This window comes from Acomys russatus, chromosome 30 (genome assembly GCF_903995435.1).
Source record: "Acomys russatus chromosome 30, mAcoRus1.1, whole genome shotgun sequence".
Classification (NCBI taxonomy): Eukaryota; Metazoa; Chordata; class Mammalia; order Rodentia; family Muridae; genus Acomys; species Acomys russatus.
In genome coordinates, this window is record NC_067166.1 from 19,485,356 (window position 1) to 19,609,005 (window position 123,650).

The 123,650-nt window shown below is 45.4% G+C and overlaps 1 pseudogene; it reads right to left on the reverse strand.

Moving 5' to 3' along the window:
* Positions 1-58,483: 58,483 nt before the first annotated feature.
* On the reverse strand, positions 58,484-119,549 carry LOC127212236 (cysteine protease ATG4B-like; annotated as a pseudogene).
* Positions 119,550-123,650: the final 4,101 nt, after the last annotated feature.

Sequence of the window (123,650 nt, forward strand, 5' to 3'; positions counted from 1 at the left end):
AAAGCCTTGGGGTGAAGAGACACCGCTACCACAGGTATCCCAAGGATGCCACAGATTGCTCTTCGCATCTGCCTGCCCCCTTTCTCAGCAGGTGCCATCACCAACACCTGCTTCGTGCCATTGTGTCTCTTTAGCTGCAAATGTGAAGGTCACTCAGGGACTAAGCCTCACCTAAGTGGCAGCTGAGATGCTGGCTGTGCCCACTCATGAAGCTGCCCTCCCTGCCCATCTCACACATGATGGCCTGCTGTACTCCAGGTGGACCAGGCTCCTTCCTCCCAACGCAGGTACCAAGCCCGCCATTTCCATCCTCACACACTTGGCCTCATTTCTAAGAAGCATAACTGAGGAGCCTTTTCATGCCAACAAATGACTGAAAGACAGAGCACAGGAGGTCTTCTCTTTATACCTGGTCTACAGAGTTCCAGGACTGCCAGGCCTCTGTGAAACAGAGAAACCCTGTCTCAAAAAAATCAAAATGGGCAATTGGATTTCAAGAACAGAGCCGTCCATAACGATATTAGTGTCCTTACAACTAAGGTGCCAGAGAGCTGCCTGGACCTTTCACCATGTCAGTGGGTGCACGATGAGGAAGGGACACAGAGGAAGAAGAGAGGAAGTGCTGCTGGACACTAAATCTGCTGGCACCCCTGACCTTGAACCCCAGCTTCTAGAACTATAAGAAATCCGTTTCTCTTACGTCTTAGCCATCCCTGTTTGTGGTGTTTTTGTTACAACTTGAACAGGCTAAAGCAAACTTCCTCATTTTAGGAACCCCCTCAAGCTCTAAGCAAAGTGCAGTAAAGAATGGCCATTGGGTTTAGTAACATAGTTCTCTGTGAAACAGTGAAAGCAAAAGCCCTGTGCAGACTGGCTTGGCTTTAAAGGAGAGCGGGAATTACTGTTCTGTAATCCTGTTGCATCAGTCTTGTGTAATAGCGAAGCTGTCTAAGAAACTCCTCAGTTTTAATGGCTGCAGTCTGAAACATCCGTGAGTGAAATACCCTACTTCCTGGGACCTGTTTTAAAAATACTTCAGCAAGAGGAAAAGAAATGAAGCAACCTGCATCTGCTCATAATTCTTTGTTTGTTTGTCTTGTTGTTTGTTTGTTTGTCTTTGACAGGGTCTCACTATCTTGCTCCGACTGGCCTGGAATTTGCACTGTAGATGAGGCTGGTTTTGAACTAATGGAGATCTATCTGCTCTGCCTCCCAAGTGTACGACTAAAGGTGTACGCCATCATGCCCAACCTGTTCATAATTCTTAATTCTGTATGATACAATTATGAGGTTCTCTGTTATCTTTCATTTTCTACATATGATTGAAATTATTCAATATGGAAAGTCTTTAAAAAAATTAGGTAAGTAGAAGAAAAGGAGGTCAAGGCAGCAGGAACACACACACTAGTCTCATGAGGAGTCTTGCTATATGTGCAAAACAGATAGGTTCCTGAAAGTTTGTATTGTGGACAGGAGCATCGCCATGTCAAGGAACCAAGTGCCTCAGACTCATGGGAATATCATGCCCTTCCCCTGATTTGGGTATGGATGCTGACAGAGTGTACAGAGAACACCAACCACTTCTGCTTCTGCTTCCCTGGTAACAGGCACTAAGACTGCTTCCCCGGCCCCCCCTGCTCCCCCCCCCCCCCCGTGCCTTAGAGACCCCTGCTGAGATGAGCTAACTAGTCTCCTCCTCCTCCCTACAGAGTTCCCAGGCTGCTGCTCCGAGCTCAAGGCCAGCCAACACTAGCTTTTCTTTTCTGTCTGTTGTTTCTTCATTCCTGTCACCCCAGGCAGGTCAATCCCAAAGCTCTGTGGGTCACAGCAGCTGTGGAGGAAGCAATGCTCGGCTTGCTCTCTGCTTGTTCTTCTTAGTCATTGCCTTTTGCCATGGGAGAAGCTACAGCTTGTGTGAATGCTGATTTAGGAACATGGCTGAGGCAGTGCGCTGTCCTGGAGTAGGAAGGAGGGATAGGACCTATTGGACGCGCCCCGCTCATTCAGAGTCAGCCAGATATGGCAGGAAGGGTGGAGGAAAGGCAGGATCTACGTTGGCAGGATGGCTTCCATAGGTTCTCGTAAATTGCAAATGAGGTCACGGAGTGAGGATAAAGCGTAAAGAGAACCCATTTGAACACTAAGCAGAGAGGAGACAGTGAGGAAGGGAAGCAGAGTCACCTACAGAAATAAAACAGAGTTTTCAGAGATTACCAAAGACCTAGTTGAGGTTGACACGAACCAATAAGTGGAGAAGCTATAGGTGATCATGTCCCATGACGCCGTGATCTCATCACTCAGTACTCCCCTTAGTGCAATGATAGTAACCAATTTGCTTTCTCTGCCTAAGTGCTTTGGCTTGACTCTAGGGTCATCTGGAAATGAGGAAGTACTTCTGCCTCCACGAAGCAACTGTCAGCCAACAGGGCTTTGGTCTCTGCTTTGGGCCGAATATTTATGTTTCCCTGAGATTCATGTGGGAAGTCCTTCTGCTGATAGCTGTAAGGCTCTGTGGTAGGCAGGAGGCACTGAAGTTGTCACTGAGGTGTCAGTGAACGCTAGAGTTGTTGCAGTGTGGGAGGAAGTGTGGAACGCAGAAGGCTCAATCGAGAGCAGTTGAACCTAGTGTAAAATCTCCAAGGACTCTGCTGAGGCTCCTGGGTGGTCCAGCATCATCGGATGTCTGAGAAGGAAGGTGAGAGACTGGCTTGGGAGACAGATGAAGGACAGGGAGGCGCCTGTCCCAGCTTAGGATCACTTGAAGGGACCGACTGCGGGGACACATAGCTCCTGCAGCATCGTAGAACCAGAAAGTAAAGGGAGAGAGATACAGATGAGCAGTGGAGGACGTTGGGTATGAATTCCAGCGAACATCCTGAGAAAGAGTCTGGGGTGGAAAGGGCGGCGGCTGGTCACACTGGGGATGCGGGAACGCAGATGAGTGATATGGGACAACGGAAATCTTGGGATTCTTGTTACGATAAAAACCAACCAGAAAGCAAATGAGGAAGCAGACATCCGAGGATAAATAAAAGCTCCTTCTCGGATTATTTATTTTATTTTATTTTTTTGGCACACAAAAGAACGGGTTTAATTATGACATTTTCACACACGCATGCCACAGTGTATTTTACCTAAATTCACCCTCCATGAACCCTTCCCCGTCTCCCCTGCCCCTCCGACGGGCTCCTTTCTCCCACCTAGCCCTCTCTGTTTTCATGCCACATATATAATATGTATATATTCTATTTTCAGCCATCCAGTCACCACTTTGTGACTCCCAGTGTCCTCCAGTCTTTTTCTCTAGGGAACAAAGTCTGTTCTTTGTAAAACCTGGTTCCCCTCATTGACCGTGCCTCACGAAGGCAGCTTCTAACGTGCCTGCCATTCTTTGGAAACCTCATGTAAAAGCATTTCCCTAACTTAAATCCTCATATTTCATCTACTGTTTCCCTGGGCCCAGTCTCTGGCAACCATGTCTTTTTTTTTTTTTTTTTTTAACTTCGTGTTTTACCTTTGTCAGATGTAAGAGTTGAAGTTATACAGTGTGTGGAGTTTTCGGATTGTCTTCTTCCATTCCGTCATGTGCATTTCGGCTCGCTCCCTGTCATTAAACTTATGGTTTAACGGTCCATTTCTGTGAGTGACTGAAGGGCAGCTCATTGCCCGATGTACCAAGCTGTCCATTCGTCTTTGGAGTTCATCCTGGTTGCTTGTTCTGGCCATTCTGAATAGAGCTGCTATCAACACAAACAGAAAGGGTTTCCTGAGTGTGTAAGTTAGAAAGGAGCACAATTGCTGATTCATTTGGTAAAAATATATTCAGAAGGAACAAACTGTCTCCAAAAGTAGCTGGAACATTACTCACAGGGCTGGTGAGATGGCTCAGTGGATAAAGGTGCTTGCTGCCAAGCCTGAGTTTGGTCTCCAGGACCCGACTAGCAGAAGAAGAGAACCGACTCTCACAAACTATCCTCTGATCTTTCCACATGTACCATGAACACACACATACAAAACACATACAAGCATATGACTACATACATGCAGAAGCAATGAATAACTGTCATAAGTTAAAACACACACACACACACACACACACACACACACACACACACACAAAAGCCTAAAACTTTACCCAGGAATGAGAGTCCCCGTTGTCTCTTACAGTCCTTGCCTGAAACTGGTGCTGTTTTATCTGGTGGTGTTTTTATCATAACTAAAAAAAAAAAAAAGAAAAGAAAAGAAAGCAGTGGCAGATATTTCGTAAACATGGCTCCAAATGATGCTCAAAGTCCCAGCAAATACCCCATTTTCATTCTCTGAAAAATCACATTTCTGCACTACCATGACTGCAGGAGAGTTAGAGGTTATTTTGTGAATAGAGAATTGAGAAAGCGCCATCCTTTGTACAGGACATTCTGCCTCGAACCCAAAGAATCAGACTTGGACATTGTCCCGCCAAGGAGCACCGGCTGTGAGTCACCAGTTGTCCTGGCCCACGGTGTGTGGTGTCAGGGGACTTTCTTCCCCACACAGACTGGGTTACGTACTGTCTCAGAACCTGAGCTATGATCTTAATCTCTAGGATAGGTATGAAGGCCTGAAAACATCCAGAAAATGGTGATTTACCATTTCTCAAGAAGTATCAGCAGCAGAACATGACAGAAACAGCCAATCTCTCTCCCCATCTCTCTCTCTCTCTCTCTCTCTCTCTCTCTCTCTCTCTCCTCCCTCCTCTCCCTCTCTCTCTCTCTCTCCCCCCTCTCCTCCCTCTCTCTCTCTCTCTCCTCCCTCCCTCTCTCTCTCTCTCTCCCTCTCCTCTCTCTCCCTCTCTCTCCTCTCCTCTCTCTTCCTCCTCTCTCTCTCTCCCTCTCTCTCTCTCTGCCACTTGCTTTGGAGTTACTAGCACATGGAAGACCCCTTAGAGGTCCAGTGTCATCAGTGCTTGTAGCATGAACATGCCCCACATATCCCTTTCTTGTCACCTGGCTCCGAGGAGACAGAGTCCTTGTCTCCAGTTCAGAGTATTTTAGGAAGAAAGAACATTTCAAACTATTGGGTTTCTCCCTGGACGTTAAAGCAAGACACACAGCAGCCGGCTTGGCTTGGCTTGCTTGACTGGCCCCTTGGGGAGAGTGCTGCCCAGCCCTGTCAGGCTCTGCTTCCATCCAAAGCAAACTTCCCCTGGTGACCTCAGTGAAAGACGGTTTACATCATGACCAGAAACCATTTATTTATTTGTAATAACCTCAGGATTTTATGGACCCACAAGACGATGTGATTTAAGAAAACATTAGCAAACAATTCCAAATCTCAAGGTTTTACAATTTGTCAGGTCAAAGAATCATCAATGGAAATAGTTCTATATTAAGAATGGAAGGCTACACCCCGTGAAAACTCCATTTAAGCAAGGCTAGGGAGGCGGTGGGGGGTTTCACAATGTATATTTTTGTTCATGACATCCTGGGGTCTTAGGAAAAGACAACTGAGTTACCAGGAATCGTTCTGAGGAACATACGACCTAAGAGAAGTGGCCCTCTAATGCTGCCCTTGATGGGGGGGGGGGGGCATTGGCCCTGTAAATAACGTAGGCAGTGCATAGGCTGGCCTAAATAAACCTCTTGAGCTTTGCTTTGAACACAGTGTTGGAGCAAATTACGTGGTGTTTTATTAGGGTTTTTAAAGGCAAAATAAAGAAGTTACCAGGAAAGGGAGTGAGCTAAGAGTGGCCGTTGCTGTTGAAATATGTTGACTTTAAAGTTCCCTCTCTGTTAATGATGTTTTTAATCTACTAAAATAGCCAACATCACCCATCTTTAAAATATTTTTGAACTGTTTTCAACTTTTTTTCCCCCTCCTCTTGAGGCTGACTACCAAGGTCCAGCTATCAAAGTATTGGAGTCCAGCAATCAAAAGGCCCCTTTGGCGCACCTAATTAACATAACCAATTAAAATTAAACACCTCATCCCAACACAGGTTTTTCCTTTTCCCTTTATAAATTGCTATTTTCCCGTGGACCACGTCTGTCTCTTCTCTATCCAGAGGCAGTCCTTTGTCCTACTAGGAGGAAACACCTCTTTCTCTTCTCCCTCATCCTCTGTCTCCTGTCCCTGTATCTTATTCTCTGTTCTCTGACCCTCTGGGGCAAATAATTCTCCTTTGTGCTGAGAATGTGGTCTTGGGGATCTTGAGCTGAGACTGTTCCCTTATAGCTGTGTTCTAGGATTTTTGTCTATTACTTTAGGAAACAAACAAACAAAAAAACACCTTTTTATTGATTCTTTGTGAAGTTCACATCATGTACCCCAGTCCCACACATCTCCTTGTCCCTTAGTACCCACCCTCTGCTCTTTCAACCTCCCCCAAAAGAATATAAAAATAAAAAACAAAAAGCAAAACAAAAAACCATAGAAAACATATTGTTGTGGACGCTGTAGTGTGTCACAGTGTGCCCCATAGTACATCCTTTTGTCCACACATCTTTATTTGCAAATGTTCACTGCAGCGAGCCAATGGCTGGTTCGAGGCCTCTGGCTTCTGCTACACGGTCAATCCTGGATCCTTACCCGGACTCTTCTCAGATATCCTGTGGTTGCCCTGTGTCATGGGGGTCTTGCAGCAGTTCATAGATGAAGTAGATGTTGCAGTGGGCCAACTCAAAGCCCTGGATCTGGGCCTTGATGGCAGCTAAGTTGGTCAGCCCACCAGCTCTCAGGGAGCACCAGGGCAAGCTCTCTAGCACTGCCCCGGCTAGCTCAGCCAATGCCACAGCCAGCAAGGGGTAAAGTCGGCTCTCCCCTCATGCCCTCTGGCCAGCTTACCTGCACCCACGCTACTGGAGCCAGCTCTACTGTGGTCCCCAGTAGAGGCGAGGGGATGGGCCCATTCCTGTGCAGACCCAGAGCGTGCATCTCAGCACCTGAGTGTATGCATGTTAAGGTACTTAACTCCTACGTTCTTTCCCTACCCTCCTGCAAAGTTCTCCGAGCCACACCAAATTACTCAAATTTGTGTCTCCTGTCTCAGACTCCCGTGTATCCGGGACCACAGGCATGTGCCACCAGACTGGACTTCTCTTTCATACCTTGCCCATGACATGAAGACTTCGCCCGTGGATTGTGTGACCTTGATGGGCTGCCTCTTCACGGACCCAAAAGCGACCGGGCCAATCGATCATGCACTGAAACCTTCAAGGATGTGAGCCAAAGGGATTTTCTCTTTATGAGCTGATTGTCCCAGGTGTTTGTTATGCTGACGTAAACTGACTCACACAAGCACCTAAAGTCGGAGGGATCGAGTCTTGAAAAGTGATGACATCATTCTTAAATAGCCCAAGTCTGAGAAGAAGAGTTTCAGAAGACAACTCAGGATCTCAGCTTGAGAGCTAACGCACATTTGCCCAACAAGCCACAAACACAATGCTCTTGGACCAACACAGAACCTTTTACAGAGAATAGATTTACCCCCTGCTTCTTAAATGCAGAAGTTGAGACTTAAAGGGGTTAAGTTACCTTCTCCCCCTACTCCCACCCAAGGTCAGAGAGCAGATTTTGAGCGAAAGTGGGTCTTTGATCTTCAAGTTTAGTTTTTGTTTGTTTGTTTTCCATTGTAATTTCTCACTGGCTGTGTACACTTATGTTTTTGTTTCATGGTAACTTTATTAAAACATAAATTATCTCCCATGTCAGCAGCTCCCAGAGGGATCCCATATGCATTAGCAGTCACACCCCATTTTTCCTCCCTCTGTCCCCTAGACTCTTTTTTCTGTCTCTATCCGATCAGACGTTTTATGTGAGGGAATCATGCACCTTGTGGCCTTTTGTGTTGGTTTATTTCATAGGGTATAACGTTCCTAAGGTTTGTTTAGGTGGTACCCATGTCAGATCCTTTCTTTTAATTGCTGAGTAGACATGTTTTGTTCAGCCATTCGCTGGCTAGTGGGTGTGTTGCTTCATTGCTGTCTTGCATAATGCTGCTATCATCATCTCTATGCAAGTGTTTTTTATGAAAATATATTAAGTCCCAAGGATATATCTAGGAACAGGAATTTTATAGTAAATCTGCATTTAAACACTTTAGGGAAAAAAAAAAGTGCTTTCCGGTGTGCCACTCCTATTTTCTGTTCCCACCATCAATGCATAAGAATTACAAGTTGTCCACATCCTCACCAACACTTATTATTTTATGTTTCTAATGAGAGCCATCTCAGGAGCTATGGAATGAGATCTCACTATGATTTGGTTGGCCTTTCCCTGGGGGCTGATAATTTTGACTTAAGTCCTATGTTTTTTTTTAAAAAAAAAAAAACAAGATTTGTTTATTTTTATTTATTTTATTTTATGTGCTTGTCTATCCACACACCACATACATGTAGGTCCCTCAAAGGCCAGAAGAGAGGTTCAGATCCTCTGGAACTGGAGTAACAGGCAGTTGTGAGGGATTCCTCTGGAAGAACGGCAAGTGTTTCTAACCACTGGGCAATTTCTCCAACATTCCCTGTGTCCAATTTTGGTCAAATTGGTTTTTCTTATTGAGTTGGCTTTTTATATATTCTTTGTATGCTCTAGATAAAATTCCTTGCAAAATCATCTTCAGATATTTCATCCCATTCTTTGGGTTCTTTTCATTTTTCTCATTTTTTTTTGAAATAGGAACACTTTGATTTTGGTTATATGCAACACATCTTTAAAAATACTTTGTGACTCTTTTGTTTTGTTTTTCCAGACAGAGTTTCCTCTGTGTAGTCTTGGCTGTCCTGTGACTTACTCTGTAGACCAGGCTGGCCTTGAACTCACAGAGATCTGCCTGTCTCTGCCTCCCTGAGTACTGGGATTAAAGGTGTGCACCATCAACTCCTGGCTTACTTTGTGCTTTTTAAGGATAAGAAACCAATAACTAACTCAAGGTTGTAACAGTTGCCCTTTTTTTCCCTAAGAGTGTTACTGTTTTCATTCTATTACTTAAGAGCATTTTGAGGTATTTTCATATGGAGAAGAAGGATGTAAATATCCAACTATGCTGACACACTTGGCAAAAGTCAATCTGTCATTGAACCAAAAGTAGCGTAATATAGATTGCAGACATATGCATAAGATCTAAAACTACATAAGTACTGAAGAAAACCTAAGGTGGAAGTCTCATTAACATTGGTCTAAGCATGGATTTAAGAAGAAACCTCAAAAGTATAAGAAATAAAAGCAATCTAGGCAAATGGGATTCCATCAAGTTGAAACGCTTCTGTACTGCAGGAAAAAAAAATCATTAGAGAAAAGAGACACCATCAGGATGAGATAATATATTTGAAACTATCTTAAAAAAGTTAACATGCAATATATAAGGGACTCAAACAATTCATTAACAAAGCCCAATTTTAAAATGGGCTACAGACCTGAACTGACATTCCTTAAAGAAGGGATTAACATAGCTAATCATTAGGAAAATGCAAATCAAAACCACAATGAGATTTAATCTCAATTCATTCAGGATCACTCATAAAAAAAAAAAATCAAAAGCTAACAAATGCTAATGAGATATGGAGAAAAGAAACCTTTATATACTGTTGGTGAGAGTGCAAATCAAAAAAGCTCATTATAGCAAACAGTACGGAGGAGCTAGAGAGACAGCTCTGTGGTTAAGAGTACTGGCTGCTCTTGCAAGGGACCTGAGTTTCGTCCATAGCACCCACTTTGTGCAGCTTATAACTGCTGGTAACTCCAACTCCAGAGACTCTGATGCCCTCTTGTGGCCTCCACAGGTACATGAACTCATGTGCACAGCACACACACAAAATGTGTTTTATTGTTTTTTACATTACACTGATTTATTCTTTATGTTGACCCAACTTTGCTATATATATTATATATTGTTGTTAATATATTAATAGTTAATATATGTTGCTAGATTCAACTTACTGATTTTTTTTTAAAAATCAATGTACACAGGGATATTAGTTTTTAAATTTCTTTAGTCTTTAATTTTTAGTTTTTGTGTCAGTATAGTATTATTCTTATAATGTGAGTTGGGAAAAGTCACTGTTTCTATTTTATAAAAGAGGTTATTGAAAAATGTTTTTATTTATTCTTTGAAAAATTTGTATGTGTATACAATGTATTTGGTCACAGCCCCTCCTACTCCCCCTTCCCGTTTCCCTGGGACCCACAGCGCAGCAATCTCAACTTCATGTCTTCTTTACCCCTTAGCATTTATAAACATCCTTTTTGTTTTAAGTAATAATATTTATCTTAGAGATATTTACTTCATTATTACAGCCAGTCTACTTATCTTTTGATGATCTTTGCATTATCACAAATTTCCTTTTACTCTGTCTAAATGCGCTCTTCTGTTAATACAGGGCTATTAGAGTTGGCTTCTGGGTTTTGTCTTAGTTTATTCATTTTACCAATCTCTATCTTTTGACTGGAGTTTTAAAAATTTGCTTCTTAGGGCATGGTTGATAGTGTGGGATGTATGTTTGTCATTTTCCTGTTTTATTCCTTTGTATCTCAATCTGCGTTTTGCTTTTTTTGTTTGTGTGTGTGTTTGGTTTTTTTGCTTTGGGCAGATGTTTTCTATTGTATCATTAGGATTCCTTGGTTGTTTCTATGGCAGTTGTGTGTGTGTATGTGTGTGTATGTGTACGGGTCTGTGTGCCTATGTGTACATGTGTGTATGTATATGTGTGTGCATATGTGTGCATGTGTGTGTGTGTGTGTGCGCGCGCGCACATGTGCGCACATGCCTGTGGATGCCAGAGGTCCACCTTGGGTGTTGTTCCTCAGGATCTGAACACATTATTATTACTACTACTACTGTTATTATTATTATTATTATTATTTGAGACACAGTCTCTCACTGGGACCTATGTCTTGCAGATTAACCTAGCCTGGCTCCCTAGTGAATGCTCCATCGTGTGGACCCTCCTGTTGCCACCTCCTTGGGGCTGAGACTATAAACACAAGCCACCTTGCCCAGCTTTTGGCACGGCTGCTGCCGATAGAACTCAAGTTCCTGGTGTTGATGCAGCAAGTGTTTTTACCAACTGAGCTAGCTCTTCAACATCTTGACTAACAGTTTTCAGTTCTGTCTCTTCTTTGTTTTTTAGTGGCTACCTGAAAGTTACAAATAATACTTAATTTAGAACACCCTGATCTGAGTTAATGCCAACTTCATTTCAACAACACAGAATGACTTTGCTCCTGTACAAATTTTTTATCATTCTCTTTCGTTCTATCATTACCATCATATTACGTCTCTATGCATTTTAAGCCCATAAATGATTTTATAGCTGCTGCTTTGTGCAGTTGTCCTTTAAATCATATGGGAGAAAAAGTTATAAATGAAACTATTATACACCGCCTTCCACATTTTCCCTGTGTAATATTTTTACTGGTGGTTTTTATTTCTTCATATGATTTGAGTTATTACCCAGTGTTGTATAATTTCCACCCAAAGGGCAGGTCTGATGGCTGTGAGTTATTTCCACTTCTGTTGATTTAGGGATATCTTAAATGTTGCTTTTACAGATTAGTGTTTTTGGCTGATAGTCTTTCAACACTTGAAATAAATCATCCTACTGCAGTCTGTCGTTCATGGTTTCTGACAAGAAACGAACCGTTAGAAAATTATCCCAAGAACTGATGAAGAAATTTTAAAAAGCTCCTGCACAGCAAAAGAAATAATCAGCAGAGACACCTACATAATATAAAAAAATCCTTGCCAACTGCACATCTAATAAGTGGTTGATATTTTGAATATAAAAAGAATGAGGCCCAGTGGCACACGCCTAAAATCCCAGCACTCAGGGAGGCAGAGGTAGGTGGATCTCTGTGAGTTCAAGGCCAGCCTGGACTACAAAGTGAGTCCAGGACAACCAAGGCTACACAGAGAAAGAAACCCTGTCTCAAAAACAAAACAAAACAAAACAACCAAACAAACAAACCAAAACCAAAACCAAACAAAAAAACCACAAAACAAAACCAAAGAACTTAAAAAAAAAATAAATAAATAAAAAAATCAACTTCCCCCCAAATAATTCAACCAATAAAGGGACAAGTGAATTGACCAAGCAGTTCTGAAAAGATGAAATACAAGTGAACAAAAACGTTTTTTTTTAATTCAGCAATCTTAGCCACTAAGGAAATGCAAACTGTAAATATACTGAGATTCCATCTCACCCAAAGAAGAGGCTGAAGAGATGGTTTAATGGTTAAGAGCATTGGCTGCTCTTCTGGGGGGCCCAGGTTTAGTCTCCAGCACTTAAATTACCAGGCAGCTAACAATGGCCTGGAACTCCAGTCTCAAGGATCTAATGCCCTCTCCTGGCTTCCACAGGCAATGCACAAATGTGGGACAGAACCGTGAATGCAGGCAAAATGTGTGTGTGTGTGTGTGTGTGTGTGTGTGTGTGTGTGTGTGTGTGTGTGTGTGTGTGTTGAGGACTATGGGGTAAGAAGAGGCCTAATATGAGGGAATAGAAGATAATTAGAGAGGATAATAAGGAGAAAAACATACATTATTACATATTTTTTCTCATATACTATATTGCTGTTGTTGCTGCTGCTGCTGCTGCTGCTGCTGCTGCTGCTGCTGCTGCTGTGACAAAGCACAAAGAACAAAAAGTAACTCAAGGCATAAAGAGTTAATTTGGTTTATCACTTCGGAGGGAGAGTCCATAATGACAGGAAGATATGGCAGTAGGTAGCTAGACCCAGGAGTTGATATGGAAGATTTTCAATCATACTTATGAAGAAGAGATGGTGAACAGGAGGTGGAGCAAGACCGTACTCTCTCAAAGCCTTCCCCTTGTGATGTGCTTCCTCCACTAAGGCTGCCTCTCCTAAAGAGCCTGTAACTATAGCCTCCTCAGACAGCGATTGACCGGAGACCAAGTGTTCACATACCTGAGCCTAGGGCAAACATGGTCATGTACACCACCATCTATGCAGGACACAGGCTTAAATATATACACAGAGGCATACGGTAGAAAAACAGAAGGCAGACAAACAAGAGCTGAGAAAGGACGGGTGAGGGGAGAGGGTGGAGCAAATATGAGCAAGGTGCAATGTATGCTATGAAAACATCATAATGGGAGCCAACATTTTGCGTGATAGCTTGATCAATCAAAATGTCAACCGTGGATCTTTGTAGCATCTATTATGTGCATGAACTGCTTTCTCGTATCGTTGTCAAGAGTCTGTGCTTTGCGTTTTGATAATTTGAAAATATTCTCTCTAGGTGTGGAACTCTAAGTTTATCCTGCTTGGAGTTGGTTAAACTTCTGCATGTGCAGTCTAATGATGTAATTGGAAGCATTCCAACCATCATTGGTCCAATTATTCTTTCTTCTACTTTCTCTCCTGCTTTTCTAAGGATCCAGTTGTGCATGTGCTGGTGTGCTTTGTGGTAGCCTTCAGGTTTCTGATGCTCGTGTGCTTGTATCGATCCTTGGACTGGATGTTCTTATTCGATGTGAGTCTCTGGATTTTCTGGTCTTTCCTTCTGTTTTCTAAAGCCTAATGTTGGGTTCTGTGGTGGTTAATTTTAAATGTCAGTTTGAGTAGGTTAAGGAAGTCCTCCGAGAGCTGATAAGGCATTATTTCTATGTCTATGAGAGAGTGCACCTAGAAACAACTGGAATTTGAACCCCTGGGCTGGATAAGAAGAACCTACCTTCATCCCATGTTGATAGAGGCACAGTAAAATTAGTTGAGGACCCAAATAGAGCAAGAATGTGAAAGAAAGGTAAATTTGCATCTTAAATCAAGATGTAGATCCAGACCCGAGGGTAGATGAAAGACAGTGTCCTAGTTAGCATTAATTGTCAGTCAACTTGATACAGTTGAGAGTCCTCTGAGAAGAAAGCCTTGATTAAGGAGTTGCCTAGATCGGCTTAGCCTGAAATGTTTGTGGGGAATTGTCTTGGTTGTTCATTAACGTAGGAGGGGCCAGCCCACTGTGGGCGGTTCCATCTCTAAGCAGATAGAGCTAGGCTGTATAAGAAATTTAGCTGCCTTTGTTAGGGTTTATATTCCTGTGAAAAAACACCATGACCAAAAGCAACTTGTTAAGAAAAGGATTTATTTAATCCTACAGCTTGTGGTCCATCACCATGGCTTGCTCACTGGCCAGTCTGGTCGGAGAATTTTCTTACCTGAGGTTCTTTTTTTCCCCAAACGACTCTAGCTTGTGTCAAGTTGGCATAAAACTAGCCAGGACACTGGCTAAACAGGAGTCTCGGTGAGACAATATGAATACCTCTGTAGTTCGGTTTCAAGTTCCCGCCCTGACTTCCCCAAGTGACGGATTGTAAACTGTACGAAAAGCTAAAACAGTCCCTTTCCTCTCCTAAGCTGTTTTTGGTCAAAGTATTTGTCACAGCAACAAAAAGGAAACACAAGTAGACAGACTGACAGATAGACAGACAAGTAGATGGATTGATTAGTTCTGGGTTTTGGAGAACATTAACTAAAATAAGCCCCTAATCTTTTTTTTTTTTCTTCAATTTTTATTTCTTTCCGATCTCAAGGCTCTACTTGGTACTGTTGATACTTTCTGTTTTCTTATTGATGTCATCTGTGTGGTGAGATGCCATTCTCCAGCTTAATTCATCAGTTATGTTTCCCTCTAGTTATTAATATTTGAACATGTCCACCATAGCTGACAAGGCCTCCATTTTCCAAGTCCAATGTGGGCTTCCTTACAGGAAGCTGTCCCTGGTGGTCTCACCACCTGTGTCCAGCCATGGTTTTCTGGTCCCTTTGTATAGCTCTGAAGTTTTCCTGGCAACGATGGTCATAAACCACTGTCAAATCCTAAAAGCAGACCCTTCCTTCCCCTAGTGACTACGACGCTATCATTGTCAATGCTTCTGTTACTTTTTTCTTTAGTGACCCCCTATACTTGTATAAAATACATACTTTTTTGTCATACGGGGCCTTTGAACTGTCTGTGAGTTGAGAAGTTTAATGATGGCAAAGGTATTTTATTGAATGCGTCAACACCTAGATTTCCCACATTTTCTGATCAGACTCGTGACATGTTGCAGAATTTTTTTTTTTCATGTAGATCAGTGGTTCTCAAGCTGTAAAGGTCATGATCCGTTTGGGGAGTCACATATCAGATATCCTGAATGTCAGATATTTATATTATGTCTCGTAGCAGTAGCAAAATTAGAGTTATAAAGTACTAAATGAACTAATTTGGTTTTGGTTGGGGATCACCACAGCATGAGGGACTATAGTAAAGGGCTGCAGCATCAGGGAGGCTGAGAAACACTGAGGAAGATGATGTTCTTGTACCTCGCCCCCCCATTTTTGGCATTAACAAAACGCTAGATATTCACAAGTTCCCTTGATTGTATGTGACCCACTAGATCCTCAGAGATATATTGAATATTTTTAAAAATTTCCTACGAATGGCTCTCTTGGCATTTCTCTTTTTAAGTTTGCTTGTTTGATTGGTTTGATGGGAAGAGACAAGGTCTCACATAGCCCAGGCTGATGCTACGTGCCTGGATATATTTTTTCCTTTTTAAAAAATATATTTTATTAATTTATTCGTATTACATCTCAATTGTTATCCCATCCCTTGTTTCCTCCCATTCCTATGCCTGGTTATCTTATCTCTATTTCCCAAGTGTTTTTTTTTTTAAGATTCTTAGTAAAGCCTCTTATTAGTGAGATGGGCTTTTGTGACATTAAGCAACTGTAGCTGATTGTTTTCCATGGATGTCTTGGGGAGTACATGTCTGCACAGGGCTCAGATTTAGACCAAATAAAGACAGACCTTGGAATGGAGCTTTACAGCAAGCTGCCAAACCATCGAATGGTGATGATCCTTCGGGGATGTGCTTTTTAAGGGAGCTCCAAGCCTGTCTGCAACAGTGACTGTTGGATTTCTGGTTTCAGTTTCCACATTTCCTAGACTGTTGGCCTTTCCAACTGCCACGGACGTGGGTGGAGGGAATGGACGTGAGTTCAGTGAAAACACAAGGCTAAACCTGATCTGGACTGTCCAGGGTTCTGAGGTCAAATTCTGATCCAAGTATTTAGTCGAAGGACAAAGTAAATAAGTCACACATCCCTACTGGCGTGGCTCTCTTTCTAAATAACAAGGCTGTCAGTATTTCAAAAGGAACTGTAACTGACAATGCCAAGTGCTGGCAAGGATGGTGAGTAATTTAAGCTCCCATCCACTGCTGGTGGGAACACAAAACAGCATGGCCACTCTGGAAAATAGTTCACCCATTTGGATACAGCCAAATATACACGTACTGTTGGATGCCACAGTCTCACTGTATGATAAAAGGTAAAAGAAAGCATGTCCATGCAAATGTCTACACATGCATGCTCACAGCATGTTCACGCTCATCGGCAAAACCGAGGGAGAAAATGTCCTTCAACTGGCAAAAAGTTAAGCAAGCTGGGCACAACCACACAGCGGAATTCCATCTGGAAATAAAAAGAACAAATTTCTGATAGTCCAATAACATGGATGCATCTTAGTGGTTTATAGAAAAGGAAACCAGACTCAAAAAAAAAAAAAAAAAAAAAAACTGCAGCGGCAATGAATTTGTCTATAGGGCATTCTACAAAGGGCAGAGGTGTTCAGAGCCTGCAGATGAGAAGAGAAAAAAAAAAAGCTGACTGGGAAAAAGTATGAAATATCTGGGTAGAGGGATGAGGTAACTGTTGAATGCCTTGACCTAGAGGCAATTGCCTGCTTTCTTCACTGAAAATGCGTATAAATGTACAATAAAGAGTGAGTTTATTACATGTTGTACATTAAATAAAAACAAGTTAGAAATGGGAAAAGAAGGAGGCTGGGGGAAGAATCGTTTTCTTTCTGTTCTATTGCTCTCGGTTAAAAAACAAAACAAAACAAAAGAACTCTGAGATCTGAGTCATATTTTCCTGCAGGAAGCTGCTTGGGTCTGAACTTCCATCCACCTAATTGAAAACGTATAGGTGCCCAGACAGCTCAGCTGAAAGGGATATTAGCACTTGCCCAGTTTAATCGACGGCTTTGTGCCAGGGTCACTCTCTCCCCAAAGCATCTTCTGACTAACATTAAATGCTGGTGCATGTTGGGAGATCCTACAGCTGTAGTAAAATGTTGCATTATATTCTAGCATGCCCACGGGAGTGGCCAGGTGGTGGTGCATGCCCTTAGTTTCAGCACGTGGGAAACAGAGGCTTGTTGTGGTAGGTTTTCCTCCCAGCCCCAAGCTCCCGGAATAATAACTCATGAGACTCAAAATATATATATTTGCAAATACCTTCATCATATAGCTAGGCTCTTCTCCTAAAATAACTTAAAAGAATCCACTTATACATTCTGTCACCTGGCTGGTTACCTCTGCTCAGGTACCATGCATCGGTCCTCCTCACATCTCGCCAGGAGAATCTCCCAGAATCCTCTTTGCTTGCTAGATGTCCCACCTCCTAATTCCTGCCTCAGTTATAGGCCATAGGTTTGTTGTTGTTTTTAATATTTTTTTTATCTTTTATTTATTTATTTATTATTGTGTATACAGTGCAGGTATACATGCAGGCCAGAAGAAGGCATCAGCTCACATTATAGATGGCTGTGAGCCACCATGTGGTTGGTGGGAATTGAACTCAGGACCTCTGGAGGAGCAGTCAGTGCCCTTAACCTCTGAGCCATCTCTCCAGCCCTAGGCCATAGGTTTTTAAATTGACGGGCATCGTAGGCAGTGCATCCACACAGACACAAAAGATTCCTGCTACAGAGACGGACAGATCTCTGCATTTGACACCAGCCTGGTCTACAGAGAGTGGACAGACCAGGACTACACAGAGAAACCCTGTCTTGGGGGAAAAAAATCTTCACGGGAACACTGGTGAGATTCTATCCATGGCTGTGGCTTCAGCTGAAGATGCTACTGATTGCTGACTGGTACCATGAGTGTGATGTACAGCACATGACTTATCATCGAGTCTCTTTCTGGTGCAGTGTAACTGCTGCTTTGGTTACTCTTTTGAAATCTATGTAAAAAGATGAGCAACTAAGTAGCAGTCATGTACAAGAGGGGGAGGAAGGGGCCCTAACCAGCAAAGGTGAAATGTTCAGGGAGGAGGTCCAGTGGTTTGATTAGCTCCTGATATGGTCACACGCTGTCCGCAAAGGGCGTGTTTCACTGAGTGTGCATTTGGATTTGCACTGCCTTCTAGTGTGACACTCTGTAAAAAGGCTGGGGCCAGGGTGGCTTTCCATCCATAGAGAGACTCACAGTGACCCTAACTGTCATCAGCTTATAGTCGTAAACTTTCCTCTCAGGTAGGATGAGGATGTTTGGTCCCTCCGTGCTGGTGGACCACGATGATGCAAGATAATTCTTTGGAGAAGCTGACGGGGTACGGAAGTTGTGGGCACATCCCTGAGCTGTGTAAGGCTGTTTCCTGCCTCTCTTTCTTTCTTTGTTCTGCCAGGAGGAAAGCCGCTAGTGATGGAAGGGGTGTCTTCTTGGTATGTCTCAGAAAAGCTGCATTCTGACCTAGCAAGCATAGTGAAGTTTTCAAAGCTCCCTCTGGGTGGGTAGGAGGCTGCCGTCTGTCCTAACATAGGAGTAATGGCTGCAGGTGTTTTCAGATGCACACTTGAGGCTTTAGTGGGAGACTTGTGGGCAGCACGCGGCGCAGCATTTGAGAGTTGGGGCCATGGAGTATGTGGGGGAGATTAAAGTCACTGTTTAAAGCAGGTGTTTTGGGGGCTGGATAGCTATTAAGAGCATGGATAGCTCTTAACACAGGGCCTCTTCCACAGGAGCCAAATTTAGTTCCCAGAATTTACGTCAGGAGGCTCCTGTCACCTGTAACTCAGGTTCAAGGGGGAATTTGACATCCTCAGTCTCCATGAGCACTTGTGAGTGTGCTCATTCTGACACACTCTTTCTCTCTGTCTCTGTCTCTGTCCTCTTCTGTCTCTGTCCCTCTCTGTATTTGTCTCTCTTCTCCCTGTCTCTGTGTCTTTGTCTCTGTGTCTCTGTCTCTCTCTGTCTCTCTCTGTGTCTGTCTGTCCGTCTGTCTGTCTGTCTGTCTGTCTGTCTCTCTCTCTCTCTCTCTCTCTCTCTCTCTCTCTCTCACACACACACACACACACACACATGCACACACACTAAAAAGAATAAAAGCTAGATCTTCCAAGATGGTTGTTGTCTGCCAAAAATGGCCTCGGGATGGGGAAAGTCAGCAACTCTACTGTGTTGGGGGAATGTGCTCAGGAGTGGAGAATTGTCCTCTCAGCGCCGGATGGAGTGAATCAGTGAATCAGAATTTTTACAGAACAGCATGGAACCTTTAAATGCCCTTTTCCGGCAGTCCTCAGGGCCTCCATAACTTTTCCTGGTTTTCCTTGGTTTATCTCACTTAACCGTGGGGTGGGTTATATTAAAACAGACCAGCACGGAGGAGGCACGGCAAGCTGGGGCTGCGGAGGGCTCTAGACGGCAGCTTGGCTGTGACAACAAAGCTCCATGCAGCTCCCTGAACTGATACGGTCACCCTGCACAGTTCCGGTCTGTTTCCCAGTGTGACCTGTTTGTCCCCAACGTCCCGTGAGGCGACCTCCAGTCCATTTGCTGTGCTGTTGTTGGATTGCAGTCTAGCCTGAAGCTGGGCCTGTTGTATTAGCAATGAATCTGCTGCACATTTTTCACTCCTATTGTCCTGTAGTGATTTTCCCTGAACTGAAACATCCTTCCTGATGGGAGAAGAAGTTCGGGGGTTCCTAAACATTGCGGAGTTTGCTAACATGACAAGGCCCTGGAAGCTCATGAAAATTACAAGGTCCTCTCCAGGGTTGCATGAGCTGTAAGCTATTGGTAGGGCAGGAGACACTCTCTCTGGTAGGGGCTACCTGCAGGATGAGCAGAGCACCAGGCATGTAGCTCTCAGTTCTCGCCAAGAGGCCAGAAGTCCCTGCTGTTCCCTCCGTTGCCTTCTGCTTTCTTTTCTGAGACAGGGTTTCTCTCTTGAACCTGATGGTCACTGACTATGATAAACTGGATGGCTATCGAGCCCCAAGTATCCTTCTGGCTTCATCTCCTCAGGGCTGAGACCAGCGGCAGGCTGCCATGCCTGGCTCATGTGTGGGTGCCAGGGATAGAACTTGGGTCCTCATGTTGGCACAGAAAACCACCTCCCCAGCCCCTTTAATAGACGGTAATAAGAAAACACTGATAACGGACCCTGAACTTTGCTATATAATGAATTATGTCTCCTAGGACCTTACATATTGAAGTCCTAATCCACCTGTAAAGAAGAAAATAAGGGCAAATGAAGCTAAAAGTGTGCAATCTTCACCCAGCCACACTGCCATTCATATAAGGAGAGGAAGAGAAGATATACACACAGAGAAAGGGCCAAGTGAGGTCACAGCCACAAGCCGGTCATCTGCAAGCCGGGGAGAACCACAGGAGAAGCCGAGCTTGCCAGTTATCCAGCATCCAGAACAATGAGAACATGTTTCTATCAGTTAAACCACCCTGCCCTGCCGGTGGCATTTCAGTGGTGGTATCTGTAGTAGACTATTAACTCTCCTGTGAACTTGAACCAGTTAGGTGCTCTCTATCCGTTATTTCATTTAATCATTTAAACAAGGTCATGTAATACTCCCCAGTGCATAGATAAGGAAACACTGGCAAAACAAATGACTAGTAGTCTCACACTTGAACAAATTTTCAACACAAGACCACCTTGACAGAAAGCATGTGGTCCAGGCCTCTCTCTTTGTGTTAGATTTTTATGCTTCTGTGTGTACGTGCTCGTGTGTGTGTGTGTGTGTGTGTGTGTGTGTGTGTGTGTGCGTGCGCGCACATGCGCGCGCACACAGGTACATATGTGTGATGTATTTAGAGGTCAGAAGTCAACAGCGTGTCAGTGTCACCCATGGGAAATCAAGTAACCCAAGGTCTAGCCCTGACTCTGACAGTGATAGAGGGCCTGTCCTGGTCTCCTATAAAGCTCACTCCATGTCTTAATTGCAGGAATCTGTGACTATACCATATATGGTACATTACATGGCAAAAGGCATAATGATTTGGGGGCGGCGGGGGGGGCGGGAAAGGAGTTTGCCCTGGTTTATACAGGAGTGAACCTAAATGCTTTCACAGGTGCCAAAAGAAAGACACAGATTGACAGCACAGGTGGATGAGGAGACAGACACACAGAGGAGGAGGCTCTGTGTAAACTGAAGAGACAGAGAAGCAGCTACAAGGCAGGACATGCCGACAGCTTGGGTTTGCACACTGGCTCTCTGGACCTACGAGGCAATCGGTTTCTGTTGTTGATGCCACTCAGTTTGGAATGGCAGCCATAAGGGACTCAGACAGGGGCCTTGGGTACTTCTGTGACTCTTTTGAAATGAACGTGTGGAACCAAGGCAGTGGCTGTGTCCCTCTGATGGCAATGTTACAATTCTCTCACCCTCCCCTGTGGTTACCAACATGTATGAAGGTGTTGAGGGGCTACGGAGATGGCTCTGTTGGGTGGGCAGTCACGAAGGAGTTTGGATATTTGGCAACCACATAAAAAAGTACTGTAGGCCAAAGGGGTCTTGTAGCCCCCACCCGTGGGGATAGGAGACCAGAGACAGGTGGATCTCTGAAGTTATTGGCCCGATTGTCTAGCCAATCCATGAGCTCCGTGTTCAGTGGGAGACCCTGTCCTAACAATAAGGTTTTGCGGATACTTCCGAAGTGAAATCCTCCTAAAGAAACTTGCTTGGAGAGGAGTCAAAGAGCCCTTCAGGGGAGTCTGTTGGTATCATTGCCCAAGTTTTTTATCCAAACATGACAGTTTCCAGAGTTTGTGACATCCATAATCCCCTACCCCTACCCCAAGCCTCAAAGAACCACCTGAGGTTTTGACCAGTGAGAAAACAGGCATTTCCAGAGTAGAAATAGAGGGTCCTGGAGGCCACCCGGGACAGGTAGGGAACAGGGTGAGGCACACAGGCAGTGGTGGAGGCAAGCCACCTGGGAGGTCTAGGCGCCTTCAAAAACATTGACCCGAACAGGATAGCCACAGCTCGGTAGAGGGGCCTCAGGGCCAACTCCAGGCACCTGTGAAAATAGCGAATACTTGAGCCAAAGACTGCACATCCTGCCCTGCTCCCAGAGCCTCCCCACAGAGGAGGCAAGGATCACCAGGCCACGGATGTGTCTCCCACGGTGTCAGCGTCCCCAAGGGCCCCCAAAGGAATTTGACATGGGCAGCCAGCTCCAGGCTGCAGAAAAGATATCAGAGGGGAAGAAAAAGAAAGAGAGACAGAAGGGGAGGGGAAGGAGATGGTGGTGGTGGCAGGAGGTGTTGGGGGGGTGGGGTGGGAGGGCGGGAGGCGACATAGCTTTGCCCTCCACCCCTCCTGCTTGCCTAAGCTGGGAGACCCTGATGAGCCAGAAAGTTCTCTGGGAAGCAGGGGCAGCAGGAAGGGGGCGGGAGGCTCTCCCCCACCATGCAGCTGACAGACACTTGAGAACTTTCCTTCCCAAGCCTGTATCCTGCTGGTTCGGGGCAAAGTGTGCAGGTTTCCCACCAGGATCAGTGAGGAAAAGGCCTGGTTTGGACTCAAACACACTGATTAGTTTTCTCAACAAGGCCCCCAGCTCCATTCAGGGAGCCAGGGAGATACCCCACTTTTCCAAGGTGCCTCTCCCCCTCCGCCTCCCTCTGTCATTCCGAGAACACACCACCCAGTGTCTGTAAGGTTTCTTCTTCTTGTTTGACAACCCTTATTTACAAAGCAAACAGAACGTTCCTTTTAACACACATCATGCTAAGTTTATTAATGCAGAAAACAATCCCAGGAGGCCGACCCGGGGGCCCCGGTGAAACCTGCCAGCACAAACTCTTCAAAAGCTGAGCCCGTCAGATCCTCCAGGACAATATTTCACACAATGGAGTAAAAATAATATTTTTCTTTGGGCCTTTCCAGCCGCTTTTGTGGCAAGCAGACAGAAATTATTTTCTTACTCTGCTCCCAGACCAGAAATCTGGATGAAACAGCGTTTATTTGTTTAACACAATGATTTCATCCTAAATGTCTTGACAGCAAATAGTTGGTGGCTTAATAAAGGGCCTTTGAAAGGAGGCTGAAGCTGGGGGAATATGGGGCCTGTGACTCCCAGGAGCCTGGTGGGCTACAGTCTACTGAGACTGGGTTTCCCCTTAGCTTATTGGGGAGCTCTTGGGGGCTGCCCCCCCCCCCGGCATGCTACTGCCCCCTGGATCAGAACATTTACGCTGTTGGCACTTGGCGAAGGCATGGGGCTGAGCCTTTGGTCCCACATGGCAGGCCTTCTCGGAGATCGGCCCTGCCAGATATGGATGGACGTAAACCCCACAGGCAGATACTCAATCCTGCGAGGAGAAAAGAGACCTTTGTATTCATTTCTGCCTTTCCCTGATTAAAAATAATGTCTTCTGTCAACCAAAAGTTGGCTGCCCTTCTGATGCCAGCCGGGACGTCTGCGGCCAGGCCTCCTGATTATTAGGTGAAGGGAGAGGAAACGCAGCCAGCTGATCCTCCAATCAGTGGACACTTTACTCAGCCAGCTAGGACCAAAGCTCCAACCAGCAATCAGAAGTGTCCACAAGAACTCCAAAGGGCTGTTGGCAGTTCACTCTTTTCCCTGGGAAGAATCGTAAAGGCAGTGAAATGAAACAGAGCACCACAGAAAAGAACCAGGAGAAAGATTGCACCCAACTCTTCAGGTGCCCTGGCTAGCAGAGCCTCGCAGTAGGAGAAAAAGCCCAATCCAGCACTCCCGCTGAGTTGCAGATCTCATTTTTGGCAAGGGGGACTTGGGTGGAACAGCTCACCTGCTTCTTAATGACTGAGTCTGGTTCAGTTCCTGGTCATTTGATGCCCAGAACAATGTACTCAGATCTGACTTTGTCACTAGACTCAACAGGCAAGAAATGACTACACTCACACCGTACGGATACTTCTAGCATTAAAAGCGACTTGGTTCACTGAAAGTTGGACTGATGAACAAGTGCAAACAAGGCGATTACTTAGGCCTGCTCACTATAACGACGTGCTGCTGTTGATTAACTGGCCTGTCTCCTCTTGGTCTCTTCACTTCCTTTCTCTGCGTGTTTTTACTCTTGTTACTTTACAACTTAAAGCCATCCCAGCTTGCTTATTTTTAAAGTTGCTTGATCAGGTCTTGAGCCTCGTGCGTGTCATGCTATCAAGTGTAGCATTTGAGCGACTGCTTGACGGCCGCCGTCTCATGCTGTAGCATGGGGCGGGGCCCAATTCTGCAGCTCCATGCTGGTTGCAGGACAGAGTATTCAAGTTGGTCTTGGGGGCCTGTCAGGCAGTGTGAGAAGTGTGGGGAAGGTGGCCCTTGCATGCCTGAGGCAATTTAAATCTCCTTCTTTCCTTCGTCTCAGAGTGGCTCCAAATTGCCTTCAAACCCACTGCCTGCCCCGCCCCCACCTCCTCCTTCATCTTTTCTACTGTTTATTTTTCCTTCTTCCTTCCCAGACCTGAAACAAGCAGATATTCAACTCCAGGCCTGCTTGGCATTATACATTCCCAAAGAGGTTTTGCAGAAGTGACATTATTTCATCGTCATCAGAACCCTGCGGCATGTGCAAGGAGGAATGACCTCCAACCTCCACTCCACACGCAGGAATGTTTTTTTGAGCCCTGGCATTTCGGTGGTCACAAAAGGAGGGACACAAAGAGATTGGTTCATGTCTCTGGGAGGTCTCTGTCCGGTGGTATACCTTAAGGGATTCAGGAAATGGCATTTTAGTCTTATATCTGGCTTACAGGACTTAGTTCTGTCATATGGGCAATCAGTGGCTCAGGGAAGTGACCTTGCACATCCTCGCTCTCTGGACTCTATCCCTCACACCATGCTTGGCATGACTGATGACCATTAGCCAAGAGTGGGCCTAGCCTTGGGAGGGAAGCCAGGCTAGGCAGATAGTGAGGATGGTCAAACCTCTGCCACCCTCTACCTCAGTCCCCAGTGCAAGTTCCTGGCAGCTGGATCTGCTCCTAAGGGAAGCAAGTTTTCTATCTATCGAAGCTTTCTTAATGTTGGTGATAGACTGGGTATCACTTATCTTTTAATGAACACACATTTGCTTAAGGGCAGCTTCCGCCATTCTTCAAGAATAAAAAAAACAGAAAACTTTCCCGGTGGCGCATTTTTTTTTATTGGATGCTTTGCAGATATTCTTCTGTTTATGTCACAGTCAGGAAGGGAAATGGACAGTCTGGGGTTCTCTCTCAGTTCCATTTCCTACTAAGCGGCAGGTTACTGGCTGCCTGTTCCCTCAGAGCATCCTTTACTCATTTACTTCCTTTTACCAGAGACCCAGCAGCCGGAGTTCACAGTTGAATGCCAGAAAGGCCCTCCACCGAGGAGCTGCATCCTCAGTCTCCTGCTCTGCTCATCACTTAGGTCTTGAGTGGTACTCAACCTGTGGGGTTGTGGCCCCTTTGGGATCAAACAACCCTTTCACAGAGGTCATCTGAGACCATAAGAAAACACTGGCATTTACATTAGGATTCGTAGCAGTAGCAAAATTATAGTTATGAAGTGGCACCAAAAATTTTATCTGTTTCTGATATGGACGCAGTTGCCTGCTTTTTGATCACTTCCCCCTGGCGGGACCGCCTTGCAAGGCCACAGGGGAAGAGGACAAGCTCAGCCCTGATGTGACTTGATGAGCTGGGGTGGGTGATGAATAGGGGAGGGGAAAGAGGGGGAGAGGGAGGTAGGTTGGGACTTGGAGGAGAGGAGGGATGGGGCTATGACCAGGATGTACAGTGAATTTAAAAAATAAAATAATAATAATGTTATGGTTGAGGTTACCATAACACAAGGAACTGTATTAAAGGGCCACAGTATCAGAAAGGTTGAGAACCCCTGACATGGGATCTAATCATCACTTTGAACTATGAACTATGAACCCTTCGCTCCATCAGACGCAACACATGAATGCCCCTTTCACAGTAAAGGATGCTCTGAGCGATTAGGCAGTCAGTAATCTGTCACATACTAGGAGATGGAATTGAGAGAGAACCCCAGTGTATTGGTTCTGTCACTGTCCATTTCCCACCACATACCGTTGGTAAGCTGTGTACGTCACTGAGGCCATGGGCAACAATACCGTTTATGGATGTGGTTGTTTAGAAGTTCCAGTCCATAGTGCACTGACTGGCCTTCCATTCATTTTAGTCTCTGTAAAGTTCCTAGCACTTTGCCATGAAAACAGCCCTTGCTGGTTCTTCCTGGTTAACTGTGCTTCCTCTGGCGCTGGTGGCTTCTCCCTTACATCACCATCTGCATGGGGCTCTGACTCCTAAAGAATAAAGTGTGCTATTTTAAGAACTTCCGGGGCGGGGAGGGGGGGTTACAGAGCAGGTGGACTAGGCTTGAATCTCATTTCCATTTCTGACTAGTTAATCTCTCTGAATAGACATCTGCTACTCCATAAATGGGGCATTCATTCATTCATTCAGTTTTTTTTTTTTCCCAGAAGATGCTAATATAAAAGCTAAGGTCAAATTTTGCCACTGCCCCTTGTGGACTTGTTACTGTCCCATTACCAGGGACCCAGGAGCCAGAGATGACAGCTTCTAAAAGAGCTACTTTCTGAGGCCATCCAACACCCAGGCTGTCACTTGATGCTCAGTCCTGCAGGAGCCAATTGTTAGATCTAGAAGGAGAAAGGTGTCCTAGTAAAACTACCTGGTTAGCACATGTGCCTTTAAATACAGACCCTGAGAGCTCGTGTTTCATGTACTTGCAAGATGTAAGATTATGTATGATCTTTAAAGTGGAAGCAAATGAAATGAAATAAGAGTTGACTACACCGAAGTTGAACAACATTTAGATTTTTGTTCTTTCCAAATAGCGAGATCTTTGCTGATAATTCATGTATTGACAAAAACTCAGTGCTGGCCAAAAGTTTTACAGGCATCTCTGGGAATATCCAGTTGATGCCAAAAGGCCACCCAGTGCTGTCTGGGCAAGAACATTGACTTGTGTCAAGGAGAGTTGCTTTCAGCTCAGGAGAATATTTGAAGTAACTTCTTCATTTTTCTTTTTCCTTCTCCTGTCCCAAGATATACTTGTTCATGTACTCGGTATGTCCAGATCTGACTATTGTCAACAAAATATTTTCTGGGTTGTTCTAACATGATTTCTTTGTCTTTGTCAGTCTTACTGAAACTGACTGACTGGTCTTCTTTCTTCCTTTCCTCCCCTTTCTTCCCTCTTTCCTTTCTTTTTAAGAGGATAAAGGTTCTCCAAATAGTGGTTTTATTTTGTAACTTACAAAAAACATAACGTGATCCTTTCTGAAATAATTGTTTTGGATCTTAAACTGTAACCTGATGCTCCAGATCAGCACTTTCTCTTCCTGGAACTCAGGCTGTATCGTGGGGCCTCATTAAGTTATCTAGTCGGCCTGTCTGTTTCTAGCTCAAATCAAATCCAAGGTAGTTCCCTGTGAGATTACCCATGGAGTCTTTTATTATGGCCCACCTTCATTGACCTGCAATGTGCATTCCTAACATGTATGTATGTATGCATGTATGTAAATGATGTCATCAGTTAAATTACTGGACTGATCACTCTGATTTAACACCTGGCCTAGAATAATTCACTTTCTCACTCAGGCAAAAGAGTTACTTTAAGACCTCAAAATGTTGCTAAATACGGAAGGAATGAGTCTCCTTCATTTGTCGTCATCATCAGATCATTTTAAGCTCAGTGACAACTTCTTACTACCTGCCATACCCGTCATGTCGAAAGAGGACCAGCAAACAGGACAAGAACATTGAGTGAAAGTTACATAAAGTGCATTAGTTACAATGTAACTAATGTGATAAAATGCAGTGACCAAGGCAATTTAGAAAAGAACTACACAGTAAAACTTTGTCTCAACACAAAACAAAAACAAAAACAAAAACAAAAACAAAGAAAGAAAGAAAGAAAGAAAGAAAGAAAGAAAGAAAGAAAGAAAGGGCCAGTAAGTAAAACCTTTCCATGGGCGCAGTGATAAAATGCCTCAACAATGAAATCCTAACATGATTTTTGAGAGAAGCATTGAAACCACGTTATAATGTTCCTGTTCATCACTTGATCTAGTGAAAAGATGGCACAAGGAGACAGAAACCTATTATGTGCACACGACATCCTGTCTGTAGCAACCGCTGGTGGTGTCACACTAAAGATATAAACACTACAGATGAGTCAAATCTGAATCTAGAAAAAGGTTTAAGTAACAGGAAAGACAGGGAGAAAGCAAAAACAAAACAAATAAGAACAGCAGTAAAAAGAGAGACTTAAGAACCTATTAATAAAATTATATTAATTGTAAATAGCCCAATTAAATTAATTAAAAGATAGAGAGTAGCAAAATGGATTTAAAACTCACCTGTATTCTGTCAATAAGAAATTGACTTAACTATGGTTATGGAGCGGCTGAAGAGAAGTTTCATCAGTTGAGACCACTGGCTGCTTTTCCAAAGGTTCTGGGTTCAATTCCCAGCACCAACACAGGAGGGGGAAGGAGACAGTAGTAGAGGGAGAGAAAACTATAATCAGGATATATTACATCAGAAAAGAAGCTATTTTCTTTCTTTCTTTCTTTTTATTGATTCTTTGTGAATTTCACATCATGCATTCCAATCCCACTCATTTCCCTTCATATCCACCCTCCACCCTTGCGACTTCCCCCTCAAAAGAAAACAAAAAATAAAAATAAAGAAAAAAAATAATACAAAATTTAAAACATCTTGTCCTGGAAGCTGCAGTGTGTCACACTTTATACCCTTTTGCCCCAACAGCTTTACTTGCAAATGTTCGTTGTAATAAGTCATTGGTCTGGTTCGAGGCCTCTGGCTTCTGCTACACAATCAACACTGGATCCTCACCAGGACTCCTCTAAGATATCCTGTTGTTGCCCTGTGTTGTGGAGATCATAACACATATGCCAGCAGCTTTGGTTCTGTAGAACCAGCCCCTTTATGTACTCCAGGAGTTCATAGATGGGGCAGCTATTAGTGTGGGCCAACTCAAAGCCCTGGATCTGGGCCAGGGCAGTAGCTGAGTTGGTCAGCCCACCTGCCTTCCTGTGTCAGAGCCACCAGGGCCAGCTCTCCTGCTTTGCCCAGGCATAGGGTGGAACCATCTCTCTTGCCTGCAGCTGCTGGCAAGGAACAAGACCGGCTCTCCTGAGCTCGTACCTTGAGGCCATTCTCCTGCACTCCTGTCACTATGTCTAGCTCTACAGTAAAGCCTAGGTGAGGTGAGGGGCTGTTCTCTGCCTGCTACAGCCAGCGAGGAGCAGGACCAGCTCATTTGCTCTCATGCCCTCTGAGCCAGCTTCCCCACTCTGTCCAGCCGAGGGACAGGGCCAGCTCTCCCTAGTACCACTCTCACCAGTGGTGGTGACACGGGCCACAGAGAGCATACAGACCCCTGCTGCCATAGGACCATAAACACAGACATGGCCCTTGGTGGCAGCACAGGCTGGGACATCACCATGGCAGTGCAGCCTGCTCATCAGGCTGTTCCTCACCGCCCTCTCATCTCCAGTTCTGCCTCTCTTCATGGTGCACAAATAGTTCCCTGAAAAAAGCTGTTTTCAGTGAAAAGAATATATATACATGTATCTAGTCTCAGGGGTCTGACACCTTTGGGCCTTTGATGGCACTTCATGCATATGGTTCACAGACAAACATGCAAGCAGAACACCCATACACATAAAGTAAAAATAAATAAAACATTTGTTTAAAAATATGATTAAAACTGAACAAGACATTGTGCAAACATCAATCAGATGGAAACAGAAACACCTCTGTTAATTTTAAATAAAGTGGACTGTAGAGCAAAGAAAATTACCGAAGACTGGCAACAATGTCAACCCAAGAAGAGCCACAACCTGAAATAAATATGTACCAACCAACAGAACTATAGACTGTATGAGTCAAGAGAAGATAGCACTGAAAGGAACTGGAAAATCTATGTTGTAGTTGGGAAAACCAACAGCCCTGTCAACTGCTTGCAAGGGAAAAATTAGGAGTCTTGCCCGGTATACAAACCACACTTAAGGGCAGGCCTCCATGCCTAGCAGAAGACAGCCAACACAAAATGAACTCAAAATTATTTTGGGAGGCTTGTTTTTGCCTTGTAATTATTTGTATGTTGTTTGGGATTTTTTTCTACCTTACTACTCTTTTGCTTATATATTGTGGTTTCCAATTTTGTTTTTATGGAGTGTGTGTGTGTGGGTGGGTGAGTGTATGTGGGTGTGTGTGTTTTCTTTTCTCTTTTTTTCTATTTGTTTGCTTGGGGTTTTTTTTTCCCCTGGGTTATTTGGTGTTTTTGTTTGCCTGCTTATTTCCTAAAGAGAAAGAGGAAGGCTGGGCATGGTGGAACACACTTTTAATCCCATCACTTGGGAGGCAGAGACAGGTGTATCTCTCTGAGTTCGAAGCCAATTTGGTCTACGTCATGAGTTCCAGGACAGCCAGGTGTACATCATAGAGAGACCTTGTCTTAAAGGGGGCGGGTTGCGGTGGGAAATAGAGTAGTCAGAGTCCAGGAGGTTGGGAGGATCTGGGAGGGGATGAGGGAGAGGAAACCGTAATTAGAATATTGTATTAAAAAGTTTATTTTAAAATGTATGTGTACATTTCACCAGGCCAAAAACAAACAAACAAAAGCCTTAGGTCCCCTATGGCAATAATTAAGTAGCCTCAGGCCTTTAAAAAAAACCTGATAGGACACCACACATGAAATTATAGTGAGAAGAAATAGTAACAACTATCAACTGACAGGCTGTAAAGGACGAGGCATACAAAATGTGTACCCAACCATAATGAGTGAGACGAGAAGTGGCTCTGAGTTTGTGCACACACGTGCCACCTCAGCTCAGGACCCCTGGGTCATCTCAGATCTCTCCGCACAGTCTCTCAGCCAGTCTTGCCTCCCACCTTCCCCTCCCGATAGCCATGGACCGCCAGCTACGTGATCTGAGTTTTTGCAGTGTTTGGGAGCTTTTGGCTTGCTCTTGGGCGGGCTTTATGGTTGAAAACAGAAATCCAGGCAGATACGGACCACTACAGTGACAGAGACAGTGAAGGTTACACTGTGGGTTTTTATTATTATTACTTTAATTGTGTGTGTGTGTGTGTGTGTGTGTGTGTGTGTGTGTGTGTGTGTGTGAGTGCAGAGGTGGCAGAAGAGGACAGATCTATCCTTGTGGGACAGCCCCTCAAAATAGCTCCGTGCACAAAGATCCTTCGAAATGAAGCAGATTTTTCTTCATACTGTGTGCACTCTCTAGATGCCGACCATTATATGACATGAGTTAAAAATAAAGAAGGTCTGGCTCCCATGTAGGAGGAGCTTGATTCATGGTTTGGGGAAATGGACCACACACAGATGAAGTAGTGAAATGTGTATATGGTATTGGTGTCTAAACTATGTCATGTGATGGGACCTCAAGTCACTTGGGTTGGCTGCAGTCAAGTTCTGCATGCTTTCTGAATAGGCTTGACTAGCCTATCATGCTGAGTGTGGAAGCTCACAGCCTGAACGAAAAACAATGAGGATTGGAAAGGAGACAGAATAAACGTGATATGAACTTCTCTGCAATATTTAGATGGCTAGAAATATCATATCTCATTTCCTTGACAAAATAAACCTCACATGTGTCCCTCTTCTCCTAGGTGCGAGAATCCCAGGATCAGTGGTTGGGGTCCTATATCCCCTCTTATGGAAGAAATTTGGGGCTTTCTGTGCATTGGGTCACTGTCCAGCTAGGGGAGATGGCCTCCCTAGAATATCTCCCCCCCATCCGTGTGTGTGTGTGTGTGTGTGTGTGTGTGTGTGTACGCGCGTGTGCTAGGCTTTGTCTCACGGGCTGTTACTAAGGGGTTCAGTGTCACACTGTTCAGTGGAACAGTGGCCTTGTTCTATTTCTTTAGGGTCCCCAAGTGGGTGAACCCAAGTGTTTACAGACATCTAGGCTTTAGAAGACAGTGCCTCCAAGTCTTGGGGAGCTCTTTTGTTACATCAAGTTTGTGGCGCCTGTTAGACTTCCAGCCATCTTCCCCTCCTAAGGCTTTTCCTCTTTGAAACCAGAAGCTGAAGAACGAGTTAATCCTTCAAACCACCCTACATACAAAACCAAAGAACCGGCAAATAAAACAAGGGATACATGGCAGTGCGTCCTATCATCCCAGCACTTGGAAGACAGAATCCTAAGTTCAAGGCCAGTGTCACTTACCCAGTGTGTCTTAAACAAAACAAAACACCACCCCCACCAAAACCAACTGACCAACCAACAATAAAACAGGATTTAAAAAAAAATCTCTTCCTAACAAATGTGCACGTGCACGCTACACACACACACACACACACACACACACACACACACACACACACGATAAGCAAATCAAGTCCTTTGGAAATTAAAAGCTGCTCCCATCCCCCTCCTCCCAGTAGATGGCTTTTTAACTAAATGTAGCATAGTCACTAACAGCGTGAATTGTTTCAACCCTCTCTCCTGCTCTACCATTCACTAGAGACTGATCTTCAACAAACTACTTGCTTTTTGCTTGTTTGTTTGTTTCCTAGTGTGCAAACTGGGGATAACTCCCAAATCTTGGGATATTGAATGGCTTTTGAGTTAAGGTTGGTAAAGTATGCTAATTTCAGGATGCCAAAGGCTAGCAGGGCACGCAGTGCAGTTTTAACACATGTTCATAAACCCTCTAGAAGCATCGTGAGGTTCACTGCTCTGAGCGTGGCACCGTCATGTCCAGAAGACCAGGGAAGATGGGATATATTCTACTCTAACTCAAACAGAAAATCACAGCGAAAACTCCCCACAGGGCAGTGCCCAAATGTAAGTCCAGAAACCTAGGATGCTTCTAGATCACCTTTTGGAGGTGTCATTCACCTTGGCCCTGGTGGACAGAAGTTAGAAAGGACTGTCACTTCACAGAGTTTAAAAGTGGGATTAGGCTGTGTGGACCATTCTTCTGAGGTGGGGCATTTAGCAGTGGAGGGACATTCTGGGGACCCAGGCATATTTTTAGGTTCACTGTCAGCATCAGGAAAGTGGATGAGTAGCTTGGGGACCATTCGAAAGGGGCATGCTCTACACGGGGGTGGAGATATGCCCGTGGCTGGCTTTCTCTTGGCATGAGCATGGCTTGAGGAGGCACCAGTTGCTTTCAATCAAACTGATGGTGAGGGCGGGCAGAGGACAGCCTGTGTAGGGCAGTTTGTCAGCACAGCTCCAGAGAAGGTCCCCAGCCAGCTTGGCTGGAAAAACCTGGGTTCTAGGCCCATCTGGTCACTAACTGGGCAAGTCCTCTCCCCTGGAGCTGCTTATTTTCTGTCTGTGGAAGGGGCGGGACCACCCAAGAATGTTGGATTGCTGACCCCTGGGCCAAATGCAACCTGTAATCGTGTTTTTCTTGGGCCTACAAATTATTCTTAAGAGAGCCATTTGCCTGCTTTGGAAAGAGTATGCATTCTTCACCCTGAGGCCCCGACACCCTGGTATTGTGTTATACCAGGCCCGCCTTGCCTTAGGAAACTGCCCTATGCATGCAAACATTCATCTGTGGCTCCATTGCTAGGGCACCTTAGGGGCTTCTGATTATGGCTTTCCTGGTTCTATGGTCCTCAATGGCCCCCTCTAAATTCTGCTGCCTCCACACTGTCACATACACACACACCATCCTCCCTAAATATTTGACATCCTGGCCTTTTGTGTCAATTAATTCTTTTTAGAAAACCAGAGAGATAATGTCTACCTGAGAGAAAATGAAAGCAACAACAGCTACAAATAGCAGAATGGCAGCTGAAACCTCCCTTGACCTTCCCCAGGCTAGCATGGTCTGAGCCCTGCCTGGTAGATGCGGCTAAGTGGAGTCAGCTCAACGCACAGTCAGAGCTGCAGGGTTTGCGCAGCCAAGCAACAGGAAGCCAGAGTGCCGCTCTGCAGACCAGGGGTCCAACAGGTCCAGATGGGAAGGGATGCCTGCACCCACATCTTCGTGCAGCCGAGAAGCAACACCCTGCCTTGGCAACCTTTTCCTAAAGCACCTGTTTCAGATCCTCCCTAACTCTTCTTCTTGGGGACTGCCACACTGTTGTGTTCTTCCATCTTGTCCTCAACTTGTGAACCAGATAAACGGAATTGAAGTGATGTCAAACCAAACACTGGGCAGAGCCAGCTGAGACTCATTCTTTTTTTTTTTTTTTTTCTTTTTGGCTTTTTGGCTTTTTGAGACCGGGTTTCTCTGTGTAGTCTTGACTATCCTGGACTTGCTTTGTTGACCCGGCTGGGCTCGAACTCACAGCGATCCACCTGCCTCTGCCTCCCAAGTGCTGGGGTTAAAGGCGTGCGCTACTGCTCCCCGGCTCGGAGACTCATTCTTGAGTGGGCCCTTTCTTGTTGTATAACCAGAGAGTTCCAGACAGAAAACAGAGATCTGGAGAGCTGGATTTTGTTGGTTGATTTTTTTTTCCAACCTCAAACCTTTGCAATATTGGAATAATTCCAGCATCACAGAAGTGCTTTAAGCTAAGGGTTCTTAATCTGTGGGTCGCGGCCCCTTTGAGATTCAAGGGACTTTTCACAAGGCTCTCCTAAGACCATCAGAAAATCTCAATATTACATGACCATTCACAGCAGTAGCAAAATTAGAGTTAAAAAAAAAAAAAAAAAAAAAGAAGAATACTAGCTGCTCTTCCAATAGACCCATTTGGCTGGGCAGTGGTGGTGCATGCCTTTAATCCCAGCACTTGGGAGGCAGAGGCAGGCGGATCGCTGTGAGTTCGAGGCCAGTCTGGTCTACAAAGCGAGTCCAGGACAGTCAAGGCTACACAGAGAATCCCTATCTTGAAAAACAAAAAACAAAAACAAAAATTAAAAAAACCACAACAAAAAACAAAACAAAACAAAAACCCCACAAAACCAAAACTAAGTAGCAGACAAAATCATTTTGTGGTTGGGTGGGCGTCACCACAACACGAAGAACTGTGTTAAAGGGTCGCAGCATTAGGAAGGCTGGGAACCGCTGCTTCAAGCTGGCCCCTATTTGAATATTCTTCAGATCAGTGATCAAGACTTTATAATTACAACCTCTCTTCCTACCTCCAGCCCTAAATAAAACATGCTGCATTCTGAGCCCACAGGACCTACGTCAGAGCGCCCCGCCTTCGGCGTACGTTATGACACCCAGAATGATCCGATGAGGGGTCTTTCCTCGTTCTCCGCCTGGACTCCCGCTTCCCACGCCATGCCCTGCTCAGAGAGTGTCTGTCAGTCCCACCCGAGAGAACTAACGCGGAGGCTCAGGCTTGTCTCACAGTGCCAGGGAGGTTTGCAACCAAGATATTCAGCCAGTAACGTAGGCACCAAAGTGTGTGGCCCTGGGGCTCAAGGGTAAGCGATGCACAGGAGCAGGGAAGAGAGTGGAGGCAGAGACTCTGGTCCGTCTGCTTCGTGGCGCCCAGGTCGGTGCCTGGCACACAGCGAGAGATGAAGACTGCAGATGCTTGCTGAGTAGGTTCCTGAATAAGAAAGAGATCCTGTCCGTAAGAAGGTCTGAGATCCGTCCTATCAAGTGACCTTCAAAAAGAACTCACTGAGCAAAAAAATAAATTAGATAATAGTAGGGGAGGAAATGAAAAAAATAATACGTATCCTATGATACATTTTTGCCTTAATTAAAAAAAAGTATGTTTAATTATGTGTATGAGTGGAGTGGATTGTATGTGCAGGCATCCAGGAAGACCAGAGAGAGCACTGGGTCCCCTGGTGGGGAGCTGGAATTACAGTCAGCTATGAGCTGTAGGGTAGGGAGGGGGAAAAGATATGAACTACATTTAGACTCAATATTGATTTACTAAATAAATACTTACTGAGGACTATGCTTATCTTACAGGCTTTAAAGTAAAACAAAAGTAGGAAAAAGTCAGAGTGGGCTATAAGTGGCCTCTCAGGCTGTGGAACATCTTAACCAGGGTTGGCTGGTACTCTAAATTATTCATCTTGGTAGTTTTTGTCTACCTATGTGTTTTAACAAGATGTGCTCATACGATGTTTTCCTGTGAATTCATCATATCTATAAATGGGGGCGCATAATAAAACAGAGACCCAATGTAAACAAAGCTCCCGATGATGATGCTTGCTGTCTCAGAGAAATTCTTTTTATTCTAGTTTGGAGCCATTAAAATATTTGTTCATGATTTATTATTCCTGTGGACAGATGTAGGAACTGGTCTATTTTTCACCTTACAGTGGAGTTTACTTTTTAAAATATTCTCTTTGGCTTTGTGGTGAAACTGGAGTTATGATACTTCCTCCTACTGACATGCGCAAAAGCGCTGCTCATCAGTGTGTGTTTTCCAGCACACTTTTTTTTTTCCAAGACTATAAATACAGTGAAAGCCCTTAACAACCAAAGGAGTGCTGCAGTTCCAATGTGCACTTGGAAATTAAGAACGTGGCCATCTTATTTCCCATACACTTCTCTCTTGTCCACTCTCTTTCTTTGTCTTCTCCCACATAAAATCCATAACTGTACTGGACCCAGTGCTAAATCAAGGGAAATGAGACGTGACCTAGTAAAAAGGAAATGAATAATTGAGAGAGGGGAAAATTGCATTTGTGGCTAGAAGCATGGACATTATGGCTTAACTGTGCAGGTTTATTCTACCACTATATCCAGCGAATTGCTTCTGGGTAGCATGTCTTCCATCATCAAAATTACTGCATGACATCAGCAAAATGAGTCAAATTGTGTTTAGGTTCTATCGACTTTATATTTTTTTCAAGATTCTTTTTATGGGTTCTTTTTAATTAGCGAATATATATATTATACACACACATATACAAGAGGGCTAAGATATATATATCTATCTTCTTTGTTATAGTTGTTAAATCCTCTAAAACTTGAGCTAAACCTGGGCGTAAATGATCTGTGTAAGCAGGCTCATGGGTCAGTGTTTCGTGGGCAAAACTATTAGCAGAATTTCTCGTGACTTCTAAGGACCAGCAGAACTGACCTTGTCCTTTCTGTGTGCTGCACAGGAACAAGGAAGAAGGAGGGCAGGGGAGCCAGTACCTAATATGGATGCACCTCCTCCTCCTCCTCCTCCTCTTCCTCCTCCTCCTGCTCCTCCTCCTGCTCCTCCTCCTCCTCCTCCTCCTCTTCTTCCTCCTCCTCCTCCTCCTCTTCTTCCTCCTCCTCCTCCTGCTCCTCCTCCTCCTGCTCCTCCTCCTCCTGCTCCTCCTCCTCTTCTTCTTCCTCCTCCTCCTGCTCCTCCTCCTCCTGCTCCTCCTCCTCTTCTTCCTCCTCCTCCTCCTGCTCCTCCTCCTCCTCTTCTTCCTCCTCCTCCTCCTCCTCCTCCTCCTCCTTCTTCTTCTTCTTCTTCTTCTTCTTCTTCTTCTTCTTCTTCTTCTTCTTCTTCTTCGTGTGGCCTTGGCCGTCCTAGAGCTCACTCTGTAGAGCAGGCTTTTCCATCTCTGGAGGAAGATGTGCTGAGGAAGGAAAATAATGTATTTAGCTTTGTTTTCTCTACTTTATGTCTTCCTATAAGAAGCACTAACTCCATAGTACATTAGCAAGTGACGAGGTCTGAGGAGAGGCACTGGTATCTGAGAGAAAGTCATTCTTGCCCCTAGTAGATGTGCTCACTCATACAGGCACGAGCTTGCCGGTGTGTGAGGTGATTGTGTGTAAATGTGTATCACACTGCAGGCCTTCACCTGGGGGAGTCTACAAAACTCCCCAGGGCTGAGGCTACAGGCTCAGAATCTAGATTGGGTGCGTCTATGAGACCCCAGCTTCCCTGAGTAATAAATATCGGGGCGCCGAGATCAGCCATGGGGAAATCTGAGGACAGGTTGTACCAGCTTTAAATAACTACCCAGCATCTAAGGCAGACTTAGAACCTTTGGGGGTTCCTAAAGACCCTCACTGATTTCAGTCTCCCTCCTATAGTCTTGAGTATTTTATTACCAACCAACCAACTACAAAACAGCCCAGCCCTCCTTGACTGGGTTAAAGGGCACTCCGTCCTTCAGGTTTTTTGATTTGTCTTGTTACTATGATTCAGTGGAACGGGGCTGTCTGTGCTGACCAGAAATATGGTGACTGGGCCATAAAGATGAGGAGCAAATAGACGCCCCACAGAAATAGCTCTTCTTCCAGACATTTCTGTGAAAACCTTGGAGGTCAGTAGGGCGGAGGATACTCAGTTAAAATTACATAAACCCAACAGAGAGCAGTCATGTTAAGATTAGCTTGCCATGTATTATTCTTCTCCAAATGGCCAGAAGCAAGTTCGACTGGCCTCTGTCTGTCAGGCTGGTTTGGGGGAAGCCTTTGAACACCAACACTTGTGGTCCAGCAGGGCCTATGACTAGCTGACCCATCTGTGTACCATCCACTTCAGAAAGAGAAACTTCCCCGGTGGCATGCAAAAGAAAACACCAGGCAAATCCCAAAAGGGAAACTTTAAACCAAAGCACAACCAAGAAAGAGAGTGAGAGAGAGACTGCCAGCTGATGCAGGGTAGAAATAAAAGTCCCATTGTCCTCGCGGGGGATTGCAGGGGATGGCAGCTCCTGGGCTCCCAGCCACACTAACACACTTGCCCTGTGGCTTGTGTTGCACATTCCAGTGTTGGAGTGTCGGGTAGCCTTCACCCCAAACTCTTCAGCCAGTCGGGGGAACTCATTGGAGATGGGAGGTCACAATGTGATAAAAACCATTTGACGCTAATGAGCCTAATACAATATTTGCCAGGAAATAAAGGAACGATAATTCTGGAAGTGGTGGGCTCATGGGAGGAGTCAAGGATGGGTTAGAAAGAAGGAAGTCAGGGAGGAGAGGTGTTCCGGTTTGGCTACAGCTAGAATGTGGAAGCAGCCCAAGACTCAGATTTTAGTTTCCTGTATAAACTTGCCCTCGGGATCCTGGAAACAGCTAGGAAAGAATCCCTAACTAGGCAAAGCCATCCAACAGCCTCCTGCTAGAAACACTCTGCCTGAACATTTCATTTGCTTAATAGAGAGCCCTTCCAGGGATGAGAAGCCCTAAAATAAGGGTTCTATTGTAGTTAGTTAGTTAGCTAGCTAGTTCCTTAGTTAGTCATTTATTGATTTATCCACTTGTTTGTTATTTAAGAAAAAGGTTTTAAAGGGTGAGTATAAAGTGAGGTATGAGGTCAAAAGGTGAAGCGTATTACTGTTGATCGAAGCATTCAATAGGACTGATGTTTCAAGGCCAGCCTGGGCTACATAGTGAGACCCTGCCTCTCAAACACACAAAAAAACCCAAACCCTGAAGGGGGTGTCATGAGGGAGAGGGGGTCAGAGGAGAACAGAACAGTGACAGAATGGGGCAGAGTGGCAAGAGGCTGGTGCGAAAGTCAAGAGCCATGGGGTTGAGAGTCAGTAACTCGGTAAGTCACTTCATGGCTTTGCCTCCCACATCATTAGGGAGAGGGGCGTGGGCCTTGGCCATTCCTTCCCAACCCAAAGCTCTGAGAGTCTCTGGTCATGGTCCCTCAAGATCCAAAAGAAAGGAGTGTGCTCACCAGGTCCCTTTATCCTTTTCATCCATTTTTTACTACGCCTTTCTAGAACTCCCTAAGGATCCCTGTCGTTTGAGACTGAAACCCATTCACAGCCATTACCAACCCTTTGAACCAGAGGCAGGTAGAGGGGTGCAGACTCAGGCGCTGGGACTTCTGGATGCTGAGGAGGAGGAAGGAAGCCGCCATGGTGACAAAAAGGGCCCAAGGAGAGTGACTGGGTCACAAGGAAGACAGGCCTGGAGCACTTTGCCACTTTACTTCTAGGTCCTTGTCCTCACCTCCCACCAGAAGAGAAGTAGAAAAGATACCCAGGGACAACAAAAACAACTAAAACTGTCTTTTCTTAGAGATGGGCTGTGCTCCCGAGGGCCTCATGAATTTGGTGCCATTGAGTCTATACATTCTCTATTGGCTCTGGTTGTCATCCAAGCCAAAGTTTGGGTCTCTGCCTTGGCCTTAACTTGCTCTGTGGCCTTGGGAGAATCGTGGCACCTCTCTGGGCTCCAGTTTTTTTCACTGGTAAGTGAGAACTAGATGTGACCGCCCCCCCTGAAGGCCCAAGTGACAGTCTCTGCTGCTAAGAGACAAAGGCCCTTCTCCTACTTGCTGTCCTTTGTTGGAGGCAGCCAGCAGAGGACGGGTGCCTTCGATGAGCCTGTCTGGAAGCACACACTAACTAGCAGGGCAATCGACACCTGACCTTCAGTGGTCTTTTACCTTAGCAGGAGCAAGCCCGCTCTCTGCCAGGAGCAGGACAGCCCAGGGCAGCAGGAGGCAGGGCCAGTTCCAGGAATTCCAGTCCTGGAAGGTGGTCCACTTAGTTTAAAGTTCCACAGCTAGCCTCCTGGATTTTCCAATAGCTTCCGGACAAAGGGCCCTGCATTTCCATTTTGCACTGAGCTCTGCAAATTCTGTCACCAGTTCCACCAAGAGCCCTTGCCACAAGGCAGCTGCTTAGATTAGAAGCCAGTGCGGACAGAGCTATCTCAGGAACCATTGCTACCAATCAGCCTCATTTGGTTTTAAACAAAAAGTTCAAACGACACATGTATCTGAGCACCATATATGTGTGTCTATGTGTGTGTGTCTATGTGTGTGTGTCTGTGTGTGTCTATGTGTGTGTGTCTGTGTGTGTCTATGTGTGTATATCTGTGTGTGTCTATGTGTGTATATCTGTGTATGTGTCTATGTGTGTCTGTATGTGTGTCTATATGTGTGTGTGTGTCTATGTGTGTGTGTCTGTGTGTGTGTCTATGTGTGTATATCTGTGTGTGTCTATGTGTGTATATCTGTGTATGTGTCTATGTGTGTCTGTGTGTGTCTGTATGTGTGTCTATATGTGTGTGTCTATGTGTGTGTGTCTGTGTGTGTGTCTATGTGTGTATATCTGTGTGTCTATGTGTGTATATCTGTGTATGTGTCTATGTGTGTGTCTGTATGTGTGTCTATATGTGTGTGTCTATGTGTGTGTGTCTATGTGTATGTGTGTCTATGCGTGTGTGTGTGTCTATGTGTGTGTGTGTGTCTATGTGTGCATGCATTCATGCTCTCACCCATGTGTGGGGAAAAGCTTAAAATGTCCAGAGATACCTTGAGCAACTTAGTAATATCATGTAAATTACAATGTGTTTCAGACTGAGCAATTTTATAAATCAATGCATTTGAAGAATCTGGCAAGATGTTTGGATTTTGTAAACTTGACAGAGATGACTTTTACATAAGTTACACAGTGGAGGAATGCAGCTGAGTCAGGGTCATCATGGGACAGCAGTGTGTGCGCTGTCACCTATCAATCAGAGGAAGTTTATATTCACCTATTAGCATTCAAAGCAGGTGAATATTGCATCCGATTTGGTTTTGGAGATTCACAGTCACCTGAGAATCACACTTCTGTTGTACGGCTGGAGAGATGGTTGCGTGCACACAGTCTCTTGCAGAAGACATTGGGCAACTCACAACTATCTGTAACTCCAGTTCCAATATGTGTTTGGCCTCCACCAGCACCTGTGACTACATGCACGAGAGTTTGTGCAAGTGTGCACACGCACAAGAGGCAGGGAGGGAGAAAGAATTTTAAAAATAAGAATTTATTTGCAGTTATCATGGTATATGTCACAGAGATACCTATGTACAGTTTGCTAAGAATTTGCTTACTCAATGAATTCCTACCTACAAACAGACAGGATGCTTTCCCTTAAAGACCAAAACATACTGAATAAGGACAGATAGTGTACAGGTCAGTGCAACAATATAGTGGTTCCCAGAACATTAGCCAAGGATGACCCTTGAACTATGAGCTAGTCTAACCTTCTCACTTCACAGATTAAAAAGTCAAGACTCGAGGAGTCTAAATAAGCCATCTGAGGTCACACGCTAATCTGTACCAAAACCTGGCCTCTTAACTCCAGCGAATTTTTCCCATAAACCACCCCGCCTTTAAGAATGAGGAAGCATAAATAAACAACCTCAGCTTTATATATAGTCTTCCTAACCCATCATTGTGGCGGGAGAAGAGCTCAGCTGTTTTAATTGCCACCTGCAGAAGTACTTGGCGTTCCGCTCACTGCATTACATATCTGGCAAGGCCATGTGAGAGACGCCTTGAGAACTCAGGCAAAATGAGAAAGGCAACGGAATGCTTTTTATTTATAGGCTGGAACTGAACACGCCGAGCTCGGGCTGCGGGCTTTCTAGTGACTTCAGGCTTGCCGCCTTAATGCTTCAGTGAGCTGCAAGTTGGACCACAAGAGCGCCAATCACGCGCCCCTGCCAAGCCACACCTCCTCCAACCAAGTGTGATGTTTTGCTCGCTCAAAACAGCTCCATTCATACAGCATGTGTGTGGAGGAATCCTCAATCTAGGGGTTCTGTGTCTCTCAAACATCTGCCCCTCTATTTCAAAGTTGAATTTCTGAGGTGTGTCGGAGGTCACGAGCAGCCAGTAAGATGCAGAGCAACAGGCTACTGCCTTTGCTGCTGTCCGGGTGGGTGGAGTAACCAGACAGCTTTAAGCCTCAGCCAGGAAATTAGTGAGGTGCAAATTGCACAGTGGTGGCTGCAGGGCAAGAGGAAAATTGCAGACCATTGCCTGAAGAGAGAGAGAAATGGCAGGGTGGTATTTTGGAATCTGGCAACAGGGAGCCGCTGGGCATTGCCTGGCGGGGAGGGATGGGGGTGGCAACAGCAATATGCCAACAAAAAAGCTCAGTGATCCTAAGGGTTCAATTCCCTCCATGCCCTGTAACCTTCGCCCAGGTCAAGACAAAGAGCGCCCTCTGGTGTTCACTTCCAGTCACCCCACCCAGGGGGAACTGCCATGCCTCATGCCCTTGTGTTTTCATGTAGGCCAAATGGCAAGCCAGGAGAAGACCAGGTACCAGAGTCCTTCCAGATTCTTTTTCCACGGTTCGGCTGCGGAGACGGAGCCTGGCAACCTGCTCACCCTGCCCAGCATGCCCCTCTGGCATGCTTGGCTCTTGACAGGATCAGATTAGGAGCCGACTGGGTGGTGTTACCTGAAGGACCGACTAGGAGGAGACAACACTGAGGTGGCCCTCGGGACTCCTTACAGAGCTAGCCCCTGCCCTGAATAGTCTGGCTGAGGGGTTCAGAAACGGACTCCTCTAGCTTGCTCACACTGTTTGGTGTTGGGCCATTCACTGAGGGCCTCTTATGTTTCTTTTTTTTGGTGTTTTTGTGGTTTCTTCCTTTCCCTCATTGTAGGCTCTCCGAATTTCCTCAGAGTGGTCAACCCTCACGGAGGAGGAGTATGGGTTGTTTTCCTCCGTGGGTTTCCTGTTAGGCAACAAAGTCAGGCCTGCGAGGCTTGGCAGCCACAGCACTGATTTTTGTGGCCTGAAGTCCTGGCTGGATTTCTTTAGCTTGCCACCTGGCTGGAGGGGATGATTTTTTTGCCACGAGAGGAGCGCTTTTCCGGAGAGAAGAAAGAATCAAGCGTGTTTGTTTTAAATAGGTTTCCTATTCTGGCTGTGAGTTTGGGTTTGGATTTCCTCCAGTGCACAGTGTCCTGCGCATGTGTGCGTGTGTGTGCGCGCGCGCGTGTGTGAGAACCCCAGTTCAAGTTGGGCGTCAAAATGAACAGCCAGCGCTCACTTTGGCAGAAGCACCGAAACTGAAACAGTGCTCGGAAGGTTAACATGGCTCCTGTGCAAGGGTGACAGGCAGATTTGGGAGGCAGTCTGTTACTCTTGTTGTTGTTTTCTGTTTGTTTGGGGGTTTGGATTTTGTTGTGTTGTGTTGTGTGTGTGTGTTGTTTTTGTTTTGTTTTGTTGTTTGTTTGTTTGAGACAGGGTTTTTCTGTGTAGCCTTGGCTGTCCTGGACTCACTTTTGTAGGCCAGGCTGGCTTTGAACTCACAGAGATCCACCTGCCTCTGCCTCTGCCTCTGCCTCTGCCTCTGCCTCTGCCTCTGCCTCTGCCTCTGCCTCTGCCTCTCCAAGTGCTGGGACTACAGGCATTGGCAGTTAGGACCCCTTTCTGTCTCCTGTCAGGTGGCAAGGATGTGCTCATGGCTGCGAGGGAGGACAGGCTTCCCAATAGTAGCTGCATCTCTGTCTTGCTGGAAGGAGGTTCTGTATTGCTCTTAGCTTGCTTCGACTTAATAGTCAATCCTTTGCAGCTGTCTTCCCTCCTGAGGCAACCCAGGCCTTCTTAGATGGCAAGTCCGGTGGGGAGTTTTCTTAAATCAGCCGGTTGGTGAAGCTGGCACTACTGTCCCATCCCGTTACCACGTTTCTTCTTTGTTGGCCACCGAGGAGGACCATCCCTCCACTCCTCTCTTCTGCACCTCTAGTTCCTCAGAGCTGTCCCTTTTGGAGTCTCTCCTTCTCTTCCTGTGCTTGCTTTGGGCTCTTCTGGGATCCTATGCTCAGCTGTCTTCTCCTCTCCACCTTACATGCCACGGGCAGTCACTGCATCCACACAGCTTCAGAAACAGACTGGGGATGTCCAGGTAGTGGTCCCTCTGAACATCTCCTGCTGACTACCGGCCCCTCCGTGACCTCCCCTTAAGCATCTGAAGCTACCGCTCCCAAAGCCAGCTGGCCATTAGGGTCATAGTAAGTTGGTTTTTTGTTTTTTAATCCCTGCGTGGGTGTTACCACCTGAGCCTGTGATTTAATTCATCTGGATCGGCCTCAGCTGTGGCCACACTCCCTGACTTAACCGTGCCTCATCTTAGGATTCTTTCCCCCTCATCTTTACAATGGCTTGAAAGTTTAAAAAAAAATGTATTTCAATTTTTCATCTTTTCTCTCAAGCCAGCAATTTAGTAGAATAATCTTGAGCTACTGGGCAGTGGCAGCAAATTGCAAGTTAGAGTCAGCCATGAAGTCACAAGGGAAAACAACCGATACTCCGGTATGCCACATTTCTAAGCCAGGATACATGATAGGCTAAGTATATAAATGCAGTATATTACTTACACTATTTTTGGTGCTGTGATGGGGCTGTCTGGACATCATTAAGCAGAGGAGCCAGCCCAAGTATTCTAATGAATAGTCAGAAATCAGAGCCCCTGGGGCTTAAAACACACATATGCAGGTATTAAAAAGACTTTGTCTAGGAATCCTTGGCTCCTAGGGCAGCTTTCTCTCCATGACAGTAAATCACCATGCCGACCCTTACACTTCCAAAACTCTTAGGCACGACCAGTCAATCTATAGCCCACAAGGAACGAACTGATGAAACAAACTACGGAAGCGATGAGAAGTGCCTGGGCCAGAAGACTAACTCTTGACTCCTCTACTCACCTCTAAATGAAGACACGCTGTGGTCCTATGTTCCAGGGTGAGTTCGGGGTGTTCTGAAAGGCTCAAACTCTTTCACATATTCTGTCAAGTGTTGCTTCAAATTCTACAGCAGAGTGTTCTCCTCAGCAGGAGAAGACGGGCTGGAGGCTATAAAAGAAACTACTAGACTTCGCAGTTTCCTGTCCTCAGGAAAGTTGTGAGAAGCCAGTAAGCTATCACAATGAAACATTGCCGTGTGCCGTTCCAGTTTGAGGCCAGACTTGAACCCATTCCTGCCATGGCCTAAAATGGTTACAGCCACGTGTGAACAGGAAGCAACTATACGGAGGAGACTCCCGTCTGATCACCGTTTCACAGGAGAGGAAACTGGTTCAGAGACCTACCCTTAACCTGTGGAGGTGGCCTTTTCAACTTCCTGACACTTAGCCTAATGCTCAGGGCACAACTCCAAGCTGCCTAAGAGGTGACACAGCGTGAGCGCCACTGGGCTTGACTTACTTGTCTTGGGCAACATGTCCCTCAGAACTGCCTAGGATGCAGGGTTATCTGGGGACCCATAGTTCCCAAACAAGCCAAAGCTGCTGTTTTCCTTTTCTCCTCACCCTGCGCTCCTTCTCTAGTCAAGACCCTGGCTGCAGATGGTTCTTTGCCCCCAAGCTGGGACTTTTATAATCTGACGACCTCATCCTGTTCTGTTCTAGGCCAGTGAGTCTCAACCTTCCTAACACTGAGACCCTTTAATACAGTTCTTCATGTTGTGGCGAACCCCCCCACCCCTGCCACCCCATACACAACCATAAGCTTATTTTCGTTGCCAGTTCATAACTGTAATTTTGCTTCTGTTGTGAACTGTAATGTGTCTCTAGGATAAGCTTGGACTAGACACAGAGCCTTTCTAAGCCTCGGTGTTTTCAACCTAAGAAATGGGTATCATTTCCAGCATCAGCAGATGAGGTATTTGTGAGGATGGAGACTCTTACACTAAAGAGTGGTCCTCAGGCATAGCTGCAGATTGCAATTGCTTAAGAGCTTAAAAATCCTGATATTGGCCTTGGTTTCATTAGAGAATTGATTCTATTACCCTGAGCATCAAAACTTCAAAACTCCTCCAAATGCTGCACACAGGCAGCCAAGGTGGAAAAAACGTGCCCTGAAAGGTCTCGAAGAATCGTTTATTTCTCTGCTTGTGCAATGGTGACAAAGCTCCCTGCCTCCCGGGAATACCACAGCTCTCTACCAGGAGGACTCTAGTCTGTTGGATTTAGGGGAAGGACCTGCCTTCTTCCTCCTTCCTACTCTGCCCAGAGGTTCCCCCAAACAATGAACTATGGGGTTAGAGAGGGACTGCTGGGCATCTGGCTGCCAAGCATCAGCTGGCAGGGCCTGGCAGTAGATGGAAACACATGCTGGCCAGTCTTCCACGGGGCTTAATTTTTGCTTCGATTGCCTGTAACTTGGGAAGGACTGCCATTTCTCCCTAGACATGCCAGGGACAGTGCTTATTACTAGCTGCCTGGAAGAACCGGGACAAAGCCAGCATGGAGCCCTTCACAGGCAGGCAGTGCTAATAACTGAGAAAGGTGGTCTGGGGCTTGATCAGTTCATTAGGGCTTTCTCATCTCCCACTCTGCACTGTCCTGGAACTCTCCTTGCACTGAGAGAGCCCGTAGAGTGGTATCTAAGCGATGACCTGTGTGAAACGAGGTGCCCCTCAGAGATGCCCCTGAGAGGCTCTGTGATTCTGTGGTCTACATCAGTCAGTGCCTGGAAGGAAGGGGCAGTAGAGCCCTGTCACTCTGACAAAGGCAGCTGGGGTACCCTGCAGGCCATCTGGGCCTAGCCACTCTGCATCTGGCAGGGAGGGGAGGGTCCCTGAGACCCTGTGGCCCCTCTCACTTTGTGGAGGATTGCACTGAGATCTGGCCCCAGAAATAGCTCAGTGCCTGACCAGTCACTCCCATTGTCTGCTCTGGCTCCCCAGAGTAACAAGAAATCCATGCTGAAGGATCTTGGCCTTTAGCACAATGCTTGGCTTTCAGGACTAGTGGTTCACCAGATTGAAAAATATAATCACTATGCTGCTTTGGGTTCCAGTCCTGGCTGTAGACTGCCCTCGCTGGAATCTCAGATAGGCTGCAGTTTCTCCCAGTTTCATCTGGCGTACTGTCTTGACCAGGAACTCAACTCTGGATTCCAATGTACTCTGGCCAGGTGACCTAAGGACAGATTAAATCGCCTCTTAATGTCGAGTGCTTAGGTTGTTGATCTGTTAAAAAAAAGGGGGGGGGGAGACCAGGCTATTCCTACCCATACAAGGGAAGAGTGTAAGGCACTACAGTGCAGAGCACATAGTCAACATGTGTTTGGTATCATTAATGTAGTAGATGATGCAATCGCATCATCTGGTGAAGTATAGGAAGATCTTGCATCACTAAGAGGTGGGTAAATCATACCTATTCCAGTCACTATCACTCCCAAGGATCCATCTCCCCAGCTCCTCTTCCTCCTCCCTTTCATGTGCTCCCTCCCCTGTCTCATTTTCTCTCTCTTCCTGTTCTTTAAGCCTTCCCACTCTCAACATGCTCATCCTCAGAGAGAACTGCCTATTTCCTCTTCAGTCTCCATAGAAAACAGCCCCTGACTTAGTTCCCACTGGTCATTTCCCTTGGGGGGGCATTTTGGAAGGGTCTTCCAATACCATCAGGCCAGCACAGCACTCTTGTTTGCAAGGGAGCAGTAAGAAAATTACATCCTGGGCCTAGGAAAGTGAAGGATAACTGAGTTCACAGTGGGACTCTTCAAATGATCTATTTTATTTCTCTTTGCTATTTTTTTCCCCTCGGTTGTTGATGGTCTATTTGCAGACTGATGTGATGCTGGTGGGACTTAATATTAACGAGTCCAGAGAGCTGAGTAACCAAGCAAGAGCAAGGAGGAATGTTTATTGTCACTTTCTCCAGCAGGCTCCCCCAAAGCCCACCTCTGAGTTCTGCTAAGAACAGATTTGGGGTTGTACTCCCGAATTTAAACATCCCTGCTTAAACAAAAAACAGGAGTGTTTAACCCTTATATGTCAGTCACAGGGTGTGTGTGTGTGTGCTCGCGGGCGCGTTATACTGTAAAGTATTAAAGGTGACCCAAGGCAAGGTGGATGATAAATGTGTCATAAAAGATAAGGTTAGATTTGGGAAGTTGTATAAGCCTCCCCAGCCTGGCAAAGCAAACAGGTAAAATGAGTTCTACCGGAAAAGGCACTTCCGGCCTGTTTGTGGCGTTTACGCTCCCCATCCCCCTATTTCTGCTCCTCTTATGCATCCCAGGGCGTGACGAGCCAGCCGGGGTCGGGGCTCTGGATCTGAAGGCCAGTAAGGGCCCGCGTGAGCAGGTTCCTGTGCCTCTGGCTCTGTAGACCGTCTTAGGGGCTCCTAAAATTCGGAGGGAGCAGCCAAGTCTCTACTTTTTAGAGGAAAACTCTGCCTGGGGCCTTTGGCCTCCACGAAAACTCAGTGCGAACCCAGGAGCAACTACAGAGGACCAGGATTAGCCCAGGAGAAGGGCCCAGGGCCAGAAAGTTAGTACGGAGAGGAGAACCTGATTTGAGTGTGAGCCCCAGGGCGTCCACAGTTGCGCTGGAGCCGGAGCCATGCAGAGTTGATTATAAACTCCTGGCGGGCATCGCGGCACCCGGGACAACACTTGGGTTGGATACTTTTCCTCTTGGAAGCGAAGGGCCAACCGAACAACCTCCTAAAGGCATTCCAGTGCACTGCGGGTGCCTCATGTAAATGCGTTTCGTGAAAGTCAAACAACAACTTTATTTGCTCTTGCGTAGAAAGATCAGCAAGCAAACGTACAGCCATCTTCCCGGGGACCTCTCTTTGATTCTGTCTTGGATTAGTTAGCTTGATTCTGCAACATGCCTGCTTGTGGCCCAGGCCAAAAGCCCCAGGCGCCCATCCGTCCGCAGCAGCTCAGAGAAAGCCACGGTAGGGTTTATCAACCCCCTACCTCCCACGGACCTCGAGTTCCATCTCTTTCTTTCTCCCCCTCATGTTCAGTTTGTTTTCTCAAGACCTAAGCAATTTTTAATGTACTCTATACTTCCCGCTTAATCCTCATCGTTTATTGTATAATTATAGTTTCAAAGTGATTATGTAATTAAAATCATGTTTCGTTGAAACAGGACTTCAAAAAGGGCGGCAGACCCCCGCTCTGGCATTATTTTCTGGTGATGTAATAATTTCCCTGTGATATTTAAAATAAACACATTAGTTCAAGAATTCTAAACATGTCTCAAAGTATATAGTAGGCTTGATTGGCACGACGCTGGCTTGTAAGGAAAGGGTAAAACCCATCACTAGTTTAATATATTTCTATGCTCCCATGCAGGGTAAATTACAGGATAATGGGGCGCAGGCGACGGTAAGCTCTGTTTATATAATCCATTTCTTCACACGAGTTCCCACTGCCTTCCCTTCCCTTTGCTGTGTGTGGTGGTTCTCTGATCCCCTGACCCCGGCCATGTGTTTTCACTTTTTCTTCTGATCTCAATTCCATGACCAGCGGGGAATAAAATACAAATTGAATAGTAACCATTCACAGGCCGCTGTTTTCAAACTGTTGTTAAAACCTCTTTGTCTTGTCTAGCGGTTGGTTGATAGATAAATGCGTTGTGTTTCTCCTGACTCCCCCCCCCCCCCCCCCTTTCTTCATCCTTTTTTTTTTTCATCCCTCCTTGGCAAAGGAGGGGGGGATACCCTCCTCCAATTATACGCTTTAAAAATTAAAACCCGCATCTCCTTTCAACCTATCTCCTGAGCGTCCCGCGCTCTCCGGGGTCGGCCCATTGGTTTGGCGGCCTTAGGAGAGTCTGAGGATTCACCACGTGGAATAATGGAACGCGGCGACTGAAGGGGGCTGGGAGAGAAGGCGCGGTGCCCCCGTGTGAGGTCCGCGCCATTGTCGCCGCCTGAAGGTTCATTTAACCGAGAACCTGGACTGCCTCTGATCTCCTCGCAGAGCTCCCAGAATAGGCTGGGCTGGCTGGGGCCTCCCCTCCTAGGAATTCCGAGGGCCAGGTGGCGAGGAAAGTTTAAAGTGGTCCGGGTGGAGGGTGGAATAAACTTCGCCCTTCGTCCTTCACACGTCCCGCCTCTTCTCCCTTTTGGTGGTTCCTCTAGCAAGGAGCGCGATGTGGACCCCTGAATGAGCTGTAAAACAGCTCAAGTCCCATAGAGACACAAGGGCTCTAGGTTTCTGACCTGCCCTTCCCTGATCCCCCTCGCTTCCACCTCTCGGTCTGCTGCTCTTAGCCTGTCCAGCAAAAGCAGAATTGTAACTAAACAATCCACAGCCTGCCTCTCTTCTCCCCCAAGAGCTTCCTTGGAGGGAGGGAGGTCGGTCAAGGGCGCGGCTCGCCTTTGTCACTCCACTGCCAGCTCCCGAGGCGGGCAGAGGGTGGGCACGGCCCTTTCCCCCTGGCCCTGGACAGCCGGGCTCAGCCTCGAGGGGTTGCACTGAGCATCTCCTGGGGAGCTTGCCTGCATGGCGGGTCTGCAGCAGAGAGAGCCACCGCGGGTCTTCGTGGTAGTGCGGGCGGGCGGGCGGAGCGCGCGGCGGGGCGGGGAGCTCGGTGTCGCCCTACCGCGGGCGACCGCTGGGTAGGGTTTCCCCGGCCGCGCAGGACGATGCTGCCTGACAGAGCCCTTCGCCGTGGGCCTCGTACCTGTAAACTGAGCCTGGCTCACATGCTTCACATTAAAGCTCCGTGCCCGGTGCCTTCGTGCTCCCCCCCTTCTCCTCCGAAAGGGTTCTTATAAACTTCCCTTCGTTTATCTAGCCTGGTTTTCATTGCTCGAGTTTTGCATGGGTTGACTTTGTTTAGTTTATTAACCCACGGGGTTACTTTAACTAAACATTTGGGCTGAATACTTTGGGATTGGATTTCAACGTTTTCTAACGAAATTATGGAGGTTTTTGAAGCCGCACAGAGAACGCTGTGTTGAGTTTATTAGTCAATTTAACAGACTATAAGTGGGGTGGGGGGTGCATTTAGGAGAGTTCGAGTTCGTACCCACCCGACGGAAGAAGCCAGCCAAGCCTTTGGATAGGGTTCCACCCTAGGCCGTAGGGCATGCGTTCCCCCAACGCCCCCCCCGCCCCCCGCTGGAAGCCTGGCTCCTGGGTATGCCAAGCTGCCTTGGCCAAACACAGTCAGGACACCCATGATGAGACCCTAAGACTAGCTGCATGACCTTGCCTGAGCTTTCCCAGTCTCCTCTGGTCCGAGGTTCTGTTTGGTGCCAGCTGCAGAGGGCTTGGTGTCCTTGAAGGGAAACTTAACTGTGGTGGAATCTTCCAGAAAGAATAGAAATCAATGAATAGCTATCTGAGATGGGCAGGTGTGTGTGGGGTGGGGGATGAGTGGGCATGCGCGCGGAGAAGGGGCGGTGACTACGGAGGAATGGATGGATAAGGAGGACAACCAGTTGCCACTAAAATCACTGGAGGCTTCCCCCCACACCCCAAGCTTAAAAAGCTGGGACATTCCAGGGGCTGGACACAGTGGGAGGTGCAACCTCCCACCTCCCACCTCCAGCTTGGCTTGAGCCAATGTCATACAGTCTGAGAACAGAGAACTTTCTCCAGCGTTTAGATAAGTGAGACGCGCCAAATAGTGGGTTTGGTGGGGGAAGGGCTTCAGTTTGCTGGGGCAATGGAGGGAGAAAAACATCGATATTTCTTATCCTAACCCCAAGCTGGACATATAAATTTCACAGTGTGAAAACAGGTGTTTTCACTACCAGGACCCTTTAGGCTTCTTCTATTTTGTATGCAAGGAGGTCGAGGTTGGAAAGAGTCGAAATACGAAATGCGTGGAGTAGCGGGAAAGATTCTAGTCTTGTGCCTCAGCCTCTCTCACACTTTTTGTCTCTGGAGGCAACTACAGTTTGTTTTTAGTGACGTATTCTACAGAAAATAGAGTTCGCAAGAAATCCTAACCTACCTACTGCTTGAGTCAGTGCTGCGATTTTTACCCTCTGACACCCTACGTGCTAGCTGATGCTTCCAGGGCGCAGAGAGGCCCTCCTCTGCCTAGCAACGTGTTTGCCACGCCTTGTTTCCCTTGGCTGTGCCAATAGTCACTCACTAGCCTGATGATTGACAAGACCCTTCCTCCCCCATTGAGAACACATATTGTATTAGTTGGGCAGTTAGTTGTTTGAGTTGGTTAGTTAGTAGGTTGATTGGTTAGTTAACGATTTGGTTGATAGGTGGTTACTTGGTAGGTGGGTTGGTTTAGTTAATGGGTTGTCATTCTGTCAGTCTGACTTACACTTCTTTGTGATAAGCTCTGCTCCCAACTGCCCCCCACAACTCCTACCCGCCATCTCAAGTACCTATTTGTCCCATACCCTTGGCCAGCAGGCTGGCCCCTTCCATTCTTCTAAGCACTACATCCTTTAACCTCATAGGCCTTTCTGGAACCTTCTCATGCTTTGGAATACCCTTTTCCTATTGCCTCTGGTCAAACAGTCCACCGCTTGGGTCAACATTTCCTCGAGGCCCAGTCCTCTGAAATCAGTTCTTTCTCTGAGCTTTCACTGTGGCTTATTTGATAGCTCGCGTGTTGGTGTGTTTGAAGACTCCTCTGGGTTTTGTCCTAGCTCCTCTTCTAATTTGGAACCGTTAACTCTTAGCGCATGGAGGCAAACACCGCTTAGTTGTTGTTTCTGTTAACATCCTCAAAAGTCTTTACCCCTCTCAGCGAAGAGGGCGGAAAGGAACCTTCTAGAACGCTGAAGCGCCTTCCTCCTACTCAAATGCTACCACTCTTTAGGGGCAGGACCGTATTAGCACAGATCTCCTTGAGTCTGACTCATGGGCGGCATAAAGTCCTCCAGCACCCTCGGGGAGGCAGAAGAACTTCATCCTCTCTCCTCTCCTCCAAACCCAACGCCCCCCCCCAAGCCACACCCCCAGATCAACAGCAGAACACCTCCTTTTCCTCTCTAAATCTCATCCCCTCCTCTCTGGCCCTCTCTTCCAACCTTTCCCCTCCCCCCCATCACCCCCCACACACACCCACACACACCCGCTCATCCCATGATCCTAGCTTGCATTCCCCAGGGAATATGCAGGTTCACCCATAGCACCAGGGGAAGCAGACAGGCTAGCTGCAGATCTTCACCTCTATCCCTTCTCCTCCAATTCCAACCCCCGATTCTTACCCCCATCTCTGTAGCAGGCCACCAGCTGCAGCTCCCCCCCCCCCACCCCGCCACTTCCTCTCTGCCCTGTATCTTCAGGGGAATCACCCAGATTTCCTCCAACCTTCCTCTCCACTGACCCTGGGGAGTCTAACTCAAGCAGGCATCCTCTGGGAAGCAAGCCAGCCCAGCCCACCAGAGAAGCAAGAAGGCCAATAGAGTGGGTAGATGAGCTTCAGATTTTCACTCCCCTTCCTCTTCTTCATACCTCGCCCCCCATCCCCACCCCAGTCTCATCCCCAGCTTGGCAGCAGACTACCTGTTGTGATCTCTCCTCATTCTCACTGTCTATATTTGTTCTCAGGGGACTCAACAGATCATGGTGGAACACCCTGCTTTCCTCTCTCCTATGGACCTTCCCAGCCACGCCCTCCTAATCTAGCTCCATTTCTGTCAGCTCCAAATACCTAGAAACACGGTCCACCTGGAGCCCCCAGTGGCCACCCCCTATCAGCTTCCCAGAAGAATTTAGTAGTGATACAAAGTTGAAGTTTCTGGTTTCTATGTGTCATGTGAATGTGTTTTGTTTGTTTTGTTTTGTTTTGGTCCCAAGTGTGTGATGTGGGAGTGTTTTTCCACCACTGAAGATAGATTCTTTGTTAGCAGAAAAGAGACTCATGAGAGGGCACGTGATGTTTTGCTGGAAGCATGTTTTTTTGTTTTGTTTTGTTTTTTGTTTTTTGCCACCTGCAAAACATCCTTGTGCGGACTCTGAGAAGGGATAAATAGAAGCCCACAGACAGTGAGACGATGCTTTAGCGTGGCTATGCTATGTAACAGTTCACATGGCTTCGTTGGTCCTGCTTTTTCTACATCACCTCACAGACAGAAACACTCTAGAGAGCTCCACAGCACTCCGCCTGAGCCTTGCCCTTCTTGCTGACTTGTGTTCCTTCAGAGAAGTCTTGCCTCTTCAGATTCCTGCCAATTCTGAGAGGCTTTGCTGTTTCTACTAAGTCATGCCACCACTGCTGTTCCTTGCTGTTTGCTGGTCTTCTGGTATCCTGACAGCAAAGACTGGAATCTCCCCCAGGGAAGCGCATCTATAGAGGTCCACAGCCCCCTTTCCTGCTAACTTTATTTCTCCCCTACCTCTGGTCGGTGGGTCAGAAGGGAGGTAGAATTGTTTAAGAACCCTAAATAAAGTAGAGTTTTGAAAGATAGGCAACTCACAGCCACTACACTAAGGACTAGAGAGAGCAACAGAAACCAAGGAATAAAACACCCATTCAAAAAAAAAAAAAAAAAAAAAAAAGACAAGACCAGATATTAGCACCTAGAATTACAATCTTTCCAAACCCAAATGTCTAAATGCCAGCATTAAAAACGCAACCAATACCAGCTGAGATAATGTGCCCATTAGAGTCCAGCAACCCAGAAATCCTACCCTAATGGGCCCTGAGTATCTCAACATAGCTGAAGCACAAGAAAAAGACCTTAAAATAGCCTTAATGAATATGATAGAGGTCCTTAATGAGGAAAGGTTTAAAATCATTAAAGTCATTTGTGAAAATTCAAACAAACAGTGGAAAGAAGTGAATTTAAAAAGTCCAAGACCTGAAGTGAGTAAAGAAAACCCAAACTGAGGAAAATCTGGAAATGAAAAAAATTAGGAAACTGAACAGGAAATTGAGAGGCAAATCACAGAATATAAGAGATGGAAGAAAGACTCTCAGACACTGAAGGCACAATAGAAGAAATAGGTACCTCAATTTTTAAAAATGTTAAATCTAAAAAGATTCTGGCACAAAAAAATTTAGGAAATCTGGGATGCCATGCAAAGGCTACATTTTAGAATAATTAGAAATAGAGGAAGGAGAAGAAACTCAGGTCAAAGACACAGAAATATTTTCAACAAAATCATAGAAGAAAATTTCCTAACTAAAAAAGGAAATGCCTATCAAGGTACAAGAACATCAAATAGACTAGACCAGATGAGAAAGTTATCTTGGCACATAATAAAACTTTAAACATATAGAACAAAGAAAGAATATTAAGAGCTGCAAGGGGAAAAGACCAAGTAATATACAAAGGCAGACTTATTAGAATAACACCCAAGACTCTAAAAACCAAAAGGGCCTGGATAGACACTCTATAGACTCCAAATGCCAGCCCATACTATTATACCCAGCACAACTTTCAATCACAATAGATGAGGAAAATAAAACATTCCATTATAAAACCAAATTTAAGCAATATATATGTACAAATCCAGCTCTACAGAAGGTCCCAGAAGAAAAATTCCAACCTAAACAAGTAAACTACACTCAAGAAAACACAAGAAATAAATATTCCCAGACCACAAATCAAAAGGGGAAACACACACACACACACACACACACACACACACACACACACACACACACACACACCAAAACAAAATAATGGGAATCAATGAACCCTGATTTCATCATCAATGGCCTCAATTCCCCAATAGAAAGATACAGACTAATAGAATGGATGTGAAAACAAGGCCCATTCTTCTGCTGCACCAAAGAAAAACACTTTAATTTAGACATTACCTCAGGGTGAAAGGATGGAAAAATGATATTCCAAGAAAACTGACCTAAGATACAAGCTGGTGTAGCCATTTTAATATCTGACAAAATATACTTCAAACCAAAACTAATCAGAATATATAGAGAAGAACACTTCATATTTATCAAAGGAAAAATCAAGAGGGCATTACAATTCTTAACTTCTGTGCACCAAACACAAGGGCATCCAATTCCATAAAACAAAACAAACAAAACCACTATAGCTTAAATCACATATTGGCCCTCACACACTGATAAAGGGAGATGTCAGTATTCCACTCTAAACAATAGACAAGTCATCCAGAGAAAAGCAAAATGGAAATGCTGGAGCTAACTGGTGTTATAAACCAAATGCACCTAACATATTTACAAAACATTTCACCTAGACATGAAGTAATATTCCTTATGCTCAGCAACTCATGGAGCTTAAAGACTTTTTATAACTTAATGAAGATGAAAGCACAACACACCCAAACTTATGGGACACAATGAAGGTGGTTCTAAGAGCCAAGTTCATAACACTAAACTAAGTGCCTACACAAAACCATTAGAGAGCTCTCATACTAGTAACTTAACAGCAAATCTGAAAGCTATAAAACAAACAAACAAAAAAAGAAATCACACCCAAAAGGAATAGACTGCAAGAAACAATCAAACTCAAGGCTGAAATCAATAAAATATAAACAAGCAAACAAATAAGAACCATACAAAGAATCAATGAAACAGAATTTGTTCTTTGAGAAAATCTTGAGAAACCCTTATCCAAACTAACTAAAAGGTGGAGAGGGAATATCCAAATTAAGAAAATTAGAAATGAAAAGGGAGACCTAACAACAGTCACAGAGGAAATCCAGAAAATCATAAGATATACTTTAAAAATCTGTACTCTACAAAATTAGAAAATATAAAAGAAATGGATAATTTTCTCTACATACACCACTTACCAAAGTTAAATCAAGATCAGATAAACAAATTAAATAGACCTATAACCCCTTCTGAAATAGAATAATTAAAAGTCTACCAACAACAACAAAAATAAAAGCCTAGTGCCAAAAGGTTTTGGTGTAAAAATTCAAAAGAGAATTAATAGTAACACTCCTCAAATCATTCCACAAAACAAAAACAGAAGGAACACTGCCAAGTTTGTTTTATAAGGCCATTGTTCCCCTGATATTCAACAAAGAACGATAATTACAGACCAATTTCCCTTATGCGCATAGCTGCTTAAACTTTCATTAAAATACTTAGAAACTGCGTCCAAGAACAAATCAAAGAGATCATTCACTATGATAAAGGAGGCTTCCTCCCAGAGATGCAGGGATGGTTCAAGATGCCTAAATCAATAAATGTGATCCACCATATAAACAAACTGAAAGACCAAAACCATATGATCATCTCATTATGTGCAGGGAAAAAAATTTTTTGGCAAAATGTAACATCTTTCTCTATTAAAGCCCTGGAGAGATTAAGGATACAAGGACATACTACAACATAATAAATGCAGTGTACACCAAGCCTGTACCCAATATCAATTTAAATGGAAAGAAACTCAAAAACAGTTCCATTAAAATCAAGAACAAGACACGATTGTCCACTTTTTCTCTACACCTATTCAATATTCAATAAGACAACTGAAGGAAACCAAAGGGATTCAAATTGGAAAGGAAGCAATAAAATATCTTTAGTAGTAGGTGATATGATAATGTGCATAAGTGATTCTAAAATTTCCACCAGGGAGTGGTGGATAGACACTTTCAGCAAAGTAGGTGAACACAAAATTACACCGAAATCAGTAGTTTGCCTATATACAAGGGACAAATGGACTGAGAAAGAAATCAGGGAAACAAAACTTTCAAAATAGCCTCAAATAATATAAAATATCTTGGGGTAACTCTAACCAAGAAAGTGAGAAACTTGTATGATTAAAAACTTTAAGACATTGAAGAGAGAAATTGAAGAAGATATCAGAAGATAGAAAGATCTCCCCTGCTCATGGATCAGTAGGGATAATGTAGTAAAAATGGCCATCCTACCCATAGCAATCTACAGATTCAGTGTACTTCCCATCAAAATCCCAACACAATTATTTGCAGATCATGAAAGGACAACTTTCAGCTGCATATGGAAACAAAAAATAGAGACACCAAACAATGCAATCAAACCAAAGGCCTAGACGTAAGTCCATATACCTATGGACACCTGCCTTAAAAAAATACAAACAAACAAAAAAAACCACCACCAACAACAACTTCAAACAAGGTTTTAACTCCAGGTTCTTCAGAGGGATAAGATTTCAAAGTCATCATCCTCAGAGTCAAAGAACCTCTCCAGTCTCTCTACATCAGAAGAATCTAGAGACAGGTTCAGGACATCCTGGCAGGCCAGATAGAAAGGCTGCTGTTCTACCAGCTCAAACATGGCCAGGGCACCTCCAAGCAGGGATGGCTTTTTGGCTTGCTGACACCTCACCCTTACAGAAAAATCCCACAGCAATGGATGGGTCAAGCTCCCCAGTGCCCATCCTTCAGGGAGGGGTTGCCAATGCAAGCTTTCATCAGGGATAAAGCAGCTTGTCAGTCAGCTCCACTGCAGGCTGTGTAGTATGGGGGTCATAGATGAGCTCCTTGCTAACGTAGCCAATAAAGCAGTGGGCAGTGTTGGGCTTCCCTCTGATAACACCCAGGGACTAAGGCATCACGAAACGGTGCTTTGGCATCTCCACATAAGCCTCATTGATGTCTGTAAGTCCCAGGTGGAGAGGGATGAGGAACACCAGGAATCTGTAGGCCAATGGCCTGTTGGTGACTTCAGCTCCAGCAGGGAACCCACTACAATGCCTCTCACGCTCTGTAGGATGTGCAGCAGCTCCAGCACAGGGAAGGCTGGCCCTGTACAAATTTTTCCTTTCCTCTATCACCACAGTGTTGTCCATTTCTATGTGAACAGCCAAGGAACTCCACATGTCAAACACAGCCAGCTTCTGGGGGACCTGGACAACAGTGTTCGGCCCATACCATTGGCCTATGGCCTTGTCTTCGCCAACTCCCATTAATGCTATCTGGTGGATGGGGTAGTAGCTGTCTTTCCTGTCAAGGAAAGCATTGAGGACATTGAAGTAGCTGTCAGGCTGTCTCTTCCACTGAGTCCACCTCCAATCTCAACCTAAGTGTTGGCATACCAGGGCCTGGGCAAAGATCACAGCAAAGCATGCAGCCCCAGCCTGTGTCTGAAGTAGGACCAGATCCCCCAATGGCTGGATGGTTTCTCTTGAATGCAAACCAAATGCTAGACACCATATCAGACAAGATTTTGTCCTTCTTTGTGAAAATGCTATATATTCTGCCCAAAATCCAAATAGGCTCCGAGGTCTCCAGGAAATATTCAAATTTGGCAAACCAGAGACTATCATGTGTCAAAGTGACCGCCCCTATCTTCCCTGACAGGAAGCCCCACCTGACTCTTGATAAAGAAGCCAGAAATACACACTGCAAAAGAGAAGGCATCTTGAACAAATGGTGCTGGTCAAACTAGAGAGCTGCATGTAAAAGAAGCCAAGTAGAACCATATTTATCACTGCCCAAAACTCAACTCCAGATGGATCAAAGACCTCAACATAAAACAATTATACACTGAGCCTGTGTATAGAAGAGAAAGTAGGAAATATTGCTGAACTCATTGGCACAGGAAAGGACTTCCTGAACAGGACACCATTAGCACAGGCACTAAGGTCAACAATTAATAAATGGAACCTCATGAAACAGAAGCTCCTGCACAGCAAAGACATCATTATTCAGACAAAGCAGCAGTCTACAGAATGGGAAAAGGTTTGTTGTTGTTTTTGTTGTTGTTGTTGTTGTTGTTTTTACCAGCTACACATCCGAGAGGGCTAATATACAAAACATATAAAGAACTTAAAAAAAAAAAAACCAACTCAAAATATCAAGAAAACAAATAACCCAGTTTAAAATGGGATACATATAAACACAGAATTCTCAAAAGAGGAAGCTCAAATGTTTGAGAAACACTTAAGGAAATGTTCAACACCCTTAGGCATCAGGGAAATTTAACTCAGAACTTACTTTGAGATTTCATCTTACACCTGTCAGAATGGCTAAGATCTAACGCACAAGTGGCAACTCATGCTGGTGAGAATGAGGAGCAAGGTGAAATTCCTCCATTGCTGATGGGAGTGCAAACATGGACATCCACTGTGGAAGTCGATGTGGCAGCTCCTCCGTAAGATGGGAATCCATCTACCTCAAGAACTAGCTGTGCCACTTTTGGGAGTATACCCACAGGGTGCTTTCTCCTACCACAGAGAAATTTCTTCAACCATATTTGTTTTTGTTCTATTCACAATAGCTAGAAACTGGAAACAACCTAGATGTCCCTCTGCTGAGGAGCAGATAAAGAAAATATGGAACAATTACACAACAGAGTAGTACTCAGCCATTAAAAAAAAAAAAAAAAAGTGAAATCATGAAATTCACAGATCAATGGATGGCACTAAGAAGAAAGCCATCTCGAGTGAGATAGCCCAGACACAGAAGGACGAATGTGGTATGTGTGTGCTTACATGTGGATATTAGCTGTTAAGCCAGTGGTAGCCATAGAAACACAGGTGTTAGGTACAGAGACTAGGGGGTACAGATAGATATCTCTAGGAAAGAGAAATAGAGTTGAAAGTCATGGATGGTTGAGAGGGGGTGGCTAGAATGGGAGAATAAAGTGGAGAGAAGGGGGGAGTGGAGGGGAATGATGGAGAGAATAAAGCTAAAAAATTAGGGGTGGTATGTGGGGTAGTATAGGAATCTAATACTTTAGCAGCTTCCTAAAATATAGACATATATGAAGGTGATCTAAATAAAATTGCCAAATAATGGGGCGGGGGAGGGGGGAGAGTTCAAACTGGACATTATTGTCACTAAAGGAAGCTTCCAGTACCAGAATTAGGTTATGTATAAATGAGTTGGTGGCCAAAAGGGTCACATGAGAACCGCCAAACAACCCATGCTATTGCTGTCCACAAACTGATGATAAGGCCCCATTGATGAAGACAACACCTATACAACTCTTTGAACATAGAAAAGTTGAGGTGGTGACTTCATAGAGCCATCACACCTACCTGCTAGTATCTTTGATACAGGAAAGTACTCAGAAGGCTACCAAATGAGAAATGTAAACACTAAGCCAGCCACAAATCCTTTGATCTACAATAGTGCCCTGCCTGCAAGATATGCTAGTGCAATGGTGGTGCAAAGCTTGTGGGAGTAACCAACCAATATCTGATTTGATTTAAGAACCATTCCATGAGGTGGAACCCATATATGAAGGTAGAACTTGGGTGACCAAGAACCTGAGACTAGATTGGTCAGGGACTTAGGGTAAAACTAAATACTATTCTAAAAATAAAATAAAATAAAAAAACAACAAATGGTAGTAATAAAATGACTCCTAATGACATTCTGCTATTCTATTATAGATTACTGCCTTGCTTTCTATGAGAGAGTCTATGAAGTATGTCCCATCCCGATCACTGTAGGGGCACGTGTCAACTGCCCACTGATAAAGCCAGGTCCTAAGACTGCTGTGAGGGAGAAAATGGTCAAAGGCCCTACTCTCATGGGCCTTATCATCCTATTAGAGGCATGGTGGTAAATGTTCTTGGGGCTTAACTTCATGGTGCCCAGGCTCAGGATAGAGAGTCCCCTTCAACTTCAGCACCTCTGGTCCCTGGGTACCCGTCATGTCTAGGATATTTCATTCAGTCTTATGGGGCTAGAACTTCCCCCTCCACACTTGGAAGGTTTTTGTGAGATTTCCCAAGTCCACATGCGTTCAGACCCTCTAAATGAGAAATATTTGTATGATCCGGTCTGGAAGTTTAATTGTGATTATAAAAAAGGAAATCTGATCAGTTCTGTGTAATAGCAAAAACAGACATATGCTCCTCTCTCCAGCTCCCCACCCATGGGGGGGGGGAGAAAGACCCTGGAAAGAATCTGCAGTTAAAATAAAAAGCAGCTGGCAATAGGCCCATCATGTGTGATGATAATTAGACAAATGTTTCTTAAGGTTGGGATGGTCTTATGAAGACAACGTTGGTAGGCAGAGGTTTGGGGAACAGGGGAGAGTGAGGAACCTGCTTAAAAAGGGTTAAGTGATAACACAGTGTCATAAAGTCTCTAATTTGGTACCTCTTGTTTATTGTTTTTCCACATGCATCCTGGGAATTATGTCTTTTGCTAAGAGAGTGAAGAAAACCGAAGGCTTTGATTTACAGAAATTAAAACCATGACCGGTTTTGGATCAAGGTTGACTCCTCAGCCCTGGAAAGCCTCATCCTTCTCCTGTGTCAGTCTCCTGCCCTGGGGAAAGAGTTAAGAGTTTTAAGTTAATACAGGTCTTCTGCCATCTGGGACTCTGAATTGTTTGACCCTCTCCCAAATGATTGTGCTCCTGAGTCTGGTGAGGGCTACAGCTGGTGAGGGCGACATGGCTGCCTTCTGCTCCTGGGTGGCTTAGGATCAGGAGAGCAGGCCTGGGGGCTGGAGAATAGAAAAGACCATCAGCAAGCTGCCTGCCTATCTGCAAGAGCTGTTCCCTCTCTACCACTTCTGTCCTCGCTGTTAGAGATTAGACGTTTACACACTAGTGTGAATATGAAGGCCATGTGTTAAACCACCCAGAGTTATTTACATTTTCAGTTTAGGCTTTGATTTTAGATGAAAGCAATCCATCCTCATTAAAAGAATTCCAAGTATGTGGACACACAGAAGAGAGAATTGTGAGAGAATAGAGGGAGAGACGGGAAATTCTCTGCTAAACTAGGAAGATGCGGAGCTGTGGGTATGCTGACAGGAATTCTACCACCCAAACCAATGATAAGTAGCATGGTGTGTGGAGCATATAGAGTAAAAGTAGAAGGAAAAAATGGTGGGAGGGTATTTTTACTTAATAATGGGGCCGGTCTGCTTTGTGGTTCCAAGGGAAGAGACTCCTAGGTAAGATGGCAGTTTAGAAGCCTCACATAGCGAGGTTAGGAGGAGTCAGGTAAGAAAGAAGACGCTCAGAGACAGGAAGTGCAGACACTGGCTGCAGCAGGGACCCTGTCAGATTTTGCCACAGGATAGTGTCCTCTGAGCATGAGAAAGATGGCTCCTGCTTTGCTGAGAACCAGAACTGGGCATGCTCAGAAGCTGCCTGTGACTACAAAGTGTACACAGTGCGCATGCGCACTATGCCCTGGTGTAACCTTTAGGGCTTACATAATACTTTGCCAGGCTCCTCTCCAAGAACTCCTGCCACAGGCCTGAGTAACTGAGACTACAGACAAGAGCCTCCGTATCTAAAGCAAGATTTTAGTCTCTCTTTAATCGGGGTTTTTTTTTTTAATATAAAAATTGTTGAATGCAAAACAAAAAACTGTTGAGTGGGTATATCATGTGAAAACACGAATGAATACAGAAAAATATAGAGATAGTAAGACAAACTCAAACTCTTATGCAGAGGTAAACATTACAACATTTATCAGAACATTTGCTTATGACTGTCTATGTGCATGGCTATTTGGAAATCAGCATGACAGGGCTACAGAAATAGAAGGTACTTAATGGCCATGAGCTTGCCCCTCCCAGGTGGGGCCTGCACACTTTTTCCACGCCAATGTGCATAGAGAATATAAATTTCTCTGGTCTCTCTGCCAGTCTTCTTGTCTTTCGCTTAGTCTGTCTGTCCGTCTTTGTTCTTTCTTTGGTATAAAACACATAGAGCTGGGCAGTGGTGGCACATGCCTTTAATTCCAGCACTTGGGAGGCAGAGGCAGGCAGTTCTCTGAGAGTTCGAGGCCAGCCTGGTCTACAGAGCTAGTTCCAAGACAGCCAAGGCTACACAGAGAAACCCTGTCTCGAAAAGTAAAACAATGCATGAGCGCTCTCTCTCTCTCTCTCTCTCTCTCTCTCTCTCTCTCTCTCTCTCTCTCCCTCTCTCTCTCTCTCTCTCTCTCTCTCTCTCTCACACACACACACACACACACACACACAGCAAAACCACATAGAACAGGCACAAATCATGTTTAGTACAGTGAGTTTTCACAAAGCAGATACACAGCAGCTACTACCCTTCTCAGCCCACCCCCCTACTTCCCCCCTTCTCCCCCCTCCCCTCCCCTCCCTTTTCAAACCCAACCCTTACCAAGATAGCCACTCTTCTGACGGTCTATAGCCTGTGGTTGTCTGGGCCTGGGGTTGAGCCTTACATCAGTGCAAACCTACAGGGCATACTCTTGTTCCTTCTTGCACTGGTCATTCTGCTTGTGAGCGCCAACCACTCCGTGTGCGTAATGTCCGTCCGCCCTCGTGGCTTATAGTGCTCAATTATACAAGCGGAGCTTAGTTTCATCTACCCCGTCTACCACTGATGACCGCTTGTAAAGATTCCCGCTGGGGTCTATATTGAATGTGGGTGGTGCTGGACCACGGTGTGAGTGCTCGCTGTCAGTGGATTTGGCCAGATGCAGCATCCTTCCTAGTGGCCTCGCGGAGTCCTTTTTCACTCATGCACCACATCCACATAGCCCTTTAACCATAATCCCACCGTTGGGTATTTATTTGTCCTGTCCTCCCACCACCTCAAAAAAGAGCTGAGTCATCCAAGGCTGAGCTCCTTGGTCCTTAAGAAGTTCCCTTCCCAATACCTTCCCAATACCTTCCCAAGGTATTGTGGCTTAGGAAATTGTCACTTGTCAGGTCACTGTTCATACACGGAGAAACATCAGTTGTTGTTGTTGTTGTTGTTTTAATCATCCTCAGGACAATGTTTTTATAAACAAAACAAAGTCAAGGGTCCACATACACAATGCAAACATCGCCTCAGCCCCCTATCCTGGGAGTGTGTGCCTCGCTTAGCAGAAACCTTCTATGTTGTCCACACCAAACCAGGTGAAGCAATCACTGAGCTAAAAGGAACCAGTTACCAGTGATTACATGCAAGAGTCATTAAAAGTCTTCGTTTGGCTTAAAACAAAAACAAAAACAAAAACAAAAACAAACCAAAGTACATCGTGCGTTTATAATGGCTCATGAACCAAAGCAATATCAAGGGTGCAAATTGAAAAGTCTTACTTTGGGGGGCTGGAGAGATGGCTCAGAGGTTAAAGGCACTGACTGCTCCTCCAGAGGTTCTGAGTTTAATTCCCAGCAACCAGAGACCCTGAGTTCAATTCCCAGCAAGCACATGATGGCTCAAAACCATCTATAATGTGATCTGATGCCCTCTTCTGGCACGCAGGTGCACATGCAGGCAGAGCACTGTATACATACATACATACATACATAGATATATACATACATACATACATCTTTTTTTCTTTTTTAAAGTAAAGTCTCACTTTGATTAACTTTGTCTTTATTCCCCCAAGGCTCCTGCCAACACAATTGTATTCTTTAAAATTCTTTATCCCATATATTTAATAGTATTTTTTAGATTTATTTTATGTGTGTATCAGTGTTTTTTTCTGCTCTCTGTCTTCCACGTCTGCATCTGGTACCCACGGAGGTCAGAAGAGGGCAATGGATCCCCTGAAATTAGAGTTTTACAGATGGTTGTGAGTCCTCATGTGGGTGCTGGTAACTGAGTCTGGGTCCTCTGCAAGAGTGACATTACTTTTAGCTCTTGATAAGCCATCTCTCCAGGCCCCACATAAATCCTTTTAATCCAAAAGATGGCACAGGACCTACATTGCCCTGTCTTCTTCTGCTTATCTCTCTGACCAGGAGTTCCCTTCCTGTTGGTGCACGGGGAGGTGGTGGGGGGGGGGGGGGTGGCACCAAGTGTCCTGTGGTCCTATGAGTGAAAGTCTGAACTATTCCACAGTGATTTGATCACACTCACCTTGTATTTTAGTGCCCCCTTTAACCTGCTTTCTGTCTGTTTTCCAGCACAGTTGTACTGGCAGCAACAGAAACTGCCAACTTTCCTCTAAGAAAGGAAAATAGAGAATTCTCTCTCTCTTTCTCTCTCTCTCTCTCTCTCTCTCTCTCTCTCTCTCTCTCTCTCTCTCTCTCTCTCTCTCTCTCTCTCTCTCTCTCTCTCTCCTTCATCTAGAAAAATGCTTTATGAGGGAGTTTTTTCAACTCCAGCCATCCAAGTGGTCATGAAAGGGAAGTCTGTGCCTGCTTTTGGCTTTAGCAGTTACACTGCAGACTCAGCTCCTGCTATCATCTTCAACTAGCCTGCTCCCTGAGCTGGAGGCTGCCGGTGTCTCCTGGGGGCCAAAGGTCTTTATGTGCGCTTTCCACCAGCCCCTCTCTGTGTGGACATGAGCACCAGGCTCTCAGGAGTCAGTGTAGTCGGAAGCAGAGGGGGTTTCTGTTCTCTTCTGAGGTGGGACAGCTACTCCACCATACCCTGGGGAGAACGAAGACTGGGAGCTGAAAACAGAACTCAGAAAGAAAGAACACACTAGCAGAAGACTTCATCTTGGGTACTTGGGAAAGACTTTGGAAAGAGGCGGATGGGAAGATCTGGAGAAGGAGATGCCGGAAGGAAGTTACAGATTGAGTGGTATGTCCCCAAACTGGCCTGGCCTCACCCTAGGAGGCAAACCAAGCCCACTGCTGCCTCACTCCTTTAGTAGACTCCCACCTACCTCTGGCTCCCAAGTTCTGCATTTAAAGACACACACTGCCTCTCCTGGGTGTTCAGAGAATCTTGACCAAAAGAAAAAGTCAGCATATGTTTAGCAAAGACACAGCCATTGTAGGCCCCACTGCAGAGCTCATCACCAACAAAGTGACGCTTTGGGAAACATTTATGGTCCCTTAGTGACAGATCTGTGAGGGTAGAATCTGCTGATATGGAAAAGTTATGATTCCCAAGTAACAGATCTGTGGGAGTGGAATCTGCTGATACAGAAAAGGAGACTGGGTTATGTAGCCTGTGACACTGATTCAAGCAGACTATTATGACTTTTACCATATTTTTTTCTCATTACACTGCTTAGTGGGCACAGGAGGTACGTCTGCTGACTACAGTCCATTTGTTCACTCAGCATATATTTTAGTGAGCATCGAATCCAAGTCAGACTCGGATTGAGAGTTGAGTTACATGTAAACAAAACAGGTATAAGACTCAATTTTGGGGAGCTAGCTAGCTGTATTGAGAAACTTACTGTTTCACTTATCATTTTTTTCCACCTTTAAAAAAAGGGGGCACTGTTTTTTTGTTCAGCTTCCTCATAACAAGATTATTCTAGGGAACTGTATTCTTACCTCTGCATCTTTTATAACTGTCAAACACTTTCAATGAAGCCTTTGGGGACCACTGGCCTGAATCACCTCAGCCCTTACCTGCTCTGTGTTCCTATGAGTGCGACCTTTGCTTTTCTCCTCTGAAAAATAGATACAACAATCGCTCGTAGTCGTACTGTGGCCACTGCATTGGTAGCATATAGAAAGTGATATATATAGTATACACAGAAGCTTAATAAATGGCCCCGCTGTGCGCTTTGTGGGTACAATAAAACTGTGTAAAGCCTGGCTTCTGCTCCATTGGGGTTCAGCGTCTACTCAGGTGGCCGGAGTGAAATTCAAGAGCTAATTACGGAGCGGGGCCTGCCAGCATATAATTAAGTGGTCTGGTAAATTGTAGAGGGCTTACTATAAATGCAGTCGGAAGTCAGAGGAGGAAAAGATGGATTTGGGGGTGGTGGAGGGTTGGACTTGTGCCTGCCCTTGCAAGAAGGAGCTGGGGGAGGGGGGTTAGGAGAACTCCCAGACTAAGGAGCCAGGCGGCAGTGGGCTTGGTTGGCCTTATATCTAAGTATCTGAGTGAGAACCCGGAACTAGGTCCTGACAGAACACGGGGAGCCAAACTCCATACACAGCATGTAAGGAAAGAATAGGGCTGTATTCCCAGCATTAGGGAGGCAGAGGCAGGCAGATTGCTGTGAGTTCAAGGGCAGCCTGGACTACAAAGCGAGTCTAGGACAGCCAGGGCTACACAGAGAAACCCTGTCTCAAAAAACAAAAACAAAAAAAACCCCAAAAAACCCAAACCAAACCAAACAAAACAAAAGAATAGGGCTCTGTCTTTAAATCCTGGTTAAGGCAGTCTCAGCCCAGAAAAGAGAAGGTTTTTCTCCTTGAGCAGTGGTCTTCACTCTGAAGAGGGAAAGCCGGCGGTGGGAAATGGCTGCTCTTAATTAGGCCCTTCAGACCCTAGTGAGCCTCGGCGCAATGAAGTTTCTCCAACTAGGTTGAGAGCAGCGCATCTTTCACCAGGGGGTACATAGTTGGCCAAAACCCACATGAGGCAGTTTGTCTTTTCAAGTCAGTCTCAAGGTATTCCCGGCAAGTTTAGCCATGGAAGAGGGTGTGTACGAAAGCTTTGCCTGTTTGGAACAAAATGTTCCAAGATATTTGGCAGAGGCGTGGAGAACTCAAACTGTAGCCTTTTCTGTATACATCTAGTCCCCGAGGTGCAACATTCTTTCTGGCTGATCTGGGGTGGGGACTCTCGGGGCATTGCGCCACTACAGAATCAGCCTCAGTTTGCCCAGATGCTCCGTGCATGTCTGGTTTCTGTGTCCCCTGCTTTGTGTAGGACTGCCCATCACAGCAGTCCTTAGCAACCTGTGGTCAGGTGCGCCCAATACACACAAGAATCCTTTGTACTTCATCTCAAAGAAAGCTAGGGCCCAAAGTGCTTCCGGTATGCTATATATAGTAGGCTTTCTTCAAAGCCTAAAGGGGGGAGGAGGGCTCACAAAACAAGGATTGGCCATTCCCCGGGGACGGTGTTATCATCGCAGCTGGGAACTCGAGCGGAAAAACAGAAATAATTCAGTAATCTAATTAAGATATCAGTGTTGAAAAATCATGTTCTTAGCTTACAAATCTGAAAACAAAAGCAGAGAGCCATCAGATAATCTGTCTGGCTGGGGCTGAGGAGAGATTAGGCAGGCAGGTCAGGGACCACCGCCTCTCTCTGACACATCACACTTGGTGGCTGCAAACAGAGCAGCCATTAGGGAGATGATGGGACCAATCTATTCATGAAGCTTGTATTAAAATTGCTTTTAAGATGGCCGGGCATGGTGGTGCATGCCTTTAATCCCAGCCCTTGGGAGGTAGAGGTAGGCGGATCGCTGTGAATTCGAGCCCAGGACAGCCAAGGCTACACAGAGAAACCCTGTCTCAAAAAACAAAACAAAACAAAAAATAGCTTTTAAGAATACTTTAGATTTCTTCCTTGACAGTTCCATATATGAACATACTGTATCTTAATCAAAATTATCCTAAATTCCTCCTCTCTCTCCTTCTCTCTCTCCCCTTATGTTCTCTCTCTCTCTCTCTCTCTCTCTCTCTCTCTCTCTCTCTCTCTCTCTTTCTTAAGAAAGCCATTGGTTACAATTAGCGCTCCTGCATGCACATGAGTGGGGGGGGCATCCACCAGAAGACACACACACACACACACACACACACACACACACACACACACACACACACACACACACACACACACACACACGCACACACACACACACACACAGTAGAAAGATGACTCCTTCTTCTCCAGCAGCCAGGGGTGGAACCTCCCGGGCCCCCCTCATGCATGTGCAATGTTGACTGGCTCAGTATGTTTCATATACGGATAACCAGAGCTATGGCTATGTCATGTCCAGAAGATGGCATTTCAGAGCTTACTTCCCTATTCTCCAATGCTTGCTTGCTTTCTGTCCCACTTCCATAATGTTCCCTGAGTCCTAGAAGGGGTTAAGATGTTTTAAATGTTTTTATCTAAGGCTGAGTGTACTGTATTACTCACTCCTAGCACGTCAACCTATTGTGAGTCTAAGCATTGGCTACTGCCCACTACATAAATGAGTGTCTCTGATGAGGGTTGACAGTAGCACTAATCTATGCATATTAAATATAACTATAAATAATAGAATGCAATTTGGCAATGTGTCCATTTAGCAGAACAACATTAGTAGGGTCCTTTCTAGCATCAATGGCCGTGAGCTTTTGACCAGGCAAGAACTCTGTTGTGGAGAAAGGCCTCAAATGTTGACATTTTTACTTATTATTTTTAAGAGATGCTGCTTCTGTTCTGGGTTGCTTCAGTACTTTTAACATGAAGAGATGTTAAATTTTGTCAAAAGCCTTTACTTCTATTGAGATGATAATGTGATTTCTGCCTTAAGTTACACTTGTGTAACTTAAAGCATTTATTGACTTATGTATAATGAACCATCCTTGACTCTATGGAACACAGCCAGCCTAATCATGGTGAATGATCCTTTTGCTGTGTTCTTGAATTCACTCTGCAAGTTTCCTGTTGAGAATTTTTCTATGTTCATCAAGTGAGCTGTTCTGGAACTGGTCTTACCTTCCTTCCTTCCTTTTTTTTTCTTTTATCCTCTTCATCCTTTTTCAGTTGTTGCTGTTACACCTTTACTTGTTTGTTTGTTTGTTTGTTTGTTTTCTAGCAGGGTAATTCTAAAAAGAGTGTGGTGGTATTCCTTCCTTTTCTATTTTAAAGAACACTTTGAGAAGCATTGGTGTTGATTCTTTGAAGATCTGGTAAAATTCGCCAGTGGCTTCATCTGGGCCTGGATTTGTTTTACTTGGAAGATTTTTAATTACTGTTTTAATCTCACTGCCTGTTATAAATGTTTAAATTATCTTATTTTTATTTAATTTGGTAGGTCATATACATATAGATGTCTATCATTTCTTTTAGATTTTCTAATTTAATAGAACATTTATATTTTAAGGTAAGACCTAGTGATTTTCTGAACTTCATTGGTATGTTATTTCTAATGTTATAAATTTGTATTTTAACTCTCTTCCTGTTAGTCTGCCTAAGGGTTTGTCAATCTTCTGTCTCTTTCCAAAGAACCAACTCCTTGTTTCCTTTATTCTTTGTGTTAGTTTTGTTTGTTTGCTTGCTTGTTTTCATTTCATTAATTTTTGCTTTGATCTTAACGATTTCTTTCCATCTACTGGCTTGGGATTTGGCATATTTTTTCTTTTTCCAGGGCTCTAAAGTTATTTATTTGCAGTCTTTCTAACTTCTTAATGTTGCCTCGTAGAACTGCAAACTTCCTTCTTAGGACTGAGTCTCAGTGGATCCCAGAGGTTTTGTATTTTCACTTGATTCTAGAAATTTCTAAGCTTTCTGTTTTGGTTCAATAGTGTGTTGTTGGATACCCATTAGTCTGCATATGTTCTAAGGTTTCTGTTGATGTCACTCTGTTGTGATCAGGTAGAATACAGGGAATTATTTTTATTTTCCTGTATTTGTTTAAAAAATTTTTTTCTTTGTGGCCTAACACATAATATGTTTTAAAGAAAGTTGTGTGAGCTGTTAAGAAGATGCACTCTGCACTGTTTGGCTAGAATGTTCTATAGATAGTTGATAGGTACATTAATCTATGATGTCATTTAATTCAGATATTTTTCTGTTTGTTGGTGTTTGGTCAGGAAGATCTCAGTTGGTGAGAGTGGGGTATTGAAGTCACCTACCTATTACTATTGTGCTGGGGTTAATTTTGTGACTTCACATCTCATAGTATTGGTTTTATGACATTGGTTGTTCCTCCATTGAGAGAACATATTTTCAACACCATAATGTCTTCTTAATGTATGCCCTAATATAATGTGGGTTTCTTTAGCTTTCCCCACCAGTGTCATTTTTTAATCTCTTTTGTTGGATATTAGAACAGAGGTGCCTGCTTGTTTCATAGGTCCACTTGCTTGGAATACATTTTTCTGTCCTTCTCCCCTAAGGTAGTGTCTGTCTTTTGTGGTAAGTCACATTTCTTGGTACATTTTGTGGTAACAAATAGAAATTTCCTGACTTTTGTCCAGTCTGTGTCTTCTTATGTGGGGAATGAAGATCACTAACATTTGGGTTATTACTCAAAGTTACATTCCTGCCATTTTGTAGTGTTTGTATTTTTCTTCTTTCTCTCTTGCTTAAGTATTCTAGTGCGGTTTATTCTTTCCTGTGGCCTGATGATTGATTCATTTTTCCTTTAAGTCTGAAGGATTCCTTTAGGTGTCCTCTGTAGAGCTGACTTAGTGGTCATAAATTCTTTGGCCTATTTTTAGTATGGAAAGTTTTTATTTTTCCTTCAATGATGACAGATGTTTGCTGGGTGAAGTAGTCTCAGTTGTCAGTTGTCTTTTAGAACGTAAGTATATTGCTCTAAGCCCTCTAGCTTTAAAAATTTTCAGTTCAATAAGCTGCTATTACCCTGTTGTGCCTGCCTTTATACATGGCTTGGTGTTTCTTTCTTGTCACATTTAATATACTTTCTTTGTTCTATGTACTTGGTGTTTTAATTGTTATATGACTAAGGGAGATTCTTTTCCAGTCCTGTGGATTTGGGGTCCTAAATGCCTCCTGTATCTGGATTGGCATCTCTTTTCCTAACTCCGGAGAATTTTCTGTTATGATTCTTTTGAAAATGTTTTCTATAACTTTAGAACAATATCCTTTTCATTCCCCTCTGCCTTCAACTCATAGATCAGATCTTTTCAGGATGAAATGTGTATCTTGGAATTTCCACTGGTACCTCCTCTATATTTTGTCTTTGTGTCTGATTGCTCCAGTTCAGTCACCTTGTCTTCAAACTTAGATAGTTTCTCTTCTTGACTTATTCTAGTTTATTCCACAAAGCATTTTTTTTACTCACAATGTTTTTAATTTCCAGAATTTTAGGTAGTCTTTTTCTCCAATATTTCTATCTCTTTCTCTATCTATTTCTTCCCCTTTCATAACTTGTACCATCTCCTTTTATTTTTTATTTTTTATTTTTTTACATTATTTTTTTTATTAATTTATTCTTGTTACATCTCAATGTTTATCCCATCCCTTGTATCCTCCCATTCCTCCCCCCCCCCCCCATTTTCCCATTATTCCCCTCCCCTATGACTGTTCCTGAGGGGGATTACCTCCCCCTATATATTCTCATAGGGTATCAAGTCTCTTTTTGGCTACTTGCTGTCCTTCCTCTGAGTGCCACCAGGTCTCCCCCTCCAGGGGACATGGTCAAATGTGAGGCACCAGAGTACGTGAGAAAGTCGTATCACCATCTCCTTTTAAATTCTGTTGTTTCCCTGTGTTCTCAATCAGGAGCTTACTTTCCTCTTTTATTTTCATCTTACTTTTCTTCTTTGGACATAGTTTTAAATTCATTCTTTTGAATTCTCCGTCTGGGATTTCATCTAACTCACTTTCGCTAGACGCCATTACTGTGTGATTAGTCATTTAGGAAGAGGTATATGTTTTGCTGGTTTTTCATGTTTCTTATGTTACTGTGTTGAGATTTATGCGTCTGGAGTTGTTTCATTGCTTGGGATTTTATCCGCTATATTCTCTCAGTTGACACGTTTGCACTCTTCAAATAGTACTTGGCTGAGGTAGAGTTGAAATACATAGTTCCGAAAATAGTCCCCCAGTCTCTGGTTGCCTTGTGTGGTCCCTATACTATCCCAGAGTAGAATATTAATTGTGAGAACAATCACAGTTGTTCTTGTGCTGTGAAGCTTATTTTATTTTTATTTTTATTTTATTTTATTTTTTTGCTTTTTGAGACAGGGTTTCTCTGTGTAGCCTTGGCTATACTGGAACTCTCTTTGTAGACCAGGCTGGCCTCAAACTCACAGAGATCCTCAGGCCTCTGTCTCCCAAGTGCTGGGATTATAGGTGTGTGCCACCAGGCCCAGGCGTGAAGCTTATTATTAAACAAATACAAAGGAGTCAGTTATTTGTGTGATAGCCAAGTTAAGAAAGAAACAAAGAAACAGACATAGTTTCTTTCTTTTCTTTTCAAACCTTTGTATTCCTTTGTTATTATGTAAGTTCTGGTTGACTGTTTCCTTCAGAGTTTCAGTAGCAAAGCTTCTAGTTCCCCATCTTCCCTAGAAGCCTCCAAAATTAATCTTTTTATGTTTAAATGTGTGGTAAAATACCCCTCAAATCTTATCATCTAAACCATCTTGTTATTATTTTGGTTGGGGGGGGGGAGGCACATGTGTACCACAGTGCACATGTGGAGGTCAGAGAACAACTTTGAGTATCAGTCCTCAGTGTGTGTGTGTGTGTGTGTGTGTGTGTGTGTGTGTGTGTGTGTGTGTAAAATATCCTAACAAGGAAGCAAGTCATGTGACTTAGAGATCCTGTCACCCTGCCATCTGAAAACATGCAGAAAAACTGGTAGTGTAGCCAAGAGTCCAAGTCCAAAAATTCAGGAAGGCCTATGAACCAGGCATCCTGATGTCCAAGGCTAGGAGAGGACAGGCCTCTCAGCTCAACCACAGAACCAATTTACCCCTTCTTTGTTTTTGTTCTGTTCAAGTTCATAACTGTTAGTAGGTGCCTGAGGGCCAAACTCAGACTACAGATTCCAGTGCTAATCTCTCTGAGAAGCACCTGCACTGACACATCATAAAATTTTACCAACCATCTAGGCATCCCTCAGGCAGACTCAAAGTTAAGCATCCCATATGCTTGTGCATGGGGCACACACAGTCCTGTGCTTCCCTGTGTGCTTGCCACATCTTCTGTAGATGACTGCTCACGCTGCTGACCATCCTTTAAGGAAATCATTTTGCTGCTCGAACTTAACCTTATCATTTTGAGTGAGACAGCACACTGATTCTAACAACCCCTCCCAGTTGTGTGCATAGCAGACACTTATGGGATGTTCTTCCAATTCTTCACTCACACAGTCCGTCCCACCCCCCACTCCCCGACCCCCGCAGCCACTCTACCAAGTATAACCTGCCTGTTTCATCACACCTCAGAGCCTAGAGAAGCCAAGAGCTTGTTCCAGATGCCAAGGCCATCTGATGGAGGGGTCTGTGCCTACAGTTCCACTGAACTTCCTGCTGCAATCCTTGCTCAAGGTGTGTCTCCTTGCGTGGGGTCCCTCTCTCTCTGAGGGAGATAAATGACACCGTGACTCAGTGTCCTGGGATCTGGGTGAGGGTAGAGTGGAACTCCAAACTAAACTTCAATCACTTCTTTCTGTCTGGACAGTTATTCCCTGTCGCCCTCATCCTGTGTCACACACACACATACCCTCACACACCCTTGAAGATTCTGTGACCTCTGGATGCCTTGGGGCCAAGCCCTTCTCTCTGTTCCCATAGCAACTGTTCTTAGCACACAGAATTACACGCAGGGTTCCTTGTCTGTCACTGAGATTATTCTTGAGGGCAATATTGCTTTTGTTTGACGCTCACCTTTGTAGCCCAGCTCCTCAGTGAAAACAGGCCGGGTCTGAGCTTTGACCTGATCTCACATCTTTCACCTAATGCAACAACAGGACAAGAGCTGGGAATCTGAGAGAAGGGTAAGGAGGCTTGTGCTGGAGGCTTAGGAGGCAATGCCTGAGGCTGGGTCAGAACAAATTATGTCCAGCCTTGAGGCCTGCCCCACCTCTCCCACAAAACCTCTTCTGCTGACTTCATCTGCTGATGTGCTGCCCTCCTGCCCCCAGTGTGTGGGTGTGCACATGCATGTGCATGGGTCACGCTCACATGCATATACTCACGTGTCCTGTATGGTGTGTGTGCACACGTTTGTGAGGGCATCGAGTTTATTCCCTTGAGCTAGGCTGGCAGCCAGCAAAACCCAGCAACCTTCCAGTCCACTCTCTGCATCTCGGAGGCTTCTGGGGCACACGTCTTGCCTGGATCTTTTACAAGGATGCCAGTTGATAAAAAGGAAAGCATATCTTCAGACTTCCAGAGAGAGCACTCTTGCCACTGGACAATCTCCCTGGCACCTTATTCCGCTGACTTTAGGCTCTTCTTCAGTCCTAAAGCATATGGCTTCCACACCCTCATTTGAGGTCTTGTCCTTGCTGGGTCCGACCTTTCACTCTGGCTTAATCATAACAGCCAGCCCTCAGGCAGCACAATCTCTGCAGCCGACAATCACAGTGACTGCACAAAAAGTTCTGTTATGATATCCGTTCTTTGCCAGAAGGGCTGGAGGCACAATAAGGTTTAATATGTTGTACAAAGTCACACAGTGGAGTTGTGGGGCCCACACTTAAACCTGCAAGGTCTAGTTTCATAGTCTATTCCTTTAACCATCACAAAGGCAAATCCCTGCGGTGTGTGTGGGGGGGGCGCTTTCTCAGCCACTCCCATAGATCCAACCCATGGAACCCAGCAAAGGTGTCAAGGATCTCAGAAATTCTGTAGAGGACTGCAGCTAGTCTAGACTTACCCCATCCCTGCAATGTTATCATTTAGGTTAGGAGTCTTTCTTATCATCTGCATTCGGCTGCTGTGGCCAAGGCCGTCTTTGGGTGAAGACCACATCTTAGAGCTTTCTCACTGTCTGCCCCTTGCTGCAGATCTCTGCTGATCTGCTTTGTAACAAAGGGAATGAGTGGCAAGCTCTTCCCCCAGCTGTGAGCCTGTGTGTGAACTCATGCATGAACACAAGCATGTGTTTATCAGCGGCAACACGGCAGAAGCTGTGATAGCCGGAGGTTGGCTAACCTGAAAGCCCTTAAGCTGGGCCTTTCAGAGGTTGCTCGAGCTAAACTGTGGGTGCCAGCAGAGGAGCAGGATGGGGCTGAGGGTGTAGGCTCAACTTTCTTAACCAATATATTTTATTACAATTTATTAACCGAGCGTACGTCACTTATAACCTGACTAACCAAAACAACAGGAAACGAGGATTAAGGAACACAATAACAAAGCTGTAAGGATATCAGTTCCGAGGAACGATTCTCCCGGTGTATTCAGCAGGATTTCTTCTGCTGGAACCTGGAGCAACCAGAACCCAGAACCTCAGCAGGAGCCAGATCCCCAAAGCCTTCCCTCGAGCGGTTCTCTCTAGGACCATCTCGAAGTGGAGCAATGAACAGCCAAAATTACCCCAAGTCTCCAAAAGGCCCCGCATCCAGTTTTCGGCTCATTTATATATCTCCTCCCAGAGTCTGTTCACGGGATCTTTTCAGCTGGCAACAATCAAGCTCCCGCATGAGGTGGCTGGTCTTCTAGTGGATTAGCCTCACCTGTTCTCTCACAAGACCATTCCGATCCCGCACTTGGGATCCTAAAAAACAGGTTTATCTCTCCTTCCTGAGGGGCTTGCAGTTGGAAGTGTCCTTGCAGCACCAGGCACTGGGGAACCCGGCTGTACTGTTCTGCAGGCTTACAGGGTCACAGAGGAAGCATATGGGCCTCACAAATCAAGTGGACTTTACAGAGAAAATCACTGCTTTTTCACTCACCAACCGTTCCTAGGGCAGAGGAAGCAGGGAGCAAGACAGAAAGAACTGGACCTCCTGAGACACATGAATTAAGTCCTGGGTAGCAGGAATTTCTGAGCAGTCCTTTCCCAGGGTGCATCACAGCAGAACCTTTCCTGCACAGGCAGCCTGTAAAGGACAGCTTTGTATTTTCCTGGTTGGGGTGTCTTGGCTGTCATCTGCAAGTGGGTTCTAATGTTCTTCTGTCACCAAGGCAAACAGACTCACAACAGCATGTTGAGGACATAAAGGTTCTCACTCAGCCACTGGCTGCTGGGCTGGGCATAGCCGTGCCCATCCCCACCCAACTGAAATAGAATCCAGTGATTTTAGTCAGGCTGGTTCCAGTTAGCCTACTGCTTGTGCCTCCTGTTGGGGGCCAGACGGTAAGACACCCCCATGTGGCCTGAGGTTTTCATGTTGATTTGGGAAGGTTCCCACTGAGCTGAATGTCATGGCTGCTCTGGTATTCCAAGTTAAAATTCCTCGATTCGGGTCAACTATTTTGCGCAAAGCAAACCTGGTGACAGTCTGTGGGGAGTGGCTAGGAAGGAACACTAAAGGGACATGACAGGTCTCCAAACGACCTTACTTAGTTGCCGTGGTCATCTGCTGGGTGAACTTAGACACTCTTCTTGCTCAGACATTTCCCTCTTGGAAGCCAGGAACTTGGTAGACTGTCCTGCAAACCTAAGGAGCAGCGAGGGTTTGTAGCGCTGAAGGGGGAGTTAATTTTGGGATTTTTTTGTTACACATAATTCATACCCAACCTGGAGATCCCTCCAGGAACCAAGTCGGCTGATACCATTTGGGACTTGAAACCAAAAGGGCACCACCGCCAAGCAATGTCTCTATTTTTCCTCCTCTGCCACGTGTAGCTACGGAGCTCTAGAAACAAAAATAAAGATGATTCAGACAGTTGACACTTCCCAACATTTTTATACCAATTAAAAAAAAAAAAAAAACTAGCCTTTCTACTTGAAAACCATACGCATTTATGTTTTTTTTTAAATCCCTTCCCCTCTTAAATAACCTGTGAGTTTGTGGGGGTTTAAGCTTATTAGCTGGCACTGTTTTCTTGTATTAATCATAAGCCATTAATTTATTTCAATAGTCCTACCACTGTGCCTGTGTTTTCCCTGGCAGCAGTCCAGTTCCTGAATGTACTGCCGAGCAAGGAGCAGGCAGTTTATCATAACACAGAGCTGAGATTATTGTTGAGAAAATCAGGAGGGGGCTACAAGTGTACTGCCGCTGGGCGGCCAGGACTGGAACTCGTTGAGTTTCCTTGCTCTCCAGTGATGTCGTCCTCGGGAGGTCTCCTGTCATGAGGTCATTCTGTTGTGATTGGCCGAGCTCTGAACCTTGCTTTGCATTAAAGAGGAGAGTGTGGTTGCCATGCCACCCGGTGATCTTAAACAGGCTGTTCTACCTGCAACTCAGGAAAACTATCAATGTGGCTCAACACAAACTTCTTTAACGAACCTAAAGTGTTTTCAGATCATTTTTTGGCCACTTAACTTATTAACTTTTGGTTGCATGCGAACACTGTAAGTAACAAGGTAGTAGTGCAGTGGCACAGTGGCGCAGTGGCTCAGTCATGGTGCAGTGGCGCAGTGGCACAGTGGCCCTACCTGTGGAGGAAGGAGAGGCAAGAACTGTGAAAGAAGCAACAGCTTTCACATAAACTAGACAAAGCCGGAGGTTAGAAAACAGAACAAAATGCCCTGGTGAGTGGTGCTTGAGAAACAGCCCACAAAGCATGGTGTCTGGAGGGTGCCTGGAGCCCACATTGGTGGAGCGTCTCCAGCTGCCCTTGAGTTCTCAGCCAGGCCCCCAAAGCTGGGTGGGTCCTGTGTATGGGATTACAGCACTGGCTGAAGCATTAATCACACGAATCAGCCTTGTTCTTTGCTTCTGGGTATGCAGTGGGGGGTGGGCAGGCCCCTTGCTGTATGAACAGGAAGTCATACTGGGAGGGAAACTTGAAGCCAGCCATTTCTCACCAGAGCCAAGCAGTTACCTGCATCTAGAGATTACAGGGGGGCGGTTATTATGTTGCACAGGAAGAGAATTCCCTCTGTGTGGCAGGCAGGAAGAGGACCAATCTTATGGACTAGGTGGCCTCTTTGGTTCTAGTAGAGATGTGACCACCAAGAAGGGTCTTATTTCAGGTAGCCCAATTCTCCCACCCCAGCCTGTGACGCCTCCTGGGCCCAATCATGTCTAGGTCAGAAACTGGTTTGGGCTAATATTTCTGTTCACACTGGTTTTTTTCTCCATCCAGGATGGTTAACTTATACAGAACAGAACAAAACAAAACAAAACAAACAAACAAACAAAAAACCAACAACCTTTCACATCAAACCAGCAGGTCTGGGTTAGAGACCTCAGTTCTGCTTAAAGCCCGCCCTTTCCCCAGCCTGCTTCTGGAATGTTCCATACTCTCAGCAGGCTGTGTCCCCTCTATCTAACCACTTGCCTTCTAGCACCTTCTACTCAACAGCGAAATGTCCCCACAGGGTCACTGTCACTTTTAAATCCTGGCTATGATGTCTGTCTCTGCTGTTTGAGGGACAGCTCCCTCAACGCTGCCCCTGTGTCTTGACACTGACGCGTCTGCATAACCTTCTAGGGGACGCTGTGGCTCAGCCATATGATCAGGAACTATTCCCTTCCCTTCAGGACCCTGAAGCATCAGCATTTCCTGGACCCGGACAAGCCTGGGGCTTAGCTGGAGAAAACACCAGCAGGGGAAGGGGGCTGCTCTGTAACTCACCTATGCTCGCCACCCCCAATACCCGTCCACAGCAGCAGATGGCCTGCGCCCCTCCTCTATTAACAGACAAGTTAAATCATGCTCTACCATTTCAAATAATTCTTTGTTCTTATGACAATCCCTCTATATCCCTTCACACCACACCAGACACACAGCTGCCACATAACCAAAGCTTGCGGATGGATGGATGGATGGATGGATGGATGGATGGATGGATGGATGAGTGAATGAATAAATGAGTGGATGAGAAGATCTATAAAGATGGAAAAACATCTCAGAAATGATGAAAATCATGAGAATACTTTCTACTGCTTCTCAGCCCATAAGGATGAAAAGGTTAGTTTGTCCTTTAAATCAATGAATTGTTTAGATTAAGTTTGTTGTTTACAGAGATGTGTGAAGGTTTATGAGGGTGTCCTGGGAGGCCAGAAGAGGATGCTGTGGCCATCAAAGATGAAGTAGGTGCCAGGCAACCAAACTGTGACACTGAGCCATTTCCCAGCCCTATTAATCATGGATTTTAAATCCTTAATTACACTACCATCTCTCTTACAGACCCTTTCTGTACATTGTCTTCTACATCTCTTCTGCGTCTCTCCGCCTATTTTCCAGTAATAGGATCAGACAGAACATCCAGCCTTGTGAGCTGCTGTTTTCTCTTAACAGAACATTCCATATTTCTGTCTCCAGTGTCAATAGATACCATTTGTGTTTGAAGCTAGCTGGCAGTACACGTCATGAGTAGACCCACGATGACCACCCCCAGTTGGCCATCGGAGACCCTGGGGACATCTGCATTTAAGGGGCAGAAGAAAGAGGGATGGATCCACGAGAGACCAGGAGGTAGCCAGACAGATGGGAGAAAGGCACAGAAGAAAGAGGGAGAAACAGAAAAGGTGCAGCAGGAGGAAGTAGTCACTTTTCTGCTGGCTCAAATGTTACCAAGAGATTCAGCAAGAGGGAGCTCTTCCTGTGCGTTTTCCCACGGGAGGGTCTCCGTTCCCTCATACTATGAAACAGAGACTCTAACAGGTGATGAATTAAAGTTTGTGTTTCAAGAGAGTGTTAGTTAGGATGGAATTTAGCTACATTTGAGGGAAGCCCAAAACACTAAGTCACAACCCAAACGGTTTTATTTATTATTTTTTGTTTGTTTGTTTTCAGGGTCTCTTGTGGCACAAGCTAGCCTTGAACTTACTATGTGATGAACTCTTGACACTTCTATGTCCGTCAGTCAAACACTGAGGTTACAGACGTACATGACAACCCTGCTCTGCTACCAAGAAAAATTTGTTTAGCTCAGGTGAGGAGCAATTGCAAGGCAGGCAGAGGTTATTGCAGGTGGCCAAGGGAGCAGCAAGAACACACATCCCTTTGAGTGCTTCCTCTACCATGACCAGTGAAAGAACATCCATCCTCCTCTGGTTTGGTTTGGTTTAGTTTATTTTGGTTTGGTTTGGTTTGGTTTGGGACAGGGTCTCTTTATTATGTAGCTCCGGGTGTCCTGCTCCAGCCTGCGGGGTTCGACTAAAACTCGGGAGGAAGTTCACCTGTTGAAAATGCAAGGCACAAAGAAGGAGGGCAAGGCTGATTGATCAAGCTCTCAAACTTTATTAGTCAGGCAGCAACTTTTATAAGTCAGAAGGCAGGGAAGCATGTTACCCAGCTGCAGGCTTTTCTCAAAACACAAGGAATTCCAGGCAGGGTCATAATGTCCTGCCACACAGGGTATCTGGCTCCCTCTTTGTCTAGTCTAACTGCTAAACCATAACAGGGTCGCTCCATCTCTATCTGTCTTTAGTCTAAATTGCTGACCCACAACAGGGTCAGTTAGTTTCTGGTGAAAGGCAAGCTCTGGAAAAGACAGAGACTTAAAGGTGCAGGCTCTGACAAGATGGCTGAACACTGGCCATATGGCCTGTTGTCCCCAACAGTGTCCTAGAACTTGATATGTAGATCAGGCTGGCCTCTAGCACACACATATCAGTCCACCTCTGCCTTCTGAATGCTGTGATTAAAGGCGTGCGGCACCACAACTGGCCTCCATGGGGACTTAAGGTTGCTATTCTTCCTCTAACCTTTATGCCCACACCCCAAGAAAAAGACATAAAAGGATGTACAAGTTTCCCACATTACCTGAGTCTGTTTGCACGGAGGCCCCACTCACAGATGCAACTAACATGTCATCAGTCAGAACTGGATGGATGGATGCTCCCAAGGGCAAAAGAGTCTGGGACTGGGCATAGATTATTTCTTCTGGCAAGGAAGATACTGGGAGCATCCTCTTAGAGGCTGACCACATGAGAAAAGTTTGGCTTGAACACTAACAGCACAGAGCCTTCTTGGATTGATGATATTTCCTGATAAGAAACAAAGATAGTAAAGTAATCCATTTATTTGATCCTAACACAAGTTGGAAATAAAGAATAAGTCACAAGCACTCCTGGGGCAGTTTTCCCCCAAGAAATAGGCCAGTTCCAGGTATTGGTGTTAAGTAACCCTCTGAGTTCTAGCCTTTTCCTTTCCCTGACAATACTCCCATGTTTTTCAAAAAAAAAAAAATTATTATTGAATTCCACCTTGCAAAAATAATTGAAAAATTTAAGCTCAGCAAGTTGCCAAGTGACTAGGCCATATCTGGGGAGCCACTTGGAGCCTGAGGGACTGAATTTCTTCTTGCTGATAGCAGACAGGCTTGAACCTCTTTAATCTCCACACTTGCATAACGCCGGCAGCTTTAGCTTCACAGAGGGAGAAGCTCCATCTCTAGTACAGCATAGGTCTCCAGGCTCACCATGCTGCATGGAAGGGCTGTGGCTCCAAGTTCTGAGGTAAAAAGAGAAGCGGGGGTAAAGGAAGGTTTCTTTCTTCAGAGATAATTTGGTTACTGTAGTTCCATTTCTCACAGAAGCCTCTGTTCTTGCCCAACTGTCTCCAAGGGCACTGCTCTTCAAATAATGTGCTACTTAGAACAGTGGCAGAATCTTTGAGATGTAACCTGAGCTCTCATTATTAAGTTTTGCTTTGAGACAGGATCTCACAATGTAGCCTTAGGCTGATCTGGGACTGTTGAGTCCCCTGCCTCAGCTCCCCCAGATGCCAGAAAAGATGGCTTCTTCTGTAGCCACGTCTTCTCTCTGTTTGGTTGCCCTACCCCCACATTGCCAGAATAATCCCTTTGTTAACTACGCATGAGCACATGCCAGGAGCACTTCATCTAAATGAGCGACTGCTTTCTGGGAATAAACCTGATGAAAGGAAAGCTTGGCAAAGCCGCACAAGCATGCCAAGCCTTGGCTGCAGAAAGGAAAGCCGGATTAATTCCAGGGGCCAGTGATGGACACACACCAAGATGAGGCTGAGTGGCCTCAGGCCCTCGACCATTGCCCAGTCCTCTCTGCCTGGCACCCTTCCGTTAAACATGGGAGATGGCTCTGGGGAAATTCCAGTCTGTAATTCATTTAAGCAGGATAAACAGAACTCCTGCTCCAGAAGTTTCTATCCTGAACAAGAGGCTCTTGGACTCTTTCTGGGGGTCTTGACGTCCACATAAACCATAAACATCAGGGTTGGGAGATGTATAGCACCATAGGTGCCGACCCTCACAGGCACAGGACAGGAATAGGGGACACTATACTCTCATCTTAAACTTTCAGCTATAAAGTGACTTTACACAGCTGTGAGGAGCTACAAAGACTTTGTTGAGCCACACACACAAAAAAAGTCCTTGTCTTAAAAAAAAAAAAAAAAAAGACAATGCATAAAGAAACAAGAGATGTAACGAAATATATTGTGTACCACATTTTGCCCTGTAAACACAGCATGCAGAATTCAAGATAAAGCTGTCCTGCCTTCTGCTTAAGAGAAAGAATGTCAAGATCCCAAGGAAAGCTGTTTCAACAGCAACAAAAACCCATCTTACCGAACACAACTCATTATCCAAATGAGGATTTTTCTGAACGTTTTGCAACCAACGATTCCAGAAATACACTGGACACAGAGGCAAACCTGAATGCCCCCGCATCTGTCTCTTCCACTTTGAGAGGTTATTAAAAATGCCTTACTAGAGTCACTGATTAGCCTACAATTGGTCTTCAACATAACTTCAAAGGGTATTAATAGCAATAAGCTGCTGTTTATCTAATTGGGTACGTGTCGCCTAATGTGGGTTTTATGACTCAGATGTTTGAAAGGCGTCAGGGCAGAGGCTACGGAGGGGCCTCAGCTGTGAGGCAGGCTCCTGACAGAGTGAACATTTACTGTGAGTCAGGAATCACCAAGACAGGAATCCCACAGGGGCACTGCAGGGCAGCGGTGGGCACAGGAGGTCTGATGGGACGAGGCAGTCAGTTCCCTCACAAGCGTCTAATGGCCAGTCAGTATCCATTAACTGCAAGAGCCAGGCGCTACTGAGAGGTTTATCGACCTGTTCTAGATTGCTGGGAAGCCAGAAGCCCATAAAACAACAAGGGCAAAGACCCCCACCCCACTCCCACCAACCCACCACCCACCTCCCCACCCCACCCCACCCCCACACACCAGCAGCCAGCGAACAGAGCAGGCTAGTTGTAGCAAAGTGTTTATGGGGAAGTCAGATACTGTGCAAGAAATGAACAGACCCTTTGCGACTTGCAGGAAAAAACTCCCAGCTGGTAAAAAAAACTCAGCCCATAAGCCTTGCTGCTCACTTTAGAACTTGTTCTTTTTTAAGCCCAGGGACAGAGCATTGGACCGTGCTGCTGGGCCGCCTGCTTCCCACACGTAGGGGGTGCTCTGGGATACATTTATTTCTGTGACCGCTGCTTGAAGCTGCTGATCGCCTGCACACGCAAGGATTGTGACATCCTCCCTTCCGGCCTACCTCCACCCCCTGCGTGGAGATGGCGCTTCTCGTGCTGTGTTGGAATAAGCCTGGAGAAGCTGTTAAAAACAGGGCGGAGCTCAGGTCTCAGCCGGCATCCTGACTCCACACATGTGGTTAGCACAAGGACAGAGATCGTTCATTTAAGAAGATCTCAGGCAGGACTAGCTCTTCTATGCCGTAGAAACGACACTGAACAGCGCGGGCATGAATTCTGCCGTACACGTGGGGCATCTGCAGCACAGCACACGGTCTGCTGAAGGCACCAAGGGCGAAGGATGTCTTCCTTCATCGTCAGCTGGTGGCGGGATCTGAATCCACAGAGGCTGTGTTCCAGTCTCGGTCTTGGCTTCTAAGGAGAAAACAAAAGGCAGGGAAAGATGCAAGATGCCCAGCCAAGGCTAAGGCAGCCCTTGGAAAAGGAGCATAAGACGCGAGGAGTGGAGCATTCTGAAGACCTGAGGCTGTCAGACTGTGGCGGTCCAAGCAGCACCATGAGGCGCTCTCTAGAAAACTTTGCTGGGGGAAGAGTAGCCCACCCTACCCCCCCTCCCCCCGTGATGCCAAGGGCAAGCTCAATCAGCCATGGCAAACAGACCCAGGATCACATGTGCAGCCACAAACCGTTTGCTCTGTTTGCCTTACATGGCTCCCGCTCTGCTCAAGGTGAACCCCTTTCTGTAGCCAAGACACCAGGATGCCGCCTTGTCCATCACTGGTTTAAAAAGCCAGCCTCACGGACACAAAAATCTCCCGGGTAGCTACCATCCTTTGCTGTGGTGACTAGGACTAAACGGCCCAAGCAACTTATTGGCGACAGGATGAGACTAACCCTGTCATTTTCAAGTCTGCTTGCTGTTCGAATCCTGGACTAGACCAGTGAAGATAGACGTCCTACAGTGCAGAGACCAGTGAAGAGCCACAGACAAACAGACGTCCTACAGTGCAGCGTGTTGTGGCTTCAGTTGGGAGAATCATCTGATTCGTTCCTAAACATTGATTAAAATATTTTTGTCCTTTTATAACTTAGCCACAAGCATTAATTAGAGCACCAAAGAATATGTATTTGGACCTATAAAATCTTCATATAGGAGCCAAAGCAAAAGGAACCACTACTGAGCCTGTGCATCTTGGAAAATGCATTTTCTTTCTTTCTTTCTTTCTTTCTTTTTTTTTTAGAATTGGAGTAATTTAATAAAGGACTTGTTTGTGAAAAAAATTCATAGATCTTTAAATTTTCCCCAAAGCATGGATCAAATCCAATATAATTCTAATTCAGGAGCAGAACAGCTCATAAGCAGGTAATAGAGGAAGTGTGTGGACAATCAGAACAATCTGGAACTGTCTTTGCTCACGAAACGTCAGGTGTATACCATTTAAAAATTAGGAGGCATCAGCACCCTGACTGTGGTGACAAATCTACAACTCCTTCTGTAGCTTACTTAAAAACCAAGTAAGGTGGAAAATGCATTTTCAAGCAACAGCATTGGAGTTAAACACTTTTCTTCAGCAAAGTTTAACTCCAAAAAGGAAAACAAAGATACAATTGTAAACCAAATTGCTTTTAAGACTTTCCGATGGAAAGATGACTTGTTTTGCTAAGAAAAAAGAACCTAGACCACTTTGTGCTAATTGATGCATATTTACATGTGAGAGAGTCCTTGGTCATAAAAAAAAAAAAAAAAAAAAAAATTACAAAAGCTTGTTTTGAGTTGGCGTTTAAAAAAAAAATCAAATACATCTTCTTATAGAAATAAATTGTTACATTTGATGGGGAAAGGGCCAGTGTGGTGATTTGAATAAAATGGCTCCCATAGGTCCATAGAGAGTGGCACTATTAGGAGGGGTGGCCTTGTTGGAGTAGGTGTGGCCTTGTTGGAGTAGGTGTGGCTTGTTGGAGTAGGTGTGGCCTTGTTGGAGTAGGTGTGGCTTGTTGGAGTAGGTGTGTCACTAGTGGGTGGGCTTTGAGGTCTCAAAAGCTGAAACCAGGCTGAGTGGCTCATAGTTCTCTTCCTGCTGCCTGTGGATGCAGACGTAGAACTCTCAGCTCCTTCTCCAGCACCATGTCTGCCTGCCTGCATGCTGCCGTGCTTCCTGCCGTGCTGATAATGGGCTAAACCTCTGACCTGCCAGGCAGCCCCAGTTAAACGGTTTCCTTTGTAAGAGTTGCAATCTTCACAGCAGTACAACCCTAACTAAGATAGCCAGGGTCGCTATGCATATGGCTGCTCTGCTGGCAATTGAGCTAAATACAAGCAATGCTGCTCACCTGAGAAAGCAACCTGGATCTCCTAGGACAAGGGCCTGTTGGGGACAAGTGGGAAAAGAGATCCTGACTCTGACATAAGCCCTGCTTTTTCCTGAGCCCTGGGTGTTGGTTGAAAATAGGTTATCTTTTTTTCGAATAATCGTGTGTGTGTGTGTGTGTGTGTGTGTGTGTGTGTGTGTTCATGTGTGGGGGCATGGTCACACTCATGCCATGGTGCACATGTGGAGGACAAAGAACAACCTTTGGGTGCCAGCCCTTGATGCAACTTGTGTGAGACAGGGTCTCCTTACTACGTAAGCCAGGCTCAGCGGCCCGGAGTATCTGGTGTCTTTGCTGTCTTTGCCCTCCATCTCTGTACAGACACCTGTGTAGCCGTGGCTCAGCACTCAGAGCATCAGACTTGCGTTGTCCGCTGAGCCATCTCCGCAGCCCCAGTATAATCACATTTTTAATGAGCATTCTCTGTATCCCTCGTCGCCCTGAGTCACAGGATGTGACAAACAAGACTGGGGGATGCTGCCCCTTGGCAGTAGATTTTAGTGGAAACGATAAACTGAGAGTGAGGGGTGGAGAGAAAGCTAGACACCCTCACCAAACGGCTTCGTTTGCCCTTTCCTTGGGCCCTTCCCTCTCCCCACAGATCCCGGGAGCCTTCGAGCAGCAGCCTTCCCTTCCCGCCCACCACCGTTCAGCTCCCTTTTCTAACTGTTCAACCTCTGGGTTACTATCTAGCCAGCCAGATGTTTTCAAAGGAAGCAAGCAGATGAGACTGCTTCGTGCTAAAGCTGCTGCCACCCATATGTCACAACCCAAGTTAAGCCACTACCTAAGCAACCCGCAATCCAGGGATCACGACCCAAGAACAGAGTGACCAGGTCAGCAGCAGGGAGCAGTTCACACGGAAGGACACACACACAGGTGTAAAGGAATCCTCACGCTCAGCCGGATTTGACCTTGTAAATGGTGACAGTGACGCTCCACAATGGGTCCTTGTTACATTTCCTCATGTCACTGAAGCCTCAAGCACCGGAACTGCTGCAGCATACGTAGAAACCAGTTTATCCGTGAGCTGCATATAAAATATGCGACAGTGTGGGCATGCTGCAGGTCCCTTGGTGTGACCCTGACTTTTACCCACTGTGTGGGCTCAGGCTCCGAAGTCAAAGTTGTTGCCTTTGAAGATATATAGATAGATAAATAGATAGATAGACAGACAGATAGATAGATAGATAGATAGATAGATAGATAGATATCTTAAAAATATAATGTACAGGGCCCTGTTTCTCCTGGATGACTACCGGCCACTGATGGATTATGGGAGAGGGCCCACCACTTTCTTCAACCCACATGGCTCCATTAGGCAGTTTCAAACCCATGGCCACACAAATGAGCTTGATTAAACTCGATGGCTCACAAAATAGAATAAAAAGATATAATATATGGAGGAATGGGGTGGGTGTTGGTGGGGGTGGAAGGGAAAGAGGAGGATGTGAATAGGGAAAAATCAGAATGCATCCTATAGAGGTATGACATTGTCAAAAGATAAATTTTTAAAACTACTGTACAACAACAAATAATGCATTTGATGGCTTAAGAAAAGCATTGCCAGGGGATGGAGAAATGGCTCATCGGATAAGAACACTGTCTGTTATTCCAAAGGTCCTGAGTTCAATTCCCAGCAACCACATGGTGGCTCACAACCATCGATACTGTAATCTGATGCCATCTTCCGATATACGATGTACATGCAGATAGAGCATTCATAAATAAATAAATAAATAAAATCTTAAACAAAAGATATGTTTAAAAAAAAAGAAAAAAAAGAGAGAGAGAGAGAGAAAAGCATTGCCACTGAGAGTTTTGAAAACATGAAAAAGCCTCAAGACAAAATAAAAGTGACCCGTAATTCTAATTGGCTATTTCACAGAGATAATTACTGGGAACTACTTAGTGTTTTGTTTTAGGGTTCATTACCCACCCCCCACATACACATGCCCCATTGCCATCCCCTCTCCCTAAGTCTGTCCCCCTCCCCTCTGTCATATCTTTCTCATTAGAGATCCTGTCTCCAGCCAATGGCTCACCCTGCCCCTTTTCACTGAGCTAAATCAGGAAATGTAAAGGCCATAACAGAAGCTTTTTATTTCCACATCCCCCCCCCCGCCCCATCTTTCCTTCCTCTTCTGCCAGTATTCCTTTATTTTGGAGTGTTTCCATTTTTATACAAGTTCAATTCAAAATGTAAAACAGTTTATGCTTTTCGAGTTTGATTTCCTCCCTACACTTGTTAAAATAGAGCAGTAAAAGAAAAAGCGTCCAGATTATGATAGATCCGCCTCCAAGCGGATCGCTGCTTCAGTTTAGAGTCTTAGGATAATGATCTGCCACCACATGTGGGTTATAACTTGAGGTTTTCATAAAAATGCATCTTGATGAACCAGCTCTGCCACAGCGCCAAGTAGCTGGCGCGCGCCTCTCTAAGTTCCAGGCCTGACATTGGTTCTGTGCAGTGAGGACAGCTCCCTAGGGAAGGCAAATAACAAAAAAGAGATTAGGGACTGGACTTCAGGTGTGGTCCCCTCCATGGAAAGGTGTTGCACTCTGTTCTGGAAGCTTCCCTACAGGGAGGTACAGTGCTTTAGAAAGCAATTGTCTTATTTAAGCCCACACTTGTCTGGGGAGCTGAGGTCAGCCACAAAGCCATTTGAAAATAGGAGCAGGCTGCCATAGAGAGCAATTTCTTTGCAGGGGATGGGGGGTGTGGGTGTCAGTTTGAACAACTTGGCTTTGGAATCCAGTGACCTCCTGAGATCAAGAGTCTAGAAGGATAAAATATGGAGCAAACTCCAGATGTAGGTGGCTCCCCTCTCTTCCAATCACTCCCAGCTCCAAACAAAAACAAAAACAGAAACGCTTTAATGCGGCCTCCCTTTCCCTGCTCCGCCCCCCCCCCCAACTGTCTGTTATGCTTCTGCGTGGGTTATTTTCATTAGGGTGTGCTTTCTGATGGGAGGCCAGGGCCTTGTCTTTGTGTATTTGCAGAGTGCCATGTCTTTAGAAATTACAGACAATAACAGGAATGCGGGGAGCTGGCACCCCTACCTCACAGCTTTTCTGCACTGCAGCTCTGCCCACAAACCAGAATGGAATATTTTTTATAAGGCAATATTGAAGCATTCTAATCCCAAGAAACTAAACGAAGCCCCCATTAACTGGATATAAACCAGAGCCTGTGGTTGGCACGGGGTCGCTGCCACTCTGCATGACTCGCTGGATGCCACGCTAACGAGGGCCTGTTCTGCGGTCAGGACAAAGGCAGCCTGTCTTTCCAGGGAGTGAACTTCACAACTGTGTGACATGATGGGGCGGGGGTGGAGGGGGGGGCAGGTGAGACTTCGTGCTGCTCTCTGTCCTTTCAGAGCCAACCTTCCTGGACATGCTAGTTTTCTTCTCGGGACGAAGTTCTGGCTGCATTCAATTCACAGGCTGCAGGGGACAGGACCGAAAGAGTCAGGTGTCAGGGAGATGCAGACTTGGGGTGTCTGGCTTGGGCTGGGGAGTACTACAAAGCTGGCACTGCAGGGCAGAGCAGAGGGGCAGAAACATGTCCCCACGTCTAACCTTCCATCCTTTCCCCCCTTCCCTTCTGTCCTCCCTCCCTTCCAGGCTCCTTTCTGCTCGCTCTCTCTCTCTCTCTCTCTCTCTCTCTCTCTCTCTCTCTCTCTCTCCTTCCCGCACTCCCTCTCTTCCTCTCCCTCCATTCATCTCCTTTCTCCTTACTTCCTCCTTTCCCTTGCCCTCCCTCCTTCCTTCTTTCTTCCCTCCCTTCTTTCCTTCTTGTCCCTCCCTCCTCTCCCTCTCTTCACTCTTTCCTTCTCTACCTATCTCAGGCTTTTTCCTCCCCACCCTACTACTCAATTCTCCCTCCCACTTCTCTCTCTCTCCCTCTCACTTCTCTCTCTCTCTCTCTTTCTCTCTCTCTCTCTTTCTCTCTCTCTCTCCCTCCCTTTGTCCCTCCCTCCCTCCCTCTCTCTGATCTTTCCTCTTCCTCACTTAAATGCTGTAGTAACTTGTTTGCTCCTTGTTTTGACCATAGGCATGGCTTCATAAAGACAGAAATACCTTCAAAACAGCACCTGAGACAATCACATGACTGTTGAGGCAGTAGCTGGTATGTGAGGTGTGAGTTGGGCAGTGGCAAAGATGCTAAAGTCCTCATTACCAAATGCCCGGCCCCATGAAGTGCCCTCAGCAGAGTCCTTCCCCTGCAGAGCTGAGTAGATCCTGTTAACAGGAACCTGCCTGCTGAGGCTTCCATAGGGCTTGGGGTCAAAGTCAACATCACCCCCACATGACCGCGACACACCCTGAAGGGGTTGGACTGCTCTGAAGTGAGCCTAAACCTTTAGGGAAGCCTCTGTCACCAAGCCAGGCCCAGTTGTGCCTCCCTCCTCAAGAATGGGAAGATTTCCTTTGGAAGCAGAAGTATGTTGGAAAAGTCCAAAGTCTGTTCTGGGGAGCACTGCTGTCCTGTCCCGTCCCATGGAGCTACTCTGGGGGTGTCCCAGTCAAAGCCCTGGAGGACAGGAACTCTGGCTCTTTCATTTTTCATCTTAGGAGCCAACAACTGCAATATCTATCCAAATACAAACGTCACAGACGTCAGGCTTGAAAACTCACACGCCTATAATCCCAGCAGAGGCAGGCACATCTCTTTGAGTTTGAGGCTACCTTGGTCTACAAGTGCATCCAGGACAGCCAAGGCTATGCAGAAAAACCCTGTCTCGAAACAGAAAAAATAAAAGAAAAAGAAAGAAAGAAAAGAAAAAGAAAACTCACCGTTAAGTGTTTACTATAGGGTTGGTTCCAACCGTCCCTTGTTGAATAAAAGCAGTTAACAATATAAGTTTTTAAACAATTTTTTTACTATTATAAAAGGGGTTTCTTAATGAGAACATTGTTCAGTGTAGTCATATTTTCTTTCTAAAAATAGACAAATAAAATGATTCACAGATGTCCATTTACGAGAAAAATAGTCAAGTATATAAACGAAAATGTATTTGAAGGGGGACAGAGCCCCTTCATTAGAAACTATTCTGTAGAAAGCCCCTCCACTCCTCTTCCTGCCAGGAAACCCCAAGGCTCAGCCGGATTCGTGGCACAGGACCGAGAGCATGCGCGCTGGCTGTGCATGCGCACTGACTCTGCTTGTGGTACCCTGGAGGACCAGGGTACAGGCAGATATAAATATATGAGCGCTCAGCAGGGCACATGCTGGCGAGAGTGGACCCTGCTGAGGCTGGCCTACGGCTTCCTGGCGGACAAGCCTCCGTTGCTGCGCTGCATTAAAACCACCTAGCGTGAGTCATGGTAGTGGACGCTTATTAGAAGGTTAAAGCGGAAGGATTCTGAAGCCAAGAACAGACTGGGCCTTGTAGTAAAACCCTACGGGCCTGGGCAGAAAGGTAAGCTGGGGAGTGAGTCTGGAAGGCCAGGTAAATGGAGATCCTGCCCCTGTGCCTGAAGCCGCAGCTCAGGATATCTAGGGTCAAGCCCAGAAACATGCACATTGCATCTGCATTCCAGGTCATTCTACAACTGGTGGAACACGAACCCCACTTTTTGAATCTCTCCTCTGAGGGAGAACATTGGGGTTATTTTCCCACTTTCAGGACCCCGTCTGCTTTTACCACTTGAGGTCCATTTGTTGGTTTTGTGTGTGGTTGGTATGTGTTTTCGTGTGTCCATGCCATGTGTAGAGCAGCGGTTCTCAACGTTCCTAATGCTACAACCCCTTTAACACAGTTCTTCATGCTGTGGTGAACGCCCTCCCCGCCATAAAAATTATGACGTCGCTACTTCATAATTGTTATGAGTGATAATGTAAATAAAGCACGTGCAGGACATCTGATATGTGACCACAAAGGGGTCGCGACCCACAAGTTGAGAACCACTGGTCTAGCAGGTAGGGGTGTGTGTGTGTGTGTGTGTGTGTGTGTGTGTGTGTGTGTGTGTGTGTAGACCAGAGATTACCGTTGAATCTCTCCCTTTATGGCTTCCCACCCTAACTTTTAAGACAATTTATCTCTCTGTGAACTCCATTCAGCTAGACTGGCTCGCTGGCAAATTCTCCTGCCTCTGCATTCCTGGTATTAAGGCTCCAAGCACATGCCACCATACCCAGATGTTTTGGCGAGTACTGGGGATCAAACTCAGCTCCTCGTGCCTGCGTGCCAAACACCTTATCGCTACGCATCTCCCCTGGCCCCTATTGCATTCTTTCTATTAATTCCTAAGGGAGTTTCTAATGCCCACATTTTCAAATCACAAAAGACATAATTAGAAATGACCATGCCCACATCGTGAGTGGGACTATATGGTTTCTTTACAGCTAATTTAAGCATTCAATGCACATGCCATGGTTGACCCACATGACTTGGCTGCTATTAATAGAAAATGTGGTTCTAGAAATACAGCCACCTCTATTCTATACTATATTGTATTATATTATACTATACAGTAAGAATATGGTCCCATTCCACCTCTTACCCCACCCATAGGGCTCTGTCCCCAGGACTGAATCTCCTGCCCCATTGTAGGTGGGGCTAGAATTTGTTTTGGCCAATAAAATGTGAGTTAGAATGGAGATGCTGCTGGGAGTGAACCTTTAAAGGCACCACTGACATTCTGTCCTTCCTCCACCTTTGCTATGACAACAGCATCCCAGACAGGATGCTGGACCTGAGTGAGAACGATGGGGGGTGTCCTGGGGAGGGCACAGCTCCATCAAAAGACACAGTAGCCAGGGATGGGAGATAAACTTTGGTTCTTTCATATCTATACATGCAGAGAGGACCAGTTTTAGCCAAAGCCACCGGCTCTTACAGCTTTCTCACTAACATTGGCAAAACCCTATGCTGGATGCGACTCAAAGAAATGTCTCTCTCCGGGGTCTGGAACTTTCTACTGTCACCTGTATTCCACCGAATCCCTGTATTCCATGGCACTATATGAATTCTTGGGGTGGCACACTTAATATTAACTTAGGAGTCATCTTGCTCAAAGTTGAGGGTTGAAATACCAGGATGTCATCCGCTGGATCGCAGTAATTCTTAACAGCAGAGAGCATAGCACAGTGCCCTCTACAGAGAGCTCACCACCATGGCCGGGACTGCAGGGCCACAACTGTGCATGCACTGCTAAAGCTTCTCCACGGCCCCGTTCTTAAACAAGCTGCAATCTGTTTCATGTGCCTCCATGGGTCAGTGGTGGCATAAAATAGTGTTTATTTGCTTCTACATTGTGGTAGCAGAATAAAAACAGTAAAATCCGTCGAGAGCATGCTTTTTGGGCTCCAGTACGGCCTCCGTGACATTTCCTGTATCATATTATCAAGTATCTCTGTGGAAAATGGGGTTTCATTGCTTAGCCATGCCATGTCCCCCACTGTGTCCCTCCAGTGACCATACATCACTGTCAGAACATGCCTGTGAGTCCAGATGGGTGGGAGAGAAAGGGTGACTGTTGACTAGCTCACTGTGGATTTCACAGTCTAAGTGCTGTGCCGGCTGGCGGCGAGTGACCCTACTTTTCACTTAATCATGCCTGCATTCTTGCCACATCAACTTCCAGGTTTTCCATGTACCGTGAACTTAGCATGCTAGAGGGACAGAAAACAAATGTGAGCAAGGGACAAAAGTCTTTCAAAGACAAGGTTTGTAGCTCAGTTGGGAAAAAGAATGGAGGGGGTTGGGCGGGGGGGGGGGCCGGGGAGCCAGACTGAGCTCCAGGTGTTTCTCTCTCCTCTCGCTGCTATTGCTTGGTACTGAACGCCACCCCCCGCCCAAGCCTGTGTGATAGAGGTTAGGTCTCCAGTGAGTTGCTTTAGGGAGATGGTGAAGCTCTCAAAGGTGACGTCTAGTGGGATGTGCTATGCCATTAGGGGTGTACCTCTGGCTTCCCCTCTTTGGTTCCCTGATCACGAGGTAAATGGCTTGGCTCCGCCATGTGCTGCTTCACCTCAGGCCAAAGCGGTGGGGCCAACTGACCGTGGGTGGGAAACTCCAAAATAGAGTACAAACAAGCTTTCTTCTGTACATGTGGACTGTCCCAGGTACCTGACAGAGGCTCCCACACCTATGCCACTGTCTGCAATGACATGAGTCTGCCCGTGGCTCTGCCATCCACATTACCAGCCTAGGAGGACTCTCTCTTCAAATCCTCAATTCAATAAGTAGCCAAATGGGCACTGAGAACAAACCAGGCAGTGCAGAGGGTGCTTGTGTTACATGGAGGAATGGAGGGCAGCCGAGAGGTGGGCCAGAGTTACGCTCGATGGATACGAGACCAAAAAAGTGTCAACCTATAGGTCTTACCAGGCAGAGCCATTGCCATGAGGCACATAGTTCAAAAGGTGACGCAACCCAAAAAGGAGATGCCAAAAGAGGTTATTTTTCCTCTGTAGTTCATCTCCTAAGGGTTGGCCTCAGAATTTTTTTAATCTGTTTTCACCAGCGCATGGCAAGTCTGCTGTTATTTCTCTTCATTTTCTTTTCTCGGGGCCAGATCAGTGGCTAATGCCATTAACTTCATTTCACAGGAAACAAACCCAAAAAAAACCAGGGCCCATGTAAGAGGAACAGGCAGCGGCTCCTGAGGCTGATTCAAAGCTGGTGAATCACACAAACGATCAAATGACCGGAGTGCTTCTGGAACGAATTAGTTGTTCGCAGTGTTTTGGAAAGCCATGTCATGCAAAGCTGTGCTGCGCTGCGCTGTGCTGTGACTCACTCTCTTCGGGTCTGTTTGGGGAGAGGAATGAAATTAGATAGTGTCCTAGTCTATCTTCTGTTTCTGTAAGAGAATGCTGGAGACTGAGTAATTTATAAAGAAAATAGGTTTGTTTGGCTCACAGTTCGGGAGAGCGGACAGTCTAAGGTAAAGCTGCTGTACCTGGCATTAAGTAGATGACTATGGAAGGAGTGAAGCAAAGGAGATGACCCATCCCAAGGCCTGGAGGACAGATGGACACAGGCTGCTGGAAGGTTCGAGTCCATGCGGTGAGGTGGGAGGAGTGTGCAGTGAGGTCAGAGGAGGTGAGGAACCCAATGCGAAAGCAAGGCACCTGACTTTGTTTCTCTGGTACAGAGGAGGGCTACTGGTTGACCTGAACTGGATTTAGGTGGCTATTGGGAGGAGTGAGATAGTAACTATCCCCTTGTTCCAGCGTATTTTTGTAACAACGTCTGTATAGCAAGCATCTTTAGAGGACAGAGGGCTTGTCTCAGGAGCGAGGGAAAGCCGCTGCCCTTAAACTCGCTGGAAAGGTTTGGGTTCCTTAAGTTTGGGTTTTTCTGCAGAGGCAGAACACCAGCAACCATGTGGCAGCCGCATGGGTCACTCCACACTGCCTCAGTGGGACTCAGAAACAGAGAGAATGTGAGAGTTTCCTGGATTGCCATCTGGGAGTTAGAAACCCAGGAGTCTTGCATAGTCTGCCCACTTCTCTGAAGCTCCTAGCATTCAGGGTAACTTGTTGGCTTCCAAGTAAGGTAAAACTTGAGATTCCCTCATGGCACTCAGATCCATGGTCCTCAGGCAGCTATTGCTGCTCCAATAGGTTCAGAGGCTGTTGTGATGATCCACGTGAGCGATGATAGGTTTTATAACCAAGTGTGTGAAAATAAGAATAGACTCACAAGATGCCAGAGATATTTAGAGAATTGACTGAACTTTAAAAAGGCTTTACAAAGAGCCTATGAGGCCAGTGTTTTCAGTGCATCTTAAGAACACAGACTCAAAAGCCCTAATGTGTGTACGTGTGTATGTATGTATGTATGTATGTATGTATGTATGTATGTATGTTTGTATGTATGTATATTACCAAACCAGTGCTGTGGCTATAGCTTGGTCCCAGGCTGTTTTCCAGCATGAACAAGGAACTAGGCTTGATCCTTAGCACTGCTGGAAAACAAAAAACAAAAAAACAAACAAACAATAACAACCAAACCCAACAATATCTGCTCATTTGTTTTTATCTAATTATCTTAGGGAACAGAGAGAAAACCATCCCAAGTCAGCACCCAGATTTATAAGACAAGCAACACATAATGTCACACCTGGAGTCCGACATTGTCTTAGCCCTTATGTTAACAAAATGATTGTAGAGCTGGGCATGGTGGCTTACGCCTTTAATCCCAGCACTCGGGAGGCAGAGGCAGGCGGATCGCTGTGAGTTCGAGGCCAGCCTGGTCTACAAAGTGAGGCCAGGATCGCCAAGGCTACACAGAAAAACCCTGTCTCAAAAAACCAAAAAAAAAAAAAAAAAAAAAAAAAAAAAAAAAAAAAAGATTTTAATTAACCTCACACTGACAGTAAATTACTGCTCAAATCCATATCAGATGAACTGCCACATGGCCCGACAAAGACTGACACTATTGCAAATTACAAAAATAAAGGCCATGGAGGAACATGATTGGTGGGGTGTTTCAAAGAGAGCCAGAAAGACAGAGAATGACATTAGAGTGCAGGCAGGAAATGGACAGTGAGAATGCGAGTATAAGGCACTGTGTAATAACCTTGTTCACTGATGCCTTTCCTGCTATAGTCACATTATATGTCTGTGTTATTTAAACAAACTTCACAGCACAAGAACTGAGCAGCTATTACTCTATTCTTAACCTTCTAAGCTAATTTGGCTTCCTCCCAGCTTACACTACAGATGTACTTGCACTTCTGTAACTTTTCTTGCTGGGCCTCCTGGACTTTTCTTGTAGCTGAATCCCCTACTTCCTCCTCTAACTCCTCCTCCCCTGGCTGGCAGGAAGTCCAGCCCTATTCTCTCCCCTGCTCAGTGATTGGCTGTAAGCTGCTTTATTGGCAGATCAGGGAACAATTGGGGTGCAGTATTTAGACAACACTGACACAGGAGATTCTCAGAGCAAGGATTACAACCAGATTACTGGGGGTGGGGGCTGTACAGAAATCAGCATCTGAATTGCACAATAACCTTATGCCTACACTTTCCTATGTAGGCAAGCCTTTCTGTTGCCCTCATAGAAGGCTTTTCCTTGGGATGGGAAGGCCATGCCAGTAGAGAAGGAAGAGAGCGCCTATAAGGAAAGCAGCTGTTCTTTTGAGATCAAACGACTTCATAACAGCATCATGATTTCTTCTGTTGATGATTCAGATCCAAAGGAGATCAAGGGGATAGAGTTATGACTTTGCAGCTAAGAAACTGGCTGCTCTAATGAAGGACCAGAGTTTGGTGCTTTACAGTCATCTGTCTCTCTAGTTCTAGGGGCTCTGAGGTCCTTTTCTGGCCTCCACAAGCACCAGGCACACACATGGTGCACAGACATACCTGCTGGCAAAACGCCCATACACATAAAATAGAAAGAAAATCCTTTTCTAAAAAGTAGAATAATTCTGTCTTCTCTGTGTAGCTCTGCTGTCCACGAAACTCACTCTGTAGACCAGGCTGGTCTTGTACTCAGAGATCTGTAGGCAAAAAGTTATTATGTAGTTTAAATTCTGATGTCTTCTTCACTGTTGTATAAACACTGCTCCCCAGCTGTTCCCTGGTCTGCCAATAAAGCAGCTTACAGCCAATCACTGAGCAGGGGCAAGAATAGGGCTGGACTTCCTGCCAGCCTGGGGAGGAGGAGTTAGAGGATTCAGCCAGAGGGGAGTCAACCACCAGTGGAGGTGCGGGAAAGGTGAAGAGGAAGGAGCTGGGACTGAGGAAAGCTACAAAGGGCAGGTATGGCCAGGATGTTTGTTGGGTGTAAGACAAAAATAACATAGAGGGTTAAGAACGGACTTAAACTGCTCAAGACTGTGCTGTAAAGCTTATTTTTAAACAAAAATGAAAGTGTCTCAGTTATTTGCGTGGTAGCCAGGTTAAGAAATAAGAGAAGAGAAACAAACACAGTTTTATACAAATAACTTCAACAGCGATCCGCCTGCCTCCGCCTCCCAAATGCTGGGATTAAAGGCGTGCGCCACTACCACCTGGCCCTACCTCATAACCTAATCTCACTTTTATCCCCCTTATCTAAAGTCACTTTTTCAACACTTCTATTGCAATACTGACTGAGCCTAGAAGAAAAATAGTTTATCAACACATTGTTGTTTAATTTTTAATGCAGTGGCCTGAAAAAATGTTATTGTCAGGCACAGGCATAACACAGTGGCCAGTATCCTCCTTCCCCAGGAATAGCTTCTTGGGCTGAGCAGCATATTCCAGGAAGAAGTGAAAGGGCTGGGTGCTGTCCAGTAGCCACTTCCCCTGACTATCAGTAAGCAAACCACAGTAACAGGCAGAATGTAATAATAATAATAATAATAATAATAATAATAATAATAATAATAATAATAATAATAATAATAATAATATCAGTTACCTTTGCGGTATCTGCAGACCATTGGCTAACTCGACCACATCCTAAGCAGTCAGAGAACAGAGATTAACTTTATTGACACTTCAGAACATGAAGATAATAAAGAAACAAAAGCATTTTCCTCGCATAAGTATAAAACGTCATCTTAGTCCACCCATCATGAATAACAGAGATGGCTTTTCCGTTTATACTGGTTCAGTTGGTACACTGTCTGCTCTGTGCCCTTGAGAGTGCGCTGAAGTTTTTGCCTGTGAATTTAGACCAAGGTTTAATTCTATATTTTGGGCAATATTGACTCAAATTTTAAAAAGAAAACGCCATTTAGTAGAAATGAAGGAGTTGATTTGGGGTGTTTTCTTTGGGCGGGGTGCTGGAGCAAACCTAGGTCCTTGCTGTATATGTAACATATCCTCTGCCACTGAGCCGGACCCCAGGCTGGCGAATGATGTTTCCCACTGCTCACTCCCTTAAGCTGGAGTGCATTGCTTCAAAATGTAAATAGGACCTCACATCAAGAAGCCATGAGCTTCCTGAGAGCCCCATTTAAATTTTCTGTTAGCGTCAATTAGGAGGGGGTGGCCAGTGGGTCTGTACGACACTGATTTATTTAGAGCGTTGTCATATGTTTGAGAACTGCCTTGGCAAGGGACCGTGCTAAACATAGAGATATACGCTGCATGCCCACTGGGCTCACATTAAAGGGGAAATACGCAATAGGGGTTTACCTCAGTGGGGTGAGGCTTGATATTTTCCAGATGGTTGACTCCACCACTTAGCTCAATAGAAATATCTTCAGAAAAAAAAAAGATGCTCAAATATTTAATAAGCAATGCATATACAGCAAGCCATGACCTGCTGTGTTTCTCTACGCCTGTTCTGGGAGTGTCTCCCGTCCCTAGCTGCAGATGGGGTGGTCTTCGCTGTCAGTGGGAGGCCCCATTAGATTTCCCATTAGGAAAATTAATCTGGCAGGGTAGGTTCTAGAACATCATCCATAAATAGATGCAGGGGCTTCTCTCTCGGGGATGAGGAAGCGGAGAAGAGCAGCAAAGAAGAAATGCTTTCCTTGTGCGTGGGAGGGAAGCTGAACGTGAGAGTGGGTATTTCCTTCTGCAACTCAGGAAAGGTCCATATGTCCACGGTCAGGAAGCAGGAGAAACTGATGAAATGAAGATCTGTACATTGCTCAGAAACAAGTTAGCCAGACTCCAGAGAGCCAAGGACGAGACAGGAGATTATAAAGAGGGAACACAGGATCAGTCCTTGGGAGGGCAGGGACAGGCAATATAATGCTTTCTGGCACATAAAAATCCCTCACCTATGTTCTCAGCATTTGGGAGTTCCAGAACACACACTGGGCTGCACAGTGATGCCTTGTCTCAAAATGTAAGCACTAAGAAAGTCTGCATTTGAGGAGATCTGAGTAATGACAGAAATCAAAAGTATCTACTTTGCTTCCCCTCTGTATGTGCACAAATGTAACCACGTGGAGAAGAGTTGTCAGATGGCCATCTGGAGGCTCCCCAGGAGGAGGCTGGGAAGGACGCGCCCAGGGCCCCATCCCTAGTAACTGCAGCACTCCCTTCTGCACATCTTCAGGGGTTGCCAGGCTGCTCAGATTTTAGAAGGCAACTAACCCTGTCATGGCATCGGGGTATTGTCTCAGGCACTGTCAGGCATGGGAGGTGCTGTCAGCTGCTTTAGCTTGGTGGTGTATACACAGTCTTCAGCCACAAAAAACCGAAAACTGTTATGTTTCAGGATAATGAATAGAACTGAGGGTTATCATATTAGGTAAAAAAAAAGGTCAGATCCAGAAAGACAAATCTATATCTTTTCTCATATGTGGAATCTTGGCTGTGTGTGTGTGTGTGTGTATGTGTGTGTGTGTGTGTGTGTGTGTGTGTGTGTTTTGCATGTAAACATGTATGATATGAAGAGGAGTGGAAGAGCAGGAGAGAGAAGGTGGAAAAGGAGCTGACAACAGTCAAACCCACTTGGACAAAAATGTCATTATGAAACACATCGCTTTGAGTATTCATACATTATATACATTTAAAAACAAAACAATTGTGTAGATAGAATGGCTGTAGCAAATTATTATGCATTGTACTTTTTTAAAATTAAGACCTGCTTTCAGTTTGTTTTGTTTTGCTTTGCTTTGCTTTGCTTTGCTTTGAGACAGGGTCTCCCTGTGTAGCCCTGGCTGCCCTGGAACTCACTATGTAGGCCAAGTTGCCCCTGAACTTACAGAGCTCTGCCTGCCTCTGCCTCCCAAGAGCTGTGATTAAATAGTATTAGCCCAGCTAGTACTTACCTTGAGGCTTGTTCTCTAGAAGTAGTTCCCAAGCCTTCCTTAAAACAAGGACTGGGAGAGCAGACATCAGTCTCTGGGCCATAACCTTTGTGATGCTGACCTGGGAGAGAGCAGGCATCAGTCTTTGGGCCATAACCTTTGTGATGCTGACCTGGGAGAGTGGACATTATTCTTCTGGTCCTAGCATTTACAGTGTTAACCAGAATTAAAGATGGCTGATGTTGAGAAAGGCAAGAAGATTATTGTTCAGAGTTATGCCCAGTGCCACACTGGAAAAGGGAGGTAAGCTAAGGCTGGACCAAATCTCCATGGTCTTTCTGGGTGGAAGACGGGTCAGGCCCCTGGATTCTCTTACACAGATAGCAACAAGAGCAAAGGCATCACCCAGGGAGAGAGTATCTGACAGAGTATTTGGAGAATCCCACAAAGTACATCCTTGGGACAGAAATGATCTCTGCTGGAAATAAGAAGAGGAAAAGCAGGATGTGGTGGTGCACACCTGTAACCCCAGCACTCGGGAGGCAGAGGCAGGCAGATCTCTGTGAGTTCGAGGCCAGCATGGTCTACAAAGCAAGTCCAGGACAGCCAAGGCTACATAGGGAAACCCTGTAGAAAAAGAAGAAGGAAGAGGAGGAGAGGAGGAAGAGGCGGAGGAGGAGGGGAGGAGGAGGAAGAAAGGGGGAAGACCTAATAGTTTATCTTTAAAAGGCTACTTTTATTTATTACAAAACAAATGTGTCGTGGCTTTTAATGTGTCCCCTAATTTAATTCATACACCGGAATTCAGATCATAAACGGCTAACTATGTTTTTGTTAGACAATCCTGATTTAAGTAAAACTGACTTGTAGTAAAGTGGATGTGACCTTTTTAAAAATAAATAAATAAATAAATAAATAACAACACACAGGAACCAGCAGCGGTTAAGACAGTAACCTCTGGGCTTCCTCCCCAAGTATCACGTTCATGTCTAAGAAGAGACACGCAGATCAGCATGTTTAACAAATATCCCAGTGGTGTTTATCGTTGGAGTTTGCAATCCCAGAGAGCTTTAGAACTATATCTGCATAGACGCGGGTGAAATTTCAGAGCTCCCGGGGGAGTCTCAGAAGGACACAGGGGTTATGTGTTGGAGTTCTGTTCATAACCTTTGGGCTCAGGACGCTTGGATTCAAACTTGAGCTCTCCTGTCATTTCACTTGTGTGTGAGCTACACAATATGATTTATCTCCTAAAATTATTTTTTGAGAGTTAACAAGCTAATTTTGTAAACCACCTGGCATATTATAAGCACTCAGTGGGTTTCACTTTCACTATTATTCTTTGGATGTGCCCCATGTTAACAATTGGGATACAATGAATAAGATGCAGCTCCCAGCTGGGCATGGTGGCGCACACCTTTGATCCCAGCGCTTGGGAGGCAGAGACAGGCAGATCACTGTGAGTTCGAGGTCAGCCTGGTCTACAAAGTGAGTCTAGGATAGCCAAGGCTACACAGAGAACCCCTGTCTCTAAAAACCAAAGGGGGGAAAAGGAAGGAAGGAAGGAAGGAAGGAAGGAAGGAAGGAAGATGCCATGGGTGGGACAGGGTCCCAATGTGCAGAGACAGACGGAAACAGGCCACTGGGCAATCCATGGAACTCATAGAATTCCATAGGATTTATGGAAGCAATATGAACTAAGTGTGTTGAGCTCAGTCAGTACCTGGACAGGCTTCAACTCTGACGCCCCCCCCCCCCCATGATCTTCTGCCTATCAGCATCAGTTCACAAGATGGCACAGTCTCTTCATCTGGAGGTAGTTTGCTCTCAGGAGATAGGTTATCTCTTCTTTAGAAATTCATTCCTCATTGGCCAGGTGCCTGTCTAGTGTTCCAACCATCCTGGACCAATCCCTGGATAAAGGAGATAGTGGGGATGGAGGATGCTAGGAATTGGGAGAGGAGAGTGGCCTGAATGAAAGAATAAAAGAAAAGTAACATAACTCCTGCACTAGCCCACCTCTTGGTCTGACAGGAGGAAAGCCGAAAGAACATTGGCACAATTTAATAACAATTCTGAATTTTGTCCAGACATTAATAAGGCCAATGAAATCTCAGTTAAGAATAGTACTCTAGGTTTGCTAAGGCAAAATAATGTTCTTTATTATTCAGACAGGTACCATTCTAAACTTCCAATCCTTATTTCAGGTTATTTATCCCAAAATAACTTTAAACTCTATGGATATTTGAAATGAAAACAGATGAATTCCCACTTCATTTGCCTTAGATATTACATGAAGTCTAAATGAATTTCATGCTTGGGTTTTAAAAATGAAACACATTGCATTTTTTATATGCATTTGTTCGGTATCATTACAGATTGGACAATCTTATAGAATTTCCCCAATCCCTCCTGGTTAATTCTAGTGCTGAGTTTTTATAAGTCGGTCTCTTAAAAATTGCTTCAGAAAAGAGTGAAGTCACGCATCAAGCTAAATCATAACAACACTACAGAGTTCAGTAATCTACAAAGCCTAGGGAACCATAATTTTCCCTACAACGTACGCATATTTTTAAAAAGAAAATATTATAAGAAAAAATTGGGTTGGAAGGATTGGATAGTAAAATTGCAGGCCAGTTTGCCTAGCCCAAAGAGAAACTTCTGGAGCCTATCGCCTCAGTTCTTATGTGCTTCTGTGAGAACACGCCATGTTAAAACATTCTGAACAGGAAATGGCAGCACACCCCCTATCTCGAGGGCCAAGTCCTGCAGCTCACCCGCCATCAACATTCTGCCATCTTGAAAGGGGGGTATCTAATGTTCCAGGCAAGAGGAAGGAAATGAAATAGAGACTAGCATGGCTGGAGATACGAAAGGGTTGGATCTTGGTTTGGTTATTGGCTTGGATAAGCCACTTGGTCTCTTTTCTTATATGTAAAATGGGGGTCTATGAAGATTAGAGGGACTGAGATAGATAGATAGATAGATAGATAGATAGATAGATAGATAAAGATAAACACATACATACATACATACATACATACATACATATATACATATGAGAATACCTACAATTGGAAAGTGTTCCGTAGATGGTACCTACCACTGCTGTGGAAAAGGGCAAGGGAATAGTCCAGTCAAGATTTCTGCCCAGTAATCTACCTTGGGAATGGTCTCAGCTGGGTTTCTGGGGGGCTGGATGTCATGCCCAGCCTTGTGGTCCTCCTAATCCATGTCCTGTAAGTTTGGCGCCTTCCCTTTTGCCCTATGTGCCCTTTGACCTTATTGCCCTTCTTCTGCTTGCCTAGCCAATCATCTCTCAGGAATGAGCCCAACTGGTGAGCTGGGAAACTACCCCACCACCACTACCACCACCACCAATCCCTGGTTCTGGTTCATAATGTCTGCTGCCCACTGTGGTGCAAACCCTCCCACCATGCTGATTCCAAGTCACCTGCTTATCTTCTGTAAGTGCTGCCTGTATCTAACGGCTTTCTTCCAAGTGTGGGAAAAAATGAGCAGCTTTACAGTGAGGGGTTCAAGGTTTACCTCAGCAGTCATGAGTCACATGGGCACCTGTAGCCTTGACAGTCTGCGATGACAAAGCCAGTTCTTCTTCCCCAAACCATATCTTTTCTCAAACCGACCTGGAAGGTAGACACGAAATCTCAGTTAACGGGCTTTGCATAAAACACTGACCAACACTCCTCAATATTACCAAGACTGGAGGCTATAGATGGTTCACTAGTTGAGTGCAATGGACCAGAAGCTCCATTCCCAGTACTTACACAGTGGCTCACAACCGTCTGTAACTCCAATTCCACGGGGATCATATGCCCTCTTCTGGCCTCCACGGGCAGTGCAGCATACAGAATGTAGACCTACGTGCAAGCAAACACCCATTAGACGTAAAATAAAATGATTGTCAAGGCCATTCCAAACAAGTAAAGCGTAAACACTGTGGCAGCCTAAGGAAGAGTAAGAACTACATACAATGAGGTACCCTGGACACAATTCTGGAATAGAAAAGAACGCTAGTAACAGCTAAGGAAAGTAAGCATTGGCTTTCATTAAAGCCAGCTGTGTGGGACGGGCGTGGTGGGACGGGTGTGGTCCCAGGATCCTGACACAGAGAGGTGGGTCTCTGTCAGCTGAAGACCAGCCTGAGTTGCATAGAGAGTTCCAGGACCATCACTGCTAAATAGAAAGACACTGTCTCAAAACAAAACAAAACAAACAAATCAACCAAACAACAACAGACTGTGTTGGAGGGAGACCTCAAGACAGCAGTGGGCTAGTGCACTGAGCAAGAACGATGTTTAAAATACATAATCTTACACTTACACCCAAATACGCTGATGTCAATGATGAGACCCAACACTTTGTATCCTAAGAACAATATATGGATATGGGTTTATTAACTGTAAAATATGCCACATTAGTGGCTGGTGTGAGATGTTAATAACGGGAAACCGCTTGTGGAACGTGGAAATTGACTTGCTATCTTTTCAATTTTTCCAAGAATTTAAAGCTATTCTAAAATAAAAGGTTGGTGTTAAAAAATGTTTCTGTCCACAGCCTAAGGAGACTCCACCCACCGGTCAGAGGTCTAGGGGAGGGGAATAAAGAGGGAAGGAGGGCGGGAACAGGAAGGTAAGAGCAAGGGAATTACAATAGAGATATAATGTAAGTAAATTATAATTTAAAAAAAGATTAGTAAAACTATATATGTGTATATATATGTATGTATGTATGTGTGTATATATACCTAACAGTGGACCCCCTAGGACCAGTATGCTAGAATCCAGCTGCCCTGAGTTCCTATCAACAGAGACTTGAGGTCCTGTGGGGGCAAACAAGAAGCTGCCCTGCACTGTGCAATCCACACCTGGAGCTGCTGAGGGCACAGACTGCAGTGAGGAACACACCCTGACTCCCCCCCCCCACCCCCCCCCCCCCCAGCTCTGAATTGCAAGACACCCGTGCGTAATTCTCTCAGCACATCCAACCCAATTCTCTCGTCCCCTCTTGCCGTCTGGTTTTTTTTATCAAGTACTTGGAGGGAGGCATCTAACCAGCGTGGACACCTGATGACAGCCTAGCTCTGTAGCTCCCTAGGTGTATATATGGTCTTGATCGAGTTCTCCATGCTTTAGGCTCTTGGACTGTAAAATGGGAGTGATGGGATATCTTCACATAGGTTTTTGGCTTTGGGGCAGTTGACATGAGTCTGAGTTCGAGCTAAGAACAGTGCAGCTTAGGGAGCAGAACACACACACACACACACCCGAAGCACCTGCTTTGAGCTGATGACAGAACTTCAGCCCATCTTAGCTCCAACTAACCTTTGCTCCTTGCTGCCCTCTGGCATCCTCAGTCTTGGGGTAAATCAGTGTATGTAGACGCTAGGTGTTCTCTTTTGGACATCTTTGAACCTGCAATCTCCTAGCCCCGCCCCCTCCCCCCGCCCCTCCCCCTCCTTGCTTTAGTTTCGTTTGAAAGCCTGCCACTCTGCATAAATCGGTGAGAACAGCCCCAGGAACCGGACGCTGTTTACTCAGGAACGCAAATATTTAGAATTTGAAAGGACACTCAACTTTCCCTTTGCTGTTTTCTCTTTTCTAGCCACCTTGGAAGGAAGGGTCGGGGGGTGATGAAGAACCTCCACCCAAGACCGCGGTTCCAAAGACGCAGCCGTAGGAACCGAAGCGAGCCAGAAACTCAATATGTTTAGGGCTCCCTTGTGAAAACACACAAAAACAAAAATAAGAATGCCTCCTGCCGCTCCAACATCCCCTTTCCTCTCATGCCCACCCCCTGCCCCGCGCCCCACCATCCTCTTTGAAAACAGATGGGAAAAGCCAACTGTTGATGACAGTCGCTGGGGACTCAGGGGATGTCCCTGGTGTAGAAGAAGTGTGCTGGTTCACAAAAGAGGAACTCTGTCTTGACTGACAAGCCCTTACAAACAAAAAAACCACAAGTAAACTTGTGTGGGGGGGGGGTGGACATTTGTGCGCATGCTCACATGCTAATGGGTGAACTGGAGTTGGGAGTTGAACAAAAGTCTGGATTTGATTTGTAGGGCCGCGAGTTGTCTTGAATGTTTTGAGGAAAGTTTAAGGATTTGGAAGCTATTTGAGAATTAGAAGTTTTATTTGAGGGGCATTTACGGATTAAGAGCTGATTATTTGGGAAGCATTAAGAACCAGACTCCATTCTCAGCCGCTTTCAGGAATCCTCTTTGTTTTGAAGTCTGAAGCTCTGGAGATTTGAGACTTGGGATGAGTAAGGACGAAGCTATGGAAAAGAAAAGGACAAGAGTAGGCTCCCGCCCCCACCTGCACCCCCCGTGGCACTAACCAGCCACATGCCACTCTCCAGAATGTAGACTCCATATTTGCAGACCACGTGAGAAAGACACTTCCTTATTAACCTGCTGGAAGTAGCAGGTATTCCATCTAATCATAATTTCTTATATTGCTCAAGAGGTTATAAATCTTGTCAATGTGTGTATTCCCTTCTCACAGGTTATTTGTGTGACCTTCACATCCATATTTTGGTGGTCCTGTGAAGTTGGTTTGTTTGTTTTAGAAATTTATAAGTATGATTTTGGTTTTTTTTTTTTTTTTTTTGGAACAGGATCTCTTGTATCTGAGACTGGCCGTCAGCTCACCGAATAGCACAAGATGACTGTGAACTTATTTTTTTTTAAAGACTTATTTACTTTTGGGGACCCGTGTGTATGTGGTCACCACATGCATGAAGTGCCCGAGAAGCCCAAAAGAAAGTGCTGGATGCGCTGGAACTGGAGTCATGGGTAGTTGTGAGTCACTGATGTGGGTGCTGGGAACTGAACCCAGGTCCTCTGAAAAAGCAGCCAGTGCTCTTAACCCCTGAGCCTTGAACTTCCAAACTTCCTTCCCCAACTCCAGAATGCTAGAATTACAGGCATGTGCCATGACACCTGGTTTCTCCAGGGTAGGCAAACACAAAACTAACCCAGCTACATCTTCCAGTCCCCCTAAGTACTTTTTAAATATAGTATTTCAGATGTAGGGAAGAATAATAACATAGAAAGCTCCTTTGATGCCTTTCTAGATTCTTCCTCGCTTGCTCTCCCTGCTATACTTGGTCATCTCTCTCTCTCCCTCTCACCACCCCCCCCCCACATACACGCACGCAGGTACACACACACACACTACAAAACTGAGTTGTGATTTCTCCAATTTTATATGACTGATAATTTTCTAAACTTGCCATTCTTGGCGCTTTTTAGCCTCAGTAGTATATATTTTAACAAACTATGAGATGCGGTTTGTTCGCTGTAATGGCCACAAACTGAATCCCACTGTATGCACACACCGCAAGTTATTCTTCCACTCTGAGGGAGCCCTCTGTAGGGTTCCACGTATTAACTCTTTTTCTGGTCAGGGTTGACTAAGCACATTCACGCCCCAAATGTGTGTCACCGTGTCTTCTCATTTTCACTTTTTTTTTTTTTTTTTTTACAGAGCTGCAGACTTTTAGTAGAATTAAATCTGTTCATTGTGTCTCTGTGATTCCAGAAGTTGCTTCAAAACAGATAACATATTCAGTTTTCCAAGGAGCTAAGTATTCATTCCTGCCTTCGTATTTGGCCCTGTGATTTTCTGATTTTTAAATTTTCTTTTTACCTTAGTTCTCCCCCCCCCCACCCCCCCTCAGAGCTGAGGACCGAACCCAGGCCCTTGCACTTGCTAGGCAAGCGCTCTACCACTGAGCTAAATCCCCAACCCCTTACCGTAGTTCTTAACACCATAGGGAGAGTGGTGGGAACACACACGCTCCCCCTATAATTCGTACTTCGTCTTCCAAAGGGTTTGTTCCGTTACACTAGTCTGTAGTGGTTTTTGTTTGTTTGACCTCTTTTTTACATTCTGAAGATTTATTTGGTAGCACCCTGTTCTGTTTAATTGATAGCTATGTTTAGTGTTACTTCTGTATTTGGGTCTTATTTTCATTATGATTGTTTCAACAAAGTATGTCCAAAGTTCCTCTTTTTTAAATATGATTTGAACAGGTTGTGGTGGGACGCACCTTTAATCCCAGCACTCAGAAAGCAGCGACAGGAAGCTCTCTATGAGTTCGAGGCCAGCCTGGTCTACAAAGTAAGTTCTAGACCAGCCAAGGCTACATGCTGGGATCCTTTCTCTAAGTAAATAAACAAACAAATAAAATAAAAATGATTTGGTTTTCTTACCCATTTATGTTTTTATCAAATTAACTAAAATTTCATAGAGCATTGGGTAATTTTATGTTGAATTCTTAAATCAGAATGTGCTAAAACTACATATTAATCTTGGGAAATTTTGACATTTATTCTGTTGACTTGTCTTCAAAGCAGTTTCTTGTTATTTTCTTTGTCTTCTTAGTGCACAATCAATTAAACTATATGCATATGTATATATATATATACACTCATATGTACTATATGCATTTTTAGGTAAACATGAAATAATAGCTATGGTTTTGCTGTTTGCATTAATTGGGCTTGGTGTCAGAATTATGCTTGCTTCATAGACTGTTCCAGCCAGCTCTGATACACGTGGAGGCAGACACTGTCAGTGTGAGCGGGTACTTGTCTGACCTTATTGGTGAATTGCGGTAGAGCGGGCCCATGGCTCCCAGCCTCCTATCGGAAACCAGCCTGCCCACACAGAACGTGCTTTCCAACTCGCAACTCAGCCATTCGTTTTACAGGGGCACCTCCATATGGAGAGCATGTGGCGATTCCGTGCTGTCTGCGGCAGAGAGCGCGGGTAATTCTAAGTTTTAGTTTTGAAAAACCCATGGTTGCCACACATCCAAGCCACATCCTCAAACCCTGCATTTATTAGCTATAAAACTGCTCTTTTTTCATTCCCATCTGTCTAATTTCCTTGCCTAACAAACTCAATTAATTTTGACTTTCAGTGCAAGGAAAGGGTGTCATGTGTTTGGCTCCCTCAACCCCCAGGAGTGTAACATAGCATTAAAAGGGACACCAATGCCGGTATAAGATAGATCATAGGGGGCCAGAGAGATGACTTAGTAGGTAAAGACACCTACTACCAACCCCGGTGACAAAACCTGATCCTCGGGACCCACTCGGTAGAAAGAAAGAACTGCCTCCTAAAAGGTGCCTACTGACTTACACTCATGTAGGCAACACACACACACACACACACACATACACGCACACACATTTAAAAATTTTTAAACCTAATAAAACTTTTAAAAATAGATGGTGGGAGAACAATATTCAAAGATAATGAGAGGCAATGGTGATATGACTGTGAACATCCCAAAGCCATTGGTATGACATATTGATGTGACATACATCTCAATAAAAGGCTTAGGAAGGGGCTAGAGTGGGAGGGAGGCCAGCCAATAAAATGACGAGTGGCCATCTTAACCTAGTCGGCATCAAATCAGGGAGAAACGCTGCCTCACAAATCAAGGTAGACTGTGCCTGAGGAGTGACGCCTGAGCTCAGCCGCTGGCCTCCACACGGGCACACACACATGTGCTCAGAAAGTTGTTTTGTACCAACAAGATCGTAGATAGAAACTTTTTTTTTTTTAAAGACAGTAATTGTTTCAAAAATTAAAGTGCATTTCAAAACAAAAGTCTTCTCCAAGTGTATTGTAGTGAGTGAGGATATTCTTAAATAGTTAAAAGAATATTCTTACATTTAAAATAGACTCTAATGTCATCTGTAATTTTGGATACCATTTTTTTCTGGAATTAATTATCACCATATAGTCTTCAAATTTAATGATGTAACTTATTAAAGTTATTGTATAGTTTCAAAAATTTTTAATTCTTAAATCTTAAATCTTTAGAAGTTACCAAGAAGATTGACCAACTATTAAAAAAAAGAGAGAGAGAGAGATGCTGATCACATTAGCAAACTTCTTCACAGTGTAATAGAGGCTTGAAGACAGTGAAGACAATCTGCAGTAGGTTAACAACTAAAATAAACTCTATTCCCAGATAAACTATTGGGTCAAAAGTTAGCAAGAAAGACCCTCTTCATGCCATCGTCCCCTGTACACAGAATTCCTACAAAGAATAATAACATCAGAAACATATGAAGGAAATAGACTGAAATTTAAAGTCATCAAAGTCAAAACTAGATTCTTTGAAAATGCTAATAAAATAAATAAACTATCTTTGAACATGATCCCCCCCCAAAAAAATGGGGTGGGAAGGAGAGGGATAGAGAGATGGCTGAGCAGTGAGGAGTTCTTGCAAAGGACTGGGCTTGAATTCTTAGCACCTACATGGTGGTAACAACAGTTCCAAGGGATCTAGACTCCACAAGCACTGCAGGCATGAAGTGCACATAGATACAGGCAGGCAACAACACATGCACACATGTAACATGTAAAATAAAAGTACTTTTTTAAAGACAGAAAATATACAGCTGCAGAAACTGAGAGTAAAAAAGCAAATGCAAACATAAAGACTTTTGAAATTGTGCAGTACTTTTAAATAAGTTAATCATTAAAATTTGAAGACTACAAGATGGCAATTAATCCCAGTAATAAAAAAACGGTATCCAAAACTACAGATGACATTAAACATCTATATTGCTTCTTAACATCAAAGAACTGAATTTTCATTTAGAAGACCCAAGTCACTGAAAGAGTGGGCATCTAAGCACACTACACAAACTGCTCCAAAGCAAAGCAGAAAAGCCCAAGCCATCTTACCTCTTGGTCCCTGGGTCCTCGCTCCCATTTCTTGGCTGTTTGTAGCTCCCACCTCACTGTGCTGCTGTGATCCCAGGACATCAGGCATCCCTTCCAATAACCTAAACTCATCATCCCCTCGCTCCTCTCCTGCATCACTCCTGCCTCTTCAGCTTCTCCCTGGAGCCCTGCATAACTGGCACTTCATCTAGCCACGCATGGACCATCACCTCTTACCTTCCCGTTTCTTTCTTTCCAGTGTTCGGACTTCAATGAACACTCTCACATCTGACCCCTCATTTCTTCATCTCCCCACGTCCCTACCACCCCTCAAGCCCACTGCTCTCCTCTGCTCTCATTTGAAATTCCTCTTCAGTTCCTTAATACCTCTGTCCCTTTCCCCTGGGTCAGAGGCTGCCAACCAGACCCTGATTGCTTTTAAATCCAAATTTCCGCCTATTTTGAACCCGCAGCCCAATCTTAAAGTTCAGGGTTGGAAGCTTCTAATAATGCCATCAGTTGCCTGCTACTGTGTTGTGGAACACTGAGAGTTGCTCCTCCCACCTGCACGCTGGTACCCACTAACCAGCCTTGCTTCCTCAGTCTCTAGAAACCATTGGTGTACTCTGTAAGACCAACATTTAGCGTCCATATGTCAAGGCGACACAAAGTATCAGTCTGCCTGCCTGCGCCTGATTTATTTTCCCTTGTTCAACACACTTGCTTTACTTTCCGCCCAGTTTATTTTTCAATATTGCATTCGTTTTATCTATAGTTATTATTTATCTTATTTGCTTTGTGAGAGAGCACGCACGTGTATGCCACGGCACGCTTGTGGAGGGTCTCTCCTTCCATCAGGTAGGTCCTGAGGAACGTCATCAAGCTTGGTAGCAAGCACCCTCAGCTCTCTAAGCCAGTGGCTGGCCCCCTTGATTTTTCTTCACTAATCTTCATGGCAAAATTATTTGAAAGAACTGTCTACACTCGCTGGTACTCTTTTTCACTCATTCTGTTTATGAGGAGATTCCCAGGTAGCCTCACCTGTGCCTCGCCCCGAAAACCACCTTTTCAAATTCCTTCAAATGGTACTTTCTATTCATTCGTAGTTGCTGTGTTAAAGCACAGGCAACCACTCTCTACTTTTGGGCACCTGGAATACTAGCCCATCTTTATGCCCAGTGCCCTCGACCGGAGCATCTTCTCTCTGAGTTCTCAGTGTTAGAACGCCAAGAGCATCCTGCTCTTCGTCCCTCCTCTGTTTGTAGTCATTGCTTTTCTTACCTAGATGTGCATGACTTCACCCTGCTGCTGCTGCTAATTAACATGCAGCAATACCCAAATTTCCATCTCTCGCCCGCACTTCTACCCTGTGCATTCAACTGTCTGCTAGTCATCTCTGCCTGGTTAGCTGACAGGTACCTCCAACTGGACATGTCCCACTCTGAACTCCCAGCCTTTCCCCACATAGTCCACCTTGGATTCCCCTACCCCAATGTCATCCTTCAGTCCCTTCCACCATCACTCTCTTTTTCTTCTACGTTCCACACCCCGCCCATCGGGAAATTAAAAACACAGCACAAACCAGACTGTTTGGCACTGGTTTCATCTGTTGTGAGGTTTTTGTTTTGTTTTGTTTTGTTTTTTTGAGAAGGGTTTCTCTGTGTAGCCTGGCTGTCCTGGACTGTCTTTGTAGACCAGATTGACCTCGAACTCACAGAGATCCGCCTGCCTCTGCCTCCCGAGTGCTGGGATTACAGGCGTGTGCCACCGTGCCCAGCATCTGTTGTGATTTTTCTCTTAAGTTTCTGTTTCTGGACTCAGTTCCAGCAATAGCTTCATGGCTGGTCTTCCCCCTTCTCACCTTCCTACCTGCAGTTGAGAGCCTTTCTTATTAATTTCTTAAGTCAGCATGCAAAATAACATATTTCATTATGGCATTTCCATACACATAGAAGCACCATTGTGCTTTGCTAGGGCCTTTCAAGTGAGCCAAGGCACGTCATTCCTCTACTTGGCCTTCTATCCCTTACCCCGGTAACAGGTTCACAGCACTTCCTCTTCAGCCTCTATACCTCACACCCCATTAAACTCTGGCTTCAACTGTGAGTCCTTCCTTCTTCGTCACTTTGCTCCATCCACACCCAGCAAGCGGTATGCTGGATACCCAGCGCTGTGGCCACCTTCTGCAGATGCCTGTGTGGGCTGTTCTGCAAAAGGCATCTTCTCAAGGTGGCATTCCCTAGTAAACTTTCCACTGCCACACTGCTCCTCACCAGGCCCCACTTTTACTTCTACTCATGCTGTGGCTTGAGTATACACGACCCCCCCCCACCCTTACCCCACCCCATTCATTCCCTAGAGTGTAGTCCACAGACTCGCATGGGAGTTGGAGGTGAAGACTTTGGGGGGAGGGGGGTTTAGTTTGGGAGAGGCATCTAGGTGAAGGCCCCAAATGGCACTAGTGGCTTTATAAATAGAGCAAGAGAGACCCACACTAGCATGTTGGCTCCATCTCGGCAAGGAACTCCTTTGCCATGTTATCTTACAGCGGAAAGAACTGCACAAGATGCGGAGCAACACCAAGTGTCGGGACCTCACGGTCTCTAGGCTATGACCAAAGAAACCTCTATACAGCTGTACAGCTCTCAAGTGTCATAGCAACATGGAACTAGTCGAGACAATCACATGCCGTACAGTTCATCCATGGAAAGTATACAATTCAATGTCTTTTTTTTTTTTTTAGTATAGTCACCGAGTTGTGCATGCATAACCACAATCAATTTTAGAACATTTTGTTGTTTCTAAAAGAAACCTCATTGTAATCAGTCACTCTGTTTCTTTTCTATCCCCCTCTCCCCAGCCTTGAGCAAACTGTTCGACTGTGTCTTAGCTGGCACTGTTGACGCAGTGATTTCAATTCCTCGATGTCTCTCCAGAAATAGGCTGGTTGGATCTCGTGCTGATTGTACTTACTATATTATGCCTCAAACCATCTACACCAATTTTATAATACGAATGTGTAGATTGTTTTCTCCATAACCCATCAACACTGATTTTCCATCTATTTTTCGTTTTCTATCTAAGGTTTTTCGGACACACCTCTCACTAATTAGCCCAGGCCAGCTAAGGATTGATGGCAGGTGCCACCTATCTGCCCGATTTCACTATTTTGCAGGATGGAAGATCTCACACTATAAGCTTAATTTTCATTTTTCATGTATCTGTTGACCATTCACTTGTATACCTTCCTTGAAAAAAAAAATTTATTCAGGTCTTTGACCATCTTTTTTACTGTATTATTTGTTTTCTTACTATTGAGTTATTGCATTCCTTGTATAGTTTGGATATCACTCTCTTGTACGATGAATGATTTGCAAATATCCCCCTTCGCTTGATGGGTTATCTCTTCAGTGTTGCTGATGTCCTTGGCTGTGTAGAAGCTCTTCAGTATGATAAAACCCCACTTGCCTGTTTTGGGGTCTGTTGCCTGTGAATTGCAAAACTTTAAAATTGTTGTTGTTGTTGTTGTTATTATTATTATGATGATTATTATGGTTTTTCGATACAGGGTTTCTCTGTGTAGCCTTGGCTGTCCTGGACTTGCATTGTAGACCAGGCTGGCCTGGAACTCACAGGTATCCACCTGCCTCTGCCTCCTGAGTGCTAGGATTAAAGGTTTGTGTAAATAGATCAAAATTACAAAACAAAACAAAATAAACAAACAAACAAAAAAAACCCCAACTGTTCCTTAGATAACACAAGTGGGGGGAAGAGAAGAAGGAAGCCGGTGAGGAGCTGGGGGAGGGGTACTGTATTAGCAGCTGCTAGGAGACAGAGCCAAAAACCATGTAGCAATGCAAAACAAAAAGCCATTACCGAAGTTTGCTTCATACAGGGTCCATCAGAGGTCATCAATTCTAAGCGAACCTCCATGAACGAACCAGTGTATCATTTTGGAAGCTCCCAGACACAATTGGTGCCAGCTCAGCCCCAAGTGTTGCTGCAACTTGAACCAGCTAGTGGCCTGGCTACTGAAGGTGAGTGGTTAAGGTTCCCAAGAAGAGAGTAAACAGAAAGAGAGTGGGTGGAGCGCCAGCAGCCGGCTTAAAGGCTTGACTCCTCTGAGGTGGCAGTGAGTGTGGAGTCCTGAGTGGTGGCACTATGAAATCAGCAAGCCAGTTCTCCCCTTATGGCCTCCGTTTCCACCACTGCCGCTCTTCCAATACAAGCATCCAAGGGAAACTAAGCAGGATGTCAGAGCAGGCGCAGGGACTAAGGGTTCGAGCAAACAAAGGAGGAGACTGAAATTGCCCATCAAGAAGGTTAGCTACAGCAATCCATCCATTGGTGCAGTGTGGTAACTGTGCAAGGAGACGCCTAAAACAACAGAGGCAAAAGCTGCCGTCAGTTTCACATAATCAGCATTTTAAGAATTTATTTGTTGGGGCTCTGCAGTTAAGAGTGCAGTTGCCTTTGTAGAGGCCCAGGTTTGATTCCGGACACCCACATGGTGGCTCAAAAAACCATCTGTAACTCCAATTCCACAGGATCCAAAGCATTCTTCTGAGCTCTGTGTGCACCAGGCACGCACGTGGCGCACATACATAAACGCAGGCAAACACTCATACACACAAAATACATATATTTGTGTATTTAAATATACACATTTAAAAGTACTTCACTTTTCTCAGGGGTAGATATTTATCTAGTCTCTGTAGACATTTTTGAGGCCCTGGAAGATTTTTTTTTTTAAATCTTCAGTCCAAATATTGCTACATGCAGCCCCTGAGCTGCAAAGTACAAATTAACCTTTTGTAAATTACAGTCGGAAGGGATCCGCTGAATAAAGGCTTTTTCCTGCGCAGAATCCACATGGTCCTCCAACCCCAACTTCCCCGGTCATCAGCTGCCACCCTGCTCCTAAAAAGACCAGGAGGTTCACTGGGACGTGTGAAGTCTCCTCACAGCACATTTTAACCCCGTGGCTCCCCTCTGACGCCTCTGACCTTTAGTAGGGGTTGGGGGTGGGGGGAAGAAAAGCTGCCCTTCCGTCACCCCACCCTGTCCCCTTCGTTTTCTAAAAAGCACAGGTTTGGAGAGAAACGTTCTTCATTTGTGGCATGATTTCTTGGCCAGAGCTTGGGCCTGTGTGGGGATTTGAAGGGAGATGGGCATCACGGGCACCTACAAAAAAATCCCCACCCGGTGAGGTAGGGAGGGATACTCTGTCTAAAGAAGCTGATGAGACTGGGCTGTTCACTGTGTGTAGTCCTAGGCTATGATGCAGGAGGATGGATGAAGAGAAAAAAGATGGAGTTGGAGGGGGGAGGGGGAGGGGCGGCCCTGAGCAATTCAATAGCGCTTTGATTTAACAACTCCAAGCCTTTTGAAACATTTTGCCAGGAAAGGCTTGCCATCAACACGTATAATCTCTTATCAGAGGCCCCTGAAAGCCGGGGCCTCGGGGTTAATTCCCCCATCGCAATGAGTTTGAATCAGCTCTAAACCCGCAATGACATGAAAGCGCCTTGGCCTCGGGCCGCACAGAACCCACTGAGATCCTCCGGCCGGGGAGGATTACGGGGCCTGTTCCCCGGCGGGCTCGCCCGCAGGACGGGCAGGCTCAAAAGAAAAAGAATAATTAGGGATAATTGCTTGTGTCCAAACACAAGCATTAAGGCCCCCTGTTCCCCTTTGGGACTTTGTGAGCCAGAGTGAAAGAGACACCCCCTGTTTTGACAGCTGGACCAGCGACCTGGATCGCTGACCGAGAGAGGAAGCGCTAGCACGAGCTGGTGGGAACCGCGCCGAGCGGGGCCGCGGGTGGGCAGAGGGCTCTCCGGGATGGGCGCGGCACGAGTCCACGCACGACGTCCGGGTGTGCGCTTCTCCTTTCCTGCCATCGCAAAGGTGTGGGTGTCTTTGTCGTCCTGCGACCTGGGAAGCCCGCTGCAGTGCGTGGACAGTGAGCTAGCACTGCGTAACCAAGCCAGTGCCCTGTTGCTTCGCAACCTGCGGCCAACGGTGGCACAAGGACCCCGGGACACAGAGGCTGCAGATCCAGCGATTACACTAGTCAACTTCACACGCCCATCCCCACGAAATCTCCACCAACACACACACACACACACACACACACACACACACACACACACACACACGGGAATATTCGATCCCACCTCGCTCAGCGTGGGGCGGCCTGCGCCACATTTGGAGACACCCAAGGAACAGGGTGGTCCCAACCACATCTGGATACGTTCTTAAAGCTGAAGCCCGCGTAGGAGGCTTCTGTTCGTGGCTCGGAAGCGACAAGAGCATTAAACACAAGTAGGGAACCGATTTAGCGCTCACCCACTACGTGGGGTCGCTTCAACACCGCCTGGCTGGGTGCTGAATCCTGGAATCGGCTTTCCCAAGAGGACACTGCATAGCCAAGCCTAGGGGAAGCCAGCCTCTGAGTAACCCAATGGTCCAGCAGCCTGGCTAGTTTGTCTTGCCTAGTTCAGAATGTTCTAGTGCCCAAGGCCAAGACAGGCCCTGACAGGTCCTCAAAGAAAGACAAGGGTGGGGCGAAATGAGCCCTGTGCCCGCGGGGATGTCGGAGGAACCCACCCCTCAAGGAACGATGGTGTGCAAAGGCTACCTTGAACACCTGGACCACCCACGCTACAACCGAGACCTGAGAAGGCTCAGTGCCAGCATGGCACACAGACTCGGACCGATTCATGGTCAAGAGTCCACAGCCCTGCCACCCCTAAGAAACGAGCCATTTCTCCCTTTCCAAAACGCGGATTGCAGTGAGGTTGAAAGATGAGCGGGGAAGCGGCTCCGCGGACGCACGGCCATGAGTGATTAATTAACGGAAAACCACATCCGAGAAAAAAAAAAAGTTTTCTGAAAGGAGCCGAGTCCGAGAAGGGCTCCGGTCCCTGCAGCTGTGGCCCAGACAGATCAGCCAGCTGACGCCTGGCCACCCCACTCAGTCGAGGACGCACCCTAGGGCCTCCTGGCCTGCGGAGGGTACGTGGCTTTCTGGCTTTCAATAAACTCAGAGTTTCACGTTTTTCCAGGACTGGGGTGGGTGCGGGTGGGGAGAACTTGAGCAGGGAGGTTACTAAAGTGACCCCAGAGCCTGCCGCTGGCTACCTACGGATACCAGATCCCAGTACAGTGCGCCACTGTCACTGCACTGGCAGTATCGGGGATCAGCAGAATTCAGACAAGGTTTGACCCTGTACTGAGCACTTGGCTCGCATTCCCGGAGGACTCCCTGGTCAATACAAAGATGTCCAGGCAAACACTCTCTTGTCTACTTTTTTCCTCCCTTTTTCAGACCCTCTTAAGCCGCCCCGGTGGTTTAAGAAAAAAGCAAAAAACATCAACAGCAAAAACCAACAAGGGCAATACGGTCACCAACAATAAAAAGGGGGGGAAAAAACCCAACCTGTATTTTCTGAATATCTATTTCTTTCATTGCCCTAATCGCCAGCATTTATTAAAATATATTCAGCCGTTGGAGACTAAAAATACAGTATAAATTGTATGGTCTTGGGCGGAATTTTTTTTTTAATTCCCCTTTTTTTGATTTGGTTTTACTTTTTAAATTGCAGGTTCTTGGTTTCTTTAGATAGTTGGGAAGATCTGAGGCAAGAAAAGGTCTTGTGTATGAATGAGAGAGAAAAAAATATTGCTTGTCCACCACACAAGGTGTGTATGTCACCTCGCCCCAGGAAGAATACAACTCATGATGTTATAAATTGCTTATTTTCAAAGTCATGGGCTGTTTCCTTGCAGAGAAATGGGCAGCACTCAATGAAGCTGCTGGGGGGGGGGGGGCACATGCTCCTCTGGGTAACTTGTGTTTAGAGACAATCAGTGCTCTATTTATTTGTTCTGGGAGGCAGGGTAGGCAGAAGAATATTCTGATGACAGCGAGAGAGACATTCTTGCTCCTTCCTCCTGACACACACACACGCACACACACACGCACACACACACACACACACACACACACACACACACACACACAGACACACACCCCTTCTTTCTCCAGCAGCTGTAATCAGAGAGAGTTTCAGTCTGGGGTTTGGGGTTTGTTTTGTTTGTGAGATTTAATACTACGTATATTTCATCACGCCACACTGGCTTCAACAACTTTTTAAAAAACCATGGAATTTAACATTAAATTTCAGAGCGTTGGCCAAGAGATGAAAGTGTAATAATATTTGTTTCCAGAGCTTTGGCTAAGAGATGGAATTATTTATTATGCTGTGGTGTGTGTGTGTGTGTGTGTGTGTGTGGTGCGTAGGGGGCACATTAAGCAGCAAGAGTGCCCATAGAATCTATACCAAATCACAATTATAACATTTTTGCTTAAACTGTTCTGCGGGCCAGTTCCAGAGAGCACATTCCAAAAGGGAGGTGTGAAAATTATGTAAGATGTCTGAAACCGTGCCCTGCTAAAATCGAGCTTGGTGTGCCAGGGTTATTTCATAGCCTTTAGGCCGCACCCCAAACAGGCCAGTAACCAAGGAACACTGGGTAGGAGCGCAGTTCCCAGGATAGACCTTAGGATGTGAGGGAGGTGGGCACACAGAGCCTAAGAGGCCACAAGGAAGGGCTGGGCCGGCCTTTTTAATACAATCATCCCCAAACTGCTAGAGTTACGGGAAGTGGGGCGTGGGGAAGTCAAGCTTCGTGAATTTCATGATAAATTAGTATGGAGTTTTAAACTTATGTTGGTTTGACTGTGTCCTTTGGTTCTGTTTTAAACCGGGTGTTGGGGGGAGGGGGGAGGGGGAGGGTGCGGGGGTACGGTGCGGGGGTACGGTGCGGGGGGACATAGATTGGCCTAGACTTCATGATTCTTCCGCCTTTACCTCCCAAGTGCTGATTACAAGTGCTTCTTGCTTAGAAAACGGTCCACAAGTCTGCCCTAGGACTGCACTAAACTGTTCTCTCTGGCAACGGAAGCCTCAGGAGTTCTGGGAGTGGAGACCTATTGGCAGTTGAAGTAAATGCACTAGGCTTAATTAAGAATGTTTCCGGGGCGGGGGCGGGCGGCTGGAGAGATGGCTCAGAGATTAAGAGCACTGACTACTCTTCCAGAGGTCCCGGGTTCAATTCCCAGCAACCACATGGTGGCTCATAACCATCTATAATGAGATCTGGTGCCCTCTTCTGGCGGGCAGGTGTACATGTAGACAGAGCACTGTATACATAATAAATAAATAAAATCTTAAAATAAAATGTTCCCGTGGGTTAAGGAGTTTTTAAGGTGCTCTCCTTTCTAGGCCTGATGGAAAGACAGAGTCCTGAGCTTCCACATCCTCGGCCCCTCACCCTCCACCTCACATACACACACAGAGAGAGAGAGAGAGAGAGAGAGAGAGAGAGAGTAGAAGCTGCTGCATTTGAGGGATGGAAGAGGAGGGGAGGCAGCTTAGCAAGAGTCTACCAGCCCTATACCCTTTGAGTGCCAGCAACAGTGACACAACCCCAAGACTGTCCTTCTGAGGGCAAAAAGCATAGGCCTGCTTGCCTGCTGCCTGCCGTACATGTCTGGCCTCAGAAGACAAGCGGGGCAACAGATTTAGAGAGAAGGTCCAAACAAGATCTTGGACTTGGGAAACCACTGTAGCCTAGAAGCAGGTCAACTAAACAGGTTAATATCCCCTGGGAGCTTGGGGGATCTGTTGGCAGCCAGCTGCCCCCCACATGGAGATCCCAGGCTCCGTGGTCCCCAGAGGAGCTCATCTCTCAGTTTGGGGGGTTGTTACTGTTTTTTTGTGTTTTGAGATAAGAGTCCATTCTTTAGTCCAAGTTGGCCTCTTGAACTCATTGTTTTCCTGCCTCGGCCTTCCCAATAAAATCCCAGTCATGACACACCTCCGGCATCTTTTCTGCTTAAGAAGCAATGCAAAGCACTTCTGTAATCCTGGAACTCAGGGAGGCAGATCTCTGTGAGTTCGAGGCCAGGCTGATCTACAACACAAGTCCAGGACAGCCAGAGTTAAACAGAGAAACCCTGTCTCAAACAAACAAACAAACAAACAGCTAGAGGAAACTCTGTCCTCTGCTCTGGACTCTCTCCTGCAAAGATGTGCATGCACTCTTCACCTTTAGGCAGTGGGACATCTGCATGAGATAACAAATGATGATAAAAAATGTACTATAAAAGAGAGACCCAAGTTTTGCTAGAATCTGTATGCGTGTGGATACATATATATATAGATATGGGATTCTATGTATCTGTGAATAAAACAAATATTACCTATGTGTATAAAGATACATGCAAATGCATATGTGAAACGTGTACTGTAGTTTTAAATTTGCATTCTAAAACGCTGCAAGAAGTTTGGTATTGGGACAGCACATGCCTGATATTCTTAAAATGCTGACTAAACCGTAACTTGCTTTTCATTCTTATAGGATCTCTAAATCAAGAGCAAACTTACTGCAGAGTGAAGTCACTCTACATGTGTAAAGACGACAGACATAAATTGTATCCAGGGTGGAATGTTGGAAATTCATTTCCGCCTTTATGGAACCTGACTTCGGGGCACGGGAGTTTCCGCCTCTTGGAGGGGGCCGCTAGGCAGAGCCAGAGCTTGGCACCAATAGCATTGCCTGGTTTTGTAAAACACTAAATCTGGACAGATTTACACAGAACAGAAGCGTTCCTTTCACCCTTTGCATTCCAGCCAAACAGCTTTGAGGACTTTTCTATGTTCCAGCCCCTCCTGATGTTTTCCGGTTGTATGGCTAAGCCCAGGACGTGAGCAGCGCAATACATCACGCATAAAAATGAGATTTGTATCATCGGGAT